At 40.2% G+C, this 144,179-nt stretch overlaps 3 protein-coding genes and 1 pseudogene across 6 annotated transcripts; 2 read left to right on the top strand and 2 right to left on the bottom strand.

Moving 5' to 3' along the window:
* The first annotated feature begins 55,084 nt into the window (after window positions 1-55,084).
* On the top strand, window positions 55,085-59,102 carry nme2a (NME/NM23 nucleoside diphosphate kinase 2a). Its single transcript, XM_085465446.1, has 5 exons — window positions 55,085-55,162; window positions 57,158-57,290; window positions 58,288-58,389; window positions 58,467-58,579; window positions 58,666-59,102. Exons 2-5 carry the CDS (start codon window positions 57,162-57,164, stop codon window positions 58,778-58,780), a joined length of 459 nt encoding a protein of 152 aa, XP_085321572.1. The 5' UTR covers window positions 55,085-55,162; window positions 57,158-57,161; the 3' UTR covers window positions 58,781-59,102.
* Window positions 59,103-65,024: 5,922 nt separating this feature from the next.
* Window positions 65,025-102,141, bottom strand: mbtd1 (mbt domain containing 1). Of its 2 annotated transcripts, XM_085465444.1 has the most exons (17): window positions 101,975-102,141; window positions 99,807-100,011; window positions 99,310-99,443; window positions 99,108-99,222; window positions 98,936-99,018; window positions 98,739-98,856; window positions 93,244-93,378; window positions 93,084-93,172; window positions 92,684-92,918; window positions 92,429-92,484; window positions 90,272-90,376; window positions 87,535-87,682; window positions 87,358-87,440; window positions 83,580-83,814; window positions 82,117-82,188; window positions 66,064-66,219; window positions 65,025-65,626 (listed from the first exon to the last, which is right to left on the bottom strand). In XM_085465444.1, the coding sequence occupies exons 1-17, from the start codon at window positions 101,993-101,995 to the stop codon at window positions 65,508-65,510; spliced, it is 2,109 nt and encodes a 702-aa protein (XP_085321570.1). In that variant the 5' UTR covers window positions 101,996-102,141; the 3' UTR covers window positions 65,025-65,507. The 2 variants fall into 2 exon arrangements, with proteins under 2 accessions (XP_085321570.1, XP_085321571.1); XM_085465445.1 differs by lacking the exons at window positions 87,358-87,440; window positions 87,535-87,682.
* On the top strand, window positions 67,015-68,203 carry LOC146702533 (uncharacterized; annotated as a pseudogene).
* A 256-nt stretch (window positions 102,142-102,397) lies between the features above and the next one.
* tdrkh (tudor and KH domain containing) lies at window positions 102,398-137,435 on the bottom strand. Of its 3 annotated transcripts, none has more exons than XM_085465442.1 (14): window positions 137,359-137,435; window positions 134,723-134,883; window positions 134,524-134,615; window positions 121,962-122,163; window positions 119,602-119,741; window positions 119,187-119,502; window positions 118,935-119,101; window positions 118,126-118,301; window positions 107,933-107,997; window positions 105,519-105,670; window positions 105,305-105,415; window positions 104,132-104,186; window positions 103,041-103,123; window positions 102,398-102,945 (listed from the first exon to the last, which is right to left on the bottom strand). In XM_085465442.1, exons 2-13 carry the CDS (start codon window positions 134,850-134,852, stop codon window positions 103,068-103,070), a joined length of 1,662 nt encoding a protein of 553 aa, XP_085321568.1. In that variant the 5' UTR covers window positions 134,853-134,883; window positions 137,359-137,435; the 3' UTR covers window positions 102,398-102,945; window positions 103,041-103,067. The 3 variants fall into 3 exon arrangements, with proteins under 3 accessions (XP_085321568.1, XP_085321569.1, XP_085321567.1); XM_085465443.1 differs by having other exon boundaries at window positions 102,398-102,942; XM_085465441.1 differs by lacking the exons at window positions 102,398-102,945; window positions 103,041-103,123; window positions 104,132-104,186 and adding an exon at window positions 104,193-105,213.
* Window positions 137,436-144,179: the final 6,744 nt, after the last annotated feature.

Raw genomic sequence — 144,179 nt, 5'->3', positions numbered from 1 at the left:
TATCCGAGTCTTCTATCAAAAGTTACAGCTATTCATATGAAGTTGTACAAAAACGCTTTCTTTCGCCAAGACAGTGCGTTTCTCACTGTTACATGCATTTGAATGGGGAACTCGACCGAAACAAAGTATAGGTTTTCATTATGTGAATAACTTGGAAATCTTAGCTCAAACAGCTGCAAAACCTGTTTTCCCAGCACGGGAACCTTGAGTTCTATAAGATAAAGCCATAAACATGTGTATCCAAGTCTTCTATCAAAAGTTACAGCTATTCATATGAAGTTGTACAAAAACGCTTTCTTTCGCCAAGACAGTGCGTTTCTCACTGTTACATGCATTTGAATGGGGAACTCGACCGAAACAAAGTATAGGTTTTCATTATGTGAATAACTTGGAAATCTTAGCTCAAACAGCTGCAAAACCTGTTTTCCCAGCACGGAGACCTTGAGTTCTATAATATAAGGCCATAAACATGTTTGTCTGAGTCTTCTATCAAAAGTTACAGCTATTTCTATGAAGTTGTACAAAAACGCTTTCTTTCGCCAAGACATTGCGTTTCTCACTGTTACATGCATTTGAATGGGGAACTCGACCGAAACAAAGTATAGGTTTTCATTATGTGAATAACTTGGAAATCTTAGCTCAAACAGCTGCAAAACCTGTTTTCCCAGCACGGGAACCTTGAGTTCTATAAGATAAAGCCATAAACATGTGTATCCGAGTCTTCTATCAAAAGTTACAGCTATTCATATGAAGTTGTACAAAAACGCTTTCTTTCGCCAAGACAGTGCGTTTCTCACTGTTACATGCATTTGAATGGGGAACTCGACCGAAACAAAGTATAGGTTTTCATTATGTGAATAACTTGGAAATCTTAGCTCAAACAGCTGCAAAACCTGTTTTGCCAGCACGGGGACCTTGAGTTCTATAATATAAGGCCATAAACATGTTTGTCTGAGTCTTCTATCAAAAGTTACAGCTATTTCTATGAAGTTGTACAAAAACGCTTTCTTTCGCCAAGACAGTGCGTTTCTCACTGTTACATGCATTTGAATGGGGAACTCGACCGAAACAAAGTATAGGTTTTCATTATGTGAATAACTTGGAAATCTTAGCTCAAACAGCTGCAAAACCTGTTTTCCCAGCACGGAGACCTTGAGTTCTATAATATAAGGCCATAAACATGTTTGTCTGAGTCGTCTATCAAAAGTTACAGCTATTTATATGAAGTTGTACAAAAACGCTTTCTTTCGCCAAGACAGTGCGTTCCTCACTGTTACATGCATTTGAATGGGGAACTCGACCGAAACAAAGTATAGGTTTTCATTATGTGAATAACTTGGAAATCTTAGCTCAAACAGCTGCAAAACTTGTTTTCCCAGCACGGGAACCTTGAGTTCTATAAGATAAAGCCATAAACATGTGTATCCGAGTCTTCTATCAAAAGTTACAGCTATTCATATGAAGTTGTACAAAAACGCTTTCTTTCGCCAAGACAGTGCGTTTCTCACTGTTACATGCATTTGAATGGGGAACTCGACCGAAACAAAGTATAGGTTTTCATTATGTGAATAACTTGGAAATCTTAGCTCAAACAGCTGCAAAACCTGTTTTCCCAGCACGGGAACCTTGAGTTCTATAAGATAAAGCCATAAACATGTGTATCCAAGTCTTCTATCAAAAGTTACAGCTATTCATATGAAGTTGTACAAAAACGCTTTCTTTCGCCAAGACAGTGCGTTTCTCACTGTTACATGCATTTGAATGGGGAACTCGACCGAAACAAAGTATAGGTTTTCATTATGTGAATAACTTGGAAATCTTAGCTCAAACAGCTGCAAAACCTGTTTTCCCAGCACGGAGACCTTGAGTTCTATAATATAAGGCCATAAACATGTTTGTCTGAGTCTTCTATCAAAAGTTACAGCTATTTCTATGAAGTTGTACAAAAACGCTTTCTTTCGCCAAGACATTGCGTTTCTCACTGTTACATGCATTTGAATGGGGAACTCGACCGAAACAAAGTATAGGTTTTCATTATGTGAATAACTTGGAAATCTTAGCTCAAACAGCTGCAAAACCTGTTTTCCCAGCACGGGAACCTTGAGTTCTATAAGATAAAGCCATAAACATGTGTATCCGAGTCTTCTATCAAAAGTTACAGCTATTCATATGAAGTTGTACAAAAACGCTTTCTTTCGCCAAGACAGTGCGTTTCTCACTGTTACATGCATTTGAATGGGGAACTCGACCGAAACAAAGTATAGGTTTTCATTATGTGAATAACTTGGAAATCTTAGCTCAAACAGCTGCAAAACCTGTTTTGCCAGCACGGGGACCTTGAGTTCTATAATATAAGGCCATAAACATGTTTGTCTGAGTCTTCTATCAAAAGTTACAGCTATTTCTATGAAGTTGTACAAAAACGCTTTCTTTCGCCAAGACAGTGCGTTTCTCACTGTTACATGCATTTGAATGGGGAACTCGACCGAAACAAAGTATAGGTTTTCATTATGTGAATAACTTGGAAATCTTAGCTCAAACAGCTGCAAAACCTGTTTTCCCAGCACGGGAACCTTGAGTTCTATAAGATAAAGCCATAAACATGTGTATCCGAGTCTTCTATCAAAAGTTACAGCTATTCATATGAAGTTGTACAAAAATGCTTTCTTTCGCCAAGACAGTGCGTTTCTCACTGTTACATGCATTTGAATGGGGAACTCGTCCGAAACAAAGTATAGGTTTTCATTATGTGAATAACTTGGAAATCTTAGCTCAAACAGCTTCAAAACCTGTTTTCCCAGCACGGGGACCTTGAGTTCTATAAGATAAAGCCATAAACATGTTTGTCTGAGTCTTCTATCAAACATTACAGCTATTTATATGAAGTTGTACAAAAACGCTTTCTTTCGCCAAGACAGTGCGTTTCTCACTGTTACATGCATTTGAATGGGGAACTCGACCGAAACAAAGTATAGGTTTTCATTATGTGAATAACTTGGAAATCTTAGCTCAAACAGCTGCAAAACCTGTTTTCCCAGCACGGGGACCTTGAGTTCTATAAGATAAAGCCATAAACATGTGTATCCGAGTCTTCTATCAAAAGTTACAGCTATTTATATGAAGTTGTACAAAAACGCTTTATTTCGCCAAGACAGTGCGTTTCTCACTGTTACATGCATTTGAATGGGGAACTCGACCGAAACAAAGTATAGGTTTTCATTATGTGAATAACTTGGAAATCTTAGCTCAAACAGCTGCAAAACTTGTTTTCCCAGCACGGGAACCTTGAGTTCTATAAGATAAAGCCATAAACATGTGTATCCGAGTCTTCTATCAAAAGTTACAGCTATTCATATGAAGTTGTACAAAAACGCTTTCTTTCGCCAAGACAGTGCGTTTCTCACTGTTACATGCATTTGAATGGGGAACTCGACCGAAACAAAGTATAGGTTTTCATTATGTGAATAACTTGGAAATCTTAGCTCAAACAGCTGCAAAACCTGTTTTCCCAGCACGGGAACCTTGAGTTCTATAAGATAAAGCCATAAACATGTGTATCCAAGTCTTCTATCAAAAGTTACAGCTATTCATATGAAGTTGTACAAAAACGCTTTCTTTCGCCAAGACAGTGCGTTTCTCACTGTTACATGCATTTGAATGGGGAACTCGACCGAAACAAAGTATAGGTTTTCATTATGTGAATAACTTGGAAATCTTAGCTCAAACAGCTGCAAAACCTGTTTTCCCAGCACGGAGACCTTGAGTTCTATAATATAAGGCCATAAACATGTTTGTCTGAGTCTTCTATCAAAAGTTACAGCTATTTCTATGAAGTTGTACAAAAACGCTTTCTTTCGCCAAGACATTGCGTTTCTCACTGTTACATGCATTTGAATGGGGAACTCGACCGAAACAAAGTATAGGTTTTCATTATGTGAATAACTTGGAAATCTTAGCTCAAACAGCTGCAAAACCTGTTTTCCCAGCACGGGAACCTTGAGTTCTATAAGATAAAGCCATAAACATGTGTATCCGAGTCTTCTATCAAAAGTTACAGCTATTCATATGAAGTTGTACAAAAACGCTTTCTTTCGCCAAGACAGTGCGTTTCTCACTGTTACATGCATTTGAATGGGGAACTCGACCGAAACAAAGTATAGGTTTTCATTATGTGAATAACTTGGAAATCTTAGCTCAAACAGCTGCAAAACCTGTTTTGCCAGCACGGGGACCTTGAGTTCTATAATATAAGGCCATAAACATGTTTGTCTGAGTCTTCTATCAAAAGTTACAGCTATTTCTATGAAGTTGTACAAAAACGCTTTCTTTCGCCAAGACAGTGCGTTTCTCACTGTTACATGCATTTGAATGGGGAACTCGACCGAAACAAAGTATAGGTTTTCATTATGTGAATAACTTGGAAATCTTAGCTCAAACAGCTGCAAAACCTGTTTTCCCAGCACGGAGACCTTGAGTTCTATAATATAAGGCCATAAACATGTGTATCCGAGTCTTCTATCAAAAGTTACAGCTATTCATATGAAGTTGTACAAAAACGCTTTCTTTCGCCAAGACAGTGCGTTTCTCACTGTTACATGCATTTGAATGGGGAACTCGACCGAAACAAAGTATAGGTTTTCATTATGTGAATAACTTGGAAATCTTAGCTCAAACAGCTGCAAAACCTGTTTTCCCAGCACGGGAACCTTGAGTTCTATAAGATAAAGCCATAAACGTGTATCCGAGGCTTCTATCAAAAGTTACAGCTATTCATATGAAGTTGTACAAAAACGCTTTCTTTCGCCAAGACAGTGCGTTTCTCACTGTTACATGCATTTGAATGGGGAACTCGACCGAAACAAAGTATAGGTTTTCATTATGTGAATAACTTGGAAATCTTAGCTCAAACAGCTGCAAAACCTGTTTTCCCAGCACGGAGACCTTGAGTTCTATAATATAAGGCCATAAACATGTTTGTCTGAGTCTTCTATCAAAAGTTACAGCTATTTCTATGAAGTTGTACAAAAACGCTTTCTTTCGCCAAGACAGTGCGTTTCTCACTGTTACATGCATTTGAATGGGGAACTCGACCGAAACAAAGTATAGGTTTTCATTATGTGAATAACTTGGAAATCTTAGCTCAAACAGCTGCAAAACCTGTTTTCCCAGCACGGGGACCTTGAGTTCTATAAGATAAAGCCATAAACATGTGTATCCGAGTCTTCTATCAAAAGTTACAGCTATTCATATGAAGTTGTACAAAAACGCTTTATTTCGCCAAGATAGTGCGTTTCTCACTGTTACATGCATTTGAATGGGGAACTCGACCGAAACAAAGTATAGGTTTTCATTATGTGTCTTTATGAAGACCATTAAAAACGCTTTATTTCACCACGTTAGTGCGTTTCTCGCTATTATATGCATTTGAATGGAGTTCTCGCACGACACAAAGTAGTTTTCATTTTGTGAATAACTTGAAAATGTTAGCTCAAACAGCTGCAAAACCTGTTTGCCCAGCACGGGGATATTGAATTCTATAAGATAAAGCCATGAATATGTGAGTCTGAATCTTCTATCAAAAGTTACAGCTATTTATATGAAGTTGTACAAAAACGCTTTCTTTCGCCAAGACAGTGCGTTTCTGACAATTACATGCATTTGAATGGGGAACTCGCCCGAAACAAAGTATAGGTTTTCATTATGTGAATAACTTGAAAATATTAGCTCAAACAGCTGCAAAACCTGTTTGCCCAGCACGGGGATATTGAATTCTATAAGATAAAGCCATGAATACGTATATCTGAGTCTTCTATCAAAAGTTACAGATGTCTTTATGAAGACCATTAAAAACGCTTTATTTCACCACGTTAGTGCGTTTCTCGCTATTACATGCATTTGAATGGAGTTCTCGCATGACAAACTGCAAAACCTATTTGCCCAGCACAGGGATATTGAATTCTATAAGATAAAACCATAAGTATGTATTTCTGAGTCTTCTATCAAAAGTTACAGCTGTCTTTACGAAGACCATTAAAAACGCTTTATTTCACCAAGTTAGTGCGTTTCTCGCTATTACATGCATTTGAATGGAGTTCTCGCACGACACAAAGTATAGGTTTTCATTATGTGAATAACTTGAAAATCTTAGCTCAAACAGCTGCAAAACCTTTTTGCCCAGCACGGGGATATTGAATTCTATAAGATAAAGCCATAAATATGTATTTCTGAGTCTTCTATCAAAAGTTACAGCTGTCTTTATGAAGACCATTAAAAACGCTTTATTTCACCACGTTAGTGCGTTTCTCGCTATTACATGCATTTGAATGGAGTTCTCGCCCGACACAAAGTAGTTTTCATTTTGTGAATAACTTGAAAATCTTAGCTCAAACAGCTGCAAAACCTGTTTTCCCAGCACGGGGACCTTGAGTTCTATAAGTTAAAGCCATAAACATGTTTGTCTGAGTCTTCTATCAAAAGTTACAGCTATTTATATGAAGTTGTACAAAAACGCTTTATTTCGCCAAGACAGTGCGTTTCTCACTGTTATATGCATTTGAATGGGGAACTCACCCGAAACAAAGTATAAGTTTTCATTATGTGAATAACTTTAACATCTTAGCTCAAACAGCTGCAAAACTTGTTTGCCCAGCACAGGGATATGGAATTCTATAAGATGAAGCCATAAACATGTGTGTCTGAGTCGTCTATCAAAAGTTACACCGATTTATATGAAGTTGTGCAAAAACGCTTTATTTTGCCAAGACAGTGCGTTTCTGACGATTACATGCATTTGAATGGGGAACTCGCACGAAACAAAGTATAGGTTTTCATTATGTGAATAACTTTAAAATCTTAGCTCAAACAGCTGCAAAACCTGTTTGCCCAGAACGGGGATATGGAATTCTATAAGATGAAGCCATAAACATGTGTGTCTGAGTCGTCTATCAAAAGTTACACCGATTTATATGAAGTTGTGCAAAAACGCTTTATTTTGCCAAGACAGTGCGTTTCTGACGATTACATGCATTTGAATGGGGAACTCGCACGAAACAAAGTATAGGTTTTCATTATGTGAATAACTTTAAAATCTTAGCTCAAACAGCTGCAAAACCTGTTTGCCCAGAACGGGGATATTGAATTCTATAAGATAAAGCCATAAATATGTATTTCTGAGTCTTCTATCAAAAGTTACAGCTGTCTTTATGGAGACCATGAAAAACGCTTTATTTCACCACGTTAGTGCGTTTCTCGCTATTACATGCATTTGAATGGAGTTCTCGCCCGACACAAAGTACTTTTCATTTTGTGAATAACTTGAAAATCTTAGCTCAAACAGCTGCAAAACCTGTTTGCCCAGAACGGGGATATTGAATTCTATAAGATAAAGCCATAAATATGTGAGTCTGAATCTTCTATCAAAAGTTACAGCTATTTATATGAAGTTGTACAAAAACGCTTTCTTTCGCCAAGACAGTGCGTTTCTCACTGTTACATGCATTTGAATGGGGAACTCGACCAAAACAAAGTATAGGTTTTCATTATGTGAATAACTTTGAAATCTTAGCTCAAACAGCTGCAAAACCTGTTTTCCCAGCACGGGGACCTTGAGTTCTATAAGTTAAAGCCATAAACATGTGTATCCGAGTCTTCTATCAAAAGTTACAGCTATTTATATGAAGTTGTACAAAAACGCTTTATTTCGCCAAGACAGTGCGTTTCTCACTGTTATATGCATTTGAATGGGGAACTCGACCGAAACAAAGTATAGGTTTTCATTATGTGAATAACTTTGAAATCTTAGCTCAAACAGCTGCAAAACCTGTTTTCCCAGCACGGGAACCTTGAGTTCTATAAGATAAAGCCATAAACATGTGTATCCGAGTCTTCTATCAAAAGTTACAGCTATTCATATGAAGTTGTACAAAAACGCTTTCTTTCGCCAAGACAGTGCGTTTCTCACTGTTACATGCATTTGAATGGGGAACTCGACCGAAACAAAGTATAGGTTTTCATTATGTGAATAACTTGGAAATCTTAGCTCAAACAGCTGCAAAACCTGTTTTCCCAGCACGGGAACCTTGAGTTCTATAAGATAAAGCCATAAACATGTGTATCCGAGTCTTCTATCAAAAGTTACAGCTATTCATATGAAGTTGTACAAAAACGCTTTCTTTCGCCAAGACAGTGCGTTTCTCACTGTTACATGCATTTGAATGGGGAACTCGACCGAAACAAAGTATAGGTTTTCATTATGTGAATAACTTGGAAATCTTAGCTCAAACAGCTGCAAAACCTGTTTTCCCAGCACGGGAACCTTGAGTTCTATAAGATAAAGCCATAAACATGTGTATCCGAGTCTTCTATCAAAAGTTACAGCTATTCATATGAAGTTGTACAAAAACGCTTTCTTTCGCCAAGACAGTGCGTTTCTCACTGTTACATGCATTTGAATGGGGAACTCGACCGAAACAAAGTATAGGTTTTCATTATGTGAATAACTTGGAAATCTTAGCTCAAACAGCTGCAAAACCTGTTTTCCCAGCACGGAGACCTTGAGTTCTATAATATAAGGCCATAAACATGTTTGTCTGAGTCTTCTATCAAAAGTTACAGCTATTTCTATGAAGTTGTACAAAAACGCTTTCTTTCGCCAAGACAGTGCGTTTCTCACTGTTACATGCATTTGAATGGGGAACTCGACCGAAACAAAGTATAGGTTTTCATTATGTGAATAACTTGGAAATCTTAGCTCAAACAGCTGCAAAACCTGTTTTCCCAGCACGGGAACCTTGAGTTCTATAAGATAAAGCCATAAACATGTGTATCCGAGTCTTCTATCAAAAGTTACAGCTATTCATATGAAGTTGTACAAAAACGCTTTCTTTCGCCAAGACAGTGCGTTTCTCACTGTTACATGCATTTGAATGGGGAACTCGACCGAAACAAAGTATAGGTTTTCATTATGTGAATAACTTGGAAATCTTAGCTCAAACAGCTGCAAAACCTGTTTGCCCAGCACGGGAACCTTGAGTTCTATAAGATAAAGCCATAAACATGTGTATCCGAGTCTTCTATCAAAAGTTACAGCTATTCATATGAAGTTGTACAAAAACGCTTTCTTTCGCCAAGACAGTGCGTTTCTCACTGTTACATGCATTTGAATGGGGAACTCGACCGAAACAAAGTATAGGTTTTCATTATGTGAATAACTTGGAAATCTTAGCTCAAACAGCTGCAAAACCTGTTTTCCCAGCACGGGAACCTTGAGTTCTATAATATAAGGCCATAAACATGTTTGTCTGAGTCTTCTATCAAAAGTTACAGCTATTTCTATGAAGTTGTACAAAAACGCTTTCTTTCGCCAAGACAGTGCGTTTCTCACTGTTACATGCATTTGAATGGGGAACTCGACCGAAACAAAGTATAGGTTTTCATTATGTGAATAACTTGGAAATCTTAGCTCAAACAGCTGCAAAACCTGTTTTGCCAGCACGGGAACCTTGAGTTCTATAAGATAAAGCCATAAACATGTTTGTCTGAGTCTTCTATCAAAAGTTACAGCTATTCATATGAAGTTGTACAAAAACGCTTTCTTTCGCCAAGACAGTGCGTTTCTCACTGTTACATGCATTTGAATGGGGAACTCGACCGAAACAAAGTATAGGTTTTCATTATGTGAATAACTTGGAAATCTTAGCTCAAACAGCTGCAAAACCTGTTTGCCCAGCACGGGAACCTTGAGTTCTATAAGATAAAGCCATAAACATGTGTATCCGAGTCTTCTATCAAAAGTTACAGCTATTCATATGAAGTTGTACAAAAACGCTTTCTTTCGCCAAGACAGTGCGTTTCTCACTGTTACATGCATTTGAATGGGGAACTCGACCGAAACAAAGTATAGGTTTTCATTATGTGAATAACTTGGAAATCTTAGCTCAAACAGCTGCAAAACCTGTTTTCCCAGCACGGGAACCTTGAGTTCTATAAGATAAAGCCATAAACGTGTATCCGAGGCTTCTATCAAAAGTTACAGCTATTCATATGAAGTTGTACAAAAACGCTTTCTTTCGCCAAGACAGTGCGTTTCTCACTGTTACATGCATTTGAATGGGGAACTCGACCGAAACAAAGTATAGGTTTTCATTATGTGAATAACTTGGAAATCTTAGCTCAAACAGCTGCAAAACCTGTTTTCCCAGCACGGAGACCTTGAGTTCTATAATATAAGGCCATAAACATGTTTGTCTGAGTCTTCTATCAAAAGTTACAGCTATTTCTATGAAGTTGTACAAAAACGCTTTCTTTCGCCAAGACAGTGCGTTTCTCACTGTTACATGCATTTGAATGGGGAACTCGACCGAAACAAAGTATAGGTTTTCATTATGTGAATAACTTGGAAATCTTAGCTCAAACAGCTGCAAAACCTGTTTTCCCAGCACGGGGACCTTGAGTTCTATAAGATAAAGCCATAAACATGTGTATCCGAGTCTTCTATCAAAAGTTACAGCTATTTATATGAAGTTGTACAAAAACGCTTTATTTCGCCAAGACAGTGCGTTTCTCACTGTTATATGCATTTGAATGGGGAACTCGACCGAAACAAAGTATAGGTTTTCATTATGTGAATAACTTGGAAATCTTAGCTCAAACAGCTGCAAAACCTGTTTTCCCAGCACGGGGACCTTGAGTTCTATAAGATAAAGCCATAAACATGTGTATCCGAGTCTTCTATCAAAAGTTACAGCTATTTATATGAAGTTGTACAAAAACGCTTTATTTCGCCAAGACAGTGCGTTTCTCACTGTTATATGCATTTGAATGGGGAACTCGACCGAAACAAAGTATAGGTTTTCATTATATGAATAACTTGGAAATCTTAGCTCAAACAGCTGCAAAACCTGTTTTCCCAGCACGAGGACCTTGAGTTCTGTAGGATAAAGCCATAAACATGTTTGTCTGAGTCTTCTATCAAAAGTTACAGCTATTTATATGAAGTTGTACAAAAACGCTTTATTTCGCCAAGATAGTGCGTTTCTCACTGTTACATGCATTTGAATGGGGAACTCGACCGAAACAAAGTATAGGTTTTCATTATGTGTCTTTATGAAGACCATTAAAAACGCTTTATTTCACCACGTTAGTGCGTTTCTCGCTATTATATGCATTTGAATGGAGTTCTCGCACGACACAAAGTAGTTTTCATTTTGTGAATAACTTGAAAATGTTAGCTCAAACAGCTGCAAAACCTGTTTGCCCAGCACGGGGATATTGAATTCTATAAGATAAAGCCATGAATATGTGAGTCTGAATCTTCTATCAAAAGTTACAGCTATTTATATGAAGTTGTACAAAAACGCTTTCTTTCGCCAAGACAGTGCGTTTCTGACAATTACATGCATTTGAATGGGGAACTCGCCCGAAACAAAGTATAGGTTTTCATTATGTGAATAACTTGAAAATATTAGCTCAAACAGCTGCAAAACCTGTTTGCCCAGCACGGGGATATTGAATTCTATAAGATAAAGCCATGAATACGTATATCTGAGTCTTCTATCAAAAGTTACAGATGTCTTTATGAAGACCATTAAAAACGCTTTATTTCACCACGTTAGTGCGTTTCTCGCTATTACATGCATTTGAATGGAGTTCTCGCATGACAAACTGCAAAACCTATTTGCCCAGCACAGGGATATTGAATTCTATAAGATAAAACCATAAGTATGTATTTCTGAGTCTTCTATCAAAAGTTACAGCTGTCTTTACGAAGACCATTAAAAACGCTTTATTTCACCAAGTTAGTGCGTTTCTCGCTATTACATGCATTTGAATGGAGTTCTCGCACGACACAAAGTATAGGTTTTCATTATGTGAATAACTTGAAAATCTTAGCTCAAACAGCTGCAAAACCTTTTTGCCCAGCACGGGGATATTGAATTCTATAAGATAAAGCCATAAATATGTATTTCTGAGTCTTCTATCAAAAGTTACAGCTGTCTTTATGAAGACCATTAAAAACGCTTTATTTCACCACGTTAGTGCGTTTCTCGCTATTACATGCATTTGAATGGAGTTCTCGCCCGACACAAAGTAGTTTTCATTTTGTGAATAACTTGAAAATCTTAGCTCAAACAGCTGCAAAACCTGTTTTCCCAGCACGGGGACCTTGAGTTCTATAAGTTAAAGCCATAAACATGTTTGTCTGAGTCTTCTATCAAAAGTTACAGCTATTTATATGAAGTTGTACAAAAACGCTTTATTTCGCCAAGACAGTGCGTTTCTCACTGTTATATGCATTTGAATGGGGAACTCACCCGAAACAAAGTATAAGTTTTCATTATGTGAATAACTTTAACATCTTAGCTCAAACAGCTGCAAAACTTGTTTGCCCAGCACGGGGATATGGAATTCTATAAGATGAAGCCATAAACATGTGTGTCTGAGTCGTCTATCAAAAGTTACACCGATTTATATGAAGTTGTGCAAAAACGCTTTATTTTGCCAAGACAGTGCGTTTCTGACGATTACATGCATTTGAATGGGGAACTCGCACGAAACAAAGTATAGGTTTTCATTATGTGAATAACTTTAAAATCTTAGCTCAAACAGCTGCAAAACCTGTTTGCCCAGAACGGGGATATGGAATTCTATAAGATGAAGCCATAAACATGTGTGTCTGAGTCGTCTATCAAAAGTTACACCGATTTATATGAAGTTGTGCAAAAACGCTTTATTTTGCCAAGACAGTGCGTTTCTGACGATTACATGCATTTGAATGGGGAACTCGCACGAAACAAAGTATAGGTTTTCATTATGTGAATAACTTTAAAATCTTAGCTCAAACAGCTGCAAAACCTGTTTGCCCAGAACGGGGATATTGAATTCTATAAGATAAAGCCATAAATATGTATTTCTGAGTCTTCTATCAAAAGTTACAGCTGTCTTTATGGAGACCATGAAAAACGCTTTATTTCACCACGTTAGTGCGTTTCTCGCTATTACATGCATTTGAATGGAGTTCTCGCCCGACACAAAGTACTTTTCATTTTGTGAATAACTTGAAAATCTTAGCTCAAACAGCTGCAAAACCTGTTTGCCCAGAACGGGGATATTGAATTCTATAAGATAAAGCCATAAATATGTGAGTCTGAATCTTCTATCAAAAGTTACAGCTATTTATATGAAGTTGTACAAAAACGCTTTCTTTCGCCAAGACAGTGCGTTTCTCACTGTTACATGCATTTGAATGGGGAACTCGACCAAAACAAAGTATAGGTTTTCATTATGTGAATAACTTTGAAATCTTAGCTCAAACAGCTGCAAAACCTGTTTTCCCAGCACGGGGACCTTGAGTTCTATAAGTTAAAGCCATAAACATGTGTATCCGAGTCTTCTATCAAAAGTTACAGCTATTTATATGAAGTTGTACAAAAACGCTTTATTTCGCCAAGACAGTGCGTTTCTCACTGTTATATGCATTTGAATGGGGAACTCGACCGAAACAAAGTATAGGTTTTCATTATGTGAATAACTTTGAAATCTTAGCTCAAACAGCTGCAAAACCTGTTTTCCCAGCACGGGAACCTTGAGTTCTATAAGATAAAGCCATAAACATGTGTATCCGAGTCTTCTATCAAAAGTTACAGCTATTCATATGAAGTTGTACAAAAACGCTTTCTTTCGCCAAGACAGTGCGTTTCTCACTGTTACATGCATTTGAATGGGGAACTCGACCGAAACAAAGTATAGGTTTTCATTATGTGAATAACTTGGAAATCTTAGCTCAAACAGCTGCAAAACCTGTTTTCCCAGCACGGGAACCTTGAGTTCTATAAGATAAAGCCATAAACATGTGTATCCGAGTCTTCTATCAAAAGTTACAGCTATTCATATGAAGTTGTACAAAAACGCTTTCTTTCGCCAAGACAGTGCGTTTCTCACTGTTACATGCATTTGAATGGGGAACTCGACCGAAACAAAGTATAGGTTTTCATTATGTGAATAACTTGGAAATCTTAGCTCAAACAGCTGCAAAACCTGTTTTCCCAGCACGGGAACCTTGAGTTCTATAAGATAAAGCCATAAACATGTGTATCCGAGTCTTCTATCAAAAGTTACAGCTATTCATATGAAGTTGTACAAAAACGCTTTCTTTCGCCAAGACAGTGCGTTTCTCACTGTTACATGCATTTGAATGGGGAACTCGACCGAAACAAAGTATAGGTTTTCATTATGTGAATAACTTGGAAATCTTAGCTCAAACAGCTGCAAAACCTGTTTTCCCAGCACGGAGACCTTGAGTTCTATAATATAAGGCCATAAACATGTTTGTCTGAGTCTTCTATCAAAAGTTACAGCTATTTCTATGAAGTTGTACAAAAACGCTTTCTTTCGCCAAGACAGTGCGTTTCTCACTGTTACATGCATTTGAATGGGGAACTCGACCGAAACAAAGTATAGGTTTTCATTATGTGAATAACTTGGAAATCTTAGCTCAAACAGCTGCAAAACCTGTTTTCCCAGCACGGGAACCTTGAGTTCTATAAGATAAAGCCATAAACATGTGTATCCGAGTCTTCTATCAAAAGTTACAGCTATTCATATGAAGTTGTACAAAAACGCTTTCTTTCGCCAAGACAGTGCGTTTCTCACTGTTACATGCATTTGAATGGGGAACTCGACCGAAACAAAGTATAGGTTTTCATTATGTGAATAACTTGGAAATCTTAGCTCAAACAGCTGCAAAACCTGTTTGCCCAGCACGGGAACCTTGAGTTCTATAAGATAAAGCCATAAACATGTGTATCCGAGTCTTCTATCAAAAGTTACAGCTATTCATATGAAGTTGTACAAAAACGCTTTCTTTCGCCAAGACAGTGCGTTTCTCACTGTTACATGCATTTGAATGGGGAACTCGACCGAAACAAAGTATAGGTTTTCATTATGTGAATAACTTGGAAATCTTAGCTCAAACAGCTGCAAAACCTGTTTTCCCAGCACGGAGACCTTGAGTTCTATAATATAAGGCCATAAACATGTTTGTCTGAGTCTTCTATCAAAAGTTACAGCTATTTCTATGAAGTTGTACAAAAACGCTTTCTTTCGCCAAGACAGTGCGTTTCTCACTGTTACATGCATTTGAATGGGGAACTCGACCGAAACAAAGTATAGGTTTTCATTATGTGAATAACTTGGAAATCTTAGCTCAAACAGCTGCAAAACCTGTTTTCCCAGCACGGGAACCTTGAGTTCTATAAGATAAAGCCATAAACATGTTTGTCTGAGTCTTCTATCAAAAGTTACAGCTATTCATATGAAGTTGTACAAAAACGCTTTCTTTCGCCAAGACAGTGCGTTTCTCACTGTTACATGCATTTGAATGGGGAACTCGACCGAAACAAAGTATAGGTTTTCATTATGTGAATAACTTGGAAATCTTAGCTCAAACAGCTGCAAAACCTGTTTGCCCAGCACGGGAACCTTGAGTTCTATAAGATAAAGCCATAAACATGTGTATCCGAGTCTTCTATCAAAAGTTACAGCTATTCATATGAAGTTGTACAAAAACGCTTTCTTTCGCCAAGACAGTGCGTTTCTCACTGTTACATGCATTTGAATGGGGAACTCGACCGAAACAAAGTATAGGTTTTCATTATGTGAATAACTTGGAAATCTTAGCTCAAACAGCTGCAAAACCTGTTTTCCCAGCACGGGAACCTTGAGTTCTATAAGATAAAGCCATAAACATGTGTATCCGAGTCTTCTATCAAAAGTTACAGCTATTCATATGAAGTTGTACAAAAACGCTTTCTTTCGCCAAGACAGTGCGTTTCTCACTGTTACATGCATTTGAATGGGGAACTCGACCGAAACAAAGTATAGGTTTTCATTATGTGAATAACTTGGAAATCTTAGCTCAAACAGCTGCAAAACCTGTTTTCCCAGCACGGGAACCTTGAGTTCTATAAGATAAAGCCATAAACATGTGTATCCGAGTCTTCTATCAAAAGTTACAGCTATTCATATGAAGTTGTACAAAAACGCTTTCTTTCGCCAAGACAGTGCGTTTCTCACTGTTACATGCATTTGAATGGGGAACTCGACCGAAACAAAGTATAGGTTTTCATTATGTGAATAACTTGGAAATCTTAGCTCAAACAGCTGCAAAACCTGTTTTCCCAGCACGGAGACCTTGAGTTCTATAATATAAGGCCATAAACATGTTTGTCTGAGTCTTCTATCAAAAGTTACAGCTATTTCTATGAAGTTGTACAAAAACGCTTTCTTTCGCCAAGACAGTGCGTTTCTCACTGTTACATGCATTTGAATGGGGAACTCGACCGAAACAAAGTATAGGTTTTCATTATGTGAATAACTTGGAAATCTTAGCTCAAACAGCTGCAAAACCTGTTTTCCCAGCACGGGAACCTTGAGTTCTATAAGATAAAGCCATAAACATGTGTATCCGAGTCTTCTATCAAAAGTTACAGCTATTCATATGAAGTTGTACAAAAACGCTTTCTTTCGCCAAGACAGTGCGTTTCTCACTGTTACATGCATTTGAATGGGGAACTCGACCGAAACAAAGTATAGGTTTTCATTATGTGAATAACTTGGAAATCTTAGCTCAAACAGCTGCAAAACCTGTTTGCCCAGCACGGGAACCTTGAGTTCTATAAGATAAAGCCATAAACATGTGTATCCGAGTCTTCTATCAAAAGTTACAGCTATTCATATGAAGTTGTACAAAAACGCTTTCTTTCGCCAAGACAGTGCGTTTCTCACTGTTACATGCATTTGAATGGGGAACTCGACCGAAACAAAGTATAGGTTTTCATTATGTGAATAACTTGGAAATCTTAGCTCAAACAGCTGCAAAACCTGTTTTCCCAGCACGGAGACCTTGAGTTCTATAATATAAGGCCATAAACATGTTTGTCTGAGTCTTCTATCAAAAGTTACAGCTATTTCTATGAAGTTGTACAAAAACGCTTTCTTTCGCCAAGACAGTGCGTTTCTCACTGTTACATGCATTTGAATGGGGAACTCGACCGAAACAAAGTATAGGTTTTCATTATGTGAATAACTTGGAAATCTTAGCTCAAACAGCTGCAAAACCTGTTTTCCCAGCACGGGAACCTTGAGTTCTATAAGATAAAGCCATAAACATGTTTGTCTGAGTCTTCTATCAAAAGTTACAGCTATTCATATGAAGTTGTACAAAAACGCTTTCTTTCGCCAAGACAGTGCGTTTCTCACTGTTACATGCATTTGAATGGGGAACTCGACCGAAACAAAGTATAGGTTTTCATTATGTGAATAACTTGGAAATCTTAGCTCAAACAGCTGCAAAACCTGTTTGCCCAGCACGGGAACCTTGAGTTCTATAAGATAAAGCCATAAACATGTGTATCCGAGTCTTCTATCAAAAGTTACAGCTATTCATATGAAGTTGTACAAAAACGCTTTCTTTCGCCAAGACAGTGCGTTTCTCACTGTTACATGCATTTGAATGGGGAACTCGACCGAAACAAAGTATAGGTTTTCATTATGTGAATAACTTGGAAATCTTAGCTCAAACAGCTGCAAAACCTGTTTTCCCAGCACGGGAACCTTGAGTTCTATAAGATAAAGCCATAAACATGTGTATCCAAGTCTTCTATCAAAAGTTACAGCTATTCATATGAAGTTGTACAAAAACGCTTTCTTTCGCCAAGACAGTGCGTTTCTCACTGTTACATGCATTTGAATGGGGAACTCGACCGAAACAAAGTATAGGTTTTCATTATGTGAATAACTTGGAAATCTTAGCTCAAACAGCTGCAAAACCTGTTTTCCCAGCACGGAGACCTTGAGTTCTATAATATAAGGCCATAAACATGTTTGTCTGAGTCTTCTATCAAAAGTTACAGCTATTTCTATGAAGTTGTACAAAAACGCTTTCTTTCGCCAAGACATTGCGTTTCTCACTGTTACATGCATTTGAATGGGGAACTCGACCGAAACAAAGTATAGGTTTTCATTATGTGAATAACTTGGAAATCTTAGCTCAAACAGCTGCAAAACCTGTTTTCCCAGCACGGGAACCTTGAGTTCTATAAGATAAAGCCATAAACATGTGTATCCGAGTCTTCTATCAAAAGTTACAGCTATTCATATGAAGTTGTACAAAAACGCTTTCTTTCGCCAAGACAGTGCGTTTCTCACTGTTACATGCATTTGAATGGGGAACTCGACCGAAACAAAGTATAGGTTTTCATTATGTGAATAACTTGGAAATCTTAGCTCAAACAGCTGCAAAACCTGTTTTGCCAGCACGGGGACCTTGAGTTCTATAATATAAGGCCATAAACATGTTTGTCTGAGTCTTCTATCAAAAGTTACAGCTATTTCTATGAAGTTGTACAAAAACGCTTTCTTTCGCCAAGACAGTGCGTTTCTCACTGTTACATGCATTTGAATGGGGAACTCGACCGAAACAAAGTATAGGTTTTCATTATGTGAATAACTTGGAAATCTTAGCTCAAACAGCTGCAAAACCTGTTTTCCCAGCACGGAGACCTTGAGTTCTATAATATAAGGCCATAAACATGTGTATCCGAGTCTTCTATCAAAAGTTACAGCTATTCATATGAAGTTGTACAAAAACGCTTTCTTTCGCCAAGACAGTGCGTTTCTCACTGTTACATGCATTTGAATGGGGAACTCGACCGAAACAAAGTATAGGTTTTCATTATGTGAATAACTTGGAAATCTTAGCTCAAACAGCTGCAAAACCTGTTTTCCCAGCACGGGAACCTTGAGTTCTATAAGATAAAGCCATAAACGTGTATCCGAGGCTTCTATCAAAAGTTACAGCTATTCATATGAAGTTGTACAAAAACGCTTTCTTTCGCCAAGACAGTGCGTTTCTCACTGTTACATGCATTTGAATGGGGAACTCGACCGAAACAAAGTATAGGTTTTCATTATGTGAATAACTTGGAAATCTTAGCTCAAACAGCTGCAAAACCTGTTTTCCCAGCACGGAGACCTTGAGTTCTATAATATAAGGCCATAAACATGTTTGTCTGAGTCTTCTATCAAAAGTTACAGCTATTTCTATGAAGTTGTACAAAAACGCTTTCTTTCGCCAAGACAGTGCGTTTCTCACTGTTACATGCATTTGAATGGGGAACTCGACCGAAACAAAGTATAGGTTTTCATTATGTGAATAACTTGGAAATCTTAGCTCAAACAGCTGCAAAACCTGTTTTCCCAGCACGGGAACCTTGAGTTCTATAAGATAAAGCCATAAACATGTGTATCCGAGTCTTCTATCAAAAGTTACAGCTATTCATATGAAGTTGTACAAAAATGCTTTCTTTCGCCAAGACAGTGCGTTTCTCACTGTTACATGCATTTGAATGGGGAACTCGTCCGAAACAAAGTATAGGTTTTCATTATATGAATAACTTGGAAATCTTAGCTCAAACAGCTTCAAAACCTGTTTTCCCAGCACGGGGACCTTGAGTTCTATAAGATAAAGCCATAAACATGTTTGTCTGAGTCTTCTATCAAAAGTTACAGCTATTTATATGAAGTTGTACAAAAACGCTTTATTTCGCCAAGATAGTGCGTTTCTCACTGTTACATGCATTTGAATGGGGAACTCGACCGAAACAAAGTATAGGTTTTCATTATGTGTCTTTATGAAGACCATTAAAAACGCTTTATTTCACCACGTTAGTGCGTTTCTCGCTATTATATGCATTTGAATGGAGTTCTCGCACGACACAAAGTAGTTTTCATTTTGTGAATAACTTGAAAATCTTAGCTCAAACAGCTGCAAAACCTGTTTGCCCAGCACGGGGATATTGAATTCTATAAGATAAAGCCATGAATATGTGAGTCTGAATCTTCTATCAAAAGTTACAGCTATTTATATGAAGTTGTACAAAAACGCTTTCTTTCGCCAAGACAGTGCGTTTCTGACAATTACATGCATTTGAATGGGGAACTCGCCCGAAACAAAGTATAGGTTTTCATTATGTGAATAACTTGGAAATTTTAGCTCAAACAGCTGCAAAACCTTTTTGCCCAGCACGGGGATATTGAATTCTGTAAGATGAATCCATGAATACGTATATCTGAATCTTCTATCAAAAGTTACAGCTATATATATGAAGTTGTACAAAAACACTTTCTTTCGCCAAGACAGTGCGTTTCTCACTGTTACATGCATTTGAATGGGGAACTCACCCGAAACAAAGTATAAGTTTTCATTATGTGAATAACTTTAACATCTTAGCTCAAACAGCTGCAAAACTTGTTTGCCCAGCACAGGGATATGGAATTCTATAAGATGAAGCCATAAACATGTGTGTCTGAGTCGTCTATCAAAAGTTACACCGATTTATATGAAGTTGTGCAAAAACGCTTTATTTCGCCAAGACAGTGCGTTTCTGACGATTACATGCATTTGAATGGGGAACTCACACGAAACAAAGTATAGGTTTTCATTATGTGAATAATTTGAAAATCTTAACTCAAACAGCTGCAAAACCTTTTTGCCCAGCACGGGGATATTGAATTCTATAAGATAAAGCCATAAATATGTATTTCTGAGTCTTCTATCAAAAGTTACAGCTGTCTTTATGAAGACCATTAAAAACGCTTTATTTCACCACGTTAGTGCGTTTCTCGCTATTACATGCATTTGAATGGAGTTCTCGCCCGACACAAAGTACTTTTCATTTTGTGAATAACTTGAAAATCTTAGCTCAAACAGCTTCAAAACCTGTTTGCCCAGCACGGGGATATTGAATTCTATAAGATAAAGCCATGAATACGTATATCTGAGTGTTCTATCAAAAGTTACAGATGTCTTTATGAAGACCATTAAAAACGCTTTATTTCACCACCTTAGTGCGTTTCTCGCTATTACATGCATTTGAATGGAGTTCTCGCACGAAACAAAGTATAGGTTTTCATTATGTGAATAACTTGAAAATTTTAGCTCAAACAGCTGCAAAACCTGTTTGCCCAGCACGGGGATATTGAATTCTGTAAGATAAAGCCATGAATACGTATATCTGAATCTTCTATCAAAAGTTACAGCTATATATATGAAGTTGTACAAAAACACTTTCTTTCGCCAAGACAGTGCGTTTCTGACGATTACATGCATTTGAATGGGGAACTCGCCCGAAACAAAGTATAGGTTTTCATTATGTGAATAACTTGGAAATATTAGCTCAAACAGCTGCAAAACCTGTTTGTCCAGCACGGGGATATTGAATTGTATAAGATAAAGCCATGAATACGTATATCTGAGTCTTCTATCAAAAAGTTACAGATGTCTTTATGAAGACCATTAAAAACGCTTTATTTCACCACGTTAGTGCGTTTCTAGCTATTACATGCATTTGAATGGAGTTCTTGCATGACAAACTGCAAAACCTGTTTGCCCAGCACGGGGATATTGAATTCTGTAAGATGAAGCCATGAATATGTGAGTCTGAATCTTCTATCAAAAGTTACAGCTATTTATATGAAGTTGTACAAAAACGCTTTCTTTCGCCAAGACAGTGCGTTTCTCACTGTTACATGCATTTGAATGGGGAACTCGACCGAAACAAAGTATAGGTTTTCATTATGTGAATAACTTGGAAATCTTAGCTCAAACAGCTGCAAAACCTGTTTGCCCAGCACGGGAACCTTGAGTTCTATAAGATAAAGCCATAAACATGTGTATCCGAGTCTTCTATCAAAAGTTACAGCTATTCATATGAAGTTGTACAAAAACGCTTTCTTTCGCCAAGACAGTGCGTTTCTCACTGTTACATGCATTTGAATGGGGAACTCGACCGAAACAAAGTATAGGTTTTCATTATGTGAATAACTTGGAAATCTTAGCTCAAACAGCTGCAAAACCTGTTTTCCCAGCACGGGAACCTTGAGTTCTATAAGATAAAGCCATAAACGTGTATCCGAGGCTTCTATCAAAAGTTACAGCTATTCATATGAAGTTGTACAAAAACGCTTTCTTTCGCCAAGACAGTGCGTTTCTCACTGTTACATGCATTTGAATGGGGAACTCGACCGAAACAAAGTATAGGTTTTCATTATGTGAATAACTTGGAAATCTTAGCTCAAACAGCTGCAAAACCTGTTTTCCCAGCACGGAGACCTTGAGTTCTATAATATAAGGCCATAAACATGTTTGTCTGAGTCTTCTATCAAAAGTTACAGCTATTTCTATGAAGTTGTACAAAAACGCTTTCTTTCGCCAAGACAGTGCGTTTCTCACTGTTACATGCATTTGAATGGGGAACTCGACCGAAACAAAGTATAGGTTTTCATTATGTGAATAACTTGGAAATCTTAGCTCAAACAGCTGCAAAACCTGTTTTCCCAGCACGGGGACCTTGAGTTCTATAAGATAAAGCCATAAACATGTGTATCCGAGTCTTCTATCAAAAGTTACAGCTATTTATATGAAGTTGTACAAAAACGCTTTATTTCGCCAAGACAGTGCGTTTCTCACTGTTATATGCATTTGAATGGGGAACTCGACCGAAACAAAGTATAGGTTTTCATTATGTGAATAACTTGGAAATCTTAGCTCAAACAGCTGCAAAACCTGTTTTCCCAGCACGGGGACCTTGAGTTCTATAAGATAAAGCCATAAACATGTGTATCCGAGTCTTCTATCAAAAGTTACAGCTATTTATATGAAGTTGTACAAAAACGCTTTATTTCGCCAAGACAGTGCGTTTCTCACTGTTATATGCATTTGAATGGGGAACTCGACCGAAACAAAGTATAGGTTTTCATTATATGAATAACTTGGAAATCTTAGCTCAAACAGCTGCAAAACCTGTTTTCCCAGCACGAGGACCTTGAGTTCTGTAGGATAAAGCCATAAACATGTTTGTCTGAGTCTTCTATCAAAAGTTACAGCTATTTATATGAAGTTGTACAAAAACGCTTTATTTCGCCAAGATAGTGCGTTTCTCACTGTTACATGCATTTGAATGGGGAACTCGACCGAAACAAAGTATAGGTTTTCATTATGTGTCTTTATGAAGACCATTAAAAACGCTTTATTTCACCACGTTAGTGCGTTTCTCGCTATTATATGCATTTGAATGGAGTTCTCGCACGACACAAAGTAGTTTTCATTTTGTGAATAACTTGAAAATGTTAGCTCAAACAGCTGCAAAACCTGTTTGCCCAGCACGGGGATATTGAATTCTATAAGATAAAGCCATGAATATGTGAGTCTGAATCTTCTATCAAAAGTTACAGCTATTTATATGAAGTTGTACAAAAACGCTTTCTTTCGCCAAGACAGTGCGTTTCTGACAATTACATGCATTTGAATGGGGAACTCGCCCGAAACAAAGTATAGGTTTTCATTATGTGAATAACTTGAAAATATTAGCTCAAACAGCTGCAAAACCTGTTTGCCCAGCACGGGGATATTGAATTCTATAAGATAAAGCCATGAATACGTATATCTGAGTCTTCTATCAAAAGTTACAGATGTCTTTATGAAGACCATTAAAAACGCTTTATTTCACCACGTTAGTGCGTTTCTCGCTATTACATGCATTTGAATGGAGTTCTCGCATGACAAACTGCAAAACCTATTTGCCCAGCACAGGGATATTGAATTCTATAAGATAAAACCATAAGTATGTATTTCTGAGTCTTCTATCAAAAGTTACAGCTGTCTTTACGAAGACCATTAAAAACGCTTTATTTCACCAAGTTAGTGCGTTTCTCGCTATTACATGCATTTGAATGGAGTTCTCGCACGACACAAAGTATAGGTTTTCATTATGTGAATAACTTGAAAATCTTAGCTCAAACAGCTGCAAAACCTTTTTGCCCAGCACGGGGATATTGAATTCTATAAGATAAAGCCATAAATATGTATTTCTGAGTCTTCTATCAAAAGTTACAGCTGTCTTTATGAAGACCATTAAAAACGCTTTATTTCACCACGTTAGTGCGTTTCTCGCTATTACATGCATTTGAATGGAGTTCTCGCCCGACACAAAGTAGTTTTCATTTTGTGAATAACTTGAAAATCTTAGCTCAAACAGCTGCAAAACCTGTTTTCCCAGCACGGGGACCTTGAGTTCTATAAGTTAAAGCCATAAACATGTTTGTCTGAGTCTTCTATCAAAAGTTACAGCTATTTATATGAAGTTGTACAAAAACGCTTTATTTCGCCAAGACAGTGCGTTTCTCACTGTTATATGCATTTGAATGGGGAACTCACCCGAAACAAAGTATAAGTTTTCATTATGTGAATAACTTTAACATCTTAGCTCAAACAGCTGCAAAACTTGTTTGCCCAGCACGGGGATATGGAATTCTATAAGATGAAGCCATAAACATGTGTGTCTGAGTCGTCTATCAAAAGTTACACCGATTTATATGAAGTTGTGCAAAAACGCTTTATTTTGCCAAGACAGTGCGTTTCTGACGATTACATGCATTTGAATGGGGAACTCGCACGAAACAAAGTATAGGTTTTCATTATGTGAATAACTTTAAAATCTTAGCTCAAACAGCTGCAAAACCTGTTTGCCCAGAACGGGGATATGGAATTCTATAAGATGAAGCCATAAACATGTGTGTCTGAGTCGTCTATCAAAAGTTACACCGATTTATATGAAGTTGTGCAAAAACGCTTTATTTTGCCAAGACAGTGCGTTTCTGACGATTACATGCATTTGAATGGGGAACTCGCACGAAACAAAGTATAGGTTTTCATTATGTGAATAACTTTAAAATCTTAGCTCAAACAGCTGCAAAACCTGTTTGCCCAGAACGGGGATATTGAATTCTATAAGATAAAGCCATAAATATGTATTTCTGAGTCTTCTATCAAAAGTTACAGCTGTCTTTATGGAGACCATGAAAAACGCTTTATTTCACCACGTTAGTGCGTTTCTCGCTATTACATGCATTTGAATGGAGTTCTCGCCCGACACAAAGTACTTTTCATTTTGTGAATAACTTGAAAATCTTAGCTCAAACAGCTGCAAAACCTGTTTGCCCAGAACGGGGATATTGAATTCTATAAGATAAAGCCATAAATATGTGAGTCTGAATCTTCTATCAAAAGTTACAGCTATTTATATGAAGTTGTACAAAAACGCTTTCTTTCGCCAAGACAGTGCGTTTCTCACTGTTACATGCATTTGAATGGGGAACTCGACCAAAACAAAGTATAGGTTTTCATTATGTGAATAACTTTGAAATCTTAGCTCAAACAGCTGCAAAACCTGTTTTCCCAGCACGGGGACCTTGAGTTCTATAAGTTAAAGCCATAAACATGTGTATCCGAGTCTTCTATCAAAAGTTACAGCTATTTATATGAAGTTGTACAAAAACGCTTTATTTCGCCAAGACAGTGCGTTTCTCACTGTTATATGCATTTGAATGGGGAACTCGACCGAAACAAAGTATAGGTTTTCATTATGTGAATAACTTTGAAATCTTAGCTCAAACAGCTGCAAAACCTGTTTTCCCAGCACGGGAACCTTGAGTTCTATAAGATAAAGCCATAAACATGTGTATCCGAGTCTTCTATCAAAAGTTACAGCTATTCATATGAAGTTGTACAAAAACGCTTTCTTTCGCCAAGACAGTGCGTTTCTCACTGTTACATGCATTTGAATGGGGAACTCGACCGAAACAAAGTATAGGTTTTCATTATGTGAATAACTTGGAAATCTTAGCTCAAACAGCTGCAAAACCTGTTTTCCCAGCACGGGAACCTTGAGTTCTATAAGATAAAGCCATAAACATGTGTATCCGAGTCTTCTATCAAAAGTTACAGCTATTCATATGAAGTTGTACAAAAACGCTTTCTTTCGCCAAGACAGTGCGTTTCTCACTGTTACATGCATTTGAATGGGGAACTCGACCGAAACAAAGTATAGGTTTTCATTATGTGAATAACTTGGAAATCTTAGCTCAAACAGCTGCAAAACCTGTTTTCCCAGCACGGGAACCTTGAGTTCTATAAGATAAAGCCATAAACATGTGTATCCGAGTCTTCTATCAAAAGTTACAGCTATTCATATGAAGTTGTACAAAAACGCTTTCTTTCGCCAAGACAGTGCGTTTCTCACTGTTACATGCATTTGAATGGGGAACTCGACCGAAACAAAGTATAGGTTTTCATTATGTGAATAACTTGGAAATCTTAGCTCAAACAGCTGCAAAACCTGTTTTCCCAGCACGGAGACCTTGAGTTCTATAATATAAGGCCATAAACATGTTTGTCTGAGTCTTCTATCAAAAGTTACAGCTATTTCTATGAAGTTGTACAAAAACGCTTTCTTTCGCCAAGACAGTGCGTTTCTCACTGTTACATGCATTTGAATGGGGAACTCGACCGAAACAAAGTATAGGTTTTCATTATGTGAATAACTTGGAAATCTTAGCTCAAACAGCTGCAAAACCTGTTTTCCCAGCACGGGAACCTTGAGTTCTATAAGATAAAGCCATAAACATGTGTATCCGAGTCTTCTATCAAAAGTTACAGCTATTCATATGAAGTTGTACAAAAACGCTTTCTTTCGCCAAGACAGTGCGTTTCTCACTGTTACATGCATTTGAATGGGGAACTCGACCGAAACAAAGTATAGGTTTTCATTATGTGAATAACTTGGAAATCTTAGCTCAAACAGCTGCAAAACCTGTTTGCCCAGCACGGGAACCTTGAGTTCTATAAGATAAAGCCATAAACATGTGTATCCGAGTCTTCTATCAAAAGTTACAGCTATTCATATGAAGTTGTACAAAAACGCTTTCTTTCGCCAAGACAGTGCGTTTCTCACTGTTACATGCATTTGAATGGGGAACTCGACCGAAACAAAGTATAGGTTTTCATTATGTGAATAACTTGGAAATCTTAGCTCAAACAGCTGCAAAACCTGTTTTCCCAGCACGGAGACCTTGAGTTCTATAATATAAGGCCATAAACATGTTTGTCTGAGTCTTCTATCAAAAGTTACAGCTATTTCTATGAAGTTGTACAAAAACGCTTTCTTTCGCCAAGACAGTGCGTTTCTCACTGTTACATGCATTTGAATGGGGAACTCGACCGAAACAAAGTATAGGTTTTCATTATGTGAATAACTTGGAAATCTTAGCTCAAACAGCTGCAAAACCTGTTTTCCCAGCACGGGAACCTTGAGTTCTATAAGATAAAGCCATAAACATGTTTGTCTGAGTCTTCTATCAAAAGTTACAGCTATTCATATGAAGTTGTACAAAAACGCTTTCTTTCGCCAAGACAGTGCGTTTCTCACTGTTACATGCATTTGAATGGGGAACTCGACCGAAACAAAGTATAGGTTTTCATTATGTGAATAACTTGGAAATCTTAGCTCAAACAGCTGCAAAACCTGTTTGCCCAGCACGGGAACCTTGAGTTCTATAAGATAAAGCCATAAACATGTGTATCCGAGTCTTCTATCAAAAGTTACAGCTATTCATATGAAGTTGTACAAAAACGCTTTCTTTCGCCAAGACAGTGCGTTTCTCACTGTTACATGCATTTGAATGGGGAACTCGACCGAAACAAAGTATAGGTTTTCATTATGTGAATAACTTGGAAATCTTAGCTCAAACAGCTGCAAAACCTGTTTTCCCAGCACGGGAACCTTGAGTTCTATAAGATAAAGCCATAAACATGTGTATCCGAGTCTTCTATCAAAAGTTACAGCTATTCATATGAAGTTGTACAAAAACGCTTTCTTTCGCCAAGACAGTGCGTTTCTCACTGTTACATGCATTTGAATGGGGAACTCGACCGAAACAAAGTATAGGTTTTCATTATGTGAATAACTTGGAAATCTTAGCTCAAACAGCTGCAAAACCTGTTTTCCCAGCACGGGAACCTTGAGTTCTATAAGATAAAGCCATAAACATGTGTATCCGAGTCTTCTATCAAAAGTTACAGCTATTCATATGAAGTTGTACAAAAACGCTTTCTTTCGCCAAGACAGTGCGTTTCTCACTGTTACATGCATTTGAATGGGGAACTCGACCGAAACAAAGTATAGGTTTTCATTATGTGAATAACTTGGAAATCTTAGCTCAAACAGCTGCAAAACCTGTTTTCCCAGCACGGAGACCTTGAGTTCTATAATATAAGGCCATAAACATGTTTGTCTGAGTCTTCTATCAAAAGTTACAGCTATTTCTATGAAGTTGTACAAAAACGCTTTCTTTCGCCAAGACAGTGCGTTTCTCACTGTTACATGCATTTGAATGGGGAACTCGACCGAAACAAAGTATAGGTTTTCATTATGTGAATAACTTGGAAATCTTAGCTCAAACAGCTGCAAAACCTGTTTTCCCAGCACGGGAACCTTGAGTTCTATAAGATAAAGCCATAAACATGTGTATCCGAGTCTTCTATCAAAAGTTACAGCTATTCATATGAAGTTGTACAAAAACGCTTTCTTTCGCCAAGACAGTGCGTTTCTCACTGTTACATGCATTTGAATGGGGAACTCGACCGAAACAAAGTATAGGTTTTCATTATGTGAATAACTTGGAAATCTTAGCTCAAACAGCTGCAAAACCTGTTTGCCCAGCACGGGAACCTTGAGTTCTATAAGATAAAGCCATAAACATGTGTATCCGAGTCTTCTATCAAAAGTTACAGCTATTCATATGAAGTTGTACAAAAACGCTTTCTTTCGCCAAGACAGTGCGTTTCTCACTGTTACATGCATTTGAATGGGGAACTCGACCGAAACAAAGTATAGGTTTTCATTATGTGAATAACTTGGAAATCTTAGCTCAAACAGCTGCAAAACCTGTTTTCCCAGCACGGAGACCTTGAGTTCTATAATATAAGGCCATAAACATGTTTGTCTGAGTCTTCTATCAAAAGTTACAGCTATTTCTATGAAGTTGTACAAAAACGCTTTCTTTCGCCAAGACAGTGCGTTTCTCACTGTTACATGCATTTGAATGGGGAACTCGACCGAAACAAAGTATAGGTTTTCATTATGTGAATAACTTGGAAATCTTAGCTCAAACAGCTGCAAAACCTGTTTTCCCAGCACGGGAACCTTGAGTTCTATAAGATAAAGCCATAAACATGTTTGTCTGAGTCTTCTATCAAAAGTTACAGCTATTCATATGAAGTTGTACAAAAACGCTTTCTTTCGCCAAGACAGTGCGTTTCTCACTGTTACATGCATTTGAATGGGGAACTCGACCGAAACAAAGTATAGGTTTTCATTATGTGAATAACTTGGAAATCTTAGCTCAAACAGCTGCAAAACCTGTTTGCCCAGCACGGGAACCTTGAGTTCTATAAGATAAAGCCATAAACATGTGTATCCGAGTCTTCTATCAAAAGTTACAGCTATTCATATGAAGTTGTACAAAAACGCTTTCTTTCGCCAAGACAGTGCGTTTCTCACTGTTACATGCATTTGAATGGGGAACTCGACCGAAACAAAGTATAGGTTTTCATTATGTGAATAACTTGGAAATCTTAGCTCAAACAGCTGCAAAACCTGTTTTCCCAGCACGGGAACCTTGAGTTCTATAAGATAAAGCCATAAACATGTGTATCCAAGTCTTCTATCAAAAGTTACAGCTATTCATATGAAGTTGTACAAAAACGCTTTCTTTCGCCAAGACAGTGCGTTTCTCACTGTTACATGCATTTGAATGGGGAACTCGACCGAAACAAAGTATAGGTTTTCATTATGTGAATAACTTGGAAATCTTAGCTCAAACAGCTGCAAAACCTGTTTTCCCAGCACGGAGACCTTGAGTTCTATAATATAAGGCCATAAACATGTTTGTCTGAGTCTTCTATCAAAAGTTACAGCTATTTCTATGAAGTTGTACAAAAACGCTTTCTTTCGCCAAGACATTGCGTTTCTCACTGTTACATGCATTTGAATGGGGAACTCGACCGAAACAAAGTATAGGTTTTCATTATGTGAATAACTTGGAAATCTTAGCTCAAACAGCTGCAAAACCTGTTTTCCCAGCACGGGAACCTTGAGTTCTATAAGATAAAGCCATAAACATGTGTATCCGAGTCTTCTATCAAAAGTTACAGCTATTCATATGAAGTTGTACAAAAACGCTTTCTTTCGCCAAGACAGTGCGTTTCTCACTGTTACATGCATTTGAATGGGGAACTCGACCGAAACAAAGTATAGGTTTTCATTATGTGAATAACTTGGAAATCTTAGCTCAAACAGCTGCAAAACCTGTTTTGCCAGCACGGGGACCTTGAGTTCTATAATATAAGGCCATAAACATGTTTGTCTGAGTCTTCTATCAAAAGTTACAGCTATTTCTATGAAGTTGTACAAAAACGCTTTCTTTCGCCAAGACAGTGCGTTTCTCACTGTTACATGCATTTGAATGGGGAACTCGACCGAAACAAAGTATAGGTTTTCATTATGTGAATAACTTGGAAATCTTAGCTCAAACAGCTGCAAAACCTGTTTTCCCAGCACGGAGACCTTGAGTTCTATAATATAAGGCCATAAACATGTGTATCCGAGTCTTCTATCAAAAGTTACAGCTATTCATATGAAGTTGTACAAAAACGCTTTCTTTCGCCAAGACAGTGCGTTTCTCACTGTTACATGCATTTGAATGGGGAACTCGACCGAAACAAAGTATAGGTTTTCATTATGTGAATAACTTGGAAATCTTAGCTCAAACAGCTGCAAAACCTGTTTTCCCAGCACGGGAACCTTGAGTTCTATAAGATAAAGCCATAAACGTGTATCCGAGGCTTCTATCAAAAGTTACAGCTATTCATATGAAGTTGTACAAAAACGCTTTCTTTCGCCAAGACAGTGCGTTTCTCACTGTTACATGCATTTGAATGGGGAACTCGACCGAAACAAAGTATAGGTTTTCATTATGTGAATAACTTGGAAATCTTAGCTCAAACAGCTGCAAAACCTGTTTTCCCAGCACGGAGACCTTGAGTTCTATAATATAAGGCCATAAACATGTTTGTCTGAGTCTTCTATCAAAAGTTACAGCTATTTCTATGAAGTTGTACAAAAACGCTTTCTTTCGCCAAGACAGTGCGTTTCTCACTGTTACATGCATTTGAATGGGGAACTCGACCGAAACAAAGTATAGGTTTTCATTATGTGAATAACTTGGAAATCTTAGCTCAAACAGCTGCAAAACCTGTTTTCCCAGCACGGGAACCTTGAGTTCTATAAGATAAAGCCATAAACATGTGTATCCGAGTCTTCTATCAAAAGTTACAGCTATTCATATGAAGTTGTACAAAAATGCTTTCTTTCGCCAAGACAGTGCGTTTCTCACTGTTACATGCATTTGAATGGGGAACTCGTCCGAAACAAAGTATAGGTTTTCATTATATGAATAACTTGGAAATCTTAGCTCAAACAGCTTCAAAACCTGTTTTCCCAGCACGGGGACCTTGAGTTCTATAAGATAAAGCCATAAACATGTTTGTCTGAGTCTTCTATCAAAAGTTACAGCTATTTATATGAAGTTGTACAAAAACGCTTTATTTCGCCAAGATAGTGCGTTTCTCACTGTTACATGCATTTGAATGGGGAACTCGACCGAAACAAAGTATAGGTTTTCATTATGTGTCTTTATGAAGACCATTAAAAACGCTTTATTTCACCACGTTAGTGCGTTTCTCGCTATTATATGCATTTGAATGGAGTTCTCGCACGACACAAAGTAGTTTTCATTTTGTGAATAACTTGAAAATCTTAGCTCAAACAGCTGCAAAACCTGTTTGCCCAGCACGGGGATATTGAATTCTATAAGATAAAGCCATGAATATGTGAGTCTGAATCTTCTATCAAAAGTTACAGCTATTTATATGAAGTTGTACAAAAACGCTTTCTTTCGCCAAGACAGTGCGTTTCTGACAATTACATGCATTTGAATGGGGAACTCGCCCGAAACAAAGTATAGGTTTTCATTATGTGAATAACTTGGAAATTTTAGCTCAAACAGCTGCAAAACCTTTTTGCCCAGCACGGGGATATTGAATTCTGTAAGATGAATCCATGAATACGTATATCTGAATCTTCTATCAAAAGTTACAGCTATATATATGAAGTTGTACAAAAACACTTTCTTTCGCCAAGACAGTGCGTTTCTCACTGTTACATGCATTTGAATGGGGAACTCACCCGAAACAAAGTATAAGTTTTCATTATGTGAATAACTTTAACATCTTAGCTCAAACAGCTGCAAAACTTGTTTGCCCAGCACAGGGATATGGAATTCTATAAGATGAAGCCATAAACATGTGTGTCTGAGTCGTCTATCAAAAGTTACACCGATTTATATGAAGTTGTGCAAAAACGCTTTATTTCGCCAAGACAGTGCGTTTCTGACGATTACATGCATTTGAATGGGGAACTCACACGAAACAAAGTATAGGTTTTCATTATGTGAATAATTTGAAAATCTTAACTCAAACAGCTGCAAAACCTTTTTGCCCAGCACGGGGATATTGAATTCTATAAGATAAAGCCATAAATATGTATTTCTGAGTCTTCTATCAAAAGTTACAGCTGTCTTTATGAAGACCATTAAAAACGCTTTATTTCACCACGTTAGTGCGTTTCTCGCTATTACATGCATTTGAATGGAGTTCTCGCCCGACACAAAGTACTTTTCATTTTGTGAATAACTTGAAAATCTTAGCTCAAACAGCTTCAAAACCTGTTTGCCCAGCACGGGGATATTGAATTCTATAAGATAAAGCCATGAATACGTATATCTGAGTGTTCTATCAAAAGTTACAGATGTCTTTATGAAGACCATTAAAAACGCTTTATTTCACCACCTTAGTGCGTTTCTCGCTATTACATGCATTTGAATGGAGTTCTCGCACGAAACAAAGTATAGGTTTTCATTATGTGAATAACTTGAAAATTTTAGCTCAAACAGCTGCAAAACCTGTTTGCCCAGCACGGGGATATTGAATTCTGTAAGATAAAGCCATGAATACGTATATCTGAATCTTCTATCAAAAGTTACAGCTATATATATGAAGTTGTACAAAAACACTTTCTTTCGCCAAGACAGTGCGTTTCTGACGATTACATGCATTTGAATGGGGAACTCGCCCGAAACAAAGTATAGGTTTTCATTATGTGAATAACTTGGAAATATTAGCTCAAACAGCTGCAAAACCTGTTTGTCCAGCACGGGGATATTGAATTGTATAAGATAAAGCCATGAATACGTATATCTGAGTCTTCTATCAAAAAGTTACAGATGTCTTTATGAAGACCATTAAAAACGCTTTATTTCACCACGTTAGTGCGTTTCTAGCTATTACATGCATTTGAATGGAGTTCTTGCATGACAAACTGCAAAACCTGTTTGCCCAGCACGGGGATATTGAATTCTGTAAGATGAAGCCATGAATATGTGAGTCTGAATCTTCTATCAAAAGTTACAGCTATTTATATGAAGTTGTACAAAAACGCTTTCTTTCGCCAAGACAGTGCGTTTCTGACAATTACATGCATTTGAATGGGGAACTCGCCCGAAACAAAGTATAGGTTTTCATTATGTGAATAACTTGAAAATATTAGCTCAAACAGCTGCAAAACCTGTTTGCCCAGCACGGGGATATTGAATTCTATAAGATAAAGCCATGAATACGTATATCTGAGTCTTCTATCAAAAGTTACAGATGTCTTTATGAAGACCATTAAAAACGCTTTATTTCACCACGTTAGTGCGTTTCTCGCTATTACATGCATTTGAATGGAGTTCTCGCATGACAAACTGCAAAACCTATTTGCCCAGCACAGGGATATTGAATTCTATAAGATAAAACCATAAGTATGTATTTCTGAGTCTTCTATCAAAAGTTACAGCTGTCTTTACGAAGACCATTAAAAACGCTTTATTTCACCAAGTTAGTGCGTTTCTCGCTATTACATGCATTTGAATGGAGTTCTCGCACGACACAAAGTATAGGTTTTCATTATGTGAATAACTTGAAAATCTTAGCTCAAACAGCTGCAAAACCTTTTTGCCCAGCACGGGGATATTGAATTCTATAAGATAAAGCCATAAATATGTATTTCTGAGTCTTCTATCAAAAGTTACAGCTGTCTTTATGAAGACCATTAAAAACGCTTTATTTCACCACGTTAGTGCGTTTCTCGCTATTACATGCATTTGAATGGAGTTCTCGCCCGACACAAAGTAGTTTTCATTTTGTGAATAACTTGAAAATCTTAGCTCAAACAGCTGCAAAACCTGTTTGCCCAGCACGGGGACCTTGAGTTCTATAAGTTAAAGCCATAAACATGTTTGTCTGAGTCTTCTATCAAAAGTTACAGCTATTTATATGAAGTTGTACAAAAACGCTTTATTTCGCCAAGACAGTGCGTTTCTCACTGTTATATGCATTTGAATGGGGAACTCACCCGAAACAAAGTATAAGTTTTCATTATGTGAATAACTTTAACATCTTAGCTCAAACAGCTGCAAAACTTGTTTGCCCAGCACGGGGATATGGAATTCTATAAGATGAAGCCATAAACATGTGTGTCTGAGTCGTCTATCAAAAGTTACACCGATTTATATGAAGTTGTGCAAAAACGCTTTATTTTGCCAAGACAGTGCGTTTCTGACGATTACATGCATTTGAATGGGGAACTCGCACGAAACAAAGTATAGGTTTTCATTATGTGAATAACTTTAAAATCTTAGCTCAAACAGCTGCAAAACCTGTTTGCCCAGAACGGGGATATGGAATTCTATAAGATGAAGCCATAAACATGTGTGTCTGAGTCGTCTATCAAAAGTTACACCGATTTATATGAAGTTGTGCAAAAACGCTTTATTTTGCCAAGACAGTGCGTTTCTGACGATTACATGCATTTGAATGGGGAACTCGCACGAAACAAAGTATAGGTTTTCATTATGTGAATAACTTTAAAATCTTAGCTCAAACAGCTGCAAAACCTGTTTGCCCAGAACGGGGATATTGAATTCTATAAGATAAAGCCATAAATATGTATTTCTGAGTCTTCTATCAAAAGTTACAGCTGTCTTTATGGAGACCATGAAAAACGCTTTATTTCACCACGTTAGTGCGTTTCTCGCTATTACATGCATTTGAATGGAGTTCTCGCCCGACACAAAGTAGTTTTCATTTTGTGAATAACTTGAAAATCTTAGCTCAAACAGCTGCAAAACCTGTTTGCCCAGAACGGGGATATTGAATTCTATAAGATAAAGCCATAAATATGTGAGTCTGAATCTTCTATCAAAAGTTACAGCTATTTATATGAAGTTGTACAAAAACGCTTTCTTTCGCCAAGACAGTGCGTTTCTCACTGTTACATGCATTTGAATGGGGAACTCGACCAAAACAAAGTATAGGTTTTCATTATGTGAATAACTTTGAAATCTTAGCTCAAACAGCTGCAAAACCTGTTTTCCCAGCACGGGGACCTTGAGTTCTATAAGTTAAAGCCATAAACATGTGTATCCGAGTCTTCTATCAAAAGTTACAGCTATTTATATGAAGTTGTACAAAAACGCTTTATTTCGCCAAGACAGTGCGTTTCTCACTGTTATATGCATTTGAATGGGGAACTCGACCGAAACAAAGTATAGGTTTTCATTATGTGAATAACTTGGAAATCTTAGCTCAAACAGCTGCAAAACCTGTTTTCCCAGCACGGGAACCTTGAGTTCTATAAGATAAAGCCATAAACATGTGTATCCGAGTCTTCTATCAAAAGTTACAGGTATTCATATGAAGTTGTACAAAAACGCTTTCTTTCGCCAAGACAGTGCGTTTCTCACTGTTACATGCATTTGAATGGGGAACTCGACCGAAACAAAGTATAGGTTTTCATTATGTGAATAACTTGGAAATCTTAGCTCAAACAGCTGCAAAACCTGTTTTCCCAGCACGGGAACCTTGAGTTCTATAAGATAAAGCCATAAACATGTGTATCCGAGTCTTCTATCAAAAGTTACAGCTATTCATATGAAGTTGTACAAAAACGCTTTCTTTCGCCAAGACAGTGCGTTTCTCACTGTTACATGCATTTGAATGGGGAACTCGACCGAAACAAAGTATAGGTTTTCATTATGTGAATAACTTGGAAATCTTAGCTCAAACAGCTGCAAAACCTGTTTTCCCAGCACGGGAACCTTGAGTTCTATAAGATAAAGCCATAAACATGTGTATCCGAGTCTTCTATCAAAAGTTACAGCTATTCATATGAAGTTGTACAAAAACGCTTTCTTTCGCCAAGACAGTGCGTTTCTCACTGTTACATGCATTTGAATGGGGAACTCGACCGAAACAAAGTATAGGTTTTCATTATGTGAATAACTTGGAAATCTTAGCTCAAACAGCTGCAAAACCTGTTTTCCCAGCACGGAGACCTTGAGTTCTATAATATAAGGCCATAAACATGTTTGTCTGAGTCTTCTATCAAAAGTTACAGCTATTTCTATGAAGTTGTACAAAAACGCTTTCTTTCGCCAAGACAGTGCGTTTCTCACTGTTACATGCATTTGAATGGGGAACTCGACCAAAACAAAGTATAGGTTTTCATTATGTGAATAACTTGGAAATCTTAGCTCAAACAGCTGCAAAACCTGTTTTCCCAGCACGGGAACCTTGAGTTCTATAAGATAAAGCCATAAACATGTGTATCCGAGTCTTCTATCAAAAGTTACAGCTATTCATATGAAGTTGTACAAAAACGCTTTCTTTCGCCAAGACAGTGCGTTTCTCACTGTTACATGCATTTGAATGGGGAACTCGACCGAAACAAAGTATAGGTTTTCATTATGTGAATAACTTGGAAATCTTAGCTCAAACAGCTGCAAAACCTGTTTGCCCAGCACGGGAACCTTGAGTTCTATAAGATAAAGCCATAAACATGTGTATCCGAGTCTTCTATCAAAAGTTACAGCTATTCATATGAAGTTGTACAAAAACGCTTTCTTTCGCCAAGACAGTGCGTTTCTCACTGTTACATGCATTTGAATGGGGAACTCGACCGAAACAAAGTATAGGTTTTCATTATGTGAATAACTTGGAAATCTTAGCTCAAACAGCTGCAAAACTTGTTTTCCCAGCACGGGAACCTTGAGTTCTATAATATAAGGCCATAAACATGTTTGTCTGAGTCTTCTATCAAAAGTTACAGCTATTTCTATGAAGTTGTACAAAAACGCTTTCTTTCGCCAAGACAGTGCGTTTCTCACTGTTACATGCATTTGAATGGGGAACTCGACCGAAACAAAGTATAGGTTTTCATTATGTGAATAACTTGGAAATCTTAGCTCAAACAGCTGCAAAACCTGTTTTCCCAGCACGGGAACCTTGAGTTCTATAAGATAAAGCCATAAACATGTTTGTCTGAGTCTTCTATCAAAAGTTACAGCTATTCATATGAAGTTGTACAAAAACGCTTTCTTTCGCCAAGACAGTGCGTTTCTCACTGTTACATGCATTTGAATGGGGAACTCGACCGAAACAAAGTATAGGTTTTCATTATGTGAATAACTTGGAAATCTTAGCTCAAACAGCTGCAAAACCTGTTTTCCCAGCACGGGAACCTTGAGTTCTATAAGATAAAGCCATAAACATGTTTGTCTGAGTCTTCTATCAAAAGTTACAGCTATTCATATGAAGTTGTACAAAAACGCTTTCTTTCGCCAAGACAGTGCGTTTCTCACTGTTACATGCATTTGAATGGGGAACTCGACCGAAACAAAGTATAGGTTTTCATTATGTGAATAACTTGGAAATCTTAGCTCAAACAGCTGCAAAACCTGTTTGCCCAGCACGGGAACCTTGAGTTCTATAAGATAAAGCCATAAACATGTGTATCCGAGTCTTCTATCAAAAGTTACAGCTATTCATATGAAGTTGTACAAAAACGCTTTCTTTCGCCAAGACAGTGCGTTTCTCACTGTTACATGCATTTGAATGGGGAACTCGACCGAAACAAAGTATAGGTTTTCATTATGTGAATAACTTGGAAATCTTAGCTCAAACAGCTGCAAAACCTGTTTTCCCAGCACGGGAACCTTGAGTTCTATAAGATAAAGCCATAAACATGTGTATCCGAGTCTTCTATCAAAAGTTACAGCTATTTCTATGAAGTTGTACAAAAACGCTTTCTTTCGCCAAGACAGTGCGTTTCTCACTGTTACATGCATTTGAATGGGGAACTCGACCGAAACAAAGTATAGGTTTTCATTATGTGAATAACTTGGAAATCTTAGCTCAAACAGCTGCAAAACCTGTTTTCCCAGCACGGAGACCTTGAGTTCTATAATATAAGGCCATAAACATGTTTGTCTGAGTCGTCTATCAAAAGTTACAGCTATTTATATGAAGTTGTACAAAAACGCTTTCTTTCGCCAAGACAGTGCGTTTCTCACTGTTACATGCATTTGAATGGGGAACTCGACCGAAACAAAGTATAGGTTTTCATTATGTGAATAACTTGGAAATCTTAGCTCAAACAGCTGCAAAACTTGTTTTCCCAGCACGGGAACCTTGAGTTCTATAAGATAAAGCCATAAACATGTGTATCCGAGTCTTCTATCAAAAGTTACAGCTATTCATATGAAGTTGTACAAAAACGCTTTCTTTCGCCAAGACAGTGCGTTTCTCACTGTTACATGCATTTGAATGGGGAACTCGACCGAAACAAAGTATAGGTTTTCATTATGTGAATAACTTGGAAATCTTAGCTCAAACAGCTGCAAAACCTGTTTTCCCAGCACGGGAACCTTGAGTTCTATAAGATAAAGCCATAAACATGTGTATCCAAGTCTTCTATCAAAAGTTACAGCTATTCATATGAAGTTGTACAAAAACGCTTTCTTTCGCCAAGACAGTGCGTTTCTCACTGTTACATGCATTTGAATGGGGAACTCGACCGAAACAAAGTATAGGTTTTCATTATGTGAATAACTTGGAAATCTTAGCTCAAACAGCTGCAAAACCTGTTTTCCCAGCACGGAGACCTTGAGTTCTATAATATAAGGCCATAAACATGTTTGTCTGAGTCTTCTATCAAAAGTTACAGCTATTTCTATGAAGTTGTACAAAAACGCTTTCTTTCGCCAAGACATTGCGTTTCTCACTGTTACATGCATTTGAATGGGGAACTCGACCGAAACAAAGTATAGGTTTTCATTATGTGAATAACTTGGAAATCTTAGCTCAAACAGCTGCAAAACCTGTTTTCCCAGCACGGGAACCTTGAGTTCTATAAGATAAAGCCATAAACATGTGTATCCGAGTCTTCTATCAAAAGTTACAGCTATTCATATGAAGTTGTACAAAAACGCTTTCTTTCGCCAAGACAGTGCGTTTCTCACTGTTACATGCATTTGAATGGGGAACTCGACCGAAACAAAGTATAGGTTTTCATTATGTGAATAACTTGGAAATCTTAGCTCAAACAGCTGCAAAACCTGTTTTGCCAGCACGGGGACCTTGAGTTCTATAATATAAGGCCATAAACATGTTTGTCTGAGTCTTCTATCAAAAGTTACAGCTATTTCTATGAAGTTGTACAAAAACGCTTTCTTTCGCCAAGACAGTGCGTTTCTCACTGTTACATGCATTTGAATGGGGAACTCGACCGAAACAAAGTATAGGTTTTCATTATGTGAATAACTTGGAAATCTTAGCTCAAACAGCTGCAAAACCTGTTTTCCCAGCACGGGAACCTTGAGTTCTATAAGATAAAGCCATAAACGTGTATCCGAGGCTTCTATCAAAAGTTACAGCTATTCATATGAAGTTGTACAAAAACGCTTTCTTTCGCCAAGACAGTGCGTTTCTCACTGTTACATGCATTTGAATGGGGAACTCGACCGAAACAAAGTATAGGTTTTCATTATGTGAATAACTTGGAAATCTTAGCTCAAACAGCTGCAAAACCTGTTTTCCCAGCACGGGAACCTTGAGTTCTATAAGATAAAGCCATAAACATGTGTATCCGAGTCTTCTATCAAAAGTTACAGCTATTCATATGAAGTTGTACAAAAATGCTTTCTTTCGCCAAGACAGTGCGTTTCTCACTGTTACATGCATTTGAATGGGGAACTCGTCCGAAACAAAGTATAGGTTTTCATTATATGAATAACTTGGAAATCTTAGCTCAAACAGCTTCAAAACCTGTTTTCCCAGCACGGGGACCTTGAGTTCTATAAGATAAAGCCATAAACATGTGTATCCGAGTCTTCTATCAAAAGTTACAGCTATTTATATGAAGTTGTACAAAAACGCTTTATTTCGCCAAGACAGTGCGTTTCTCACTGTTACATGCATTTGAATGGGGAACTCGACCGAAACAAAGTATAGGTTTTCATTATGTGAATAACTTGGAAATCTTAGCTTAAACAGCTGCAAAACCTGGTTTCCCAGCACGGAGACCTTGAGTTCTATAATATAAGGCCATAAACATGTTTGTCTGAGTCTTCTATCAAAAGTTACAGCTATTTATATGAAGTTGTACAAAAACGCTTTATTTCGCCAAGACAGTGCGTTTCTCACTGTTATATGCGTTTGAAAGGGGAACTCGACCGAAACAAAGTATAGGTTTTCATTATGTGAATAACTTGGAAATCTTAGCTCAAACAGCTTCAAAACCTGTTTTCCCAGCACGGGGACCTTGAGTTCTATAAGATAAAGCCATAAACATGTTTGTCTGAGTCTTCTATCAAAAGTTACAGCTATTCATATGAAGTTGTACAAAAACGCTTTATTTCGCCAAGACAGTGCGTTTCTCACTGTTATATGCATTTGAATGGGGAACTCGACCGAAACAAAGTATAGGTTTTCATTATGTGAATAACTTGGAAATCTTAGCTCAAACAGCTGCAAAACCTGTTTGCCCAGCACGGGAACCTTGAGTTCTATAAGATAAAGCCATAAACATGTGTATCCGAGTCTTCTATCAAAAGTTACAGCTATTCATATGAAGTTGTACAAAAACGCTTTCTTTCGCCAAGACAGTGCGTTTCTCACTGTTACATGCATTTGAATGGGGAACTCGACCGAAACAAAGTATAGGTTTTCATTATGTGAATAACTTGGAAATCTTAGCTCAAACAGCTGCAAAACCTGTTTTCCCAGCACGGGGACCTTGAGTTCTATAAGATAAAGCCATAAACATGTGTATCCGAGTCTTCTATCAAAAGTTACAGCTATTTATATGAAGTTGTACAAAAACGCTTTATTTCGCCAAGACAGTGCGTTTCTCACTGTTATATGCATTTGAATGGGGAACTTGACCGAAACAAAGTATAGGTTTTCATTATATGAATAACTTGGAAATCTTAGCTCAAACAGCTGCAAAACCTGTTTTCCCAGCACGAGGACCTTGAGTTCTGTAGGATAAAGCCATAAACATGTTTGTCTGAGTCTTCTATCAAAAGTTACAGCTATTTATATGAAGTTGTACAAAAACGCTTTATTTCGCCAAGATAGTGCGTTTCTCACTGTTACATGCATTTGAATGGGGAACTCGACCGAAACAAAGTATAGGTTTTCATTATGTGTCTTTATGAAGACCATTAAAAACGCTTTATTTCACCACGTTAGTGCGTTTCTCGCTATTATATGCATTTGAATGGAGTTCTCGCACGACACAAAGTAGTTTTCATTTTGTGAATAACTTGAAAATGTTAGCTCAAACAGCTGCAAAACCTGTTTGCCCAGCACGGGGATATTGAATTCTATAAGATAAAGCCATGAATATGTGAGTCTGAATCTTCTATCAAAAGTTACAGCTATTTATATGAAGTTGTACAAAAACGCTTTCTTTCGCCAAGACAGTGCGTTTCTGACAATTACATGCATTTGAATGGGGAACTCGACCGAAACAAAGTATAGGTTTTCATTATGTGAATAACTTGGAAATTTTAGCTCAAACAGCTGCAAAACCTTTTTGCCCAGCACGGGGATATTGAATTCTGTAAGATGAATCCATGAATACGTATATCTGAATCTTCTATCAAAAGTTACAGCTATATATATGAAGTTGTACAAAAACACTTTCTTTCGCCAAGACAGTGCGTTTCTCACTGTTACATGCATTTGAATGGGGAACTCACCCGAAACAAAGTATAAGTTTTCATTATGTGAATAACTTTAACATCTTAGCTCAAACAGCTGCAAAACTTGTTTGCCCAGCACAGGGATATGGAATTCTATAAGATGAAGCCATAAACATGTGTGTCTGAGTCGTCTATCAAAAGTTACACCGATTTATATGAAGTTGTGCAAAAACGCTTTATTTCGCCAAGACAGTGCGTTTCTGACGATTACATGCATTTGAATGGGGAACTCGCACGAAACAAAGTATAGGTTTTCATTATGTGAATAATTTGAAAATCTTAACTCAAACAGCTGCAAAACCTTTTTGCCCAGCACGGGGATATTGAATTCTATAAGATAAAGCCATAAATATGTATTTCTGAGTCTTCTATCAAAAGTTACAGCTGTCTTTATGAAGACCATTAAAAACGCTTTATTTCACCACGTTAGTGCGTTTCTCGCTGTTACATGCATTTGAATGGAGTTCTCGCCCGACACAAAGTACTTTTCATTTTGTGAATAACTTGAAAATCTTAGCTCAAACAGCTGCAAAACCTGTTTGCCCAGAACGGGGATATGGAATTCTATAAGATGAAGCCATAAACATGTGTGTCTGAGTCGTCTATCAAAAGTTACACCGATTTATATGAAGTTGTGCAAAAACGCTTTATTTCGCCAAGACAGTGCGTTTCTGACGATTACATGCATTTGAATGGGGAACTCGCACGAAACAAAGTATAGGTTTTCATTATGTGAATAATTTGAAAATCTTAACTCAAACAGCTTCAAAACCTGTTTGCCCAGCACGGGGATATTGAATTCTATAAGATAAAGCCATGAATACGTATATCTGAGTGTTCTATCAAAAGTTACAGATGTCTTTATGAAGACCATTAAAAACGCTTTATTTCACCACCTTAGTGCGTTTCTCGCTATTACATGCATTTGAATGGAGTTCTCGCACGAAACAAAGTATAGGTTTTCATTATGTGAATAACTTGAAAATTTTAGCTCAAACAGCTGCAAAACCTGTTTGCCCAGCACGGGGATATTGAATTCTGTAAGATAAAGCCATGAATACGTATATCTGAATCTTCTATCAAAAGTTACAGCTATATATATGAAGTTGTACAAAAACACTTTCTTTCGCCAAGACAGTGCGTTTCTGACGATTACATGCATTTGAATGGGGAACTCGCCCGAAACAAAGTATAGGTTTTCATTATGTGAATAACTTGGAAATATTAGCTCAAACAGCTGCAAAACCTGTTTGTCCAGCACGGGGATATTGAATTGTATAAGATAAAGCCATGAATACGTATATCTGAGTCTTCTATCAAAAAGTTACAGATGTCTTTATGAAGACCATTAAAAACGCTTTATTTCACCACGTTAGTGCGTTTCTAGCTATTACATGCATTTGAATGGAGTTCTTGCACGACAAACTGCAAAACCTGTTTGCCCAGCACGGGGATATTGAATTCTGTAAGATGAAGCCATGAATACGTATATCTGAATCTTCTATCAAAAGTTACAGCTATTTATATGAAGTTGTACAAAAACGCTTTCTTTCGCCAAGACAGTGCATTTCTGACGATTACATGCATTTGAATGGGGAACTCGCCCGAAACAAAGTATAGGTTTTCATTATGTGAATAACTTTAAAATCTTAGCTCAAACAGCTGCAAAACCTGTTTGCCCAGCACAGGGATATTGAATTCTATAAGATAAAACCATAAGTATGTATTTCTGAGTCTTCTATCAAAAGTTACAGCTGTCTTTACGAAGACCATTAAAAACGCTTTATTTCACCACGTTAGTGCGTTTCTCACTATTACATGCATTTGAATGGAGTTCTCGCACGACAAACTGCAAAACCTATTTGCCCAGCACAGGGATATTGAATTCTATAAGATAAAACCATAAGTATGTATTTCTGAGTCTTCTATCAAAAGTTACAGCTGTCTTTACGAAGACCATTAAAAACGCTTTATTTCACCACGTTAGTGCGTTTCTCACTATTACATGCATTTGAATGGAGTTCTCGTACGACACAAAGTATAGGTTTTCATTATGTGAATAACTTGAAAATCTTAGCTCAAACAGCTGCAAAACCTGTTTGCCCAGCACGGGGATATTGAATTCTATAAGATAAAGCCATAAATATGTATTACTGAGTCTTCTATCAAAAGTTACAGCCTTTCTTTATGAAGACCATTAAAAACGCTTTATTTCATCACGTTAGTGCGTTTCTCGCTATTACATGCATTTGAATGGAGTTCTCGCCCGACACAAAGTAGTTTTCATTATGTGAATAACTTGATAATCTTAGCTCACACAGCTGCAAAACCTGTTTGCCCAGCACGGGGATATTGAATTCTATAAGATAAAGCCATGAATACGTATATCTGAATCTTCTATCAAAAGTTACACCGATTTATATGAAGTTGTGCAAAAACGCTTTCTTTCGCCAAGACAGTGCGTTTCTGACGATTACATGAATTTGAATGGGGAACTCGCACGAAACAAAGTATAGGTTTGATGCCAAATTCACCACACCAGGGCCTGCGTTGCTTGCTCAAGCCATCCACATTACACCGGGGCCTGTGCTATTCGTTGATGCAATCCACATTACGCCAGGGCAAGTGGTTTTGGCTGAGGACATTCAAATTACACCTGGGCCTTTGGTGCTGGCCAATACCATCCACATTTCACCAGTGCCAGTGTTGTTGGCTTAGGCCATCCACATTACACCACTGCCCGTGCTTCCTGTGAGGCCATCATCACCACACCAGGGCCTGTTGTGTTGCTTTCTGATGCGATCCACAATATACAAGGTTTCTGTACTACCGGCTGAGGCCATCCACATTACACCAGGGCCAGTGGTGCTGGCCAATACCATCCACATTTCACCAGGGCCACTGTTTTTGGCTGAGGCCATACATTTTACACCAGGGAGAGTGCTTCCTGAGAGGCGATCTTCACCACACAAGGGCCTTTGCCCTGGGTTGAGGCCATCCACATTACACCTGGGCCTGTGGTGCTGACCGATATCATGCACATTTCCCAGGGCCAGTGGTGTTGGCTAAGGCCATTCACATTACACCAGAGACAGTGCTTCCTGTGAGGCCATCTTCACCAAACCAGGGACTGTGCTTTTGGCTGAGGCCATCCGCATTACATCAGGGCCTGTGATGCCGACTTCTACCATACACATTACACCAGGGACAGTGCTTCCTGTGAGGCCATCTTCACCCCACCAGGGCCTCTGCTGCTCGTTGATGCCATCCACATTACACCAGGGCCTTTGCTACTGGCTTAGGACATTTACATTACACCAGGGTGTGGTCATGGCTGGGGCCAACTACATTTCACCAGTGCCTGTCTTGGTGGCTGATCCAATCCACAATATACAAAGGCCTGTGCTACTGGCTGATCCCATCCACATTACACCTGGGCCAGTGCTCCCTGTGAGACCATATTCACCACACCAGGGCCTGTGCTGCTGGCTTTTACCATTCTCCTTTCACCAGGGCCTGCGTTGCTGGCTGAGGCCAACTACATTTGACCAGGGACTGTGCTACTCGTTGATTGCATCCACATTACACCCGGGCCTGTTTTGCTGTCCGAAACCATCCACATTTCACAGGGCTTGTGTTGCTGGCTGATGACATTCACAAAACACAAGGGCCTTTGATACTGGCTGATGCCATCCACATTACACCAGGGCCAGTGGTGTTGGCTGAGGACATTCACATTACACCAGGGCTTGTGCCAATACCATCCACATTTCACCAGGGCCAGTGTTGTTGGTTGAGGCCATCCACATTACACCAGTGCCTGGGCTACTCGTTGATTCCATTCACATTACACCAGGGCCTGTGGTGCTGGCCAATACCATCCACATTTCACCAGGGCCAGTGTTGTTGGCTGAGGCCATCCAGATTACACCCCTGCCAGTGCTTCCTGTGATGCCATCATCACCACATCAGGGCCTGTGCTACTCGTTGATACCATACACATTTCACCAGGGCTTGTGTTCCTGGCTGATGCGATCCACAATACACAAGGGCCTCTGCTACTGGCTGAAGACATTCACATTACACCAGGGCCTGTGGTGCTGGCCAATACCATCGATATTTCACCAGGGCCACTGTTGTTGGCTGAGGCCATAAACTTTACATCAGGGACAGTACTTCCTGTGAGGGCATCTTCACCACACCAGGGCCTGTACTGTTGGCTGAGGCCATACATTTTACACCAGGGAGAGTGCTTCCTGTGAGGTGATCTTCACCAAACAAGGGCCTTTGCCGTGGGCTGAGGCCATTCACATTACACCAGGGTGTGTGGTGCTGACCGATATCATGCACATTTCACCAGGGCCAGTGGTGTTGGCTGAGGCCATACACATTACACCATGGACAGTGCTTCCTGTGAGGCCATCTTCCCCCCACCATGGCCTCTGCTGCCCGTTGATGCCATCAACATTACACCTGGGCCTGTGGTGCTGACCAATCCCATGCGCATTTCACCAGGGCCAGTGGTGTTGTCTAAGGCCATACACCTTAAACCAGGGCCAGTGCTCCCTCTAAGGCCACCTTCACCACACCAGGACCGCGTTGCTGAGTCATACCATCCACATTACACCAGGGCCTGTGCTACTGGCTTAAGCCAACTACATTTCACCAGGGCCTCTGCTTCTGGCTGATGTCATCCACATTACATCAGGGCCACTGCTTCCTGTGAGGACATCTTCACCACACCAGGACCTATACTGCTTTCTGAGGCCATGTAAATTTGACCAGAACCTGCGTTACTAGCTGATGTCATCTACATTACACCTGGGCCTGTGGTGCTGGCTGATGCGATCTACAATACACTAGGGCCTGTGCTACTGGCTGAGGACATTCACATTACATCACGGCCTGTGATGCCGGCTTCTACCATCCACATTACACCAGGGACAGTGCTTCATGTGAGGCCATCTTCACCCTACCAGGGCCTCTTTTACTCGTTGATGCCATCCACATTACACCTCGGCCTGTGGTGCTAACCGATATCATGCACATTTCACCAGGGACAGTGGTGTTGGCTAAGGCCATCCACATTACCTGGGGCCCGTTCTTCGTACCTCGCTAAGTAGGTTAGCCGGATTAGATTGTTGACGATTTCGCGTGATCCTGGATCAGTCGGTTCCCCGAAGCTCATCCGGGACTTGCTGTCATAGCAACAGAGCCGTAAGCGTAAACCTGCTCGGGAGCAGGTTTACTTTATGTAAACAGGATTAGATCGCGGCCACGCAGGTATGTCCGCTTCATTTATACGAAAGCAACAGCGATATTTTTCCACTGTTTCACCATAAATAAATATTATCAATGTAACTAAAGATAATGCAGCACTTGATCCTTTTATTGATGTCACACAGATACATACAGGTCATTTCCTAAAAAAGGGAAATGAACTATTAACATTCTATTACATGTATGTGATTATTACAGATGTAATTCATATTTCAGAGTAGTAATTGTAAATTACTTCGTGTAATCAAGATGAGAGACCACGGCTATAAAAGCGAAGGTGGATTTGGGAAGCCTGTCGCAGCCATGTCCTGTCCGTATACGCGACCAACCCATTGCGGAAGGTGCAAGATTGATAAGGAGAGTCCTCAGAATTCAGCGTATATTGCGGGATAGACAGGATCCTTTAGCTCAGCGCGACAGTGTGCTCATAGAGAGATATCGATATTCCCGTGAGGGTATTATTTACTTAACCAACTTGTTGACGAGGGGGTGCAGGACCACCACCTGTCTTTTTTTCCTCTGCCCTTTTCTTGGTTGCTGTTATGAACAAACTAACAGAGTATTACAGGCCAGTATTACCTTGCCAAGAGACGCAAAGCAATCTAAGAGATAAATATTACCATTCTGTAGAATACTCCTGTATTCCACTTTTACTTGTTCCCATGTTCTTGTGGGTCCTGTTGTGGCTCTAATGTGAAAGGGGATATAATATAACATATTATAATATAATATAATGCCATATGATATTGGACAATATAGTGTCATATGATAGATCTACCCTACCGCCTACTGGTGTTGGCCAGAGGGGCCGATGGCGCGATATGGCAGCCTGGCTACAACCGTAGCTGCCTCCACCAGTGTGTGAATGTGGGAGTGAATGAATAGTGGTATCGTAAAGCGCTTTGGGTGCCTTGGAAAGCGCTATATAAATCCACTCCATTATTATTATTATTATTAAATTACCTACGAGTTTGATTTGTCAGCAACTTCCTGCCAGCCCTCTCTCCTTGCTTTTGCAGCCTTTGCAGTGTTCTCTTGCGTTTTAATTAAACTCTGAAACTCCTGAAATCCCTCACTCATGAGTTCTTGCTCTGCTGCCGGAAAATACCGAGCACGCCCCTTCGACATTTTCGCCGACCAATCAGCGGGTTGCCGATCAATGTTTCTACTATCGATGCGTAGCCCCTTTTACGACACCCAGTGATGTCACATTCCTGCGTCCAGCTGTACTAATCGTCAACAGCAGGTGTGTTCGGGGAACCGGATTAGCGAGCTCACGGTTAGCGCGATGATTTGATCTTGGATGTGTCATTTGATCTTGGATGTAGTAAGCGACGTACGAAGAACGGGCCCCTGTTCTACTTGCTGAGGATATTGACATTTCACCAGGGACTGTGTTGGTGGCTGATCCCATCCACAATATACAAATGGTAAATGGTAAATGGCCTGCATTTGTATAGCGCTTTTCTAGTCCATAGGACCCCAAAGCGCTTTACACTACATTCAGTCATTCACCCATTCACACACACATTCACACACTGGCGATAGCAAGCTACATTGTAGCCACAGCTGCCCTGGGGCGCACTGACAGAGGCGAGGCTGCCGGACACAGGCGCCACCGGGCCCTCTGACCACCACCAGTAGGCAAACATGGGGTTAGTATCTTGCCCAAGGACATTTGGCATGCAGCCAGGATGCAGCCTGGGATCGAACCACCGACCTTCTGATTAGTGGCTGACCTGCTCTGCCACCTGAGCTACAGCCACAAAGGCCTGTGCTACTGGCTGATGCCATCCACATTACACCAGGGTCAGTGCTCCCTTTGAGGCCATATTCACCACACCAGGGCCTGTGCTTCTGGCTGATACCATCCTCATTTCACCAGGGCCCGTGTTGCTGGCTGAGGCCATCCACATTACACCACTGCCAGTGTTTCCTTTTAGGCCATCATCACCACACGAGAGCCTGGGGTGCTGGGTGAGGCCATCCACATTACACCAGGGCCTTGTGATGCTTGCCGATACCAAACACATTTCACAAGGGCCAGTGCTCCCTGTGAGGCCGTCTTCACCAGACCAGGGTCTGTGCTACTGCCTGATGCCATCAACATTACACCAGATCCAGTGCTTCCTGTGCGGTCATCATCACCACATCAGGGCCTGTGCTTCTGGCTGATGCCATCAACATTACACCAGGGCCAGTGCTCCCTGTGAGGCCATCTTCACCACACCAGGGCCTGTACTGCTTTCTGAGGCCATCTACTATTTCACCAGAACCTGCTTTTCTGGCTGATGCCATCCACTTTACACCAGGGCATGTGTTGCTGGCTTAGACCAACTAAATTTCACCAGGGCCTGTGCTACTCGTTGATGCCATGCACATTAAACCAGGGCCTTTGGTTTTGGCCGTTACCATCCACATTTTTACCAGATTGTGTGCTACTTGCGGATTCAATCCACATTGCTGCAGGGCCAGTGCTCACTGTGAGGCCATCTTCACCACACCAGGGCCTGTGCTGCTGGCCAATGCCATCCACATTTCACCAGGGCCAGTGTTGTTTGCTGTGGCCATCCACATTACACCACTACCAGTGCTTCCTGTGAGGCCATCTTCACAACACCAGGGCCTGTGCTAATACCTGAGACCATCCACATTTCACCAGGCCCTGTGCTACTCGTTGATGCAATGCACATTACACCAGGGCCTGTGGTTTTGGTCGTTACCATCCACATTTTTACCAGAGCCTGTGCTATTTGCTGATGCAATCCACATTGCACCTGGGCCTTTGCTGTGCCAATAACATCCACATTACACCTGGGCTTGTTGTGCTGACCGATATCATGCACATTTCACCAGGGCCAGTGATGTTGGCTGAAGCCATACACATTACACCAGGGCCTGCGTTGCTGGCTGAGGCCAACTACATTATACCAGGGACAGTGCTTCCTGTGAGGCCATCTTCACTCCACTTCAGCAGGGCCAGTGGTGTAGACTAAGGCTATTCACATTACACCAGGGTGTGTGGTGCTGACCAATGCCATCCATGCTTCACCAGGGACAGTAATGTTAAATGAGGAAATCCACATTACAATAGGGCCAGTGCTCCTTGTGAGGCCATATTCACCACACCAAGGCCTGTGCTGCTGGCTGATACCATCCTCATTTCACCAGGGCCTGCGTTGCTGGCTGAGGCCATCCACGTATATATACTGTTTCGCCCGAAACAAAGTATATTCCCCAGCACGGGGATATTGAATTCTATAAGATAAAGCCATAAATATGTGTATCTGAGTTTTCTATCAAAAGTTACACCTATTTATATGAAGTTGTACAAAAACGCTTTATTTCGTCAAGACAGTGCATTTCTTGCAATTTCCATGCATTTGAATGGGGAACTCGCCCGAAACCAAGTATAGGTTTCATTATGTGAATAACTTTAAAATCTTAGCTCAAACAGCTGCAAAACCTGTTTGCCCAGCACGGGGATATTGAATTCTATAAGGCAAAGCCATAAATATGTGTGTCTGAGTCTTCTATAAAAAGTTACAGCTGTCTTTATGAAGTTGATCAAAAACGCTTTATTTCACCACGTTAGTGCATTTCTTACAATCCCATGCATTTGAATGGAGTTCTCGCCCGACACAAAGTACAGGTTTTCATTTTGTGAGTAACTTTATGCTTTATTTCACCACGTTAGTGCGGTTTTCGCAATTACATGCATTTAAATGGAGTTCTCGCCTGACACAAAGTATAGGTTTTCATTATGTGAATAACTTGAAAATCTTAGCTCACACAGCTGGAAAACCTGTTTCCCCAGATGCTGAATTCTATGAGGCAAAGTGCGGTTTTCGCAATTACATGCATTTGAATGAAGTTCTCGCCGGACACAAAGTATAGGTTTTCATTTTATGAATAACTTGAAAATCTTAGCTCAAACAGCTGCATAACCTGCTTGCCCAGCACGGGGATATTGAAATCTACGTATAAGGTAAAGCCATAAATATGTGTCTGAGTCTTCTTTTAATAAGAATCAAATCAAAGCGTCTATTGTCATTCAAAGCTTTTTTTTGTCATATGTCACAATTATATGAAATATAATTTCTCTGTTCAATGACATTCTTCCTTTGCTGTCCATCTACAAATGCCATGGATAAGGGTTAAAAGAACAGGATAAATAAAGATATAAAATAAGCATAAAAATAGTGGAAGATAAATAAATAAGTCCAAAAATAAATAAGTTAAGATAAGTGAGGTATGCAGATGTCGATGTATAAAGGAGCTCAATGTGCAAAATGAACTTAGTGTGCAAATTGTCCTGATGTGCAAATTGCAGTTGAGGTATGTCATCTGTTCAGGAGTGGGGAAGAAGGAGTTTTGAGTCGGGATGTTCTGGATTTCACACTTCTAAACCTTCGTCTCAAGGACTTAAGTGTGAACAGTCCATTTTGGGGGTGTGTGGGGTCTTTGAGGATGGAGGCAGCTCTCCTCTGGACTCTTCATTGGCAGATGCTCTGCAGAGAGGGCAGCGGAGCCCTGATGATCTTCTCCCCACAGTTATTATCACGCTCTGCAACTGTTTGCAATCCATAGCACCAGAGATGGTGATTACCAGATCACCATCTCTGGTTATCTGTAATCTGATTACTTTTTTCAAGTAACGAGTGAAGTAAGGGATTACTATTGCAAAAACGGTAATTAGATTACCGTTACTTTCCCGTAGGAACGCTGCATTACTGCGTTACTAAAACCGTGATTTTTTGCGAGAATGTCTCACGACAGTGACGTAAGCGAGTGCACCGTTAGTGACAACAGCTGTGTGCAGATCAACAATGGATCACATATCGATTGTGGGAGAGAGTATGAGGGTGCAGCGTTTAAAGCGTGGAAGTACTGACCTTACTTTGAGTTTGATTCCATAAAAAGTGACAAAAACATTAGTGTCCATTGTGCGTGGGAAGAAAACTTCTTTTTACAGCGAAAAAAACCCCTAAACTTCCGAGCAAGCACCGAGTGCGCAACGACGTAATGGGAAACTCACAGAGAAAGTCGCGGATTCTTCAACTGACCGCGGCACACCTGCACCAGGGTAAACCTCCGCCTACCGCAGTCCTGCTTTACAGGTGAAAATGGAGCAACAGGACCGCTGAGTCTTTGACTTTATTTATTTTCTGCACAAAAAATATTTTATTTTATGTGCTGGAATGTGCAGAAAATAGGTTTAAATGTTAAACTAATTTATTCAAGTCAGAGAATGTTGCATATAATTAAATTTTTGCTTGATGCATAAAGTTAAAAGATTAAAACTAATAAAACAAGTTTTAAAAAGAGACTTTTCCATTTGATTACATTTTATATGATGGATTATGCAGAAAAAGTAGAATTGGGGTGAAAGATCTATCACTTTATCACCTCTTCAGGTTGTAAATCGTGTTTTTTAAAAAGTAACTAAGTAACTAAGTAATTAATTACTTTTGAAAATAAGTAATCAGTAAAGTAACGGGATTACTTTTTGGGGGAAGTAATCAGTAATTAGTTACTGATTACTTTTTTCAAGTAACTTGACCAACACTGCATAGCACCATGCAGTGATGCAGCTGGTCAATGTGCTCTCCACAGTGCAGCTGTAGAAGCTGCTGAGGATCTTGGCCGACATACCAAATTTCCTCAGCCTCCTCAGAAAATACAGCCGCTGCTGAGCCTTCTTGACCAGCTGTGTGTCCAGGTGAGGTCCTCACTGATGTACAGCTATCTTTATAAAGTTGTACCCAAACACCTATATCACAGAGACAATGCGTTTCTCACCATTACATGCACTCTCAGTGGGTCATACGTTATCTTTCTCGCCTAAAGAAAAACGCTTCTTCATTTTGTGAATAACTTGAAAATCTTAGATCAAACAGCTGCAAATCCTGATAGCAAACAACAGGGATACTGAATTCTATAGTATTCATGCAGAAATATGTTTGTCTGTGTCTTCTTTTAAAAATTACAGTTATCTTTATGAAGTTGTACCAAAACACCTCATTTCGCCCAGACGACGCGATTCTTACTGTTACAGTAAGTTACATTGGAATTTGTGTTAGACTTCGTTCTTTTTTTTCCTTTTTCTTCTTTATAATTTAACTGACACTGAAAAATTCTGATCATCATGATTGAGCTTCAGGAAAGCAATGTTATACCCAATAAAGGAGGGCTGGTTAATAGTGGTTAAAGGTTGGTTTTGATATACAAGTAAAATGGCCATGTCTCTATTCAGTTTAAAGTCTGACCCATAACTGACTTTATCTAAGTTTTAGCCACCACTGGTCTATATTTTCATTAAAATAATTTGAATAATTTTGTTCTAGCTGATTATAACAAAACTTGAAGTACAAAAAAACCCCAAACCAGCTATTCCAGATTGAAAGGATCTATGCTGACACAGTGGTTTATATGAATCTACCTCTCATACATGATACAACGTGATAATGTAAATGTGACAATGTGGCAGGTTAAGTCAGGGATGTCAAACATAAGGCCCGGGGGCCAGACTCCAGTCCACCTTACTAGATGGCACTATTGGAAGGAAAATGTGAAGAACAGAAATGTTGAACTTTTAATTGTTTTTTCATGAGTTTTAAAGGTTTTCCTACTGACGAAGATTTTCTTGGCCCTTCAAGCTACACCTGAGTAATCAAATAATAGATTTCTGTAATATTACAAAATTACTTTTTAAAATTTGAAACACAAAGACTAGCACTTCATTTATTTATTTTTATTATAAACTATCTCAGGATTACATGTGTAATTGAAACATTACTTTCACTGGTCCCATCCACATAAACTCAAAGTGGGCTGTATGTGGCCTGTGATGTAAAATTAGGTTGTTGTTTGTTTTTTTTTTGCCTGTCCCATTTGGTTCTTTAGTCGTCAGAATTGTTGTCTGAAGACCAACAAGGATACCCAATGGATTTACTTTGCCAAATGGATCATCGTGGCATTGCCTATTGGTCCATTTGATCGACCTTTGTTTTTATTGTTTATTATATTTTATTTTCAGATGTTACAGACGGGACAGACATGAGTGAGGGATAGGAAAGGGAGAAAGAAAGAGGAAGGAAAAGAAAAACAGAAGGGGAGAGGGACAGTGAGAAAGGGAGAGAAAAAAATCTCCTGGATCACCTGTTGAGAGAAGAAGAATAGAAAACAAGCAAAAAAAAAAAACCCAAAGCAACATACTAAACACAACACCATCGCATTAATCTAGCTAAGTGTAAACAGCAGTAAATACTGAATATTCAATGTTGTTGTGCAGCACGCAGGACAGAAAGCGCACAATGTGCTTTGAAGTAGCAGCCAAGAAAGGTGTAATTTAAGTCTATGAGCAGTGAACACCCGTGTGCATACCTGTGTGGGTCAGCGCGCTTGTATTCAAATGGTTTCCCCATGTAATGGTCTGCAAGAGGATGTAGCAAAAAAAAAAAAAACGCGCACGCTTTAGCTCGGATTTTCACCATTTTGTCTTGACTTGTGATATTGTTATTCATATGGGTTTTTGAAGAGGTACTTCTAGCAACCACAAGGAGGAGTATTGTACATACACTTGACATATTTGTCCTAGTGTCTCGCCGTCGTACGAAGTCTCCGCCTTCGTGGATAAGAATCCGCTGCGCACCCTCTGTAGGTCTTTGCAGACGTCAACCGTGGTAACTGCTGTTTGTCCCCTACCCGGATTCTACGTGTTAAGGTATTGTTAGCGTATGGGTACATGCACTGGTATGACAAATCGGTGTTAACATCGGTCGGTTGTTTTCTCAATACCGATGGTAAAATGTCTGAAGTGAGCTTTTATTAAAGTGATGTTAAATTGATGGTTTTTTTTGTTTGTTTTACGCTCAGTACAGTCAAAGGTCCAGGTGAAATTTGTAAATTGCTATACTTAACAAAGTAGTATAGCACGCGGTTTCGGTACGATCCTGGAACGTAACGTGGCTTTTTAAGGTACTGCGCTGTACTGCGAACAAAAGAAACCATGTGTATGTGAAGGCTTGGGCCTACTCGTGAAAAGGTGCGCGGGTTAGGTGTTCAGCTCGCTGTTTTGACATAAACTGGATGCTCAGGCATGAAGGCAACTAGTAGTTAACAGGGTGCAGTTCGCTCCTCTTAAACTTGCATGTGAAACCGCGTCGACATGCCAATAGAGCGCCTTCCGCGTGTCGTTTTACCATTGTCTAAATTATGGCAGACATCTCGATTCGTCAAATAAAGGAGTGACATATGTGAAGCTCGAAAATTTATCAAGGAATTTTGATTTGTCAGTAGCCTATAGGACAGGGGTGCCCAATCCCGGTCCTCGAGAGCTACCGTCCTGCAGCTTTTAGATGCATCCCTACTCCAACACAGCTGAATCAAATGGTTTGATCTCTTCAGCATGCCATCATGTTTGGCAAAGGCCTGATAACAAGCCATTCATTTGATTCAGGTGTGTGGGAACAAGGATGCATCTAAAAGCTGCAGGACGGTAGCTCTCGAGGACTGGGATTGGGCACCCCTGCTATAGGAGTTAACTGTATTGTGCCAAAAGAGATTTCCGGTATTTTCCTAAAAGCGATTGCGGGAATTTAAGCTGTTAGAAGTCTCTTGCTGACCTACAATCTGTCAAAAAATAGTTTAATCCTATCTCTCACTTAGACTGTCACGTAATTTGGAGCCATAAAGAGCCGTCCTATCACAAAGTAGCTGATGCAATGAGCTTTTAGCAAAGTCATTTTTATATATCCGGGTGAAGGGTGTCATTCTTATGTCTAATATTTTTTACTTAGATTAGTAAATAGACGGTAGTCAACGGGATATTCTTAAATATTTAACATTTATTCTTATAAATGTTAAATACTTAAGAATATCAAGACATGGCCCAGAGATGATCTTGAATGGCAAAACACAGAAATGACATTAAATACAACTGTTTTAGGTTACATTCTTTTTAAAGTAATTGTATACATTTCAGTATTTAGAAAGTGTGCAGGAACGATGTATGTTTAGTTGTGTGAAACAGACAACCTCAAATACTAAGCTAACATTCAGGGGACATTGTCAGTTTTACCTGCAGAAATAATAATGAGCCTGCTGCAAATAGGCTTGAACTTGACCCTGCATTGTAGAATAAATGAATGGATCTCATTGGGTAATACTGCTCACATGAAGAGGTGGCACTGGGAGACGGAGATTAGCCCTCGATTTAGAGTTGAGCTTTAAAGCTTGAATGTGTGTCTTTGACCTGTCACACATTGTTGTAGCAGTTAACAGTCAAAACTAATATTATCTTAATTTGGTGTTATATCCAAAATAATATTTTCCCTGTAATTTATCTCCAATTATTAAAAAAAAAATAAAAATAAATCCCTAAGCAGTGAGTCGCTGTCACATTTTTATTCTGGCACATTCAGAGTCTTGACAGCATGATGAAGATCAATGTGTTCACTGTGTGGGCGGGGCTGCTAGTTCAAGTTTCTGTCCTCTTTAAATGATCACAGCAAGATGCACACTAAGCCAGGTTGCAAGCTGTACTAGCATTTTCTTTACAATGGGGTCCATGCCCTCAGCATCTTGTCCTCTCATAGTCAGCCCCGCTGCTGACTGTGTCAAATACAGTAAAGTGCTGTGAGTAACTTATCAGACGTGTTCTTTCTGCAGCACATAGGCTGCCTGTTTGTCTTCATCATTCTTGTCTATTTTCTTTCAGAGTCATGGCTGAGCTAAAGGAACGCACATTCATTGCCATTAAGCCTGATGGCGTGCAGAGGGCCATCATTGGTGAGGTCATCAAAAGGTTTGAGATGAAGGGCTTCAAGTTGGTGGGCATGAAGATGCTCCATGTAAGTATAGACTGAAAGAATCCAACCCTTACAGGTGAAACTGTATCATAGTGGTCAACATTTTTGCCCTTAAAACATTTTAACCATCTGCAACATATGCACAGATATTGTAAGTGTGCCAAGTAATGGGTAAGCCTGATTAGCCTACTCATCTGTTCCTGAGTGAAGCACAGCCAATTAGCTGTTAAGGTCTACTGATCCTGTAACATTTAACCTGATATGGTAAGGTGCTGCTTTATGTGAACATCAAGTTTGCTTAAGTTATAAACCTGCAACACTTAAATATTTCTGTTTAAACATCTGTCCTGTTAGCGTTGGTGTGATAAACATGTTCTGATGATATGGTACTGGCCTAAATTTCCATGCAATTTCTGAGAAATTGGTGTGATTGTTTCTACACCCAGACTTCGTCTGTTGCTTGCGGCTAAAAAGCTGGGGGTAAACATGTTGATAAAGTTGCCAATTATATGCAGTAGCGAATGGGTACTAATGCAGTTTCTAGAGCTGCATCAGTACACATATGGTGACAACACAGTTACTGTGATACTACAACAGAGGTCTCGAACTCCAGTCCTCGAGGTCTGGTGTCTTAAAACATGTGTCCCTGTTGCAACACACCTGAATTAGGTCATTATAGAACTTGACTACATGCTGAAATGGCAACCCCTAACCCTACTCGAGTAAATTTAAGTAAATGTAAGTGTTTGGAAAAGTGTACTTCTAACAGTACTTTGATTGCACCATGTTCATTCACTCATGAGCTGCTGTAACATGAATCAAATGGCTGCATTGTATGCTACTAATTGTGTGTTGCAGCAGGGGCACATGGAAAAGTTTCAGGACACCGGCCCTTGAGGACTGGAGTTCGAGACCCCTACACTACAATTAGAGTGCTTCATCTGAAATTACAGCGAGTGAAATGAAGTACAAATGATGACTCACAAATTAGGATGTGAAAGTGAACATTTACAAAACTGCCTTGTTTTCTTTGCTGCAGGCCTCTGAGGACCTCCTGATGAAGCATTATGTTGACCTAAAGGACAGACCATTCTTTCCTACTCTCATCAACTATATGAGGTCTGGTCCAGTGGTTGCCATGGTAAGACTCTATGTATGTATGCATGTCAACAGTTCAAGGTCAGATCTTAACCTCATTATCTGTCATGGTTGCTTCAGGTGTGGGAAGGCAAGGGTGTGGTGAAGACAGGCAGGGTGATGCTGGGAGAGACTAACCCTGCTGATTCTAAGCCTGGAACCATCAGAGGAGACTTCTGTATTGATGTCAGCAAGTGAGTTATCTTTGCATGATGGCAGATGTGAAACAATAGCGTGTATGAAGTGTATAGTCACTTTCTGACTCTGTCCTCTTCTTAAGGAACATCATCCATGGCAGTGACTCGGTGGAGAGTGCCAACAAGGAAATTTCCTTGTGGTTTAAAGATGATGAGCTTGTCAACTACACTAGTTGTGCCTTCAGCTGGCTCTACTGAGCTGCTCTGGGTCTGGAGCTCCCACCTCACCACTGCTTGGGCACAAAGTGAAACTCTTGCCTCAGATTTCCTGTGGTAAGCTGTAGCCTGGAGGGAGAAGAACTTGTGTAAATCCTTTGTCTTTCACAATTCACCCCTCTTGTCCTTTACATTACCACTGTGCTCTGATTTGGTCTCTGTGGGGCCACGTGTAGTCCGAATTCATTCCTGAGCAAGGACCATCTAGTCCTTCAATGTACATCGTTTAATGATTCCAAACCTGTCTTTGACTGTCTGTTTTGTTAACGGTAATTTGCTTTACAATAAAATAAAATAGCTGGCATCCTGTCTGTGTCATTGGTACTTATGTTCCTGTGTGTGTGGGGGGGAGGGGGGGTTAAAATGTGGTGACTTTAGGCAGGATTAGTGTTAATTAGCCTGACAGTCTGTATTAGCAACTTCCTAATCTGACTAGATTAGGAAACTGCTTTCATACTGTCAATAGTTTAAAGGAACTTTATCATCCTTCCAGACATTGATGACTAATAAGAAAAATCTTTTAAGACTTCCAACTATTAAATGAACCATGTCAGTTTGCTGAGGAAAGGGGATTGGGTTTTTGCAATTGGCAGTGATCATTAAAAAACTTGAATTGGGTTCACAGTTCATCTTCCAGGTCTGAAAGTGAAGCTGATCATCTCAGTGTTTTATGGCTATTATATCCCACCGGGTCAGCCAGCAGCATTGATTCGATGATTCAGATTTTCAAATTGACAGAATCTAGAGGTACAAAGACAGATTTTTAGTAGATAGAGGTAAACTTTTCTGAAAATCTTGAGAATGAGGCAGTGCAGTTCATCTCTAACGATCAGACTGTGCTGTGCACTTCGCTGCATATCAGTGCCAGAACTAGTTTGTGATGGTGCTGGTAAATTGAGTTTCTGGTGTAGTTCTTCACGGTTAAGTCTGATGCAAAATAGTACGTTTCATTATGAGGCACACTAACATGCTATGGTCTATTTAGATTCTCTGTGCATGTTCAAAGATGTATTGTCCAATGGTGAAGCAGAGAGGATTGGCAGTGTTACACTGAATACAAGTTTAATAATTCAAAAAAGTAATCTTTTTATAAAAGTCACCAGAAACTTTCACAGCCATGCAGAAACAGTTGGTAACGCTTGTAAACAAAGACAACCAAATTGTAATCCAAACTTCTGGCTTTATTTACATGGTCAAAGCTTAGTCACAGCACAAATTAATCATATAAACAGAAACTTGTATACACTATCAAAAAGATGTACAAACTTGAAACTGCAATTTTGAAAATGTACCTCTAGGGTTATTGTTAATATCAATAGATTTATAACTGACAGATACTCCCTCCCCCCACCTCAATTTGTATCGAAAATAAATTTTTCACTATAACTCAATTTACCAGACAATCTCTCTCCCCATATATATCTATATATATATATATATATATATATATATACACACACACACACACATAGCACCACAATATAATCAGGAGGGGAAGTGATCGCATACAAAAGACCCGTGTTAGAAGCCAGGAAAGAGGATCAAAACAAAACAACTTCAGCATTTACCTAATTATTCTCATCTAGAAGAACCAGATCAGCTGCAAGACCTCCATAACCAAACGGTTTCTATGGAAGGCTATCAGTGCCAGGAAAAGGCAAAAACAAAACTGGATTACACAAATATTCAGCAAACGCAATAAAGCTGCAAGTCTGATTTTATTTTGTTTCAATTTTGGCTTAACACCAAAATTAGGAAAATTCTGACTTGGCATACCCAACTTATTTTACCACATAGAAATTTAATTCAAAATGAAATTTGTCACGTTTGTCTTACTTGGAAAATGAAATAATATAAATTGTTATCAGGTAATGTTATTCCTGATATTATGACATATTGTTCTCACTATTACCGTTTTGGTAGAGTAACATTTTTATTATTACTGTTACGTGCCACCAAAATCAAAATCATCAACCTGCTTTCATCTCAAGCTACTGAGATTCAAAATCTTTAAATATATAAGCAACTGTGGATGGAGCATTAGGAAAGAAGGTAAATCAAAAAGTACATTTTCTACAAGAAAATATTAGGAACTGGAGATCTGAAATAACATTTGATTACTTGGGGTTTAATCTAAAGGAGGCCAGAAACAGAACAGTCATTTTGTTTTTGTACAAATACGTTTTGCTGATCAGGTATTTTAATGTTTCCCTTTGCCTTCATACATTACAGGAACATGAGCACCTTCTCAAAGGGCTCATGTCAATGAGTCTTGCACTTATTGTAAGACAATCATTTATTGTTTCACAATCAAAAACCTTTGTATTTCTTGTACAAGTTTCTCTTAAAAGGAAAACAATTGTTTTCCTTTTAAAACAATTGTTTTCAAATCTCAGGAGATGAACTTAAACATGAATGCAGAATGGTTCATCTTGAGTGTTCGGAAGCAAGAGAGTTCTAATTAAGGAATCATAACTTAATTCTTAAATGAATTTTGTTTTTAAACACAGCTTAATACCAAATGTTGATATTTAACTATCATTTTAAAGGATAGTGATGATGATCTTTTAGCAACAGTCTTCCTCATTCATATATATATTTATTGTGTGTGTGTTATTTTTATATGTGTATATGTAAGTCCAAAAGGTTTGACTATTGCTCTCAAAAGACATTCTGTAATTAAGCAACAATGGGATCTATGACTGACGGGGGGGGGGGGGGGGGGGGGGGAATCAAACAAAAAAAACATTTACATACTTTTATGATGCTGGAGATGCAAATTTCTGTTATGTCAATTAACATAAATTTATGCCCCTCCATTTTTATGTTTTACATGAATTTTTAATTTCTGGGAAGTAAGTTTTGACAGTTCTGTTTCTTGAAAATTCTGAAATAAATTAAAAAAAATGTACTAAATATGCCATCACAAATCAGAATCACAATTCTGGGGAGGCTTCAGCGTTCAAATATCACGACCTGCTTCAAAATCTGTCGTTTTAAAACCTTGTTTGCTTCCATACAATAAATCTACAAGATCAAAATGCCTTTGGGGTTTTCAAACCCTGCTGATTCACACAACCTTTACAAAGGATCAAAACTTCCTGAGAATTGAACCATTCAATTGAATCTTTGAATCTGAAACTTGTTAGTTTACCTTTACTGAGAAGTTTACAGATTCTCTGCATTTAAAAGCATCCTTTGGCCATAAAGTGAGCATTCTTTTTAAACCCTTTGACCATAAAAGTCACAGTTATACAACACCCTATTGTTAATTTTTCTTACATGCTAATGATAACAGTGTAGTGATCGTGAAATTTGCAGGCGCTATAAATTTTACTTAGTATAGCAAAATAAGATTGGATCTATTAATATTGCATTACATTCAAAATAGAAGACTTCCTCATGTGTTGCAATAATATTATTCCACGTTTGAAGTCTAGCCTTCAAGTGGATTATTTTCAGGTTGTTGATTTTTTTCCATTTGCATAAGCCAACACACTGCAATAGTCTATTTCATGCTCTCGCTTTAGCTAAACATAGCTAGCATCAGGAGGTAGTAGATAAACGGTTGCAAAAATCGAGCTCTAAGAATAATCAAAGGTGGTCTGTTGTCTTTTCCATTTTCTGGCTAAAGATGATTTCTTTGTTTGATTCCATCACAGTGGTGGAGTATAAATATATGTATTTACATACAATATATGTTTTTATGCCACTATGCTATGTGAATGCTGCCTTCAGAGACGATAGGAAAAGCAGTGCATTGTTTAATTATCAAGAACAACCTGTCATTCTGTGGCTCAGATGAATCATAAACTAGCTTGCATACATGGCTTTATCACTCGTACGCACACCCACACACACAAACCCTACAAACATTTTGCATATTACTTGAAGACCTGTTTGGTTATAAGTTTGCTGTAACCAAGGTAGATTCTCCCACTTTGTCTTAACATGGGAGTCCAGCCACCTATATTGAGTGACAGAAACTAAATGGAGTATGTAGTCTCAAGTATGCCACATACAGTATTTAATCATATTCCATTAACTAAAGAATAAACCAACAACAGCCATGAAGTGAATTTACATTTCTGCCATCTACCTCCTTAACTTTCTATCCAGCAGATTAGGGTTGGTGGGGCGTTTAAAATGTAATTTTCTAATAAACTTTTGTATGCATTTAATATTTTTAAGTGATTCATATGTATTTAATACTACTACTACTACTACTACTCAATGAATTCTATAATTCCCATTTCATTATGTCATACGTTACATTTCTTCAGAATAAGGAAATTTTTTTTTCCTTTCAAGATTTTCTGTATTGCATATTATTTTTTAAAAATTAAATAATAGATTGAATATAATTGTGGCACACTGCAGATGCAGATTTGGGTAAAATTACAACTGAAATCAAAAGAAAAAGGACATGACATGTATATTGATAAACCTTTAACAGAATACCAAGATTATTATGATTATGTCCAGGGACCAAGTGATAAGACAAGTCTCTGATAAGACTGAAGTTCATCTTTTACAGCAGCTACAATCAGAGAGTAAAGCTCAAAGCATATTGTATGGCCGGGCAGTGGGGACATGTCATCATAACAGTGCGATTTTTCATTTAAACTTTGCGACCTGCTGCTTACTTACACTTCCTGTTTCTTCTGAAATATTCTCATATCATCAAAATGTGGAGCTTTTTTTTTTCTTTTTCTTTTTTAAAAAAAAAACCAAACAAACAAAAAAAGCCATTTTCATTTCCACAGCTTCAGTAATCCTTTTTTTTATCAGTACAGCACACAGAATCTGAAGCTACCCCAGTGATAACTGCTTCAACAACTGCTCATTCACAGAGGTACTGCAGGACCAAAAACTCAAGCTTAGCTCCAAAAGCAAGTCATAACCCCTACATACAATGTTCAGCTTTACAGCATTAAAAGAAAAATGTGCTTATATCCCAGTATATGGCCAAGTTGTGGTGTGAGACACACTACCACAGGCAGCTGTGGTGTGGCTGGCAACAGGCCACACCTCCATTAACTGGCGTCACTGAACTAGACTTCTGGACTATACTTGTGTTGTTGATGCCTTTTGGCATCTATTTATCTGACAAATTATCAGCCCTGCTGGTGGAAAATAACATTCAAGATGTTTGTGCTTCACCCTTGGTGAGTGAAAACCTGAGTGTTTTATTAGCAGTAATTAGGCGGTATGTGGCTGCTAACCACCTAGCTAGCATTTGCTGGTAACTTAGCCACCTGTTGTTCAATTATGTTCATTTCTGGCTCCAAGAAACAAAACAAAAAGGGTCAAAACTTAAATGTTGACAGTTAAAAATTGAAAACCAATGGTTCGTGGTAGCCATGTCCATATTTTATATATTGTCTATACAAGCTCAGTGGAATGTGAAAAAAGTGTTTTTGTTTGTTAATATAAAAAAAAAAAAAAAAAAAAAAGCAACAGCTGCATAAGATGTGTTTTTGTATAAAGCTGCACCAGAAAGTGGGAAAACCCTGTAAATGTGGATAAAAAAAAGAAAATCTACTAACAAAAAATAAGTGATAAGATACCCTAAAAGGTCAATGAAGAACTTGGCTTCTCAAATGGGCTCAAAAAGACTTCTTAGTTTAAAACATTGCAAAGTTAGTGAAAGGTTAGTAATAATAATAATAATAAGATTAGTAGGACATTGAAAAAGAATCTATTATAAAACTACTTTTGTAATGGACTCTGTCAAACTGGTCATCATTTTGTTGAGTCTGGAAAAAAAAGCAACAGATTTTGGTTCTGTAATAACTAAATGAGGAATAAATGTAGCTGTGGAAATCTTCTGTTCAATACTATAAGGAAAAAGAACAAAAGGAGGGAACGACCATCATTAATGCTGAGCAGCATGGCAAGAACTCTTTGTGTAGCTCTATCTGAATAGGCCTACACTTACTAGTGAATAGTCACTTTATAAAACAACACGTTACTCAAACAGCCACCAAAACATGAAAAAAGGACATAAAAAAAATCAACCTGAAAATCAAAACAAAATGAAATAAGGAAAAATTCAAGTACTATTATTAAAATTAAAGTCCACCTGGCAATACTGCAAAAATATACACAACTCTGCTCATCTTTCTGACAGCCTTACTTTGCTCATGCAGCTGCTAAACGGCTGACTCTGACATTTTCATACAAAAACAAAAAAAAATAAACAAAAAACCCCCACCACCAACAACCCCCCCCCCCTTCCCATACAACAAACGCAAGAAAACCTAAAGACCTGGCTCAATAAATTGTTGTCACAGTTTCTCCAGGTCTCTGTATGTGGCCCACATTATGGCTGAGGCTGGATGGGCTTGCAAGACATAAAATCATCCAAATAGCTCATCTGGTTCAGATAGCCAAAGAAAGGGAGAAAAAGCTGCAGGTTGTAGAAAGAGAATGCCCAAACATCTATGACCCAGGCCTGACTCTGGGTGCTTTCTATGATTAGACAGGACTTTCTGAGTGATTATGTGGACACACCCCTACAAGGTTAGAAAATCGTTTTAAGTGATGTTGAGGAATGTTATTCCTCATGTGCTGACATTACAGGTGGCCTGTGGCATCACTCTTCAAGTATCCTCTCAGGTGAGTTTGACTCTCCCCATTCCTGATTGTTGGTTTGGTGTTTCCAGAGATGTCCTTTTGTGGTTTCCTCCTCCTCGATTTTGTCACATCAGGGTTCCTGTCTAATGTAGTAACTGCCCGAGCCATTGCTCTCTTGGTCTGAGGTGCCCTGCGAGAAGGTGAATTCATCCACTTCAGCGGTCTCCTCTTTCATTCGCAGGAGAGACTCTAGAGGCAGGAACAGAAAGCAGAAGAGAAGAGTAGCAAAGATGAGCCCCTTGTGTTCATGCACTTTGAACAAAAATGCAAGGAGCCTTTGCTTCGGAAGTTAATTTTAAAACCACCTGACAGGCATCAAAATAAATGACCCAGTCCCTACTGTAAAGCACCACTCTACTCTTTACTGACATGAAATATTCATGTTGATAACGAACAGAGAAAGGTTGATTGAATCAGCAGCTTCCAGCCCCACAGTGTAGCCTGGTGACCAGGACTGTCTTCATAGACAGTCCTTCATACACCCCCCCCCCCCCCCCCCCCCACACCACACACACACACACACACACACACACACACACACACACACACACACACACACACACACGAAAACAACCCAGGATACTTGCAGTGCAGTGCTGGTTTTGTTTTTAAAAGAGTGCCATTACCTGATTTGTGGGTTAGGTGGAAATGGGTGCGGGGTCTGGGCCGAGCTGGCCCCTGGGCAGGGTAAGGGGGTGGACTCTGCTCTTCGTCCCCTGAGAAGCTGCTCCTCCTCCTGCCTGCCTGACTGAAGGGCCGTCGACCAACAGGAATCTTCCTCTCTAAACACCAAGCCAGATGCGGGTAAGCTACCAGGGGACTCATTACAAATATGGGATGACTTTACGTTTAGATGACTTAGCACTATGAAGTTAAATAAAACCTGCTGTCTGATCATTCCTTTCTGCTAACACTGATATGCCCATCTGAATAAGCCCCTGGTAAGCTGTACTCTGAGTGCTAGACACAAGTAAGCAGATGTACAATTAGCATGATATTATATTTATGCCATATGTGGCAAGCCATATAATACATAATCACAAGCAAATTATAGTATTTCATAGTTGCACAACAGAAGTCCTGGTGCACAAATTTAACACTGCATGAAGCGGGAGCTGAAATTAAAGTTTATGAATTAACAATAACTAAGGTGACTCTGCTCTCAGACAAATTTCCCATAGGATAACATCCCTGTGCCCTACATGCAAGGGCTTGTAAAGACTATGTGGGAGTGAAACAATAATTATAATTTGCTTGTGACTATGATTTATCATGGTTGTGACATATGACATAATTATGAATCCACGGTAAACCAAGATGAATGCTACAGGAACTGTCAGTATTTAAAATAATAACTTTCGTGTTCCATCTGAGCATCCATGAAGTATGGCAAAGCCATACTTGAAGAGTATCCAGTGCTGATATTGCTGATTTGCCAAAATCTGCAGTTTCTCAAACAACTACTTGAAGCAAACTCCAAAAGGAAGTCAATCCCCATAGACTTCCATAAAAATGTAAAATCTACAGCAGAAATAAACATGTTCAAAGCCTTGTATTAAAAAAAAGAAAGAAAAAAAGCAGGTGCTTCTCTAACTAATTCATGACAATTTTTGGGGTGTGGGAGGGGAGTTAGAGAACTTACCTGGTGAGACTGTATTAAAGCTTAAAGTTATGAACAATATTTTACACAATATCTCAATTCCTTTGGGTCACTTGGTGTTCGCACTTCCTGCAGTAGAGTATCGCTTCCTGGTCCAACACATAGTGGTGTTTTTGTGTAGCGATTTAATTAAAAACTTATAGATAACGTCTTATTTCATAGTGTAATCGTCACATGCTTCATCCGAAGCAAACTCACTGTGTCTTTAGGGATTCCCCAGCTTAGCTCGCAGCCGACTTAACAGCAGGGCCTCTTCACCTGTCCCACCTACACTTTCCCACTCATTGTGTCAGATGTTCAGTTATTCCTTGACCTCCTTTAGTAATAATTATTCTTAAAATAAATATAGCCTATTTGCCAGGCCAGGATCACTGAATTGGAGACTGTTTTGCACCTTTGAAATACCTTTAGCTAGCCCAGCCCCTGTAGCTGGTGCAGCCGAAGGTAGTGTAGTGTAGTTCGCTCTCCCCAAGCAGCGGGGAAAACAGGATGGCTGGGTGACGGTGATGAGGAAGCACAGTCTTAAACAGAAGCCCCAGGTACACCACCAACCTGTTCATGTGTCAAACTGCTTTTTCTCCACTCTGCAACACACCCACCAGAGATCAAAATCTTGAAAGTGGCGATTCTGTTCTTAAACATGTGAAGCGAGAGACATCAGCAACCATAGTAATGGTCTTCTAGGGGCCAGAACAGGTGACATTGAGGGAAATTTAAAACTGCTGCCTAAGAGTGAACGTACATTCAGTAAAATTATAATTCACGTCGGTAGTAATGACACCCGGTTATGTCAGTCAGAGATCAGTAAAATTAATATTGAATCGGTGTATAACTTTGACAAAATAATGTCCAGTGCTGCCTTCCAAAAAGATATCAAGACATCAAGATTTACAGACAATTGGGAAACTTTCAGGTGGAAACCTGGTCTTGTTAGGAGAGATGGCATCCTCCCTGCCAGATTTGTAGAAATAAGAGCTGCTCCATCCAAATTTAACCCACCAAAACGTGACTATCTGGAGCTGGGACCAGGAAGCAGAGTTACAGTCTTACACGCCTCTCTGCAGCGTCTCTCCTCCTGTTATCCCCCCAAAACCCCATCCCCTTAGAGGCTATGTCAGCTCCCAAACAGGCAAAAAACAAAAACAAAAAACCAAACAACAAATCAGCCAAAACAACATTTAAAGATAACAACAACATTTAAACAACATTTTTTAAACATAAAAAAACAAAGAAAGAACAATACAGTATTCTAAACAGCACTGGAGAGTAAAACAGTGAAATGTGGATTATTAAATATTAGGTCTCTCTCTTCCAAGTCTCTGTTAGTACATGAGTTAGTAATTTATCAATAAATCAATTTACTTTGACTTACAGAAACCTGGTTACAGCAGGATGATTATGTTAGTTTGAATGAATCAACACCCCCCGAGTCATAGTAACGATCAGAAACCTCGAGGCACAGGCCGAGGGGGAGGTGTGGCAGCAATCTTCAAGACTGAGAGTTTTAACTCATTTGAAAGACTGATGCTCAGCCTTGTCCACCCCAGCTGTAAAACTCAAAAAACAGTCTTACTTGTTATCATCTATCGTCTACCTAAGCCTTACACTGAGTTTCTGTCTGATTTCTCAGACTTTATATCTGATTTAGTTCTGAGCTCAGATAAAATAATTATTGTGGATGATTTTTAACATCCATGTAGATGCTAAAAATGACAGCCTCAACATGGCATTTAATCTGTTATTAGACTCAATTGGCTTCTCTAAAAATGTAAAAGAACCCACCCACCACTTTAATCACTCTCTAGATCTTGTTTTAACATACGGCATAGAAACTGAACATTTAACAGTGTTTCCTGAAATCCGTCTCTAGTTTGATCATTTCCTGATAACATTTAAACTTACAATAATTGATTACACAGCAGTAGGGAGTAGATTTCATCACAATAGATGCCTTTCTGAAAGTGCTGTAACTAAGTTTAAGAATATAATTCATCCGCTGTTATCGTTTTCAATGCCCTGTACCAACACAGAGCAGAGCAGCTACCTAAACACAGGTCGATTATCTTTTTAATAATTTTAATAATTATGACTGTGGATACTGTAGCTCTTGTGAAAAAGAGAGTCTCAAATCCGAAGTACCTGACTCCATGGTATAATTCTCAAACACGTAGCCTAAAGCAGATAACTCGTAAGCTGGAGAGGAAATAGCGTGTCACAAATCTAGAAGATCATTTAGCCAATCAACTATTTATCACTGATTGAAGAAAATAAGAACAACCCCAGGTTTCTCTTCAGCTCTGTAGCCAGGGTAACAAAAAGTCAGAGCTCTGTTGAGCCAACCATTCCATTAACGTTAAGTAACGATTTCATGAATTTCTTCATAAATAAAATTTTAATCATTGGAGAAAAAAATTACTCATTACTGTCTCACAGGCATAACATTTTCTACAGATGCTTTTAGTACCATTGATATTTATTTAAAGTCTTTTTCTCCCATTGACTCTTCTAAGTTAACTTCAGTAATTACTTCCGAACCATCCATGTGACTTTTAGAACCCATTCCTTGCTATGTACCACAGGCCTTCAAACTGGCTGTAGTTAAAAAGTTACTTAAAAAGCCATCTCTTGACCCACCTGTCTTACCTAATTATAGGCCAATCTCCAACCTTCCTTTCATCTCAAAAATTCAAGTTGAGTAGAGTAGTTGTCAAACACTGCTTGACCTCAGTGAAGCATGTTTGATACTGTCGACCATAATATCCTATTACAGTGATTACATCATGCTTTAGATTTGAATCATATCTATGTAATAGACTCCAATTTGTGCATGTAAATGGAGAGTCCTCTTCACACAATGAGGTTAATCATGGAGTCCCACAGGGTTCAGTGCTAGGACCAATTCTGTTTACATTATACATGCTTCCCTTAGGCAGCATCATCAAATTCAATCTTTATTGGCAGACTTCATGTCCATAAAAACAAAACACACACACACACACACACACACACACACACACACACACACACACACACACACACACACACACACACACACACACACACACACACACACACACACACAGCCCCCCCCCAAAACACATGGTATAGACATATATATTAGGGGTGCAACGATATTTGTATCGATATTGAACTGTTCGGTACAGTGCTTTCGGTTCGGTACGCATATGTATCGAACAATACAACATTTTTAATTTATTTTATCAACTTTCCTTCTGACGATGCTGTCTGTGTTGAGCGCTCAGTGGATCTGCACTCGACAGTGCAGCCTAGACGGAGCAGTCGAGTGCAGATTCACTGAGCGCAGGGCAAGCTAGCGAGACAGAAGCTAAGCTCCCGTTGCAACATGGCAAATTGAACCTCCCCAACCCTCATTCAGATCTGGCGTTTGGATTTTGGTTTTCATGTGACGTATGACCCTGAAGGTAAGCGCGTCATGGACAAAAGTGAAACAGTGTCGGATGTGCCACGCAATGCTCAATTACATGGGTGGGAACTAGTGCGTTAGCGTAGTTTGCTCGTTATGGTGTTGGCCGTCCAGCCCCACACACGGGGCGATCCGCGGTAGCTCGTTAACGGAGATTTGCCGTGTTGTGGCATTAACGTCATTTCAGATTAACGCTGACAGCACTAGTGGGAACACAACGAATATGACTGCACATTTACGTCAACATCATCCAAGTGCAAAGACAAGTGGAAGCAGACGCAAAACAACAAGCACGCATGCTACAAACTTTACCCGAGTCATTTAGACAGCCGTTAGCACAGGATTCTCCTTATGGGGACCTGTTATGTTTAATATGCTGCTGAGAATATAGCCCAGAAGAAGCGGATAGTATAGCTTTTATTTTGGAAAGAGACATTTCTCTGTAATAAACTCTCTTTTCCAAAGATGAGTGATTCCTCAATCAGATATATATATATATATATATATATATATATATATATATATATATATATATATATATATATATATATATATATATATATATATATATATATATATATATATTTTATTACTTTTTTGTTTCAGCAACATTAAATTTAAAAACTGTACTTTTGAGTTAAAATATATATTTCTAATTTTGATAAATGACAAATTAAAAAGGCATGTATCGAAAAAAATATCGAACCGTGACCGAACCAAACCGTGAATTTTGTGTATCGTTGCACCGATACACAAAATTCACGGTTTGGTTCGCTACTTTGGTGTCACAGTTCGATATGTTTTCGATACACAAAAAAAAAAAAAAAATGTTCATGCCTTTTTGATTTTGTCATTTATTAAATTTTCACGGCACATTCCGCACCACATCTCTGTGCGTTCATCATTTGTTTGAAGCCAGCTCACCTCCTGCAACTACTTTTCTGAGAATACGTGCTTCTTTTGTGGTTTGGACTCCTGACATTTCTTTGGAGGTGGAGGAATATCACAGTAATTGCTTAAAGGAGCTTCTTCGATATCTTTAAGAGTTCTAAACAAATGTCTGTCCTCCTCCTGAAAATCTTATGTATGCAAACACATGTTGCAACTTCTTATCTTGTGTGCGTTTTTTATTTTGACAGCGAATGCGCACCTGCGGACCACTTATGTGCAGCCCTGGTTATTTAGCTCGTCATATTGCAGCCACAGAAATTCTTTTGTCCATGAAACCATAAAGCTGCACTTTCTTTTTGCCTTATAGTCTGATTTGTCATTACTTTTCCGTTTTGTGGTAAGCTTTTCTTTGGCTGTCACTTCTTCACCCTGACCTGTCTTATTTGGCTCAGCAGAACTAAAATATATATCCTGCTGCTTTTACACACGTACTCACATAAGCTCAGCGATTCTCTGCGTGATCAACCTCTCACATGTTTAAGCTGCGGGAGATTTCACTTGTCGTGTTTGCATAGTAAGCTAACGATTGATAAGACGATGTCAGAGGAATTGGTGCGCAAATTATCATCACTCACCAATCAGTGCTGTCGCTCTCTATACACAGTTCGCGCGATTGCAAAGTGAAAGCAAAAAACAAGCGCAAATTCAAACTCAATTTCAATATGTCACATATTGACAGTAGCTCACCGATGCCAATGACATAATTACCCAGCTACATTTCCGAAAGAACGCAAAAGCATTGACATATATTTTTCCTTCCTGCGATAGCCCGACGGGCAGGGAAGAGATAGATTTTGGTAACCCGACTGGAAAAAAAATCGCTAGCCCCGGGACGTCACTCATCTTTGGAAAAGAGAGTTTATTACAGAGAAATGTCTCTTTCCAAAATAAAATCTATACTATACGCTTCTTCTGGAGTATACTCTCAGCAGCATATTAAACATATCAGGTCCCCATAAGGAGAATCCTGTGCTAACGGCTGTCTAAATGACTCGGGTAAAGTTTGTAGCATGCGTGCTTGTTGTTTTGCGTCTGCTTCCACTTGTCTTTGCACTTGGAAAATAAGTATTTGGTCAATAACAAAAATACAACTCAATACTAACATGTAACATAACCTTTGTTGGCAATAACAGAGGTCAAACGTTTACTATAGGTCTTTACCAGGTTTGCACACACAGTAGCTGGTATTTTGGCCCATTCCTCCATGCAGATCTTCTCGAGAGCAGTGATGTTTTGGGGCTGTCGCCGAGCAACACGGACTTTCAACTCCCGCCACAGATTTTCTATGGGGTTGAGGTCTGGAGACTGGCTAGGCCACTCCAGGACTTTCAAATGCTTCTTACGGAGCCACTCCTTTGTTGCCCGGGCGGTGTGTTTTGGATCATTGTCATGTTGGAAGACCCAGCCTCGTTTCATCTTCAAAGTTCTCACTGATGGAAGGAGGTTTTGGCTCAAAATCTCACGCCCCATTCATTCTGTCCTTAACACGGATCAGTCGTCCTGTCCCCTTGGCAGAAAAACAGCCCCATAGTATGATGTTTCCACCCCCATGCTTCACAGTAGGTATGGTGTTCTTGGGGTGCAACTCAGTATTCTTTGTCCTCCAAACACGACGAGTTGAGTTTATACCAAAAAGTTCTACTTTGGTTTCATCTGACCACATGACATTCTCCCAATCCTCTGCTGTATCATCCATGTGCTCTCTGGCAAACTTCAGACGGGCCTGGACATGCACTGGCTTCAGCAGCGGAACACGTCTGGCACTGCGGGATTTGATTCCCTGCCGTTGTAGTGGGTTACTGATGGTGACCTTTGTTACTTTGGTCCCAGCTCTCTGCAGGTCATTCACCAGGTCCCCCCGTGTGGTTCTGGGATCTTTGCTCACCGTTCTCATGATCATTTTGACCCCACGGGATGAGATCTTGTGTGGAGCCACAGACCGAGGGAGATTATCAGTGGTTTTGTATGTCTTCCATTTTCTGATGATTGCTCCCACAGTTGATTTTTTCACACCAAGCTGCTTGCCTATTGTAGATTCACTCTTCCCAGTCTGGTGCAGGTCTACAATACTTTTCCTGGTGTCCTTCGAAAACTCTTTGGTCTTGGCCATGGCGGAGGTTTGGAGTCTGACTGTTTGAGGCTGTGGACAGGTGTCTTTTATACAGATGATGAGTTCAAACAGGTGCCATTCATACAGGTAACGAGTGGGGGACAGAAAAGCTTCTTACAGAAGACGTTACAGGTCTGTGAGAGCCAGAGATTTTCCTTGTTTGAGGTGACCAAATACTTATTTTCCACCCTAATTTACGAATAAATTCTTTACAAATCCTACCATGTGAATTCATGGATTTTTTTTTCCACATTCTGTCTCTCACAGTTGAAGTGTACCTCTGGTGCAAATTACTGACCTCTGTCATCATTTTAAGTGGGGGAACTTGCACAATCGGTGGCTGACTAAATACTTTTTTGCCCCACTGTACGTCACATGAAAACCAAAATAGTTCCAAACGCCAGATCTGAATGAGGGTTGGGGAGGTTCAATTTGCCATGTTGCAACGGGAGCTTAGCTTCTGTCTCGCTAGCTTGCCCTGCGCTCAGTGAATCTGCACTCGACTGCTCCGCCTAGGCTGCACTGTCGAGCGCAGATCCACTGAGCGCTCAACACAGACAGCATCGTCAGAAGGAAAGTTGATCAAATAAATTACAAATGTTGTATTGTTCGATACATATGCGTACCGAACCGAAAGCACTGTATCGAACGGTTCAATATCGATACGAGTATCGTTGCACCCCTAATTTTTTTTCTTTTTTAAATCTCTCTCTCTCTCTCTCTCTCTGATCTGTGAGTGCTAAAGGCATAGGATATATTTTCACTGCTATACAAATGACACCCAACTCGATCTATACATGAAGCCAGATAACACACACCAATTAGTTAAACTGCACAATTGTCTTAAAGACACGAAGACCTAGATGACCTCTAACTTTCTGCTTCTAAAATTCGTACCTGCTATTAATCTCTGTCTCTCTTCCACAGCATGTCTTTATCCTGTTTTCCTTCTCTCACCCCAACCAGTTGCAGCAGATAGCCCCGCCCCTCCCTGAGCCGGGTTCTGCCAGAGGTTTCTGTTAAAAGGGAGTTTTTCCTTCCCACTGTCACCAAAGTGCTTGCTCATAGGGGGTCATATGATTGTTGGGTTTTTCTCTATATCTATTATTGTAGGATCTACTGTGCAATATAAAGCACCTTGAGGCGACTGTTGTGATTTGGCGCTATATAAATAAAACTGAATTGAATTAAATTCAGATCAAACTGAGTTTATTGTACTCGGCCCTGAAAATCTTAGAAATATGGTATTTAAAAGGATACTAAAATATGTAGGACTGCTTTCTTCCATTTGTGCAATATTTCTAAAATTAGAAATATCCTGTCTTAGAGTGTCGCTGAAAAACTAGGTCATGCATTTATTACCTCTAACCTGGACTACTGTAATTTGTTATAATCAGGACATCCTAGACTAGAAAGAGAAAGCGTATATCTCCTATATTGGCTCCCTGTTAAATCCAAACTGAATTCAAAATCCTGCTCCTCACATACAAGGTCTTGAATAATCATCCCCCATCTTATCGTAATGACTTTAAAGTACTATATCACCCCATTAGAGCACATCTGCAGGCTTACTTGTGATATTTAACCTCCTAAGACCTGAACTCTTCCATGGAAAGCATTTTAATTTCTCTTTGATATTTGGGCATATTGGGACCCGATGAATGTAAAAAGAAAGAATCACCAGATTTTTTTTATTTTTATTTTTTACCCAATATTTGTTTCTAAGAAAAATTAGAGCCACATGTGAAGACATTTGTTTTAAATTTTGATAAAACAGAGGCAGTATAATATTCTCGTAAGTGGATATCAGGCCCCTTTAGAGCAAAATTTTGTATTTTGTCTAGACAACCCAAAATGTGATGTCCACATATGTGGACACCAGGGGTCCGTTCTTCGTACCTCGCTTACTACATCCAAGATCAAATGACACATCCAAGATCAAATCATCGCGCTAACTTTGAGCTCCCTATTCCGGTTCTTCGAACACACCTGTTGTTGACGCTTAGTACAGCTGGATGAAGTAATGTGAGATCACCGGGTGGCTTAACAGGGGCTACGCATCGATAGTAGAAACATTGATCGGCAACCCTTTGATTGGTCGGCGAAAATGTCGAAGGAGCGCGCTTGGTATTTTTCGGCAGCAGAGCAAGAACTCTTGATTGACGGATTTCAGGAGTTTCAGAGTTTAATTAAAACGCAAGGGAACACTGCAAATGCTGCAAAAGCAAGGAGAGAGGGCTGGCAGAAAGTTGCTGACAAATTAAACTCGTAAGTAATTTAATAATAATAATAATAATAATAATAATAATAATAATAATAATAATGGATTGGATTTATATAGCGTTTTTCAAGGCACCCAAAGCGCTTTACAATGCCACTATTCATCCACTCTCACATTCACACACTGGTGGAGGCAGCTATGGTTGTAGCCACAGCTGCCCTGGGGCAGACTGACAGAAGCCAGGCTGCCATATCGCGCCATCGGCCCCTCTGGCCAACACCAGTAGGCGGTAGGGTAAATTTATTATATTATTTTATATTACATTATATCATATTATATTATATTACATTATATCCTCTTTCACATTAGAGCCACGACAGGACCCACTAGAACATGGGAACAAGTAAAAGTGAAATATTAGAATATTCTACAGAATGGTAATATTTATCACTTATATTGGTTTTCGTCTCTTGAAAAGAGACCCTGAAATAATCTGTTTGTTTGTTCATAACAGCAACCAAGAAAAGGGCAAAGCAACAAAAGACAGGTGGTGGTCCTGCACCCCCTCGTCAACAAGTTGGTTAAGTAAATAATACCCTCACGGGAATATCGATATCTCTCTATGAGCACACTGTCGCGCTGAGCTAAAGGATCCTGTCTATCCCGCAATATACGCTGAATTCTGAAAACTCTCCTTATCAATCTTGCACCTTCCGCAATGGGTGGCTCGCGTATACGGACAGGACATGGCTGCGACAGACTTCCCAAATCCACCTTCGCTTTTATAGCCGTGGTCTCTCATCTTGATTACACGAAGTAATAGAATGATTAATAGTACATTTCCCTTTTTTAGGAAATGACCTGTATGTATCTGTATGGAATCAATAAAAGGATCAAGTGCTGCATTATCTTTAGTTACATTGATGTTATTTATTTATGGTGAAACAGTGGTAAAATATCGCTGTTGCTTTCGTATAAATGAAGCGGACATACCTGCGTGGCCGCGATCTAATCCTGTTTACATAAAGTAAACCTGCTCCCGAGCAGGTTTACGCTTACGGATATGTTGCTATGACAGCAAGTCCCGGATGAGCTTCGGGGAACCGAACGATCCAGGATCATGCGAAATCGTCAACAATCAAATCCAGCTAACTTACTTAGCGAGGTACGAAGAACGGGCCCCTGGGCCCTATTTCAGGAAGCCGGTTTAGAAAACTCAGAGTGAAAAACGATACTCAGGGTTGAGTAACCCCGAACTGTCCAACTGGGATACAGCTACACCGGTTAATGATCTCGCTAACTCCTTCATCGCCACCTGTACTTCTATTTTAGACACTGTAGCTCCCTTAAAGACCAAACGCCTTAAACCATTCCGTCAACCGTGGATGAATGACTATACTCGTACCCTCCGACGTGAATGCCGCCAAGCGGAGAGGAGATGGAAGAAAGACAAACTCCAGATCTCCTTTGACATTCTCCACAATTGTCTGAAGAAATATCAGAAGGCTGTTAAAACTGCAAAAGCCTCCTTCCTTTCGGAGATCATTGCGACTAATAGTCATAAGCCGCAGGTCCTTTTTGGCATTTTTAATTCGTTAATAAATCCACTCTCCACTCAGACCGAGACCTCCAAGCTTTATGTGAAAAATTCCTAAACTATTTTTCAGATAAAACTATAGCACTAAGATCCACATATCTACCCATTGAGGACACATCTTTAACACCCGAACCCTCGTCGGTACTAGAACAGTTTGAATTTGTTTCCTTTCCGACCCTTAAGGAAATAATAGCTCAAACGAAAAATTCCAATTCCCGTCATGATGTGCTCCCTTCTCGCATTATCAAAAACGCCCTGAATATTGTAGGACCCTGGATTTTACTTATAATGAATTCATCACTACTATCAGGCTGCGTCCCTGCTGTGTTCAAACATGCAGTTATCCAACCTGTAATCAAGAAAAGTAATCTTGATCCTAATGTCCTCTCAAACTATATGTCGGTATCGAAACTCCCTTTTATGGCTAAAGTCTTAGAGAAAATTGTTCAAGCAATTGCAATCTTTCTTAGAGGCAAATGGAATCAATGAAAAATTCCAATCTGGTTTTAAACCTCACCACAGTACTGAGACAGCTTTACTGAGAGTTTTTAACGATCTCCTCGTAACTGTTGATACAGGGCGCCCTGTGGTTTTAGTTCTTTTAGACTTGTCCTCTGCTTTTGATACGGTCGACCATGATATTCTCCTTTCAAGACTTGAACATGTAGTTGGCCTTAAAGGCAAAGTACTCTCATGGTTTAAATCATACCTATCCGAGCGGTTTTTCTCTGTCTCTATGGGAAATCACTCCTCTTCCCCCGCACCCCTTCGTTGCGGTGTTCCCCAGGGGTCTGTGTTAAGTCCCACGTTGTTCTCTCTCTATCTGTTACCCCTGGGAAAAATCTTTAGAAATCACAATATCTCTTTTCACTGCTATGCGGATGATATCCAAATCTATTTCCCTTTGGATTTGGATCTTCAATCCCCGCTATTGCCGTTGCTTAATTGTCTGTGTGACGTCAGAGACTGGCTACTGCATAATTCGCTCACCCTCAATGAAAACAAAACAGAAATTATCGTCTTTGGTAGCCACATGCCGTTGAAACAGCTTTCGGAGACTTTAGGTTCCTATGCCAGCCACTTATCGCCCACTGTCAGAAATCTCGGAGTAATGCTGGACAGCTCCCTCAAATTAGATAAGCAAGTGGCTGCAGTGGTAAAAACCAGCTTCTACCAACTACGCCAAATTTCGAAGGCAATGCCTTACCTACGACATAAAGACCTTGAAAGGCTCATTCATGCTTTTATAACCTCTAGACTGGACTACTGTAATTCTCTTTACTTAGGCCTCCAACTCTCTCTTATTCAACGCCTACAATTAGTCCAGAATGCCGCAGCACGCCTTTTAAGCGGCGCTAGAAGACAGGATCATATTACTCCCATTCTAGCTGACCTCCACTGGCTTCCTGTCAAATACCGTATTGTTTTTAAAATTCTTTTATATACTTTTAAAATCTTAAATAACTTGGCACCCAGTTATTTGATTGACCTTCTTAATCTATATATCCCTACAAGGGCACTCAGATCCTCTAATCAGGGGCTTCTAATGCAACCAATGTCTCGATTAAAGACGAAGGGGGATCGGGCCTTTGCTTTCGCTGCACCAAAACTCTGGAACAGCCTACCGGTTGATGTCCGTATGTCGGAAACTATCCAATCTTTTAAATCTCGGTTAAAAACCCATCTATTTAAGCTCGCTTTTCAAACTACTTAGCTTAATTTTCCCTGATTCATGCCTGTTCTTATATTATTATTTTATAATTTTATTCTTTGTTAACTGTTTTCTCCTGTTGTAAATTGCAAGTATGGTTCGTTTGTGAAGCACTTTGTTGTACTTGTGACTTTTAAATGTGCTATAGAAATAAAATTGAAATTGAAATTGAAACTCGGAATATTCGGTTTCAGAAAGGCTGATAACAATTAGTTCAGTCAACGCGGAGTTGCTTTAACCCCAAGTTAAGCGCGCGCACGAGGATACATAAAGCCCTGATTAGTGGAGCACAGATTAAGCGAGTCACCATGGAGACGGAGGGAAAGAAGGCGCGGACAATGTATCTTACAGCGCTTGAGGCCGAAATTCTGATGGCAGTATATGCCGATAACATGCAAATTCCGCGGAAAAAAAGGAACACAGCCTCAGCTGCAAAAGAAAGAGAGCATGCATGGCAAAACATAGCCGACAGAGTCAATGCGTGAGTGTTAATTTAAACATTGATCTAGGGATTTCCACCCATTTAACACGTTATTTTATTATATTTTATTTTTTATTTCATACATTTTATTTTGTGATGTGATTTGAGCGCAGGTGCAACCCAACAGGCCCCAAACGTTCCTGGCAGCAAGTAAAAATGAAATATAAAAATATAGTCCAAACAGGTAAGGTGTAATTGTATTATGAGCCATAGTGCTTGATCTGTTTGTCCGATGTCAATCAATTGCAGTTAGAGGCTACATTAATTTTCTTTCTGTAAGCACTTATTGAAATTATCTGAGCACGTTACAAGTACATATTTGCTTACTCTGTATGCTCAAATGTGACCCGTTATAGCCAACAGAAAAAAAGCGGAGGCCCGAAAAACAGGTGGGGGTCCTCCACCACCACCACTCACAGAGGCTGAGCAGTTGGCTTCCACATTTGTGATAATGTTGGTAGCATCACATATGATCTTCACAGTGCAGAGAACACAAATTAGCATCCATTACTATAATGAAATAATCTGTTAGTTTGAAATGCTACAGGGAACTATGTACCTGTACATTAATGCTGTGGAAAGACTTCCTGTTCACATAGTCTCCTTCATTTACTGAAGGAGCAATGATTGGAATGTGAGTGCCATCTGTACAGCCAATCACGCCTGGGAACCGTGAAAATAAATGTAAAATTTAAGTAGTAGTTCAAGTGTCACCACATCATGAATTAAGTTTCGTTCATCCTGATACCTGCAATTTTGTGGCATCCCTCTTTGATAAATCGTGTGGGTCTATGACCGGGGAACACCACAAACGAGTACAGGAGACGTTTCAGTGCAACTGTAACATTCCTGACTGCCCGACAGACGGTAGCCTTGGAAACGTGCTCAACGTCACCATTATACAGAAAGCTCCCGTTTGCAAAAAACTGAAGTGCAATACAAATAATATGTACAGAACTGAGAGAATGTCCGCGATGTGTCACATGAGCAATATTAGGCCTGAGGATGTTATTCAAATAAATTATAGATTGTGCTGAAAAACGGTAACGTTCACACAGGAAATCATCAGGAAATGATAAAATGTCCGAACGCGCTCTAATCACTCTCTCCCGGTGGAGTGCTCTGCGGAGAATTTGGGCTTCAACATCTACTGGCTCTTCAAGGAAGGAGCACGCCATGTCTGACACTTCCTACAGTCAGGTTTCCGACAAAGAGGCGGAGAAAGTCAGGGTTAGTTGAAGTAAACCTGCTAGGTCCTAGGAGGTTAAAAATAGAATGGGAGGCAGAGGCTTCAGTTTTCATGCCCCTTTTCTGTGGAAACAGCTTCCAAATTTAATTTGGGAGACAGACACCATCTCTACCTTTAAGACTAGGCTTAAAAATTCAGAGAAAATTCTTTTTTTTTTTAAATTACATTTTTTATTGTAAAAGCCACAAACATGTTTAACGAATCATTTTCATAACTTGAAATGCAAATAGAAATTGTACATTTACTACACTACACACTAACTACAGCCTCCAAACACGCTAAACGTCACTAATGTCTCACATATGAAAACTCGCTCTCTCTCTCTTTCGTTCGCCCGCTTTCTCTCGCAGGTGTCACTCCTAAAACTTCCCCCTCTTCCTAAAAACCAAGTGCCACATGTTGCCATATCATTTTTTTGATTGGCTGACACAGTAAACTTTAACACCAATAGGGAAGGGGTGTTTTTTCTTTTTTCCACTCGCAAGCGCAGTGTTTGCTAGCGCTGTCCTTAGAAAATGCAGTTTTTAACCATTTCTTCTCGCTGTAAACACCACTGTTTTGTTCAGAAAAAAAACATTGCGTGTATTTTTTATCATAACTCTGGTTTTACGTGGCCAAACGACACAATTTAAAAACTGGTATGTGCCTTGCTGTCCGCACTTCCGAACCAAGTTGAATTGGAGACTCTGTGTCGCTGCATCTTGTTGCTGTGTCATCTTAAATTGGTCATGTGATTTTGACGCACCGGCGCGTCTGTCGACCCCAGAGGATTAAAGCATATAGTTAGGGCTGGATCAGGTGACCCTGAATCCTCCTTTAGTTATGCTGCAATAGGCTGCCGGGGATGCTGTGTTAAGTATTTCTTCTTCAGTCACCTTTCTCACTCACTATGTGTTAATAGACCATTTTGCATTAAATCAGAGTGTGTGTGTGTGTGTGTGTTCCTGTCTAGCTATCTTTGTGAGGACCGAAATCTCCATTCTACTACTATACTTGTGAGAACCAACAGTCACTTGTGAGGACACACACACACACACACACACCGGTCCTCACATATTTGAAGGCCTTTTTGAGGCTCAAAATGTGGTTTTAGTGTCAGGGTTACAATTAGGTTATGGTTAGGTTTAGGGTAAGGGTTAGGCATTCATTTTTAATGGTTAGGGTAAGGGGCCCCCTTACTAAGATAGCTGATAACAAAAGGAGAACAAGTAGATAAAGCAGAGAAACTCTGATGCTAAAGAAGGGAATACTCACTTTTCTTTTGGCCTTTATACTGCTGGGCCTTTTTCTTCTGCTTGGGAACAGACTGGGACATTTCTCTGTTACCTAAAAAAGAAACAAGAAAGGACATTCAAGCATACAATGAGAGGAAAGCACATCCATACGACTGTCTTCCTCTTATCCAATTCAGTGTCGCGGGACGAGGAGGGGGGCCGGAGCCTTTTCCAGCTTTGGCAGGATACATAATTATCTTTTTGGCAGTTGTGAGGCAGAGGCACATGCGCAAACATTCTCCAAATGATATAGGTTATGGTTGGAGAGAAGTTCAAGAGCCCTAGGTAAGATAGTTCAGGATGTCATCCTACTGCAAGGTGGCAGACTTGAGACAGCCACCACAGCAACATGCTCATATTACTATCTTCTAGTTCCAGGTGGTTTGCAGTGACTGAACAGTCAAAACAAAAAGAGAATGTTTTAAAAGACCTACATATGAAGAGGAACGGTTAATTTGAAGATTTACATTAAGGCTGCGAAGGATATTTAGTTTTCATTATGTTGACTGCAGAGAAAATTGCCTTGCTTTTGTGTGTGGAGCAAGACATGGTCAAGATACACGGGGCTAATTTCCTTATATCTGAGAAATTTCTTTCAGTACAAACTGCTCTTTTGGGTCCACATCATCTTAGAGATCAACAAATTGCATCTGGAGAGGCCCAGCATTTAGCCACTGCTCAACTTTCACAGCACCAGTTTGTTCCTTATCTTTTCTCTCCTTTCGCCGTGTCACCCATTTGCTTTTTCAGCTTTCTCAGGCATAGTCTTCTGTATTTTTCCCTTTTTTCTATATTGCTTTCTTTCTACTGTCTTTTCTTGTGTATCTTACTAACTCTCAGTGGTCAGGACAAACACCACTGAAACAAAACAAACAAACAGAAAAAAACAAAACGTAATGATCAATTGAACTGCTGAAATAAATGCAGTACGAGAAATAGACCTGAAATAAGCTCACTGTAAATCTATAAATTCTAAGCAGGCATTCCTGATTGGTGGCAGTTTATAAACACCCCTATGAGACAAACAAACACATATGCACATCCCTACCTCACAATGTTTACAGGTCTAGATGTGCGCACACTCAACCGCACAGGTGGTCTGTGGGATAACAAACGATTCTCTATTTCTCAGTTATATATTGGCAAGAAAACACCTATTCTTCCTCTGGAAATGCAGCAATACCCCCTTGCACATTCAATGGCTGCGTGATGTAATGTCCTTTCTTAAACTTGATAAGCTCAACCATTTTCTCTGAGGCAGATCCCAAAAGTTTTTGGTCAAGTGACAGCTATTCGTGACCTACTGTAGTTCATTATAACTGTCTCATGTAGTGATCCCATTCTCTGCCCTACTATCTTGTCTGATCCTTGATATTAATAATTCTCTAAACGTTTTGCACTAAGACACTAGAGGAAGAAGTATGAACAGCATTATGGCATTACTCTGTGAGGCAGGGGGTTGGAGCTGGTAGCCTGTTAGCTGACACCAGCCCACTGGATAGAGGTCAGGCGACTCGCAGTCCACCCACTGATCATACTCGTCTTCCCAACCATCAAAGTGGATCCTCAGTAGGCGGTGCACAATCCTTGTCACCGTGGCGACACACACCAGCCTTGGTTCCATCAGATCAACAGCTTCCAGCTTCATGCCTAGCCGAAACCCATGATTGGGAACCTCCTAGGACATGAAAGGATCAAGGACAGTGGAAAAAGAGAAATTTAACAAACAAAACCCGGATCTTAAAAGTACTGCAGCCTGTATTTATCCTTCAGTAAAAGCTTGTGAGAAACTTTACAAATCCTGTCAGTCATAACATGAATATGACCAATAATGACATGAGTTTTTACTGCTACTGTTTAAATGGATGGGGCACGGTGACATGGAGATTAGCACTGTTGCCTCACAGCAAGACGGTCCTGAGTTCAATCCCGACCACCTGGCCAGGGCCTTTCTGTGTGGAGTTTGTGTGGGTTCTCTCCAGGTACTCCAGCTTCCTCTCACCGTCCAAAGACATGCAGTTAGTGGGGTGGGGTTAGGTTAATTGGTGATTCTAAGGCTATATCTACACTAGCCCGGATAAATATGAAAACAGTGTATACGTCTGAAAACGCTCCGCGTCCACACTATCATTTTCATAGAGTTATTCATCCACATTTAAATCAAGTTCAAGTTCAAAGTTTATTCGCCACATGCAGTGGCAGGTTGCCCTGCAGTGGAATGAACCCGCCCCCCGACCTTACACATACAACACAGACATCACATGGGGATACAAGTCAGAGAACGGTTGCATTACAGAAAAAAAAACACTGAAATGTACACTACAATGGGAAAGGTACAAGAGGAAAAAAAGAGACCTCTACTCATGCTGGGCTACAGGAGGACAGCATGAGAGCAGGAAACAAAAAAAACTCCTCTGCACAGAAAGCACATAAATGTCCACAGTACAACATTATAGAGCACGTGAACAGCAACAGGGTTGGGGATAAGGAGTAATCCCAGGCAACACAGCAGCCATCCTGCCACTGCGCCGACTCTCCAGCGCGGGCCCAGACCCGTCCCCAGGAGGCAACAAGCATCGAAGGCATTGGAAGGGGAAGGGAAATGTGTGAGTGCTTATCAGTGTAAGTGTATGTGTGTGCGTGTCCATAGTTCAGCTGAGACAGTGTCCTTCGCCCTATCAGGCTAAGTAAACAGTCTGCTAGCCAATCCAGGTGGCCTTGCATGGGATGGGAAGAATAGTCATCACACAGTCGTTATCAGGGAGTTTTTGTTCGGCTCCAGCCCCAGCTGGCGCCATGGTGTCCGCATGTTGAGGTTGTCAATTTTCTTTTTATGCGAGCAGCTCAGAGGAGGAGAATTTCAAGCTGTTCCTAACACTCCGACACTGGTCCCTCAATCTCCCGTTGGAGAGCCGCAAGCCTCCCCATGATGGTATCAAACTTCTGTTCCATGGTGTTATCATTCTTTTGATTCTGAGACCCCACAACTGCAGTGAGCCATTCTGCGATGTGATCCAACTTTCACTCAAGGGTCTCATTTTGAGCAGGCCTCTCTTTGATGTATCCCAACATACGCTCAATGGTGTTGTTTTGAGTCTTCACGGCAGCTGTAAGCGTCTCCAAGGTGTTAACCACACTGCGTTCGTTGTGAGAGGTCGCGCCTCATCCAGTCGCTTCGATTCCAGCGGGCAGCTTTGGGGGGGGGGGGGGGGGGGGGGGGTTGAACAGCCGGTTCCGCTCTCATATTTCTCCAATAAGTCAGGGCCAAGCCAGCTCCAAGCAGCAAGAACCCTGTTATCATGGTTCCGAATAGGTAGATATCTTCAGCGTCCTCAATCGACAGTCCCGCCAGGCACATGATCTTCCAGTTCTGCCACCCATCCATCATGTATCCGGCAGGGAAAGTCCCTCCAGGGCACTCGGGCTCTCCCGAGCCCAGACTCCTCGTTGAGAAAAGGGTGTCAATAGCATTCAGAGACCAGTTGATCAAATCCATAATTCTCTTTTAGGTTTTAGAGAACGACAGTGAGAGACTGTTCGAGGGAAAGTAATACACACGAGACAAGACAAGGACACAAGAGGCTAAGCAGGGAAGATAAGGGGAAGGAGGAGAGGAGAAAAAGTGCGACCGCCTTCGCCGAGAGCCAAGAGAGAGAGCCAAATAACCGAAAACGCTTACGTTCCAGTACTGCACATGCGTAAAACCCAAGACGATTCGACCTGCCTCATTTCTGTCTGCCGTTTATTTACTTTCCGGCTCTTTGAAACGTCATGGAAAAAAGTTTTTTTTAAATGGACTCTGACCTGGACCTTGAGGTCAAGGTCACTGATATTCAAACTTGTCCACAATTTTTAGTAGATGCACCTATGGTATCAATTTTAAAATAATAAATGGCCACTCATTCTTGGATCCCCGTGGAACTCTGTGACCAACTTTTGAGCATGAATAAGAGAAATTTAAATCTAGTAGAGATATCAAATTCAGACCACACTGACTGATACTACCGTTGTATTCTAATCGCCTTAGTAAAATACTGTTGTCAGTGGTAATTGAATTGATCATTGATCATCAATTGATCATTGATCATTTGTTACCTTACCAGTGCCGTGTCTGTGCTATGGCGCAAATCTGGACTGAATCTTTGCAAATTATCTGTTCTTTTGCAATGATTATTTAACTGATTGACAGTTAACATCTCCAAATGTTTTGAAATAAAAGTAGCTAGTAAGAACTTTTCAAGTAATAATTTAATTACAGCCATCTTAATGAGGACAGATTAATCATACTTGTGTAACACTTGTAACAACAATTTTTCGAGGACAAACAAAGATGGAGAGTGGAAAGTCATTTTCAGTCTCCATCATGTTAACAGTGAAGGAATCACTTCCTTAAACTTAGTTATCACACATGTTTTGATTGTAGTTATACACAGACAAAAGTACTGGGTCAGCTAGACTGACAAACCGATATCATGAAGCTCCCAGCATAGTGCTAATGTTAATGCTAGAGAACGTTTGTAACTCTACAGCATATAACTGACAACCGACTACATGGCTCAGGACTCAGCAACCCTGCACTGCAAATTTACGTGGTCTGTCACTTCATGGCTGAGTTGCTGTGGTTCCCAAATGCTTTTCCTCTGCAATAATACTGCTTACAGTTGATCATGGAATATCTAGGAGTTAAGCAATTTTTTAGATGTGTCCTTGATCCAACACAGCTTATTTAAATGGCTAAATTACCTCCTCAACATGTCTTGAATGTCTCCAGAGGCCTGGTAATGAACTAATCATCATATTCAGGTGTGTTGACCCAGGGTGATATCCTGCAGGACACCGGCCTTTGAGGCCTGGAGTTCCCCACCCCTGGTCTATATAGTGTAGATCAGGGGTGTCGAACTCCAGGCCTTGAGGGCCGGTGTCCTGCAGGTTTTAGATATCACTGTGGGTCAACACACCTGAATGAAATGATTAGTTCATTACCAGGCTTCTGGAGAACTTCATAACATGTTGAGGAGGTAATTTAGCCATTTAAATCAGCTGTGTTGGATCAAGGACACATCAAAATCCTGCAGGATACCGGCCCTCGAGGCCTGGAGTTCGACACCTGTGGTGTAGATAATTGCAGATGGTGTTTTTATTGCAAGTTATGGGATTTTGATTAGCAGAAGATTTTTAAACTGTTTAAAAACCACACAGGATATACATCAATAAACCTTACCTTGTTAAAGAGCCTGACAGGAGCAGCTACTGAACCTGTTTCTCTGAGGTAGTCAAACCATTTGAATGGGAGTTTAGTGTACCCTGAGAAACACAGTATGTGTCAAGGTCAGAACATAAACAACCCCAAATTTTTTAAGGTTCCAAAGTGAAGAAAAAAAATATAACTGTAGAGTACCTCTAGGGGGTGTGAGTTCAATGTTATTGATTTCACAGAAGCCAACAGGGAAGATGGAAGGGGAGGTGCCATGGTAGCAGAACCAGTCTGATCCATCGACTGCCTCTGAGCCATCTACCCCAATCATGAGATATCCATCTGCCAACACCTATATAGCAGAGAGTTATGTCATGTCAACTTTAATGTACAACCTAAATTCCAAAAATGTAGATGCTTTTCGGGAGGAGGTTTTCTGGACTTTGAACAAGGCCACCGGCCTGAAACTAGCTCTCAACCCCCTACTTGCTCTCTTTGGTACAGCGGGAGAGGATGATAAGCATATTCCAAAAGCAAAGCGCAGGGTGCTGTCCTTTGGTTCCCTCTTGGCTAGGCGTGCCATTTTGATTGGCGGAAGGTTGCTGCCTCGCCCTCCCATGTTCGGTGGCTTTCTTTTTTCTTTTTTTCCCCCTCTTTTTGTTTTCTTTCTGTCTTTTTTTCCCTTGTTGCTTGTTTGCTAAATAATAAGAAAGGAAAACTGTTCCAACATGAGAAGTTCTCTTTTGTATTCATTGTAAAGTTTGTGTTTTCCGTCTTTTTTTCTTTGTAAACTATATCCACAAATACTCAATAAAAATATTTAGAAAAAAAAAATGTAGATGCAACTAGAAACAGAACACAATCAAATCTCATAAATCTATAATCTCTTGACACCTGAGGACAAAAAAACAAAAACAAAACAAAAAACAACAGATTGAAGGTTTAAACTGAGAAAATATACCATTTAAAACATTTTTTTCATTTTACAGCAGGAACCCCCACTCCTCACCCCTCACCCCTACCAATTACACCCCAAAAACATTTGGCTGCTCCATTGTTCATAAGGGGTGACTCTTCACACATTTGATTTGGCAGACTTTATATGCTGGCTGCCTCCTGACAAACTCCAAGAGATCATACCAGGATAAACCACTACACTATGGAGCTACAATTTGATGGCAGTAAAGCCCCTTTTCCATTAGCACCTAACCCAGATCAACTGGCCACGGATCGCCACGACCCAACTTGGATGGTTTCCCATTACAAAACACTAGTACTAATGTACGTGACTGTCGTCAATAGCAACACGTCCACGCGTCCTGCCACATAATTAATAATGGACAAGAACACTACAACAAAGGTGGACTTCGAAGCTAGAATGCTAATGCTCGGTCTGTGGCACTGCGTTAGACTCTGGGAACACGGTGTTGTTTCTGTATCCATTTCTCTCGTTTACAGGTTTAAAAAAAAAAAAAAAAAAATGAAGGTTTTGATTTAGTTAACAAGAGTGCTCTCATGACTCATCAAGTGATGCTACTGGCCAGGTATTCGGTGGCATGCAGTTTGATAACTTTAGATTTTTTAACCTGCTTGGATTGCTTGGAACCACTACCAAGCATACTGGTGGTACGTAACCACCACTTAATATAGTGGATGAGAAATAAATAAATTATCAGTGGTATTGAAAGTAGGTGTACACAAAGTTACATCAGTAACAGTAATTTTTTCTCTAATGATATTTTAACCTTAAGTAGTGATGACTTCTTGAATTTCTTTATAAATAAAGGAATCCTTGGCTTAACAGAGCTGACTTTTGGTCAGCCTGGCTACAGTGCTGAAGAGAAACCCATCATTCTTATTACCTTTAGTCAGTGATGGGTAGAACATCGTACTACTCATCACTGACTAGTACGATGTTCTACCTTTACAGAGGGCTTTGTTATAGAGCAATAATCTACTTTTGCAGGCTAAATGATGATCTGCCAAATTAGTTAGATGCCATTTCCTCTGCAGCTTATAAGTTATCTGTTTTAAGGTGCACGTTTGAGAGTTCTAGTCAACTACTTTTGATTTCAGGCTGTATTTTTCAGAGGTGCTACTATATCTAGAATCATATACAGAAAGGAAGTACATTTAATAACAAGACAATGTACTTCTGTGGAAATAAAGTTCAGGTAGCTGCTCTCCACTGTATTGGCACATCACATTGAAGATAACAGTGGTGCAATTATAGCCTTAATTTTACAGCAATCACAAAGATATTCACTGTGTTGAAACATTGATTCTGTTCATCTGGACGTAGTATTTTCAGTGGAAGAAACATTTCATCACTCATCCACCAAGTGACTTCTTCTATCATTAATATGCAAATTGTCATAACCATTGATCAACATATATTCAAATTTCAATTTGTTTGACCACAAAACAGTTTTCCACCTTGTGTAAGTCTATTTCAAATGACTTTTGACCCAGTGAAGATGGTAGTATTTCTATATCATGTTTCCATTTGGCTTTGCTGTTTCTTAATAGCCAACACAATGTTACTTAATAGCCTACCTGCATTTGTGTATGCATTAGTGAACCCCTTGAGAATTCTGAGAAACACTGGTTATACTGGAAATACTGGTTACACTGATAATCATCTTAACCTGTTAAGATCAGGTTAGGGTTAGTGGCAAAATCTTCCTAAATCCGTTTCTTTTTAGTACCACTTCCTTTACCAGCCTTTTGTTGCCCCTGTCCCAAATTTGCCATGTTGCTGCCATGAAATTCAAAGTGAGCTAATATATTTCATCAAATAGTAAAATATTTAAGTTCAGACATCTGTTTTCTATGTTTTATTGTGAATAAAATAAGGGTTCAGGAGATTTGTAAATCATTGCATTCTGTTTTATTTACATTTTACACCATCCTGACTTTTGCAAAATCAAAACTGGCTTACCTTTCTTACAGTAGCTACACATATAGCTGAGAGATTGAGGGGGTCAATGGCTTCTAACTTCATCCCATCTTTGAACCAGTCCCCACTCTGGTCCACTTCCTTCGTCTGTAAAATAAAAGGCAGACAAGTGAAAAGAAAATAAGAAAGAAAAATTTATGAAAAGAATGCAGACAGTTAGGGTCATCCCCTTAGTGAACTTGATTAGAGTGACGGTACAGTAAGCGGGCCTGTTAGGTTGAAATTGTTAAATGTTGTCATTGTTTTACTTAAATTTGTACGTTTTGTAAGTTTCTGTCCTCCTCCCCGGACTACATCTATGTGGGGGATGCAATAGTTATAGTGTTTAATTGTAGGGACATCCTATGTGAGAGTTCTGCTTTCTTATTTAGTGAGGATGTTTTACTTCCTGCGCTTGTGTATGGTGAGACTGTTAAAACGGGGTTGAGCCATATACAGGGGGAGGGGAGATGACCCTTTGTGATCAGCAGGAAGTCACACAAACACATCCACACACAGTCACTCACGTTCACGTGCACACACACAACCGAGCACACCGGTTAAAGCTGTTCGTCTTGCTTTCTTCATGAGTTATGAGTCTCTGAACTACCTCCTGAGCTACGGGGGTGGCTGTAGCTCAGGAGGTAGAGGTAGAGCAGGTCACCTACTGATCGGAAGGTTGGTGATTCAATCCGTGGCTCCTCCAGTCTTATTTATAAACCGTATTTCTATTTATACTTCAATGCAACCAACATCCCTACCTCTTTAAACTGTATTTATTATAACCTTATTTAGTATAGTTGCAACTGCACCCCCCCACTCTGTCTGTATGTGTGTGTGTCTATATATATATATATATATATATATATATATATATATATATATATATATATATATATATATATATAAATAAAAGCTATTCTAATTCAATTAAGGGTGATACATATGTGATGTTCATGGTTAAGCAACAGTTTGTGTATGTAAATGATCTGTGTACACAAACGTTTCTGGAGCTTGAAAAGGACTGTGTGCCAATGTCATGCACCAGGATGAAATGATAATTGAAAAGTCAAATGACAGAAATGTAGTATCCATCTCCATTTTACGAAGTTCCAAATGGAGTAGTCAACATCAGACACACAGAAACAGACAGACAAATCCATGCATGTATGAGCAAGAGCACAGAACACCACTGTTGGATTAAATGCTTTTATGAGGATTAACTTCATATTTGTTAAACTACACAATAACATTTTGAATAAATAGCTCTTTCCCACCGAATCTACTACATAAGTATGAAACTTAAATTTTGGTACCCTTATAACACAGGGCTACCACGAGGCAACAAAACAAATTTTGCTCGAGAGTGGAAGAGACATATTTCTTATTATATTAACAGGGACCCCCAAGCACTTAAAAACATTAGGTTAAAGTTTTTTTTCTAAAAATAAAAAACAAAACTATATACCATAAAGGGTTATAACTTTCAATGTTTGTTATGTTTGGAATTGACAACTCACATTGAAACTGCAACATTTTATAATAGGATTGACTTGGGAATGCACCTGTAAAGGTTTGTGCCTCCAGGATCAAGGAGTAGAAAAGTAGACACTATGGGGACATGTTTAAAGTCTCAGACAATAAATAAGTATTTAGTAACGTTTAAAGCCTTATTTGTGCCATTTCAGTTAAAAGCAACACAGTATTATTTGATTGCGAGCTTTCTTTCAAAATATTGGTTAACAAATAATGTTTTAAACTTGCTTTTTTGATGCCAAAAAAAAAAAATCCAGTTCATTAAAGGGGACATTAAAGTAAAGAAAAAGATGTTTTCAGGTCTTATTCCCCACTTGGATTTGAATTTAAGTGGAGTTTAAAGATTCATTAATCCTGTATTTATTCATTTTGATGAAAGGAGTGCTTTAATTTTTTAAATATAAATCCAAACCAGTCGTAGCACTGTTATGCCTGGCTGAATACTCATCATGCATGTACACACACATACAGTACATCATGTCTGTGTGTTGAAAATCTTCCTAGCTGAAGTGTGAAATCTGCTTTTCAAAGGGGGAAGCTTGCAAGGGAACAGGGACTTTTAGTGGTGGTTCACATGTGGGATAATAAGGATGAAATATATTCTGTTCTTTTGCCAAGTCTTACCTTCTGGAAGAGCTGTGGAGGAGCATCGACTTGACCATCTAATTTCCTTGTTATATCTAGAATATGAATACATGAAAATGACTGGTTACACATAAAGTGGGCATTGTTGTAGTCACGTGTGTCAATGAAGATTTCAAGTAAATATTGACACACGTGACCCACATTCACACCGGACTGTTACTTGATCAACTATAACAATTTTCAAAATTCACAAGTTTTGATTCCTCAGACTCCTTACAAAGTGAGTGTGCCTACCAGATCGTTTGAAGCGGTGTCCAATGCTTCTTGACCAGCCTATATTATGGATAAGAGGGCTATACATGTGGCACCAGAAGTCATCAGCTCCACCCTGGCTCTCCTCATAGACCAACCTCAGGCGACCTCCAATCACTTGCTCTACCAGCGCCACCCGTGTCCGGCTGAGATAGTTCTTATCAACCACCTCAACTCGCATTAGCTTCTTAAAGGGAAATTGCATGTTTTGCTGTACCTTCAGTGAAAAATGAGTGACAGGTTTACTAAACCAAGATGAAATTTAACCGCCAAGGATGAACAGAAACAACAACAATGTTTTATTGTAATTTTAGGTTCAGCAAGAACACTTAAAAATAAAATATATAAAATGCAGCTTTACAATACTGGGCTGATGCCTTACCATATCATTAAAGTTAGGTGGCAGTGTTTTAGCTCCAGTGAGGCGCTTCACAAGAAACGTTTTCCAGTTAGAGTACTTATGTTGTATGCCTGTAGAGAGCAGCAATAATTAACCATAGTGCTAAAGAAAACTTAAGTGATTTGTTTGTCAAAACACTCACTTTTTGGAGGTACAAGGGGTTTGCCACTTGAAGCACACCATCCCACAGGGCGAACTTCAGGTATGCAGAGGTTACACCAGAAGTCTTTACTTGTGTCACTGTCAAAGCCCTCATAACGCAGGAGAGCCTTGAACCCTGAAGAACAAGAGGAAACACTGTTAATGTGCGCACTAATTCTTGACATCAGAAACAGTAGATTGAAAAATTGACCACTATCCGCGGTCAGTTTGCTTATTCTATATTCAGCTTCTCGACTAGTTGGAGAAAAAAAATTTGATACAAAGACCGTATTCACATGTGGTATAAACAGTGTTGGGACTAACGCGTTATTAAGTAACGCGTTACAGTAACTACGTTATTATTGTGGTAACGAGCACGGTAACTAGTTATTATGCCAAAACCGGGAACGCGTTACTCGTTACTGGGATTTAAATAGGCTCGTTATTCGTTACTTCGTGTGGTGGCTATCGCGGAGCTTCCACAGATTCAATAACATTAGCAAGTGGTGGAGGCCAGCAGGTGGATGAAGGAAAAGGGAGGCAAGAGGAGAGACCCGAAGCGGCCGCTGGTCCGAGAGTGTCAGGTGAACTGAACTTCAGGTAAGAAGTTATGACCTGCAGTCCATCTGGGTCAGATATAAACCAAGTTTAGGTGGAGTTTATTTTTGTTATGCTGACTTTTTCGTACTGCATGCTAGCTAGCATGACGGAGTTTCTATACAGCTGGGTGGTGCTATGTTACTGATGTTGAACTTTATTTTGTTCATAAGGTTAATTATTAGAGTTGCCAACCGTCCCGTAAAAAACGGAATCGTCTCGTATTCAGAGAAAATATTACACGTTTCGTATTGAGGTGAAAAGGAACACAGTTTGTCCCGGACTTCAGCTACAATGAAAAAGACACAAAGCTGGAGTTATTCTGTGTCTTTGCTGCACAGCTGCCTCTTCTCCCCTCTCTCTCCTGTTGCTACTTCAATCATGAAACTGATCAATGATCAGCTGATCGGCTTTTCTCTCGTGTTTATTTATCGCCCACTTTGCGCCAGAAAGAGGAAACCAGCGGATGTCGCGCTAAACAACAGCAGCACGTTTAAGCTTGATCAGCTGTTGTTAGAATTTATTTAAAATTACTTTCTAGTATCAGCTGATGTTTGCTGGAGCCACAGCTGTAAAGCTGCTGGTCATGATGTCGGTTTGGATATGTGGTGAGAGGGAAACATGAAGATGAAACCAGGAGATGTCCTTACTGAATCATCAGAGCTGTGATGGAGAAACAGGTTTACCTTTTACTTAACATGAATGAGTTGAAGGGAAGTTATGAAGTAAACTAGTAAGTAAGTAAGTAAACTTTATTTATTAAGTGCTTTTCACAGCGCTTAATAAATAAGCGCTGTGAAAAGCGCTTATTTATTAATACTTAATAAATGAACTGTTTCTGAGAGACAAATAACACCAGGATCCTTTTCTAAGTAGCTGACAGCTGGTAACTGTGCAGGGGCGGGTCTAGCAAAGTGTTGCCAGGGGGCCAGGTAGAGCATTAAAAGGGAAAGGGGGGCACAAGGAAATACTTTCTTATTCTCATTTAAAATGTCTCCCTTTAAAAAAAACAATTATCTGAGTCTTACAACAAACAATTGATAGATTGATGCATGTATACCATCAGAACAGTGTACATCACTGTCACAACAGTGTTTATTTTCATTCAAAGGCTTTATGATTTTTCCTATAATGCCCGGGACGATTTTTTTTGTCCCAGTCCAGCTCTGTATGCAGCTCATCTGCAGTCTGGTGTTACCTACATCTTCCTATTCAGAAGGCAGAATTTCCGAGTTCTGAGTACAATCGAAAGCACCACGACTGCAGTTTTTGTGTTGGATGTAAAAAGCAGGCTAGGATAGAATCAGGCGTGGGATTTCTCTCGTGGAAATGTGCACATTATTTTTTCCTTTCTATTGGTAGGTGGCACAGTGCACTTGTGGCAAGTAAGCAAGCTAGAAGACTGACAATCTTGCTGGGTTACGGAAGCAACACATTAACAAGAGAATTTTGAGTAAAACCAAAGTTACTTTCCCTAGTAACTAGTTACTCTGAAAGTAACGAGTAACTTGAAGTAACTGAGTTACTTTTGATAGAAGTAACTAGTAATGTAACTAAGTTACTAACTTAAAGTAACTTACCCAACACTGGGTATAAATAATGTGTTATTTCTCCTCACTGTTGGTGAGAAAACTATTTATACTGTATCGATTCCCTTCCAAAGGTTTCTTTCTAAACAATCTCAGAAAATCACTTCTGTTTCAGTGCTGAATTTCTTTAACAGCTCATAACAAAGATGTCTGAAGTGAAGCCTTAGTGAAGGAATGGAAATCAGATTGTCCTGTACTTTACACATAGATGATAAATACATGTGACAGCTAAACATACCAATGAATGTAAACATCTTATTTTTAAGGTTTTTTCCCCCTCTGATGTCAACTTGCACATTTTATTTGTTGGGATGTGGACTGTCACATGTGGAATGGGAGAAGGGCTTTGTTGCTTATTTCTTTGTTTATGGTAAAACTTAAAAATCAAATACAGACTTTTATTAGCTCAGGTAGAGGGATACATCTGGTACTTTCATCTATGTGTAGGTTTGTTGTCAGTATTGTCATCAACACAATTGCTGCCAGGACAAAGCAATAAACCTTGACAGATATGGGACTGACTAATGAGGATGATATTGGCTCAATTGAGAATGAATTTTTAAACTATTTTAGTACTGTAATTTAAAAAAAAATAAATACAACTATTCTTGCAGCATGTCAGTGTGTAGTATTAAGACCTAGAAAAACTTAAGGCTACAACTTTACAAGGTTGGGCGATATGTAGGATTTTTCCAACCGGCATTCGTCAGTCCAATAAATGACGATAGGTGATATATTTGCACAGGTGACTTTTTGAATTTATACGTTTTTTGGAGGGAATATTTCACTTTCTTTTCTTGTTTGTTTCAGTATTAATATAGGTACGTTCTTGATTAGTCATTTGTTTATTTGAGAGGCACCAAATCGCACAAAAGACAACTTTACGTCAAAGATTTTTTTTATGTTCGCTGGAAGAAACATTTTTTAACATACGTTTTGTATCTTGTTGTTTGGTCGAGTGTGTAAGACAGATAAACATTGGAAGAGCCTGTAAACACTAGGGGTGCAACGATACACAAAATTCACGGTTCGGTTCGGTTCGATACTTTGGTGTCACGGTTTGATATTTTTTCAATACAAAAAAAATGTTCATGCCTTTTTAATTTGTCATTTATTAAAATTATAAATATATATTTTAACTCAAAAGTACAGTTTTTGAATTTAACCCTAACCCTTGTGCGTGTTTTTTATTTTGACAGCGAATGCGCACCTGCGGACCACTTATGTGCAGCCCTGGTTATTTAGCTCGTCATATTGCAGCCACAGAAATTCTTTTGTCCATGAAACCATAAAGCTGCACTTTCTTTTTGCCTTATAGTCTGATTTGTCATAACTTCTCCGTTTTGTGGTAAGCTTTTCTTTGGCTGTCACTTCTTCACCCTGACCTGTCTTATTTGGCTCAGCAGAACTAAAATATATATCCTGCTGCTTTTACACACGCACTCACATAAGCTCAGCGATTCTCTGCGCGATCAACCTCTCACATGTTTAAGCTGCGGGAGATTTCACTTGTCATGTTTGCATAGTAAGCTAACGATTAATAAGACGATGTCAGAGGAATTGGTGCACAAATTATCATCACTCACAGATCAGTGCTGTCGCTCTCTATACACAGTTCGCACGATTGCAAAGTGAAAGCAAAAAAACAAGCACAAATTCAAACGCGATTTCAATATGTCACATATTGACAGTGGCTCACCGATGCCAATGACATAATTACCCAGCTACATTTCTGAAAGAATGCAAAAGCATTGACATATATTTTTCCTTCCTACAATAGCCCGACGGGCAGGGTAGCCCGTCTGAAAAAAATCGCTAGCCCCAGGACATCGGGCTAGCGATTTTGCGAGCCCTGTATCTGATTGAGGAATCACTCATCTTTGGAAAAGAGAGTTTATTACAGAGAAATGTCTCTTTCCAAAATAAAAGCTATACTATCCGCTTCTTCTGGGCTATATTCTCAGCAGCATAAGGAGAATCATGTGCTAACAGCTGTCTAAATGACTCGGCTAAAGTTAGTAGCATGCTTGTTGTTTTTGTCTTTGCACTAGGATGATGTCGGCGTAAATGTGCAGTCATATTCGTTGTGTTCCCACTAGTGCTTTCAGGTTAATCTCGTTGAAATGACCTTAACGCCACAACACGGCAAATCTCCGTTAACGAGCTACCGCTGATCGCCCCGTGCATGGGGCTAGATGGCCAGCTAACTGCGCTAACACACTAGTTCCCACCCATGTAATTGAGCATTGCATGGCACATCCAACATACTGTTTTACTTTAGTCCATGACGCGCTTACCTTCAGGGTCATACGTCACATGAAAACCAAAATATTTCCAAACGCCAGATCTGAATGAGAGTGGGGGAGGTCCATGTTGCAAGGAGAGCTGAACTTCTGTCTTGCTAGCTTGCCCTGCGCTCTTCCTTCTGACTATGCTGTCTGTGTTGAGCGCTCAGTGGATCTGCGCTCGACAGTGCAGCCTAGGCGGAGTAGTCGAACGCAGATTCACTGAGCGCTCAACACAGACAGCATCGTCAGAAGGAAAGTTGATAAAATAAATTACAAATGTTGTATTGTTCGATACATATGCGTACCGAACCGAAAGCACTGTATTGAACAATTCAATATCGATACGAATATCGTTGCACCCCTAGTAAACACGGTTAAAGTGGAAAAAAGAAACCATTTTTTCTTTGTTTCCCTGCCCAACATTGTATTTTTTTATTTAAATAAAATGTTTTTGTTTTTTACTGAACATAGGATACTGTCTTTCTTTCTTTCTGTTATGACTTTGTGTAAATTGATCGCTGCATTTGGGGGCACACTGAGGAGGGTGCCGTTAAAACAGCGCTATTATTGTTTTTGTTGACTTTTTCTCTTAGCTTCAACCAACATTATTAGCAAACTTACTAACGGGCAAATAAATAAATTGCTCTTGTAAAAACGATTGGCGAAAGGCTCAGCCTATCGTTGATCGTTGATAAATTCGTCCAATCACCCAACCTTACTACACCGATTCTGAGTCAACTAGCAGCTGCAAGTTCTCTTTTATGTAAAGCCAAATGCCTCTCTTGTGGTTCACTGTCTCATCAACAACAACTACTTGTTGTGGAAATAGCGAAACTAACTGTTCAAATGTTCAGTGTGACTTTTACATTGGACTTTGCATACATTTGCTATGTCGTGATGTACTTATTCAGCATTAACACTTACTCCTAACAGAGTTCACAAAAATGAAAAGACACAAACACAATTAAAAACACCCCAAGGGTTGTGTGAGAGATTTTACCTTAATTACTTGTAGTGTTTACCTGCTAGCTTTATGATTTCTGCTATCCAGTACACCTTGGTGGAGAAGTTGGTATCAGAGTTGGGCACTTCAATCCTCACACCTACTTCAATATCTCCCCAACATGTTCCCATGGGGGCCTGAGGCACAGAAGTTATCAGCTATGATAATCATAGTATCATATCAGTGGTGACCATATTCTCAGCTCCAGCTACTTACATGCTTGAAACAGCTGACAGGAGCCCCCACCGTGTTACTGCTACAGATATACTGCCCCCAGTCAAAACTCTCTCCAGCGACCACTGACGGAAACAACAATTAGTTTGTTGCTTGTGTACATCAAAAAGAGCAGAAATATGAGCCCCATCATGATTGCTTTTTCATAGCCTACCCGCTTTCAGTTTGGCCTGGTTCTGTTGACTTGCTTGGTACTGGGCATAAGCTGCCAACTTTGCCATGAGAGGCTGTTTCTGTAAGACTTTAGCCTTTTTTGTTGGTGGTTTGCCCTTGTAAAAACCAAAGCAGATGTTAATATTTACATAATACAAAATTATGAAACTACTATACTTGTTTATCAAAGATAATGCATTTACCTGGAGTCTTGCCAAGATGCTAGCTTTTTTAGAATTTGAGGAATAACTCCTAGAACAGGACACACTGCAGAAACGCTTGGTTTTGGAGTAAAAAGCATCTCGTACACCGACCATCCCACACATCTCACAGGTGGCTGTGAAAACAAACCGAAATAGATCAGCAGTCTACAAATGGTAAATGGCATTTATAGTTATCCCCATAAGTATTTGGAAATTGACACAATTGCAATTTTTGCTCTGTACGTGGTAAATAGACTGGTTTTTATATAGCGCCTTTCTACTCTGAATACTAAAAGCTTCTTTCCTCATTCACTCTGTTTAGGTAATTCAATATCTTGGCCAAGGATATTTGCACATATGAATGTTGAGGAGCTGAGAATCAAACTAATAATCGTTCTACTTCCTGAGCCACAGCAGCTAAACGTAAACACTATTATTGTTCACTCACAGATTATTATTTAAGCAATACACACAAAAAATAAGCCTCATGTACTGACCCATTCCAGCCTTTCCATCAGGGTAGGTGTAGACTTGTCCATTGTTCTTGATGATGGGCAGACTAGCAGGGATAGAGGGTACCACCTCATCCTCACTGTCGTCTGAGCTAGAGCTGCTGGTGGACTCCTCGCTGCAGCTGTCATAGCCATCAAACATCCCGAATGAGTCTCGTCGCTTACGATCTGAACGTGGGGTACGCTCAGCCTTTACAGAGGACACAACAGAGAAACACTGAATGAATTCATATGGATGCTTTTAGGGGTGTCTGTAGCTCAGGAGGTTCTCCTCTCCATTTCTCCGTATAATGTAACACGTTTACTTTGGCATTGGTCATGGAGAAAGCAGTGAAATTGGTCTAAGACATAGGAGTCAAACTCTGGCCCGTGGGCCTAATTTGGCCCGCAGCCTAATTACATTTGGCCCGCAAAGCCATACCAAATTATTATTAGAGCTGGCCTACTGGTATTATACAGCTAATATATATATTCTTTAGTATTAAGCTTTGCTTGTTCCATATTCAGTTTTTCAGCAAAACTTGTTTGAGTCCATAAGAAGAGATTCATTCTTAAATCTGGAGGAAGATTTTTTTTTTTTCAATAAATATTAACGTTAGCCCGCGACCTTGTTCCAGTTTTGAATTTTGGCCCACTGTGTATTTGAGTTTGACACCCCTGGTCTAAGAGAAGGTAACTGTTCAGAAAAACATATTTCATTCAAATCATTTTATTTTACTCCATTCCTTTTGAGTTATTTTACTTTAGTAAAACTCAATAAAAGAAAAATAATTCTTTTGAGCTATTGCACTTTATTTTAACGGCTCCTTACAAATGTCCTTGTTCTGTGGTTCTGGAGTTTAGCCACACAAACTAGCCAAAAATTTGTCTTTAGTGCAGAAGAGATGCCCAGTTTATTTATTTATTTATTTTTTAACAGCGGCGCTCTTATTCAAATTAAATATACCATGGTTTTTAATATTAATAAAATTAACCTTTTCTTTGAACATATAATTAATGGTAAAAGCACAGCAATAATAGTGCCTTAAAATAATTCTTATTACTGTTAATCTCAATCTCTGTGCGAATCAATACAAAAAAACGAAGATACTTAAAACAACAACTTCTGTGAGGAGGCTAGAAAGGGAATATTGCTCTAAGGCATTCTTGGGAGGTAGAAAGGGGAAGAATGGGGGAGCAGACACAGTCTGCAATAGTTGCAAAAGAAATAGTTTGATTGCAAGGTTGATGCAAAATATAATAATGGACCAGAAGAAAATAAAGATTCAAATCTTTTTAGTTCACATTTTTATTATTTTTGTAATCAATATTATTTCCTTTTTTGAGCATTTGTAAGATGTTTTAGACAAATGTCAACAAAAATCAAGTCCCTAAGCTAAATTTTAGTATTGAAGTGAAGCTGAACTTATTTTAGTTGAAAGATGCAGTTTTACAGTTCGCCTTTCATCATTAATGCATCATTTAGATTCAGGTAGGAAAATATCAGCGAACCATATCTGAGTCAGCATGACTTTGTTCGAAACGCCCAAACATCTAAATAAATAAATTCTACGTGAAAATATGGAAGTCTGATCACAGGATCCGGAACAATGCGTACATGTTGTCAAAGCTAGTTTACTTCCTCTTCACAGCATCTCAGCTCAAACATTACACTACGCACAACTGTTTAACTTAAAATATATATATATATATATATATATATATATATATATATATATATATATATATCTATCAAGACACCCATTTCCAAAGACATCCTTCGTAAGCTACATTTTGCATACATATATATTAAAAAGTAAACTAATACCGAAACTAAAACAAGGGACGGCCTTATTACAAACACCTCCTAAAGCTAAACAGCACTAGCATAGCTAGCTAGCAGAACCTGTTTCTCCAGGGTTTTTTTTTTTTTCAGAGCAAAGCCTTTTTACGTTCGTCTATTATATAGTTGCAATAGTTAGACTTGTAAGAAAACTCTACTTGTTTTTTTTCAGAGAGAGAAAGAGACGAAAGAAAGAGCTTTAGTATTATGTGTAGATGGGTGAGCCACTAGCTGGCTATCGTAAACAGATAACAACAAAGGAGGCGTACTAGCCTGAACAATCCACTGGAAACGGAGGCTCGCGGCCCAAAAATGTTTCAAACCAACTCACCAAATCCCTTGCGTTTTCCATCAGCCCTTCATATAGATGCTCTTCCAGTTACCTGCACTTCCTAATTCAAACAAATCCCCTCACCTGGGGTATAACCTAGCTTTGAATTTTAGTCTAAATACTACCAAGCAGGATATCAACAAATTACTCTGCAGCCTCTGCGCATGAGCGACCGTAACCTACTTTCGTGTGATTGGTGGATCTGCAATGGAGGTCATCGACCGATGCAGACACAAAATAGACTTCGCAGAGTAACTGAATGAAAGGGGCCTTCAGAACAACTACAGATTATTAGTCGGTGTAAGTACAGTAACGTTACAGTAATTTCAATGGTTTTGTTTTGTTTATAACTAGCTCCTGACTTTCATTTGAAATTTTTCCATATAAAAAGAACTTCAAAATAAAATACACAAGTATTACATGTGAAGTAAAATAAATATTTTATTAGGATATAGTGACATTATTACATTTTCAAAGACAATCTTTCTTGTGAAAGATTTCTACAGTAGATGTAATATGTTCACACTGAACAAAATCTGAGAACCACATTCAACAACACTTTAGCTTTTAACTTCCAAAATATATTCACTTAAGCCTGATAATGGGCATAGTTTTTTTTGATATACATACAAGTATAGCAAGAAACTAAACAATATTAACCACAAACCAACTGAACTTTGCTCCAGTAATTCCAATCACAGTGCTTTTCAGTAATAATACTGGCATTCTAGATTTATTCCTTTCCCTATTCCTTGAACACAAAATTTAGCAAAGCAGAACAAAACATTAAACAAAAAACAAAGAATTATTTGCTGAAGTAACAACAACAAATGGATAATGGCTGGAAGAAGTGTGGCACACTCATCAAGTAGGTAAGGCTTCAGGAAGAGGGTTTATGTAATCAAGTTTAGGTTAGGCAAAGCTCTGTATCATCATTAGGGCTGATGCTGAGGAGTAGATGTTGAGGGCTGCTAAAGAAAAGTTAATCATTTTTAGACATAATGGTTCACACAAGAGCGTTCACTAGCAAATGTTCAGAATCAGACATCAAACTGGGAGAAGATACCTTGGTTTTTTTTAAATATCTTTGGTCTCACAGCAACTCGTCCTCCACAACATCATCAACACTTCCTGATATAGAGGCAGCTTCTGAGGTGCAAGAAGGAAACACTCAAGTTAACAATGACTGTAACAGCAGCTTCAACTCTTTTTGTTTATCCACCATGGTACAAAAGCTTGACTGAGAGTCATAGTGACACCGTTCCTTTGTTTCACTATGTTATCTTTATTTTCACTGTATTGCTTTTTCTTACGGATTTAAACCTCCCCCAGATAGGAAACTGCTTTATGATAAGAACATGTAGGATTTTCCTCTCTAAAATAAGACAAATCTTTCACGATCTTTGCTAATTCTAGTTACAAAGCAAACAACTAGAAACATTAACATAAGGGTGGCTGTAGCTCAGGTGGCAGAGCAGGTCAGCCACTAATCAGAAGGTCGGCGGTTCGATCCCAGGCTGCACCCTGGCTGCATGCCAAATATCCTTGGGCAAGATACTAACCCCGTGTTTGCCTACTGGTGGTGGTCAGAGGGCCCGGTGGCGCCAGTGTCCGGCAGCCTCGCCTCTGTCAGTGCGCCCCAGGGCAGCTGTGGCTACAATGTAGCTTGCTATCGCCAGTGTGTGAATGGGTGAATGACTGAATGTAGTGTAAAGCGCTTTGGGGTCCTATGGACTAGAAAAGCGCTATACAAATGCAGGCCATTTACCATTTCCTGATTTGTTAGAGATAAACTACAAATTGCACTGAATACAAGTATTTGGAGTATTAGGGTCAAGTTAATTGATCATAATCAAAATGTATATTGTTGTGTTCATTTCTTCTTGAGACACTTTAGAAAGTTGATTTAACAGAACTGCATTCCTGTTAATTTTCCACCACATGGGGGCATACACTACCTCTCTGTAGGTGTAAGAAGTGTCCCAAGTCAAGTATCTGATCCAATGTGGACATCACTTGGATATTCTGTTGTATTTAGAAACCTAGATAACATTTTTACTTCAACATACAATCCCAGTAACATCAGGGTATGAGGGTTACTTTATGATCGCTTAAACATAGTCACTGGCAAATCTACAGTTCCATGACAGAACTCACCTGATAAACTAATACAGGAAAGACTGAGCTCTGATGATGCTCCTATTACATCATCCTGTTGGAAGAATAAAAGTGATTAGCCGCTGTTAAACAGTCCTCCAAACTTTCAGAACAGAAGTAAGGGGATTACCTAATCTCTCAGGCATAAAGATAAATTAAAATAATAATAATAAAAAATGACAGAGTACCTTGTCGGATACAGTTGGACAGAGATTAATATACCTGACAAGCACACCCAAGAAAACTAGGATGCTAGAATTGCATACCAATAATAAGAAGCAAGATTCTTTATTATTCTTTTATTAATGTCTTCCTTCACATACAGAAGTTCATATAAACTCATCATGTGCATGAATGCCATTGTAATTCTGGACTTGACTGATGATTTCTTTTAGCTGTTCTTTTTACAAGGGTGGAATAATCATACAGCATATATATTTTATGACATTAAAAAACAAAAATTGGGTCCATCATTTGGAAATCATTTTGGATATTCTCTAATCTGCAAAAGGTAAGAATTATACATATAGTGTCAAATATAAACATACACTCTCACTAATATTTGGTTAACTGTCTCTTAGCAAGTTGTACCTCGTTTAATAGCCATCAATAAGCTTCTGGCATTTAGTTGCTGATTTGAGTCAAAGAATTTGAAGTTAACCCTTATTTTCAACATTCAATCCAATTTGTGCAACAGTACCACTGGCACAGTGCAGTATAAAGGTACATCAGACCAAGATGAAGTCCCTGTTGCAGGAACCTACAGTGCAGCACTAAGGATCTGGATTTGATCCTGATGAGATGCATGAGGAGCCTAGTCCGGAATTACCCAGTAGTAATAGTCCAAATGGTACAGGTGGAATGGGCCCAGCCAGCTAGAAGACTAAATGGTATCAGTCTTGCAGCCATGACTCACCTGCAAATCATGGCTGCAAGTCAGGGTTGTTGTCAGTCAGTGGAGGTTAACTGAGGGAGTCTGGATTCCCAAAAATGAGAATTCCACAATCATCCAGCAGTTTTGATCTATCTCTCTGTTCAGTGTTGATTTTTCCAGGATTTTTTCCCGCTGGCTTACAGACGTCCTGTTCAAGATTAAGTATATTGATACCCTATTTTTGTCCAGGAAGAAGTAAGAGACGCTGGAAGACACGAAAAGCAGAATGAGTAACTTACCAGCATCATCTGCAGACAGCCAAGATTGCAGCCCTCTTTTTTTCCATTCAAATCTTCATGGAAGATAACGGCATAGCCCAATCGTATAAGCTCCTCTCCAACATTCACAGCCTTTTTTACATGATATGCACATGGAAAGAGGAGACAGGGTAAAGGACAAACCAAACACAGGCTTATTAAAGTCTTATTATTAAGAAATAAAATCCTATCTAACCTTGCCCTCACTGTTGTCATAGAGCTTGACACTGGGCCATGAGGAGATTTCCGAGTGAGAGTAGCTGCACAGTTTGGCCTGCAGGGGTCTCCAAGAGGCACAATATGTCAGCCTCTCAAACTGATCCAGGGCTTCCTCAGTCCAAACCCCTCCTGCATGACAAGTTGGTGGAGGAAAGAAACTGAAATAATCAAGAATTCAAGAATAATGCACTGCAGAATACTAAAAGACCTAAGGGCGTCAGTATATCCTCTGCATTGATTGTGCCACCGTAACATCATCGCACAGTCAGTTTTATTTATGTTCCCCAGTAAGATGAGTCTGAGTGATATAGCAAATGTAGTTTTTTCAATTATGATGGTTAAAATGGCTCTACTGTAACCATCGAGTATAAACTGCCATGGTAATAATAAGCTGTCTGCAGTTTTTTTTCTCCCACATGCTATAAATGCATCACTAATCCCACCCCCCAACCACAAATTTTTCTACCTGGCACACTGCGCTGAGCATGCGTGTTTATATACTACCAAATAGGGAAAAATATGGTGACAGTGAGAGTCTCAGACAAGCAAGGAAATGAGACTGTAACTGAACAGGAGCCAGACAAGATGGTTCCAAAGAGAAACAGCACTGGATCAATCATCTGGCAGTGGTTTGGATTTCCCAAAGAGGATGTCGAACCTAAATGCGGAACGTGGTATTTAGTACTAGTGGTAATGTGGTCACATGTCACATGGCTTCACTCAAACCTGGAGCTTGTGTTTTTGGCACAGAACTTACACACCTTAAACACAGATGACAGTGTTCTTGTTCAGGAGTAATAAAGTCACAATTCTTGATTATACGTTAGCTTCTGTGAATTTTTTTACCGCTTTGCGTGGTGTGTTTTGTTGTTTAAATTCTAGAACAGGTAGCGCGATCATTATTTAGATGGTTTTGAGATGCTCTAATACCTGTGATATGACTGTTCTTGTTCCGTTTTTTTTGAAGGCACTGTCTGAACTTGGAACCGTTTTCCATTTTACCACTTTTTGCTGTTTAAACTTCTTAGCACATATAGAGACAATAGTTCTGAGATGCTCTGATACCTGTGACAGTTTTTGGTCAATGGTTTTTATAGACACTAACTACACTTTTGTTTCTGTAGGTCATCACATTTTACAGTTTTTATATGTTATAAGCACAGAGAACACCTTTTTAATTACAATTGTTTTAAATTTGACTTTTGCTTTCTTTTTTTTGTTAAAGGGTTAGTGTTGACCACAGAAAGACTGTGAGAATATTGTCATTTGTGAAAAACCTCTGTGTGCAACTGATGGTTAAAAATGGTTAAAATAAAACATATTTTTTGGCTATATCGCAACACATCATGTGTTGTGATATACAATACACGACCAGACGAAAGAAATGGCCAAAATGGTAATGCCAGTTGATGTGATATGACACAGCGTGACAGGAGGTAAGCAGTGGCCATAAAAGTGCCCTTATGTCCTCATGTACCAGCAAGTGTGTGACAAAGTGTGTATAAGTATATGTGTGTGTGTGCGTTTGGGAAAGAGTGTGTATGTAATGCTGGGCATACACTGTGCGATTTTTGGCTCATTTTGAGCCGATTTTTCAGTCGTGCGACCGTTTTGGTGATTGGTCCGAGTTTCGCCTTCATCGTGTGTCATGTAGTATACATGGGGTAACGAGAAGCGATTAACACCTCAGGAGCAGCTCCCGATCATCAATCGCTTGGTCGTAAGAAAATCAAACCTGTTTGAAATCCTGTCAGCCGTCGTGAGGGTGTCACCGCAGCCTCTCACACTGCGCACGCGCAAACACAGAAATGAAAGTGAAAAGATGGAGCAGCACGGCTGTGCAGCGTGTGATCTGGACACAAGTGATGGAGGCACAACTTGTAGAACTTTGGCTCATCCCAGCCTTTTCGATGTGGCCTCACAAAATTATCACGACCACAACATCCGTGAAAATAATTGGATGGACATTGCTGCTCAATCACAGCTGCCTGATCAACGTTTTTCATTAGCAATTTAGCAAAGTTGATGGTGGTGGTGTGTCTGTGTGACTGAAAGACAGAGAGAGAGAGTGAGAGCGACAGATTTTCTATTATAACCTTCATGTTATGGAGGCACAGTCTGAGCACTCAGGTCGCATCAGAGCATCGGGTCATATAGTGTGACCCTGCATCGTGACCTACAAACTTCTAACCCCTGCGAGTCAATCATGCAGTTTGAGCAGAAGCTGAATAACGCAACTGAAAAAAATCACACAGTGTCTGCCCAGATTAAGAGAGAGGAGCAAGAGTGTGTAAGAGAGAGGAACAGGGAGTGAAAGGGTAAGAGACAGTGAGTAAATGAGCAAGTGAGAGAGAGAGAGAAAGACAGTCATTGTTAAGATGAGAGCTTTACCTTTTGGCTTCACTCCTGCTAAGCTGCACTCAATAGCTTGAAATGGTAAACTGAGGAAGTCGCTCCTGAAAATTGCAGCATATGCAAAAGCTGTTAATAAGTCGTGTCCTTTTTTTATCCATATTACATCCAACATTATACAGTGTGCAGTAGCAGTATGTCACATCAAGTTCTTCGAAAGTTCGATGAAGAAGTGTACAAAGCAACACTCACTGCATGAGCTAACATAGAAATGCAGAATTTAAAATTGTGTGCTCTTCAAAATCAGTAACTCACCAGCCTCCTCCGAAGACAGCCAGAAACATTTGTCTCATGCTGATATGATGGTCACAAACAACAAAACTGCTCTTGTGCAAGGTTATCTTGTTTCTTTGTAATACTTCAATAAAAGCATTGCTGATTGTAACCAATTTCAAAGTAACGTGTTACTCTTATCATTATAATCATCACATTTGTCTGTAAAGCAGTATTATTTTTGCATTCTTGTACTAAATCCCTTGATCACGCTAAAACTACTAATCAATTTATTTTGTTTTTACTTGCAAGTGAAAACGAAATAGTTTGATAATTGTAAAATTCATAATAATCATAATAATTTAAGACTCCCATCCTGCATTTAGTCTGCTGTTCTGGAGTTACACCTTCTAATTTTAATGCTGTGGTGTTTCCCATCTCAGATCACAAGCTTGTATTGTTTGACATTATCAAAATCTCACCTACAGCTGTCATGTCCTTTTGGAATCTCAAGTGTTAATCCCCTCATTGGTTTATTACCCATTCATATTATCCTCACTGCTGACCTGCTACATCACTACAATGATAATTTATCCTGTGGCTGCTCCACTCTTAACACTCTTAACAAAATCAAGCCTGCAGAAACCACTTCTCATCATACTTCCACGACACAGTGCACAGCATTCCTGGACTTCTCCAACAAAACAAACATATCCTACAACTGAATTCTTCAAGGTTATCATTCTTTCAGCTATCTTAAGTGGAAAACATCACCAAACTCATGATGTCCAAAACTTCTGCGTGTTCACTGGACCCCCTTCCAACTGCCTTGGTCAAAGACTCCATTCCTACCCCGTATCCAATTATAACTGCCATACATCATTTTACACTGCTGCTGTCCCCGTGTCCCTCAAGACAGTCTCTAACATCCCCATTCTTAAAAAAACCTGGTCTAGACTCCAAAAGTCTTAACAACTACAATGGTGTGAAAAAGTATTTGCCTCTTCCTGATTTCCTATCTATTTGTATGTTTGTCACATTTTAATGTTTCAGATAATCAAACAAATTTTAATATTAGTCAAAGATAACACAAGTAAACACAAAATACAATTTCTAAATGAAGGTATTTATTATTAAGGTGAAAAGGGGGGAGGGGGATCCAAGCCTACATGGCCCTGTGTGGACAAAGTGATCACTTGCCCAGTTATAAAATAAATTACCTGTGGTATGTCATATCTTCAGGAAGCTTCTGTAGCTTCACCCAGGCCCGATTACCACCTGATTACCAAGGATCGCCACCCTTAGCAGCAACAACTGCAATAAAGTGTTTGCGATAACTGGCAATGAGTGTTTTACAGCGCTTTGGAGGAGTTTTGGCCCACTCATCTTTGCAGAATGGTAATTTGTACAATGACAAGACACTTTAATGTTGGTTTATGTGGAATAGATGTAGTAGACTATTGCATAATTTCAAGAATTAGATTTTTCAGGGACTTTTCCACCACTATATGATCACATGACCTGCTCTAAAAAAAAAAAAAGAGGCTGGAGAATAATGTGAAAGAAATGTGTTAAGTCTAACTGTTGAATGTTGTCATTGTGTTTCTTAAATTTGTAAAGTCTTAGTTCAAGCAGTAGGATCAAAGCCATTCCTTTGATCCTGACCACTAGGCCTGGGTATCGTCACTCATTTCTAGAATCGATTCAATTCCGATTCACAAGGTCCCGAATCGATTCGATCCACGATTCGATTTAATTCGATTCGATTCAATTCGATTTGAATCTGGGAAATTTTGACAGTCAGAAATATTATAATTCAGATCAGTACATTTACATATGTTTGTATCTATAAAAAGGAAGCTGACACACGCAAGACTTTATCACAGGCGTAAGCGTCACAGCAGATGCCTTTGTGTCAAAGTAGCTGAGGATAAAACACATTTAAACATGAAGGCGATTTTCCTGGCCTGGGATTTTATAAAAATATTCTGCAGTACATCAAAAATGAAAGAAAACCATTAATCAACACATGAACATTACCTCTGACGTTACAGCGGTTTTATTAGAGACACGGTTAAGCGTTTTGCATTTTGCATAATTTTAAAAAGTTTACATTTGTTCAGTGTTGAACGGCAGAAATTAGGTTTTCTTTCGGAAGTATATAAAACGAAAAAAAAATGTCGGCCGACAGCGCTGTAAACTTTGTGCGTAACAAGAAAGCGAATAACGAAGAAAACAGATTTTTAGACGGGAAACTGCTCTTGAAGTACAGAGAGAGAGAGAGAGAGGGAGAGAGAGAGCTGTGCATCGTGGTCGAAGCAAAACCGTAAGTCAGAGTGAATCCATGTGAAGTGCAGTTTGGATTTTCTTTTGCTGCTGGTTCGGTCAATATTGTTTGGAGAGAGATCAAACTAACAGCTTTAGAATCGGCTCATAAAGGGCGTGAACACAAAGCTCGGACCTGCCGACAGATCAGAATCAGCGAGCTGTCGGCTTTCAGCCCCGACTGTGAGAAAGGCGACATCTAACTGATTCTGATCCGCGGGTCGCGCTGTGTGTTTAAGTCTATGTGCAGAATCCGTGTACCTGCTCTCATTTACTGTCTTAGCTGTTTGGTGGTTGTTGAAATTTTGTGAGGTTTCACCAGAGATTCTGGCATTTCGGGCAAAATAAATTTATATTAAAAAATCGATTCAGGATTTTAATGAATCGATTTTACGTTATCCAAGCCAGAATCGATTTTAATCGATAAATCGATTATAAAAACCCACCCCTACTGACCACCTCTCCAGCCACTCTGTGCTGGGGGAGGTTTTATTGTAGATACATCTTATCTGACAGATCTGTTTCTTGTGTTGTAAGCTTCCTGCTTCTATGACCCTTTTGGTTAGCAGGAGGTCACACAAACGCACCCCATGACAGTGCCTTGTCTTTGTAACCAAGGGGGGTTTTACGGTGGGAGGTTCTTTTGCTGTGATGTGTATTGTAACTGTCCTGTCAATAAAAAGGCTACGAGGACAGCTACTCTTTGAAGGATTTGGGCTAGAGACAGGTGAGGAGCGTGAGCTCCAAGAGCTGGTTCTGACCAAAGCTTCCCTCGTTAGCGAGTAAAAAGCCGGTTGAAGATGTTCTGTCTTGTTTTTCCGTTCTTCATGAGGAATAAGTCTCTAAACTAGCGGGGCTTGTGGAAACACAGACCCAACAAAATGTCTTTTTCTTTCTTTAATGCCCAAACCTTTTGCCCTACATGTAAAATATATACACCAAGACATAACCATCTTGTCCTCTTTCATTCAGTGTCAATTTCTCTGAGATTTGGATCTTATTGGATTTACTTATTGGATTTGCCATTGATGTGCAGCCTCCTCCATCTCCCTCTCCTGTAGAGAACAACGTTACAACATCTCCCAAAATTCAGCTGAAAACCATGGCTGCAATCACAGCATTGTAAGATGGCGAAAGATGTAACCTTAGGCCCCCACCTCGATTCAGAGATTGTCTTTCCCTTTTCACGTAAATGGCCTTCTTGACTCTGTGCTCAAACCAGCGTTCCTCCCTGTCCAAGATGTTACATCCTCATCCTTAAAAGAGTGTCCACTGGCCTGTAGGTGTGAACAGACTGCAGAGTCCTGGCCGACGAGGCAGCTCTTCTGTGTTGTGCCATCCGCTTCGCCAGAGGTTGTTTGGTTTCTCCGATGTATAAATCCTGGCAATCCTCCTGGCACTTAACAGCGTACACTATGTTACTCTGTCTGTGTCGGGGGACCCGATCCTTGGGGTGGACCAGTTTTTGGCGCAGCGTGTTTTGGGGTTTAAAAGCCAAAGAGACCCAGTGTTTAGAAAAAATGCATCTCAACTGCTCTGATACTCCTGACACATATGGGATCACTACAGGTTTTTGCTTGGGCAGCGGTTGTCCTGGCCATTGATCAGTGGTCTTTGATCAGTGGGTTTTGGTCAGTGGTTGTAGATCAATGGTTATGAGAATTTGCATAATTAAGATTAAGGAACTGACTTCCCAGCCCTTTGTTCCTTCAGTGGGCTGGTTTCAGTCATTATGCAAATGTACTGTTTATAAGATTGGGGAAACCTGCAGTCAGCTGAGACTGAAGAAGTCACTTGGATGAGTGATGAAACGTTTCTCCCACAAAACGCTACGTCCAGATGAACAGAATCAACTTTTTGGAGATTTACTTTCCTGGATGATTGAAAATGCATCAAGGAGAAACAGCAAGTATACAGAATGAAATGGAATGGGCCATCTGCGACGCTACAGACAGATTAACAGCCTTAGAAAAAGATCATGAGACTCTAAAGAAAGATTACAGCAAACTACACGACAAACGCCTGGATTTAGAAAACAGAAGCCGCAGAAAAAATCTGCGTGTGGTGGGCATTAATGAGGGGGGAAACCCCAGCCATTTCATGGCAGAGTTTTTCTCAGAAGTGCTCGCGAAAGAAAACGGTGATTCATTTACTATAACAGACCGAACCCACAGGACCCTCGCCCCGAAACCACGGACAGGAGAGCGCCCAAGAGCCATGATAAGGGCAAGGGATAGATTCTGCAACTGTCCAGGGGAAAAGGCTGCCTCTTCCACAAAGGATCACCTGTACACATCTTCCCTGACATGAACCCCGAGGTCAGCAAACTTCGTGCGACATTTAACCCCGTGAAAGGGAAACTGCGGAATGCTGGCATCCTGTACAGTACTACTATCCCGCGAAGCTGATTATAACAGTGAACAACACCAAGCACTCATTCACAGATCCACGTGAAGCAGAGAAGTTCGTCAGTATCCACATCCAGAGCCCAGCCACATCTACTGACAAGGAGGGATAGTTGGTGCCATCTCTACAAACAACATGACCCAGGAGGGAATAGTATATAATAATAGACAATCTTAAGGAGTTTAGTGGTAAGTCTGATGTCTACAGCCCATAAAAAGCTGGACAAAAATTGTTTTTCTTTTCTTTTCCATTTGCAGCTCAGTTTCGCTGCAAATAAAGAAGGTGTTCAGGTTTGAGTTCAAGGGGATGTTCTTTAGTTTAGTTCAAGAAAGTTGTGAATTTCAGAGGCTCACATCTAGAAAGGTCAGAGTAAGATCCATTAACCAATTACTAACAGTTAGTAACTATTGGCACCTCTACTGAAGGAATGCCACAAAATCTTGTCAGTTTTGTAACATGGAACTGTAGGGGACTCAGAGGACCAGTGAAACGATAAAACATTTTAGCTCACTTAACCTCCTAGGACCTGGCGTCCACATATGTGGACATCACATTTTGGGTTGTCTAGACCTAAAAACACAAATTTTTCTCTACAAAGGCTTGATATCCACTTACGAGGACATTCTACTGCCACTGTTCTATCAAAAATTTAAAATGAATATCCTCATACAGTATGTGGATCTCATTTTTGTCAGAAAAATAAATCAGGTAAAAAAAAAAAGAAAAAAGAAAATCTGGCAATTCTTTGTTTTTACATTCATGAGGTGCCAATATGCCCAAATATCAAAGAGAAATTAAAAATGCATGCCATGGAAGAGTTCAGGTCTCAGGAGGTTAAAAAAAAGTAAATGCGGATATAATATTTTTGCAAGAAACGCATCTAAAAGTACAAGACCACAACAGATTACGTTGCAAATGGATAGAACAAATATTTCACTCATTTAATGCAGGAAGCAGAGTCACAGCTATACTAATCCAAAAAACAGAACCATTTACTGCAGCAAAAATATTACCAGACGCTCAAGGTAGATATATTATTGTAACTGGCAAAGTTTATGGTCATTTAGTTACATTAGTAAACATTTACGCTCCAAATATTGGAGCATAAATAGAAGTCTGGGCTCGGGAGAACCCGAGTGCCCTGGAGGGACTTTCCCTGCCGGATACACGATGGACGGGTGGCAGAGGATCGTGTGCCTGGCAGGACTGTCGATCGAGGACGCTGAAGATATCTACCTATTCGGAACCATGATAACAGGGTTCTTGCTGATCGGAGCTGGCTTGGCCCTGGCTTATCGGAGAATTAAGAGAGCGGAACCGGCTGTTCAAACCCCCACAAGGCTGCCCGCTGGGATTGGAACGACAGGTGCGACTTCTCAGAAAGGGCTCACTGAAGGCAGCATGGTTAAGAGCTTGGAGGCGCTTACGACTGCAGTGAATGCTCAGAATAACACCTTTGAGCGTATGTATGTTGGATTACATCAGGAAAGAATCAACTCAGAACAACATCTCTGGGCGGAGCTGGATTACACCTCGGATCAGTTGGCTGCGGTCGTGAGGTCTCAGAATCTGCTATGTGAGCAAAAAGAGTGACAAGACCACAGAATCGACGGCTAATAACATCACGGAGAAGCTCGCAGCTATTAACGGGAGACTGAGAGACCAGTGTCGGAGTGTTAAAAACATCTTGAAAGTCTCAATTACCATCATAATGCGGCTACCCCTTCGGCGCCAGCTGTGGGCTCAAGGCCAAGGCCAAGGCTCAAGGCTGGAGCCGAACAACAACTCCTTGATAACGACTGTGTTGAGTCTGTTCCTTCCCATTCCATGCAAGGCCACCTGGGTTGGCTGGAAGACTGTTTACTTAGCCTGGCAGGGCGAAGGACACTGTCTCAGCTGAACTATGGACACGCACACACATACATATACTGATACTGATAAGCACTCACTGACGCATCACCCTCCCTATGTATCCCTATTGTGATTAATAAAGCCTTTTTTAATAAATCAGTCTCCTTAATATCCTATTTCATATGGAACAGAAAGAACCCAAGAATCAAGAAGAGTAGAGACCGACATGTCAGGGAGGGATGGGGTTGCCATGCATCCGTCTTTATTATTGGTAAGGTAATGTTCGTTCCATGTCGTTTTGGTTGAGCACTCGGGGGGCCGACTGGACAACGATGGAAAGTGAAAGTTGTTATCCCTCCTCATTAGAAGCTATGATCTATTCAGCTCTCCCTATCCCTAGACACGACCTTAAGAATCCTGTAATCTCTCATACAATTAAAATCTGAACTCAGATAAGGAAACATTACGGGTGGAATGAAGCCTCCATACTATCTCCACTCATGAATAACGCAACATTCACACCATCACTTTCAAACATTTCATTTCTCCAATGTAACCTTAAGGGGCTGCACTCAATAAAGGATTTATTCATCAGTAAGGGTTCCAGCTATTGCAAGAAAAATGTAACTTGCACAGTAATGACTTCTTCAAATACTTACAGATCAGAAGCTCTGTAAGGAGTAATTTTCTATCCTTTCCAGATCAACCCCCAGACTCTATCTTAGATAACTTATTCCAGTTCGATCCACTCAAAAAAGGACTAATAACAAAAATTCACAATGCATGGTCACAACTGGATGGAACTACCATGCTTGATCATCTGAAAGAGGCCTGGCAGAATGACCTTGGTATGAGAATCACAGATAGTCAATGGACAAAAGCCCAAGAAAATGTAAACTCTTCCTCTGTTTGTATTCATCATGGACTCTTACAGTTTAAAGTGCTACATAGACTCCATTTATCAAAGTTGAAAGTGTCAAAAATGTTCCCCAATGTAAACTTGTCCTGCGAAAGATGTAAACAGCAACCTGCTTCACTGGCGCATATGTTTTGGAATTGTCCCTGTAAAGCAACATATTGGAATAATGTCTTTCAAACCTTGTCTAAGATTCTAAAACAAACACTGAAGCCAGACCCAATCTGTGCTTTATTTGGAGTGAAGCCAGTTGTTGTAGATTTGTCAGCCACCCAAAATAATGTAATACATTTTGTGACACTGCTAGCACACAGTTTAATTTTACTAAACTGGAAGCAAAAAGTGCCTCCTACCAAATCAGCGTTAATACAAGATATAATGAAACATTTGCAGCTGGAAAGAATTAAACTCCTACTAAGGGGGAAGTTGGAATAATTCTATCCAACCCGGCAGCCTTTTATAGATCAATACAGCACAGATATAAACAATCACTGAGCCTCATTGGTAGTCCGATAAATAACATCCTCTGTCCAACTTTCTTTTGTTGTTTGTCGTATTTTATTCTGTTCAACTTTTACCGTATATATGTAATCAGTTATATTTGAATCTTTGTCATCTTTATGGAAAAGGAAAACTGGGAAACCAAATGAAGAGATTTGGAAAAAAAAATGCAAAAAAAGGTGAAAATTGAAAAATTGAAAATCGTTTTTGTTTTGTTTTTTTAACATATATTTCTAGTTAGAGAAATTTAAGAGGTTTATCCCTCAAAACTTTAAATACACAAAAGTTTATTTTGAGTGTCTTCATAGTTTTATTTTTGAGACACACCAATTTTTATATACTGCAGGAAAAACAAAAATAAATATTAGAATGCAAATTTGCAAAAAAACAGCATGTGAATCAAAATAAACTATTTTCAGCAGTGCAATTTAAGTTCTAAGCATCCCAGAAACTATACAGAAAAGCATAAAGTCAAACATGACTTTTAAAAACACCAATGACAAAATGACGTCACTTCCGGTTTCGGCCAGGTAATGGCGGATATGCGATAGTTCGCGCTGACGTCTATTCCAAGGTAGGAAGTGTTATGAACAGCTGATCAGATCGTCAAAGCGTGTTTCTGGAATATTATGTTTTTGTTGCTGCAAGTGCTTTTTATGCAGTTTTTGCAAAGCTATATGTGGAAGGAAACGGTGACCGAGGACAAGCTGATGGCATAAGATGTAAGTACAACTCCTCCAGTTTCATATGCAAAAAAAATTATTGCGCTAGCTTACGTGGTTGCAGTTCTACAGGGATTTAAAAATAGTTACGCAAAACGGAGCGTGCCCGTTTTGATCGGTTTTAAAGGGTTTAGAAAAAATAAAGTAACATAGAGAAACAGTATGTGTGCAGAAAAATAAATAAATAAATAAAATACTCTGGAGGAGTCACACAAAGCCTGCTTGGTTGGGGGATATAAATTTGATCCATTTATCCCAAATTTGGTAAAACTTGTCTTTCTGGATTCCAAGAGAGTACATCAATTTTTCCATTCTAAAAATTTCAAGAATAGTTTCATACCAATCATCTAATGTTGGTGGGACTCGGTTCATCCACCTTCTTGTAATAGATTTTTTGCTAGCAGCTAGAAGAGCCTGCAGCAGCTTTATATCCGTCCTCCGTTCTAGAATTATAACATGACCCACGTATAAATTTACAAAGTCAAACGGAATCTGTACCTCAATGTTTTATGAATCCCACTCCAGTACAGGTACCGCCTGGGACAGTCCCAAAACACGTGATAATGGTTTGCCTCCACTGAACCACACTGCCTCCAACACTCTGAATTCGTATTGCTAAATTTACCCTGGACTAGAATCTTAAAGTATCTTATGATATTTTTCCAGCAATGTTCTCTCCATTCTAATGAATTAGTGGAGGACCACTGTGAGCAACATATTTCTTCCCAATCTTTTTCCAAAATGCTAATTCCAGCTTCACTCTCCCACTTTTCCTTTATATATAGAATACTGTCTTTCTTGCATAGAGTAGTGCATTGTATAACCTTGAAATAGATGTATTTATAGTTGAACTATGGGCAAGTTTCAGGATTTTGAGAAAGTTAGTTTCATTCTACGTTAAATTTATAATTTTCCATTGTTTATTAAAGGAATCTTGCATTTGAAGGAACCAAAGGTTACTTTTTCACGTTTACTTAAGGAAAGAAGACGACTCAGTAAAAGAAAGAAACCAAAGAAACCAGACTATACTCCAAACACATTACACCACACAGTAATGTGTTTGGAGTCCAAACACGCTAAAGGTTATGTATTCTTAAAATCTAAAAACTTGGTATGGATATCGCTAGCTGTCTTAACCACCATCACTCACTCCCACAGCTTTTCCCTCTCCTCAGCAACCAAATACTACTGTATATTAGTACAGTCACGTCTTCCTCTTTTATCCTGAATTCACCTACCTCATCCTGCGGAGGCTGCTCCTTGGGAGTTCCCCATTGTCCCCAAAGTCAACGTAATAAAGGTCCACCAGTCCAGAGCCTAGGACTCCCAGCACCCTTGCCCTGTTCCATGTGCCATGGTCTCTGTATGGAGCAGCCACAATGTCCCCTACAACAATGGTTTCCACTCGCTGATCCTACAGATCAGAAAAGCAGATGAGTTCAAACACAAATCAGACACTGGGTTGCAGAAGGTGCTGCAGGGATAGAGGTGCCCCATGGGCTGTGTGAGCTTATTGTTAACATACTTTTTATTCACACGCAGGATCTCAGATATTTTTCTATATCTACTCGATGAATAGTTGCAGGCCTGCTTCTTATCATCAGAGCCTGGCTTTTAGCGTTCTCTAAATCACATTTTAAATGCCATTACTACAAGTTACCCAGCTTTCTGAACTGTTGTAAGATCTGCAGCACATAATCAAGACTCTTAAAAAAAGTCAGTTCTACCAGGGTAAAGAAAAAAAATACTGGCAACCGTCAGTATTACCTGTCAGCCTCCTGGTAGGCACACCGACGGCATCAATTTCAAAATCCTATATCACTGCATTCCCGAGTTATCGCTGAGAAATCAGTGATGGTAACAGATTCTAACCCATCCAAGACTTTTGTAGATTCACCTATAGTATCAATTTAAAAAAGGGAAAATACTTGGATCTTTGCAGTTTCAAGTGTGTGGAAGTATATCGGAACTCTCAACTCTCATTCTGGCCCACAAGGGAACTCTTGTGGAACAAGAGAGACACAAGGAGAGCAAGATATGTCCTTACTGTAGAGTTTCCATTGTTGTAGAAGTGGTTCATCTCCTCTGTTAGTTTGTCCAGCTGAATGGATCGAACCCCCAGGATCTGAATCCAGAAGTGGTTTGGGTTCTCTGATGCAGAAACATACACCTCAAGGTGTTCATCAGGCTGGAAGCTCAAGTCTGGGCTTGCAACTGGAAAACACAGAGAAAATATGAAATTACTACACTTAAAGACACATTACATGGCTGCTCTGGGGTGACTGAAATCTGAACTCACTTTCAAACTTGGACACTTCAGAGAAGGTCTTAGTAGTTGTACTGCCCTCCTTCTTGCTGGCTTTTTTGATTTTTGACTCTCCCACCTGGTCAAAAAATGTTTCTGGTTCTCCTGTGGTCCCGTTGGCAAAGACAAGCACATTCTCCTCTATGTGGGAGAAGGGACTGTTGTTGTTCAAGAACAATAGAGGTTCAGTCTCTGTGTCGTTTGACTTCTGACTCACGACATTATGGCCACGTTTCTGGCGCCGGGCTGATGACTGTGAGATTGTTGTCCTCACCATCATGTCCTCGGTGACTTTTTCTAGAATCATATCCTTTGAACAGGTTTCAAAAGCAGGAGTTAGATGTCCCCTCAACTAAAATTAAAGGATGTGGTACACACAGGAGATCCAAATCAAGGCACTGTGCGTTACCTGTGCCTTTTTCACCTCCTGCCTGGTCCCTGTAATCGTCACCATGCCCTTTGCCTGTACACCGTGTGCTGGCTCTTTGGAACACGCCACTTTGGCTCCTGTAGTTCGGGTGATCTGTTTCAAACTCTCTCCACCACGGCCTGCAATACACAGATAATCATGTTCTCCTAACAATTATTGCATATAGGGGTGAGATAAAATGGGGACTTTTTTCTTAAACTGACATAAGGCTAAGTGAATAGTTATCACGGGGTTCGAATGTTAGCCATTAAAACCTCATACATAAAGATAACTCAGATAAAGAGAAATATGATTAATGGTAAATTCACTTTTACTTATATAGCGCCAAATCACAACAACAGTAACCTCAAGGCACTTTATATTGTAAGGTAGACCCTACAATAATACATACAGAGAAATTCACTTTTCACACAAATTTAGTATAAGACTTTCTGGTTATGTTTACAAAGCTCACAGTGCAAAGAAGCCAAGGGACCATTTTCCCCATAAACTCTACACAAACAGTTTTTTTTTGTTGTTTGTTTTTTTGCAATCCAAGAAGTTGCCCCATGCTAATCAACAGAAAGAATGCAGGTTAAAGTAACTTCTGCTTTGGCTTCATTTTCACAGCCAGAACCTACAGCTTTCTAACATTATTTATGAACTACAGGGAGTGCAGAATTATTAGGCAAATGAGTATTTTGTCCACATCATCCTCTTCATGCATGTTGTCTTACTCCAAGCGGTATAGGCTTGAAAGCCTCCTACCAATTAAGCATATTAGGTGATGTGCATCGCTGTAATGAGAAGGGGTGTGGTCTAATGACATCAACACCCTATATCAGGTGTGCATAATTATTAGGCAACGTCCTTTCCTTTGGCAAAATGGGTCAAAAGAAGGACTTGACAGGCTCAGAAAAGTCAACAATAGTGAGATATCTTGCAGAGGGATGCAGCAGTCTCAAAATTGCAAAGCTTCTGAAGCGTGATCATCGAACAATCAAGCGTTTCATTCAAAATAGTCAACAGGGTCGCAAGAAGCGTGTGGAAAAACCAAGGCGCAAAATAACTGCCCATGAACTGAGAAAAGTCAAGCGTGCAGCTGCCAAGATGCCACTTGCCACCAGTTTGGTCATATTTCAGAGCTGCAACATCACTGGAGTGCCCAAAAGCACAAGGTGTGCAATACTCAGAGACATGGCCAAGGTAAGAAAGGCTGAAAGACGACCACCACTGAACAAGACACACAAGCTGAAACGTCAAGACTGGGCCAAGAAATATCTCAAGACTGGTTTTTCTAAGGTTTTATGGACTGATGAAATGAGAGTGAGTCTTGATGGGCCAGATGGATGGGCCCGTGGCTGGATTGGTAAAGGGCAGAGAGCTCCAGTCCCACTCAGACGCCAGCAAGGTGGAGGTGGAGTACTGGTTTGGGCTGGTATCATCAAAGATGAGCTTGTGGGGCCTTTTCGGGTTGAGGATGGAGTCAAGCTCAACTCCCAGTCCTACTGCCAGTTTCTGGAAGACACCTTCTTCAAGCAGTGGTACAGGAAGAAGTTTGCATCCTTCAAGAAAAACATGATTTTCATGCAGGACAATGCTCCATCACACGCGTCCAAGTACTCCACAGCGTGGCTGGCAAGAAAGGGTATAAAAGAAGAAAAACTAATGACATGGCCTCCTTGTTCACCTGATCTGAACCCCATTGAGAACCTGTGGTCCATCATCAAATGTGAGATTTACAAGGAGGGAAAACAGTACACCTCTCTGAACAGTGTCTGGGAGGCTGTGGTTGCTGCTGCACGCAATGTTGATGGTGAACAGATCAAAACACTGACAGAATCCATGGATGGCAGGCTTTTGAGTGTCCTTGCAAAGAAAGGTGGCTATATTGGTCGCTGATTTGTTTTTGTTTTTGAATGTCAGAAATGTATATTTGTGAATGTGGAGATGTTATATTGGTTTCACTGGTAAAAATAAATAATTGAAATGGGTATATATTTGTTTTTTGTTAAGTTGCCTAATAATTATGCACAGTAATAGTCACCTGCACGCACAGATATCCCCCTAAAATAGCTAAAACTAAAAACAAACTAAAAACTACTTCCAAAAACATTCAGCTTTGATATTAATGAGTTTTTTGGGTTCATTGAGAACATTGTTGTTGTTCAATAATAAAATTATTCCTCAAAAATACAACTTGCCTAATAATTCTGCACTCCCTGTATAATAAAAGAGATACTCTGCCCTCCCTCCTGGCCAGCTGATCTGCTTGTCACTTACTGGAGCTTTTAGTTTTGAAAATGATGCCTGGTAATGAAAAAAAAAAAACAATTGACATGATCAAAGATTCAGTCTACCTATTATGCGTCCAAAAGAGGACTGTGGAACCTCCAAAATCTCTGAGACAAGTTCACATTCTGTGAGCAGGTTCTCCAGGACACAGCGGGCCAGTAAGACCTGCTCCTTAGAGCCCTGAAGCAGGAAACATACGGTCGTCTTACATTCATGATCTCCTGAATCTGACATGACCCTCACTTGAGCTCCAGACTTCTCAGTCACCTGAAAAGTTAGCATACAAAGAGAAAGAAAGACTAGCTCAATCTGTGAAACTAATTTAAGACCTGCTTGTAAAACGTGGAACTCCAAAATTGCAATTGAGAAGTAGCAATGGCATACTGAAAAATAGAAAAAATCTTATATAGGTATGCAGGGGTGAGGCATTAATTCAAGAGAGAATTTCCTCAGTGTAAATATATTCAGCTGCATACACACAGGGACACTTAGACGTTATCATATCTTCATGGTGCTAACAATCAGACTGAACTCTAAACTTGAGCTGGGAGGCAACTGAATACAGCTAAAATACAACTGAGTGAAAAAAATAACAATCCATCTCACTTCAATACTTTATCTAACACATTAAGTAACTAAGAAATGAATCTAAGAATACATATTTACTGAATAGTATTTTAGGAAAATAAAAATTACATTAACAAAGTAAATGTCCAATTCATGGTCACTGGGGGGCTGGAACCTATCCCAGCTGCCTTGGGATGAGAGGCAGGGTTCACCCTGAACAGGTTGCCAGTCTCTCACAGAAAAACATTCACACCTATTAGCAATTTAGAATCATCAATTAACCACCCCCACTAATAATAATAATAATAATAATAACAACAACAAATTTTATTTATAAAGCGCCTTTCAAGACACCAAAGGACACTGTACAATAGGATAAAACACATAATAGAACAATGACACAATGAAGAACAATAAAACAAAAGCACAAGATACAGTGGGTTCACAGTGAATATGCAGACTTGAACAGATGGGTTTTGAATTGAGATTTAAACTGGGGGAGAGAACCAATGTTTCTTACATCAGGGAGTAGAGAGTTCTACAGCCTGGCAGCAGAGCAGCTAAAAGCTCTGCTTCACATGGTGGTGAGGTGGAAGGAAGGCACAGAAAGCTGGATAGAAGAAGATCAAAGTGAGCAGGCAGAAAAAGTAGTGCTTAACAGGTCACAAAGGTAAGGAGGAGCGAGGTTATGAATGGCCTTGAAGGTGAGCAGAAGAAGTTTGTATATTATCTGGAATTTCACTGGGAGCCAGTGAAGTTCCTGAAGAACAGGGGTGATGTAGGAGGGGGTTCTGGTGATAATGCGAGCAGCAGAGTTCTGAACCAGTTGAAGCTTATGGAGGGATTTTTGGGGAAGACCATGCAAGAGAGAGTTGCAGTAGTCAATGCGGGAGGTAACAAGACTGTGGACAAGAGTGGAAAGAGAAGGACGTAATCTGTTAATATTGCTTAGATGGAAGTAGCCAGAACAGGTGAGATTATTGATGTGAGATTATAGGAAAGTGAAATGTCTAGGATGACACCAAGGCTCTTCACCTGAGGAGAAGGGAAAACTGTGGAGTTATTGATAGTGAGTGAGAAATGGTTCGCCTTCAGAAGGTCCGATTTGGTGCCAATAAGGAGGATTTCAGTTTTATCCTCATTGAGCTTTAGAAAATTAGAGGACGGTGATGTCATCAGAGAAGGACCGGCGCTCAGCATTGCAGAGTGAGCACAAGGAAAGCGGCGGGGCCAGACAGCATCACCGGCCGTCTGCTGCGCTGCTGTGCTGACCAGCTAGCAGGTGTGTTCACTTCGATTTTAACGAGTACCTGGCTAAGTCTGTGGTCCCCACATGCTTCAAGAGATCTACCATCATCCCTGTCCCCAAGAACAACAAGCCCTCATGCCTGAATGACTACCGGCCAGTTGCACTGACCTGAAGAAAACCATCTCCTCTTCCATCCCAGACACCACAGATCTGCTCCAGTTCGCCTACTGACCCAACAGATCCACGGAGGACGCCATCGCCCACGTCTTGCACACAACCCTTAGCCACGTGAACAAGAAACAGGGTAACTATGTGAGAATGCCATCTCCAACAACGATGGATGAAGTGAAGAATCTGCTCAATGACGGCAAGACCAAGGAGCTGGTGGTGGACTTAAGAAGGAGTCAGCACAGAGACTACAAGCCCATTATCATTAATGGAGCTCCAGTAGAGTGTGCAGTCCTTCAAGTATCTCGGTGTCCACATCTCCTCAGACCTGACATGGGCTGCCCACATTCAGGTCCAGACCAAAAAGGCTAGGCAGCGCCTGTATCACCTACGACAACTGAGGAAGTTCAGAGTCTCTCCAGTGATTCTCAGGACTTTCTATACAGGCGCTGTGGAGAGCATCCTCACACAGAACATCACATGCTGGTATGAAAACAGCGGTGTCAAGGATAAAAAAAAAACTCTCCAGAAAGTAATCCATATGGCAGAACGCTGCTGCAGGACTGCTCTCCCTTCCTTACAGGAAATTTACGTCAAGAGATGCTGAACTAGAGCAACTGAGATTTTGAAGGACCTGTCCCATCCCAGCAACAAACTGTTCCCGCTTCTGAAATCAGGCAGAAGGTTCTCCACCATCTGAACAAAAACAGAGAGACTCAAGAGGAGTTTTTATCCTCAGGCCATTCGTGTGTCGAATCAGCAATCACCCTTAAGTGACTGAGACAGGACTCATTACCACATTCTCATATCATCCTGATCTTTCTGGCCTCACTATAGCACAGGAGACTTTAACACCCTTCCCACGCAATGTACACAAGCTGTAAATTTCCAGATTGTTTTATTTTATTTCTATTTATATAATGTACATAACTCACCCACTTGCTGCACATTATGTCCTCTTTGCATATACTCATTCACTGTATACAAAGTTCTGTCTGTCTCGCTCTTTTTTCTTTGCACAGTCGAGGAACGTATCAGGTCACATTTCACTGCGTGTTACACCTGTATAACCATGCACGTGACAAATAAAGAATATTGAATCTTGAATCTGAATCTGAGATAAACCAGGATTTTAATTCGGATAGACATTCTGTAAGGGAAGAAGGTGGGAGGGAGGAATCAGGTCTGCAGGAAAGATTTAACTGGGTGTCATCAGCAAAACAGTGAAAGTGAAGATCAAATTCTAGAGGGAGGATGTATATTATGAAGAGATGAGGGCCTAAGACTAAAACCTTGGGGGTACACCAGAAGTGACCGGGAATAGACGAGAGCGGAATGATTTCAGTTGAATAAACTGGGAGCGGTCAAGGAGATATGATTGAAACCAGGCTAGGGGTGTGTCAGAGATGCCGAGAGAGGAAAGTCTGCTTAGAAGGACGGAGTGAGAGATGGTGTCGAAGGCTGAGTTCAGATCCAAAAGGGCGAGAATGTCAAGAAGACCAGTGATCTTCTCGACATTAGTGACTTTAGGTAAAGCAGTTTCTGTACTGTGACATGAACGAAAACCAGATTGAAATCTCTCGTAGATGTTATTATTAACCAGTTGTGAATAAAGTTCCAACTACTTTTCCGAGTATTTTAGAGATGAAGGGTAGATTAGAAATCAGATGGAGGTTGTTAAAGTTGTTAGGATCCAAAGAACGTTTTATCAGTATAGACTGTCCTGTATTTGGCTCCATCCATCTTCCCATCAACTCTGACCAGCTTCCCTGTCCCTGCTGAAGAGAAGCACCCCCAGAGCATGATGCTGCCACCACCATATCTGACAGTGGGGATGGTGTGTTCAGAGTGATGTGCAGTGTTAGTTTTCTGCCACACATAGCGTTTTGCATTTTGGCCAAAAAGTTCCATTTTGGTCTCATCTGACCAGAGTAGCTTCTTCCACATGTTTGCTGTGTCCCCCACATGGCTTGTGGCAAACTGCAAAGGGACTTCTTATGGTTTTCTGTTAACAATGGCTTTCTTCTTGCCACTCTTCCATAAAGGCCAACTTTGTGCAGTGCACGACTAATTAGAATTAGAATTCAACTTTATTGTCATTGCACATTCACAGGTACAGGGCAACGAAATGCAGTTTGCATCCATCCAGAAGTGCTTTAGTGATATAGATATATTACAATATATATTAGCAATAATATAGATATGTGAGTATATTACAGAAATGGGTCTATTATGGTATGTTATAATGTACACGGTATGAAGTATGTTGTGAATATTCTATAACTATAAGTATGTACAGGCTGTAGTGAGTACAAGCTATGTACAGGCTATGAACAGGATATAAATATGAAAAACTATACAGAATATGAAATAAATAACTTTACAGAAATCTGAGATATACAGCTATACAGAAATGGGAACTATGCAAGTTGTAAACAGTTGTAGGGTTAAAAATTATCGAATGTACAGAATGATTATTTACACAGAGCTATACAGTAGTTCAGTTAAGATAAGTGAGATATAATTCCTACAGAGGCTATATAAAGTGCTAGTGGTTGTGAGTGGTGGTTCAGTCCATGTTATTATTGTGTGTTTGAGGGTACGGTTGTCCATTGTGGGTGTGTGTGTGTTCAGTCCATGTGTTAACGTGGGTCAGATGTCAGGAGGCAGAGTTCAGGAGTCTGACAGCTGTGGGGAAGAAGCTGTTCCGGTACCTGGTGGTCTTAGTCCGGAGGCTCCTGTAGCGCCTCCCAGAGGGCAGGAGGGTGAAGAGTCCATGTGATGGGTGACTGGGGTCTTTGATGATTTTCCCAGCCCTTTTCAGACACCGCTCCCTGTAGATGTCTTTCATGGCAGGAAGTGGTGCTCCGGCGATGCGCTGGGCAGTTTTCACGACCCTCTGCAACGCCTTCTGGTCCGAGGCAGAGCAGTTCCAATACCAGACTGTTATACAGTTGGTCAGGATGCTCTCGATGGTGCAACGATAGAAGTTCACCAGGATGTCTGAGGACAGGTGGTTCTTCCTCAGAGTCCTCAAGAAGAAGAGGCCCTGGTGAGCCTTCTTGACCAGCTTGGAGCAGTTGGTTGTCCAGGTGAGATCCTCGGAGATGTGGACTCCCAGGAACTTGAAGCTGCTCACACGCTCCACAGCCGTCCCCTTAATGTGGATGGGTGGATGTGGGTCAGCATTCCTCCTGTAGTCCACGATGAGCTCCTTGGTCTTCTCGGTGTTAAGCAGCAGGTTGTTTCTGTCGCACCACTCAGCCAGACGATCCACCTCCTCCCTGTAGGCGGCCTCATCATTGTCACTGATGAGGCCAATCACCGTGGTGTCATCTGCAAACTTAATGATGGTGTTGGAACCATCAGCAGGTCTGCAGTCGTGGGTGAAGAGGGAGTAGAGGAAAGGGCTCATCACACAGCCTTGTGGTACACGGTGTTCATCGTGACTGTAGATGAACAGTGGTTATCCAGCCGGACATGTTGGGGGCGGTTGGTCAGGAAGTTCAGTAACCATTTGCAGATGAGGGAACTGATGCCCAGGTCTGTCAGTTTCCTGATGAGTTGTGAGGGGTGGATTGTATTGAATGCTGAACTGAAGTCTATAAACAGCATTCTGGCGTAGGTGTTGTTGATGTCCAGGTGTGAGAGGACAGAGTGCAGTGCGATGGAGACTGCATCCTCTGTGCTCCTGTTCTGGCGGTATGCGAATTGGTGGGGGTCCAGGGTGGGGGGGAGACAGGATTTGAAGTGTGCTAGGACCAGCTGCTCTAAGCACTTAGTGATGATGGGGGTGAGTGCTACTGGGCGGTAGTCATTGAGGCAAGATGGGTTGGAGTTTTTGGGTATCGGGACGATGGAGGTGGATTTGAAGCAGGCCGGTACCACAGCGTGGGCCAAGGACAGGTTGAATATGTCTGTGAGCACTCCTGCAAGCTCCCCAGAACACGCTCTGAGAACACGCCCGGGGATGCCATCAGGACCTGCAGCCTTGTGGACATTGATCCTGCTCAGCACCGCTCCTACATCAGTAGGGGAGAGAGTCAGAGGTTGGTGGTCTGGCGTCACGTCTGCTTTGGTTGTGGTTGTAGGGTTCCCTCGCTCAAAACGAGCATAAAAGTTGTTGAGCTCGTTGAGGAAGGAGACATCAGAGGATGCGGGGGAGGGTTTGGTGGTCCTGTACTCTGTAATGGTCTGGAGTCCTTGCCACATGCGTCGGGGGTTGGAGTTGGAGAAGTGTTCTTCTACCTTCTTTTTGTAATGGTGTTTGGCTTTTTTGATGCCCTTCTTTAGATTAGCCCTGGCTGTACTGTAGGCGTGTGCATCTCCTGACCTAAAGGCGGTGTTGCGGGCCTTCAGGAGAAGACGAACATCCCGGTTCATCCAAGGCTTCTGGTTGGGGTACATGGTGATCCGTTTCTGGGTGGTGACACTGTCTGTGGTTTCGGAGATGTAATCCAGTACAGATGAGGCGTACTGGTCCAGGTCTGTGTGGGTGAACATATTCCAGTCTGTGTTTTTAAATCTGTCCTGGAGCACTGCGTCTGTCCCCTCTGGCCACACTTTAATTGTCCTCACAGCAGGTTTCACACGTTGGATGAGTGGTGAATACCGAGGTGTGAGGAACAGGGAGAGATGGTCCGATTGTCCAATGTGGGGGAGGGGTGCGGCTTTGTAGGCTCCAGCCAGGTTGGAATACACATGGTCTAAAGTCTTGTCTCCTCTGGTGTGGCAGGAGACATGTTGGTGGAATCTGGAGAGGACTGTCTTTAAGTTGGTGTGGTTGAAGTCGCCAGCAACAATAAAAGCAGCCTCGGGGTGTTTATTCTGGTGTTTGTTAATGGCTGCAGAAAGTTCTTTCATGGCCAACCTAGCATTAGCGTCGGGGGGTATACAGTGGGGCAAAAAAGTATTTAGTCAGCCACCGACTGTGCAAGTTCCCCCACCTAAAATGATGACAGAGGTCAGTAATTTGCACCACAGGTACACTTCAACTGTGAGAGACAGAATGTGAAAAAAAAATCCATGAATCCAAATGGTAGGATTTGTAAAGAATTTATTCGTAAATCAGGGTGGAAAATAAGTATTTGGTCAATAACAAAAATACAACTCAATACTTTGTAACATAACCTTTGTTGGCAATAACAGAGGTCAAACGTTTACTATAGGTCTTTACCAGGTTTGCACACACAGTAGCTGGTATTTTGGCCCATTCCTCCATGCAGATCTTCTCGAGAGCAGTGATGTTTTGGGGCTGTCGCCGAGCAACACGGACTTTCAACTCCCGCCACAGATTTTCTATGGGGTTGAGGTCTGGAGACTGGCTAGGCCACTCCAGGACTTTCAAATGCTTCTTACGGAGCCACTCCTTTGTTGCCCGGGCGGTGTGTTTTGGATCATTGTCATGTTGGAAGACCCAGCCTCGTTTCATCTTCAAAGTTCTCACTGATGGAAGGAGGTTTTGGCTCAAAATCTCACAATACATGGCCCCATTCATTCTGTCCTTAACACGGATCAGTCGTCCTGTCCCCTTGGCAGAAAAACAGCCCCATAGCATGATGTTTCCACCCCCATGCTTCACAGTAGGTATGGTGTTCTTGGGATGCAACTCAGTATTCTTCTTCCTCCAAACACGACGAGTTGAGTTTATACCAAAAAGTTCTACTTTGGTTTCATCTGACCACATGACATTCTCCCAATCCTCTGCTGTATCATCCATGTGCTCTCTGGCAAACTTCAGACGGGCCTGGACATGCACTGGCTTCAGCAGCGGAACACGTCTGGCACTGCGGGATTTGATTCCCTGCCGTTGTAGTGTGTTACTGATGGTGACCTTTGTTACTTTGGTCCCAGCTCTCTGCAGGTCATTCACCAGGTCCCCCCGTGTGGTTCTGGGATCTTTGCTCACCGTTCTCATGATCATTTTGACCCCACGGGATGAGATCTTGCGTTGAGCCCCAGATCGAGGGAGATTATCAGTGGTCTTGTATGTCTCCCATTTTCTGATGATTGCTCCCACAGTTGATTTTTTCACACCAAGCTGCTTGCCTATTGTAGATTCACTCTTCCCAGTCTGGTGCAGGTCTACAATACTTTTCCTGGTGTCCTTCGAAAGCTCTTTGGTCTTGGCCATGGCGGAGGTTTGGAGTCTGACTGTTTGAGGCTGTGGACAGGTGTCTTTTATACAGATGATGAGTTCAAACAGGTGCCATTCATACAGGTAACGAGTGGGGGACAGAAAAGCTTCTTACAGAAGACGTTACAGGTCTGTGAGAGCCAGAGATTTTCCTTGTTTGAGGTGACCAAATACTTATTTTCCACCCTGATTTACGAATAAATTCTTTACAAATCCTACCATGTGGATTCATGGATTTTTTTTTCACATTCTGTCTCTCACAGTTGAAGTGTACCTCTGGTGCAAATTACTGACCTCTGTCATCATTTTAGGTGGGGGAACTTGCACAATCGGTGGCTGACTAAATACTTTTTTGCCCCACTGTATACACGGCAGTGAGTATGATAGAAGTGAGTTCTCTGGGGAGGTAATAAGTAGGGGTGCAACGATACACAAAATTCACGGTTCGGTTCGGTTCGATACTTTGGTGTCACGGTTCGATATTTTTTCGATACAAAAAAATGTTCATGCCTTTTTAATTTGTCATTTATTAAAATTATAAATATATATTTTAACTCAAAAGTACAGTTTTTAAATTTAACCCTAACCCTTGTGCGCGTTTTTTATTTTGACAGCGAATGCGCACCTGCGGACCACTTATGTGCACCCCTGGTTATTTAGCTCGTCATATTGCAGCCACAGAAATTCTTTTGTCCATGAAACCATAAAGCTGCACTTTCTTTTTGCCTTATAGTCTCATTTGTCATAACTTCTCCGTTTTGTGGTAAGCTTTTCTTTGGCTGTCACTTCTTCACCCCGACCTGTCTTATTTGGCTCAGCAGAACTAAAATATATATACTGGTACTTTTACACACGGACTCACATAAGCTCAGCGATTCTCTGCGCGATCAACCTCTCACATGTTTAAGCTTGCTGCGGGAGATTTCACTTGTCATGTTTGCATAGTAAGCTAACGATTAATAAGACGATGTCAGAGGAATTGGTGCACAAATTATCATCACTCACAGATCAGTGCTGTCATTGCAAAGTGAAAGCAAAAAAACAAGCGCAAATTCAAACGCGATTTCAATATGTCACATATTGACAGTGGCTCACCGATGCCAATGACATAATTACCCAGCTACATTTCTGAAAGAATGCAAAAGCATTGACATATATTTTTCCTACAATAGCCCGACGGGCAGGGCAGAGAGATTTTTGTAGCCCGACTGGAAAGATCGCTAGCTCCGGGACGTCGGGCTAGCGATTTTGCGAGCCCTGTATCTGATTGAGGAATCACTCATCTTTGGAAAAGAGAGTTTATTACAGAGAAATGTCTCTTTCCAAAATAAAAGCTATACTATCCGCTTCTTCTGGGCTATATTCTCAGCAGCATAAGGAGAATCACGTGCTAACAGCTGTCTAAATGACTCGGCTAAAGTTAGTAGCATGCTTGTTGTTTTTGTCTTTGCACTAGGATGATGTCGGCGTAAATGTGCAGTCATATTCGTTGTGTTCCCACTAGTGCTTTCAGGTTAATCTCGTTGAAATGACCTTAACGCCACAACACGGCAAATCTCCGTTAACGAGCTACCGCCGATTGCCCCGTGCATGGGGCTAGACGGCCAACACGTTAACGAGCTAACTGCGCTAACACACTAGTTCACACCAATGTAATTAAGCATTGCATGGCACATCCAACATACTGTTTTACTTTAGTCCATGACTCGCTTACCTTCAGGGTCATACGTCACATGAAAACCAAAATAATTCCAAACGCCAGATCTGAATGAGGGTGGGGGAGGTCCATCTTGCAAGGAGAGCTTAACTTCTGTCTCGCTAGCTTGCCCTGCGCTCTTCCTCCTGACTATGCTGTCTGTGTTGAGCGCTCAGTGGATCTGCGCTCGACAGTGCAGCCTAGGCGGAGTAGTCGAACGCAGATTCACTGAGCGCTCAACACAGACAGCATCGTCAGAAGGAAAGTTGATAAAATAAATTACAAATGTTGTATTGTTCGATACATATGCGTACCGAACCGAAAGCACTGTATCGAACGGTTCAATATCGATACGAATATCGTTGCACCCCTAGTAATAAGGTCTGCATTTGACCATTAAAAACTCCGCATTAGGTGAGCAGTGACTCTCAGTAGTAGTGGAGTTCATGCACCAAGCATCGTTAATATAAATGTACAAACCTCCACCTCTGGTCTTGCCGGAGTCATCTGCTAGCCTGTTGGCTCGGTGTGTGTAGTGTCCTGCTAACTCGATAGCATTGTCCGGGCAGCTGTTGTTCAACCATGTTTCGGTGAAAAACATGACATTTGAGTCCATAATCCGTCTGTTGTTAGTGATGGAGAGCCGTATCTCATCCATTTTGTCTGCCAGAGAACGGACATTGGCGAGGAAAATACTGGGTAAAGGCAGCCGGTGTGTGTTAGCTTTAGCTTATCCCGTAGCCCTCCGCGCCTACCTCGCCTTTGTTTACGATCTCGGCGCCGTCTGCGTGCACTTCCGCCCGGCCGGGAAGAATGGGCAGCCTCCGGTGTTCTGGAGATCTCTGGGATGAGTCGGAGATCGGCGACAAAACTGTTGGAGTTATGAGTCCAGATGTCCAGAAGCTCTTGTCTGCTGTAGGTCAGCAACGCACAGCAATTCTGGACGAATAATCCGGTTAAAAGTAGATAAAAAACCGCTAAATAGCAGATTCTGGAGAGACACGGAGAGACGCGTTGTTCACGCGCCGCCATCTTGGATGTCCTATGGACAGATTCCCCCACCTGAGCTGTAGATCTCTGCAGCTCGTCCAGAGTCACCATGGGCCTCTTGGCTGCATTTCTGATCAGTGCTCTCCTTGTTCGGCCTGTGAGTTTAGGTGGACGGCCTTGTCTTGGTAGGTTTACAGTTGTGCCATACTCCTTCCATTTCTGAATGATCGCTTAAACAGTGCTCCGTGGGATGTTCAAGGCTTGGGAAATCTTTTTGTAGCATAAGTCTGCTTTAAATTTCTCAATAACTTTATCCCTGACCTGTCTGGTGTGTTCTTTGGACTTCATGGTGTTGTTGCTCCCAGTATTCTCTTAGACAACCTCTGAGGCCAACCTCAGGGCAGTTGTGGAGCTGTTTTGCAAAGAAGAATGGGCAAGGATTTCAGTCTGTAGATGTGCAAAGCTGGTAGAGACAGACCCTAAAAGACTGGCAGCTGTAATTGCAGCAAAAGGTGGTTCTACAAAGTATTGACTCAGGGGGCTGAATAATTACGCACACCCCACTTTGCAGTTATTTATTTGTAAAAAATGTTTGGAATCATGTATGATTTTCGTTCCACTTCTCACGTGTGCACCACTTTGTGTTGGTCTTTCACGTGGAATTCCAATAAAATTGATTAATGTTTGTGGCTGTAATGTGACAAAATGTGGGAAAGTTCAAGAGGGCCGAATACTTTTGCAAGCCACTGTATCTATGCTCTAGCTGCGCAAGCTTTGGCCTTCAATGCTCGGAGTTCATAGGTAAAACCAGGGAGCAGAGCGAGTGAAGGAAACAGAGTGAGTTTTTACAGGAGCCAGAGAATCAAGGACATTGAGTAAACAATTTTTATAATATAATAACAAATCATCAGGAGCAGAATAGAAGTCCGGAATCTGAATATTGTCCAGTCTGGTAGTGAGAATGTCCATACAATGTTCTTGATGTTGTGGAATGAGATGAGACGGTTTGGTTTGGTAGAAGAGCAGCTGAGACTGAGGTTAAATGAAAGGAGGAAATGGTCAGTTATGGGAATTTTAGCAGCAGAAAGATTCGAGGGAGTAAGACCAGAACAGCAAATCAAGTCCAAGGTGTGCCCTTTGGAGTGAGTGGGAAAAGTCAATAAATTGTTTAAATTCAAAGCCCTCGAGACAGGGGGAAAAGTCTCTGGTGACCAGAAGGTCATTATTATATATTCATATTATTATATATGAATGTTGAAATCTCCCACCAAGATAACATTTGGGGAGAGAGATGAAGGATGGGTTAGCAGATTAGCAAAGTCACTGAGGAAGTCAGGGTTAGGTTTTGGGGGGGGGGGGACAGTAGCTATCATGGTGGGAATGGGTCCAGTCAGCTCACATGCAAGGCACTCTAGGGAGCTAAAGGTATGAACATTAACTGGCAGGACCTTCAAGTGCTGACGAAAAATGATCGCGAGACCACCCTCACGACCTGAGCAGCGAGGTTTAGAAAAGCAAACAAACCCCAGAGGAGTAGATTCATTTAGCGGAGAAAAGTCATCAGGTTGTTGCCAGGTTTCAGTTAAACAGAAAAAGTCAGACTTATTGCAGAGTACCAAGAGAGAACCCACACAAACACAAAGTCCCCAGCCAGTTGGTGGATTTGAACTCAGGACCTTCGTGCTGTAAGATAACAGTGCTAACCACCATGTTGCCACAAAATAAATGCATTCCGGTTATTTCCACTCATTTACAATAAATGTTCAACCACACGGAACAAGCAACAAAGAAGCAGACAGTGAAAAGGTCTGAACAACTCACCATGTCTAAAAATGTGGCTTGGCATCGGTACATGTTCCTGTACACCTCTATAGGAAGCGTCATCTTGGACACCTCAGTGTTGGGACCCTGATCTGTTAATATCAATCATATACAGATAAGCTCATAATAAAATAAAATCTATTAATTATCATACACAAATTAGGTTTGGAATGATACCTGTTCAATGAGAGATACTTACTGCTCTTGGTGCCGTTTATGTGGCGATAGATGATGTAGCCCAGAGTGGCCCCGACGGAAAGCCCTGCAGCCAGAGCCACTATTTTCCCAGAGCTCAAGCTGGTCTTATGACCTTCCTTCACTGCATCCATGACACCTTGTGCACCCTGCAGGATGCTTTACCTAAACACACACACGACACAAGTCTCCATCCATTGGTACTATCAGCCTTATTAATGATCTACTCCTCCTTCTTCCATCCATGTTGCCAGCTACAGTTTATAGAATGTTTTTATTTGGACATCTTATTGCTTCGTCCTGAGAATGACCCCTTATTGCAACACAGAAACTGTGGCTCTCAAGAATAGTCATCAGCACACATTGTGCCACATCTACTTTGAGCTAGGTAAACATTCATAAATAATATGATTAAGAGCAAAGAGAATTTAAATATCAGTTATTTTTATAAAGATATCTTTGTTTCAATTAACAATAAATAAAACATCAAAAAGAACATTTAAACAGAAAAAATATATACTGTATCAGATGTTGCTCAAATTCAAACTCAAAAGCCCAGGACCTTTGAATTAGTTAAACAAAAGATTCAGGTCAGGCCACTACAAATATTCTTTGGTTTTTTTAAGAGGTGGACTTTCTGGTGTTTTGGATCATTGTGCAGCTCCAGAACCCAAGTGCACTTCAGCTTGAGGTCATGAACAGATGGCCAAACATTTCCCTTCAGAAAAACAACTTCATTTTGTGTTTACTTGCGTTATCTTTGTCTAATATTTACATTTGTTTGATGATCTGAAACAGTCAAGCGTGACGAGGAGGAAGGAAGGAAGGAAATCAGGAATGGGTCAAACACTTTTTTTTTCTTTTTACACCACTATGTATATACATACACAATGCAGTACTGAGGGTTTCTATTAAATTCAGATTTAGACAAAACTGTACTTTCAAATATGGACCATCTCATTCAAAAGATAAAAATGATTACATTGGTGTGGCTCCCAAAAATCAACTGTCTCAATGATGTTGCCTGTTGGAATAACCTCACAGGTACTTGGCCAATTTGACCAAAAAATGTAAGACTTTCTGTAAGATAAAAATAAACCGAGGATCAGTAGAAAGAAAACATGGACATTGAGACAGAGGAAGAAATATAAATATATAAACATAAAATGTGATTTTTCATATCTGAGACAATCTATACATCTTTATGTGATGTGTGTATCGGAAACATTGGCTTGAAAAAGGAATATGTACAATGAGCAATGTTTATTTGGATGGAGTGGTTTGTCATATGAAATTATTCAGAAAAGCGTTTTGAAAAGAGACTTTCTGGCAATACTTACAAATGAGAGAAAATATTTTTAAAGTCCAATTTATCATGAACAAGAACCAAGTGAGTGACTTTTTGGATCTTTATGAAGTTGCACATAAGGCAGCTGTGCTTTATAAACTGTTAAACAAATAGAAAAAGGACACCTTCAATACTCTGAGGATTTGGCAAAAGGACCTTGGATGTGCAATGAGCAAGAAGAACTGGTCTGGAGTACTCTCCAATACTAATAAATACCTTTTAAAAAGGTCCATGGAAAATTCATGCCATTTCTAAAGTAATACGTGGGTTTTATTTTACCCACTTATAGTTTGGATGTAATGTGCAACAATTTCTGTTGGAAATGTAAATCAGAAAAGGAACATTTATTCATGTTATTTGGGAATTTAAACAAGTGTATCCCTTTTGGGAAAAAAAAATCTAGATCGTGTAGTGGACTGGTTAAGTTTGATAATACCCAAATCACCAAGGTTATGTTTTTTCTGAGACCAGTCGGTCTTACCCACTGCATCCAAATACTGCTTTGTGGTGGCAAAAGCAGGTGCTTTTACAGCCACAAGAATAACCCGAAGAGTATGGAAAGACACATCCTCCCCAAATTTCAAAAACTGGACAGAAGCTATGTAAGAAATTGGATCATACAGAAAATGTTGGCAAGAATTGACTATGATACTAAAAACTTTAGGAGATCTTTGAGAGGGCAGTTTGTAGAAATGGTTGTAGGTTAGAATCTCAAGCCCAGCCTTTCTTTGTCTTTCTGTTTTTATCCCAGTTTTCTTCCACTCTCTTTTTACATAGGCATGTAGTTATGATCAGCACATTCACGGAAAATCAAATAATGACCCCGTCTGATCTCGTTAAACAAAAATTTTAAGAACGACTTTCATGACTCACACTATTGAGTGTAGGCTTCAACCCAGCTGCCTTCTAATGAGAATCGTACTTAAAAACCCATTGAATGCGGCATGTCTTCCTAAATATAACACAACGTGATAATTGCACCCTGCATGTATTTGCTCAGGAGTGTATATATTTTGGGCATTTGATAGTTCTGTTTAGCAGCAGCTTACCACTTTAGGACAATAATATAGAACAAATATTACATTTAGATTCGAATACTGCATGCAGTCTCCTCGGACCTGCTCATACAAGATAAGCTAGCTGCTGCTTTCAGCACTGACACAAGGTAACTAAACGCCACTAGCATGCTCAGATACATGATATCACAGCCTTTATATGTTTTCGACGCTAATACGATTTAGAATCAACGGCATTTTGGAAAGAGTTTCCACTCCCTTCCCACTCGACCTTACCTGTCGATTTGTTAACCTCCTAGGAGGAAGTTCTCAATAAACCGGAAACAATATTTAGTATTTAATTTTCGAATATTGAATTTTCTAATGTGCAGCAGCAAATTAGCTATTAACACTAAAAAAAAACACTTTATAAATAATTCACTATGAAAAATCTATTAACCACAAACGTGATTATTTAAATGAAACATTTTATTTTAAGCCGTCAACCGGAAGCCCACTTCTCGCTGTGCAAGCTGCGTGCAAGCTCTCTCAGCCCAGTGACTGTGAAGAAGAGGCGTTCCCCTCAGAATCAGACCTCAGCACCACCCGGTGGCAACAGACAGACATCACAGACAACCTGTGTGTCAACTCTTGTGCTGAATACATTCATTTGTTTTAATATTTGAGCAAATTTGTCGCAATTCCAATATTCAAACAAAATTTAAAAAGTACAACTGCTGACCATAATTTGTACTGTCAGTGAAACCAGGTGTTTTACTGAAAAAGGTACAGGCAAAACTTTAGTTTTCTAGAACCTTACCTGAAGGTTACAATTTGGAGAGCGATCTAGGATTATTTCCTGAAGGTAAGTTATGTAGAACCTTAAGAGAACTTGTTTAAACTGTTGATGTTATGGGAGAACCTCAGAGGACCTCCAGGGAATATTGCCTTCTATTAGTGCCTCAGAGAACATATTGCAACCACTACAGCTGTCTGGAAACGTCAGTCATATTTAAGGGCATTGCCTATAGTGATAGCTACAAAAAACAAAAAAAGATGTGATTTTTTTTTTTCAGATAAAATGTAAAACTGTACGAACACACAATATCATTCTTCTCTTAGGATGGAAAAGAGAGCTTTAAACAGACTGATGTTTTTCAGGTAAGTAGGCATAATAGAATAGAATAGAATAGAATAGAATAGAATAGAATAGAATACTTTTATTTGTCAATTTCTTCAAATGTACTTGCCATACAAAGGAATTGAAATTACGTTTCACACTGTCCCATGCGTAGACATTGACAACAATAAGGTGCAGATGCACAACAAAAACAGCCCTAACAATAAAGTAATAAATAGTAATATAATAATATAAATAGTGCTAAAAGAAATACTAAAAATATATATATAGCAGCAGGTGTGTGCAATTGCAATGCAAGTCAGGAATGTTTTCAGTTCTTGGTTCAGAGAGTGTTTCCTTGCTGGAGAGTGTGCGTGGGTGAGTGGGGGGGGGGGGGGGGGGGGTAGAGTCCAATTCTGTCTTCCTATACTTCTGCCAATCTGGTGATTCTGCTGGCTGGGAGCCGGGAGGGAAAAGAGTTTAGCAGTCTCACAGCCTGGTGGATGAAGCTGTTGGTGAGCCTGGTAGTGCGGGAGCGGAGACTTCTGTATCTCTTTCCAGAGGGCAGGAGGCTGAACAGACAGTGCGCGGGGTGGGTTGCATCGTTGACAATTGTGATGGCTTTGCGGGTGAGGCGAGTGGTGTAAATGTCTTGCAGGGAGGGGAGTGGTACACCAACTATCCTCTCAGCTGTTCTCACAATGCGTTGTAGAGCTTTTCTGTTATAGTCAGTGCAGCTACCGCCCCACACAGTGATGCAGCTGGAGAGGATACTTTCAATAGTTCCTCTGTAGAATGTAGTCAGGATGGGTGGTGGAGCACTTGCCCGCTTGAGTTTGTGCAGGAAGTAGAGGCGCTGTTGTGCTTTCTTGGCCAGTGATGCTGTGTTGGTGGTCCAAGAGAGGTCCTCACTGATGTGCACCCCCAGGAACTTGGTGCTGCTCACCCTCTCCACCGCAGCGCCGTCGATGGTCAATGGGGGGTGACAGGTGTGGCCTCTCTGGAAGTTGACAATAATCTCCTTGGTCTTACTGACATTTAGCAGGAGGTTGTTGTCTCTACACCACGTGGTCAGGAGCTCAACCTCTTTCCTGTAGTGATGTAGTGTTGGTGATGAGCCCCACCAGCGTTGTGTCGTCCGCAAACTTCACAAGGTGGTTGGAGCTGTAGGTTGGTGTGCAGTCATGTGTCAACAGGGTGAAGAGCAGAGGACTGAGCACACAGCCTTGTGGAGCCCCCGTGCTCAGGGTGATGCTGTTTGAGACCTTGTTGCCCACACGCACCGCTTGAGGCCTCTGGCTGAGGAAATCCAGCAGCCAGTTGCAGAGGGAGGTGCTGAGGCCCAGTCTGTCCAGTTTACAGATGAGTTGTTGTGGTATTATGGTGTTGAATGCTGAGCTAAAGTCTATGAACAGCATTCTCACATATGAGTCTTTCTTGTCCAGATGAGTTAGGGCCGGGTGGAGGGCAGAGCAGATTGCATCCTCTGTGGCTCGTTTCGCTCTGTATGCGAACTGGTGTGGGTCCAGGGTGGGAGGTAGGGTGGATTTGATGTGTGACATGACTAGTCGTTCAAAGCACTTCATAATAATGGGTGTCAGTGCCACGGGGCGGTAGTCATTGAAACAGGCTGGGGGGGGAGAGAGATGATACAGGAATATAAACATCCTTATAAATTGTCAAAGGAGCTTGCAAAGAAAAGCGTCTGGACTTCTTTAAGTTACTTGAAGACGTTTCACCTCTCATCCGAGAAGCTTCTTCAGTTCTAAGGTCAAATGGTGGAGAGTCCCAGATATAAACCTAGTGGGAGTGACCCCCCACAGAGGGACAAAAGGACCCCCTGATGATCCTCTAATCGCCTGAGCCAAGGTGTGTAACTGGGTGTGGGTCCCAATCAGCCAGAGTTTCGGGTGTGTTCATTGTGAAACCTGGCCCCACCTTATCATGCAAATTCCTGAGGTCAGATGGCCCAGGATGTGAGTGGGCGTTAAGGCGTCTGGGAAGGGATCTCAAAACTGGATTATAGATGGCAGAGAGTTGGTGTCGTAAACCCCCGCCTCTGTTCAAAGATGGTCGCTCACAGTGGACATACAGTGGGGCAAAAAAGTATTTAGTCAGCCACCGATTGTGCAAGTTCCCCCACTTAAAATGATGACAGAGGTCAGTAATTTGCACCAGAGGTACACTTCAACTGTGAGAGACAGAATGTGAAAAAAAAGTCCATGAATTCACATGGTAGGATTTGTAAAGAATTTATTTGTAAATTAGGGTGGAAAATAAGTATTTGGTCACCTCAAACAAGGAAAATCTCTGGCTCTCACAGACCTGTAACGTCTTCTGTAAGACGCTTTTCTGTCCTCCACTCGTTACCTGTATGAATGGCACCTGTTTGAACTCATCATCTGTATGAAAGACACCTGTCCACAGCCTCAAACAGTCAGACTCCAAACCTCCGCCATGGCCAAGACCAAAGAGCTCTCGAAGGACACCAGGAAAAGTATTGTAGACCTGCACCAGACTGGGAAGAGTGAATCTACAATAGGCAAGCAGCTTGGTGTGAAAAAATCAACTGTGGGAGCAATCATCAGAAAATGGAAGACATACAAGACCACTGATAATCTCCCACGATCTGGGGCTCCACGCAAGATCTCATCCCGTGGGGTCAAAATGATCATGAGAACGGTGAGCAAAGATCCCAGAACCACACGGGGGGACCTGGTGAATGACCTGCAGAGAGCTGGGACCAAAGTAACAAAGGTCACCATCAGTAACACACTACAACGGCAGGGAATCAAATCCCGCAGTGCCAGACGTGTTCCGCTGCTGAAGCCAGTGCATGTCCAGGCCCGTCTGAAGTTTGCCAGAGAGCACATGGATGATACAGCAGAGGATTGGGAGAATGTCATGTGGTCAGATGAAACCAAAGTAGAACTTTTTGGTATAAACTCAACTCGTCGTGTTTGGAGGAAGAAGAATACTGAGTTGCATCCCAAGAACACCATACCTACTGTGAAGCATGGGGGTGGAAACATCATGCTATGGGGCTGTTTTTCTGCCAAGGGGACAGGACGACTGATCCGTGTTAAGGACAGAATGAATGGGGCCATGTATCGTGAGATTTTAAGCCAAAACCTCCTTCCATCAGTGAGAACTTTGAAGATGAAACGAGGCTGGGTCTTCCAACATGACAAGGATCCAAAACACACCGCCCGGGCAACAAAGGAGTGGCTCCGTAAGAAGCATTTGAAAGTCCTGGAGTGGCCTAGCCAGTCTCCAGACCTCAACCCCATAGAAAATCTGTGGCGGGAGTTGAAAGTCCGTGTTGCTTGGCGACAGCCCCAAAACATCACTGCTCTCGAGAAGATCTGCATGGAGGAATGGGCCAAAATACCAGCTACTGTGTGTGCAAACCTGGTGAAGACCTATAGTAAACGTTTGACCTCTGTTATTGCCAACAAAGGTTATGTTACAAAGTATTGAGTTGTATTTTTGTTATTGACCAAATACTTATTTTCCACCCTGATTTACGAATAAATTCTTTACAAATCCTACCATGTGAATTCATGGATTTTTTTTTCACATTCTGTCTCTCACAGTTGAAGTGTACCTGTGGTGCAAATTACTGACCTCTGTCATCATTTTAGGTGGGGGAACTTGCACAATCGGTGGCTGACTAAATACTTTTTTGCCCCACTGTAGATGGCTTCTTTCACTCCTCTTTCAAACCATCTGTCCTCTCTGTCCAAAATGTGAACATTGGCATCCTCAAAGAGTGTCCTTTATCCTTAAGATGCAGATGGACTGCTGAGTCTTGTCCTGTGGAGGTGGCTCTTCTGTGTTGTGCCATGCGCTTGTGAAGTGGCTGTTTGGTCTCTCCGATGTAGAGGTCTGAGCATTCCTCGCTGCACTGTACAGCATACACCACATTGTTAAGTTTGTGTTTTGGCGTTTTGTCTTTCGGGTGAACCAGTTTCTGTCTGAGCGTGTTGCTGGGTCTGAAATACACTGGGATGTCATGCTTGGAGAAAACTCTCCTGAGTTTCTCTGATACACCGGCTACATAGGGGATGACAATGTTGTTGCGTCTGTCCTTCTTATCCTCCCTCGCTGGTGTCTGGTCTTCTTTTCTGTGCCTCTTTGCTGACTTTAAGAACGCCCATTTAGGATAGCCGCACGTTTTGAGTGCTTCCTTTACATGTGTGTGTTCCTTCTTTTTTCCTTCAGGCTTAGAGGGAACATGTTCTGCCCGGTGGTGTAGGGTCCTGATTACTCCAAGTTTGTGTTCCAAAGGGTGATGGGAGTCAAAGAGGAGGTACTGGTCCATGTGTGTGGGCTTCCGGTAAACTTCGATGTTGAGTTTGCTGTTCTCTTCAATGTGCACAGCGCAGTCCAGGAAAGGCAAACAGTTGTCCTTTGTGTCTTCCCTGGTGAACTTGATGTTTTTATCCACAGCGTTAATGTGCGCAGTGAAGGATTCCACTTCTTGTGTCTTGATTTTGACCCAGATGTCGTCCACATATCTGTACCAGTGGCTGGGTACTCTTCCTTTGAAAGAGCCAAGAGCCTTCCTTTCCACTTCCTCCATGTAAAGGTTGGCTACAATAGGTGACACGGGGGAGCCCATGGCACAGCCATGTTTTTGTCTGTAGAAGCCTTCGTTGTACTTGAAATATGTAGTGGTGAGGCAGAGGTCTAACAGTGTGCAGATCTGATCGGGTGTGAAGTTGGTCCTGTCCTCCAAGGAGCTGTCTTCTTGTAGTCGTTTTCTGACAGTCTCCACGGCCTCCGTGGTGGGTATGCAAGTGAAGAGAGAGACTACATCAAAGGACACCATGGTTTCATCTGGATCCAGGGTAAGTTTCTGGCCCTTGTCAGGGCTGGGATAGCTCAGTAGGTAGAGTGGTGGCCCCTTGATCGGAAGGTTGGGGGTTCGATTCCCCTGAACAGCTACCCTGAGGTACCCCTGAGCAAGGTACCGTCCCTACACACTGCTCCCCGGGCGCCCAGTGGCTGCCCACTGCTTCACTGAGTGAATGGGTTAAATGCAGAGAGGGATTTTCCCCACGGGGACCAATAAAGTACACTTTCTTCTGAAGTCGGTGGAGTTCTTGATGTGGTGTGGGGTGTTCCCCACGAGAGGCGCAAGGTGTTTAGCAATGTTGTAAGTGGCTGAGTTTATGCTACTGACTATGGGTCTGAGGGGGGTGGGGGGGTTACTCCCACTAGGTTTATATCTGGGACTCTCCACCATTTGACCTTAGAACTGAAGAAGCTTCTCGGATGAGAGGTCAAATGTCTTCAAGCAACTTAAAGAAGTCCAGACGCTTTTCTTTGCAAGCTCCTTTGACTACGATGACCTGGATGACTGAGAACCTTCACAGACAGATCCTTATAAATTATGTAATGCTGTACGTGAACTCACTCACCAAAATATATAACACATAAAAAACTATAGCAGTAATATGCAACAAACACATTATGTAGCAGTGTTATTCGTAAAAGAAAAAAAAAAAGCACACCACAATGTGTTTCACATAAAAAAATACATTGACACAACTATTTGTTTGACATTTGTTTTCAAGTACATTTTGGTGTTGATACTCACACACTGAGGTTATGAATGTACAACGTTTTGCAGCTCTTGATACTTTTTTCACTGGAACTAGCACAATCCCATTCGGATGAAAAAATATTTCACTAAACACATTATGGATAAATCAAAGCTGTCCACAGTTCCCTTTATTTTTCCTTTTTCCCTAACAGAAACCACCCTTTCTTTCAGGATAAACCTCAGTGATTAACCACATATTTGTTATTTCTCTATACGCAGCAGTTATATTTGTGTTGAAAATACCTCTGCAAATACAGGAAACAAATATTAAACAATTGTTTTAAATGTTTCCACCAGAAACTTAACTAGAGGATGCAACACCGCAGGGACTTAATTTAGTTGTACTTGTTACAACAATAAAGATATTCTGATTCTATTCTCCCCATT

Source organism: Copadichromis virginalis, linkage group LG8 (assembly GCF_057382275.1).
Source record: "Copadichromis virginalis isolate Kocher_CV1m ecotype Utaka linkage group LG8, C_Virginalis_male_GT1.1, whole genome shotgun sequence".
In the NCBI taxonomy this organism is placed as follows: domain Eukaryota; kingdom Metazoa; phylum Chordata; class Actinopteri; order Cichliformes; family Cichlidae; genus Copadichromis; species Copadichromis virginalis.
The sequence above is the reverse complement of the archived record's forward strand: the minus strand, read 5'-3'. Positions and strand labels throughout refer to the sequence as shown.

Bases quoted from the DNA above. Each gene is read 5' to 3' on its own strand.
- nme2a (XM_085465446.1), top strand. From the start codon at position 57,162: ATGGCTGAGCTAAAGGAACGCACATTCATTGCCATTAAGCCTGATGGC. The intron at 58,390-58,466 runs GTAAGACTCTAT...TGGTTGCTTCAG, and splicing joins CTGGTCCAGTGGTTGCCATG to GTGTGGGAAGGCAAGGGTGT. The intron at 58,580-58,665 runs GTGAGTTATCTT...CCTCTTCTTAAG, and splicing joins TTCTGTATTGATGTCAGCAA to GAACATCATCCATGGCAGTG.
- mbtd1 (XM_085465444.1), bottom strand. From the start codon at position 101,995: ATGGAAAACGCAAGGGATTTG. The intron at 99,019-99,107 runs GTAGGCTATGAA...TGTTTCCGTCAG, and splicing joins CCAGGCCAAACTGAAAGCGG to TGGTCGCTGGAGAGAGTTTT. The intron at 82,189-83,579 runs GTAATGCCATAA...TTTCTTTTTTAG, and splicing joins CCAACCCCCTGCCTCACAGA to GTAACAGAGAAATGTCCCAG.
- tdrkh (XM_085465441.1), bottom strand. From the start codon at position 134,852: ATGGATGCAGTGAAGGAAGGTCATAAGACCAGCTTGAGCTCTGGGAAA. The intron at 122,164-134,523 runs GTGAGTTGTTCA...CTAACTTTTCAG, and splicing joins AAGCCACATTTTTAGACATG to GTGACTGAGAAGTCTGGAGC. The intron at 105,416-105,518 runs GTTAGATAGGAT...CATGTAAAAAAG, and splicing joins ATGACAACAGTGAGGGCAAG to GCTGTGAATGTTGGAGAGGA.